Here is a 103,697-nt window from a genome sequence, read left to right as displayed (position 1 = left end):
TTGTCTTGCGGAGCTTATTCGGTCCACGGACTGTGAACCAACACAACACTGAATGGATGACAGAGCAGTTAAGAGACGAAAAGGCAGAACTCGAGAGACCGCTAGCGGTCGGTGTGAAAACCAATTGTTACCATACCGAGCACATCACGTAAGTGACGTAACACTAATGGTAATTCAGAGCTGCTCATATACATCTTCAGATCAATCCACCATCAATCTGACCTCCAAGCCTCCACAATCTAATCCCTACTATCAACAAACTCCAAATCCAAATTATATCACGTACTGCCTCCAAACTGTCGAAGCAACCAACCAAACCTCCAACTTCTAGAATTCAACCACACCAACACAGAGAATCTGGCATAGCAGTAAAACCCCATAATCCCCTAACTTCTTCAATTCTCAACCAAACTGAAATGAATCATATATGCAAGGACTGGGTTTTGTAAGAAATTAGAAGAGGAATTGAATGGAGGTGGTCTCGTGGCCTGGGCTGGCCGGATAGAGGCGCTAGACGGTGGAGAAGCCGCGTCGGCGTCGTCGAGGCTGAGATGGAGGGAAGGGTGCTATGGTGTGGTAGTGAGTGAGGGGAAAGATGGAGGTTTTCGGATCTCAAAATTCGAACAATCAAAAGAGAGTAGTGAATCTAACAACATACCAAGAAGGATATCATCGTTATACAAAAGAGAAGAAGTAGGTTTTCCCCAAATCTTAGGCCCTTGATCTAGATCTGGAGAGACATGGGTTTTTTACCCTTTCATCATTCCGTAAAAGACTAACGAATTCTATCTTTGACCGACAAGGACTAACTGCCAGCCCCAATACTTAACCGCCACGTGTTTAGCATGTGACTCTTTAATTGTTGTTGCCCTCCACGGATTTTCGCTTGACTTGTGTGTACGTGCAAATGAGAACGAAAGTTTGATGCCGACCGTTGCCACATGCATTATCATACAATTTCCTTCAATAGACAACTACAAGTTGCTTTGTTAATTGTTATGCAAAGCTTACCATTCACTTTTAAATAAAGAGTAGGTAGGCTTGGCCAAATTAATATATAATTATCGATGTTATTTTCCGGCAACCCAGATTATGAAAACAACAACAACAATAATAAACTCGAGAACACATAGTTAAATCATAAGACTTCAGCATCTCCAACCACAAATATCAAATTGTTGGAGTCAAATTCAAATTTGACACAGTTGTTGACGATTTCAAAATTTGACTAAACTCATTCCAACCAATATGTCATATTTTATTGAGTTATTAAAATATTTAATTATTAAAACTCCTCCTTTTTCTGGTCACTTTCTCACCAACATTATTTTCCCATCGTCTTCTTCTTCTCTTCTACTAAGAACATATTCTTGCAGAGACCCCCACTCTTCCGTGCATAATCCCCTCATAATCAAACCCTCTTTTCAAGAATCAATACTCTTTATAAACCAAACTCTCATATATCCACATACCCAATCATACCCAAATCCTATAAAAATTAAACCTACCCACCCAGAAAAATTTACAAACAATCTTGTTTATTCACAAACCCAGACACCCATTCGTATCCAATATAAAGATCGGGTTGATTCGCTGCAAAACTAAGCCTACCCATTTCTTGTTGATTTGCTTTCATCTGGTAAGAGAAGAAAGAATGCAAACCAGAAGAGGAAAAGATAAAGAAAGAAACAGTAAAAAATAGTTTGACAGTTCTCCTTTAGGCCATCTCCAACCATTTAGTCAAAAGTCATGTGGAGAGTCAGAGGGCTCAACAAACATTTTTGACTAGTTTTGTGAGGTCCTATCAACTCCGAAACTTATTCCCTCCACAGCCGTGGAGGGTTACGGCATCTGACTTAATGATGTGGCAGTCAGTCAGTGGTGCAGTAAAAGTAACACATTTGCCTTTAATCCTGCACGTGGGATAGATATATCAGACACTCCATCTTATTCTCTCTCTAGTTAGTCCTATTCACGCTCACTTCCACAAAGGGCACATGGGTCGTCTGCAATTGAAGGTAGGAAGCTTCGAAAGACGAGACAATGGCGAAGACCGACAAAATCAGAGTCTGGGTCGTCGGAAAAATGATGGGTCTGATCTGGGTTTTGCTCGGAGAGCTTGTAACAGTGGAAAGGTCTGGTTTTGGGAGATGTGTATCGTCCAAATTGGAGCCTCGTCAGAGCTCGACGGCGAAGCTGCAATCTCTGATTGCTCTTCACTACTCAAATTTCGATTTCTTCTATAACGGGTCATGTGCTTGATTTACTAGTATAGCAGTGTAGAGGAGCACAAGAGGAAGACGAAGGTATGATTGCATGTGGCTGGATTCGCCGGACTGTGGCGGTGGTCTGGTTTCGGTGAGAGAGAGAGAGAGAGAGAGAAGAGCACGCGTGTCGGGTGGAATGAAGAGAGAAGGGATGAAGTGGCTGAAGGGATTTTAATGAAAAGTAAATGGGCTCGGGTCTTGGGCCCGAGTTTTTGGGTTCAAAAAAGAACTGACTTGGGCTTCTAAAAGCCTAAAACCAAACTGAAAAATAAATTTTCAGAAAACATTTTAAACATATATTTACACATTAAACTACATTTTTCGATATTTAAATAAAATGTAGATTAGTTAGTCATAAATTTTCAGTTATCTGAATTAAAAATCTCGAGTACTACAAGATTCTTTCATATATTCGCTTCATAATGCGTCAATTTTATAATCAATCTAGTATAAAAGTTATGATACATTAGCAGAATTTCAACTATAGATAACTTCAGTTCAAAATATACAAAATCGATACCAACTGATGTAATCAGTATATAAATTCAGGTATTCTATAAAAATTTCGTTTTATTTGGACATGGTTTGAGTTCGTTTGACAGTTCGTACCTACGGTCATAAAAAAAAGTTCTGACATATTAAAACCCCAATGACCGGGATCTTGCCAAAAAGGTTTCTGCGATGCGGCTACCTACGCTTGGTGAAAAAAATTAGGTGATTGCATATATGTAAACGATTTTCGGCATTCACATCCTGAAAATAAGTCCTCCCTTAGGGCGAATTAGTGGTGTTTTCGATTTACAAGAAATTCCGATTATCAAACGAGATATGAATTTGATGAAATTTTTACAGGGACACTAAATTTATATACTGATAACATCTGCCATTATCGATCGATCCCGAGAAATTTCATTCATATAGTCTCTTCATAATGCGGTAGTTTTACTCTAAACCTAATATTAAGGTTATGATACATTAGTGGACACTTAATCGATCGACAACTCCAGTTCGAAATATGGTCGATCGACACCAATAGATGTGATCGCTATATATATTAAGGGACTCCGTAAAAATTTCATCAGTTTTGGATATGGTTTGACCGTTCATACATATGGTCAACTAAATAAAGATGTTTTGACATATTCAAAACCCTATTGACCGGGGCATTGCCAAATGAGTTCCTCAATACGACCGTACACCCTCGGTGAAAAAAATTAGGTGATTTTAGATATGCAAACGAATTTTGGCATGCGCATCACGGAAATAGGTCATCCCTCAAGGCTTATTAATGTTGTTTTCGGTTTACCAAAAATTGCAACGGTCAAACGAGGTCCGAATTGGAAAAAAATTTACAGGGTCACTAAAAAAAAAAATATATATATATATCACATCGACTGGTGTCGATCGATATCGAGAAGTTTCCTTATTATAATCGCTTCATAATGCGATAGTTTTATTTTAAACTTATGAATTATGATACATTAGTAAACACTTTGGCGATCAACAACTCCAGTTTAGAATACGGTCGATCGACATCAGCTGATGTGATCAATATATATATTTAGAAATCCCGTAAAAATTTCCTCCGTTTTGGAAATAGTTTGACCGTCCTTACCTACGGTCAACGAAAAATAGGCGTTTTGACATATTAAAACCTCATTGACCGGAGCTTTGCCAAATGAGTTTCCTCAAAACGACTGCGCACCCTTGGTGAAAAAGATTAGGTGATTTTAGATACGCAAAAATATTTGACATTCGCATCCCGGAAATAGGTCATCATTAGGGCTTATTAGTGTTGTTTTCGGTTTATCAAAAATTTCGATGGTTAAATGCGATCTGAATTGGATGAAATTTTTACAGGATCATTAAATATATATACCGATCATATCGGCCGGTGTCGATCGATCCCAAGAAGTTTTATTCATATAGTCGCTTCATAATACGATTGTTTTATTTTAAATCTAATATAAAGGTTATATTACATTAGTAGATACTTCGGTGATCAACAACTCTAGTTTGGAATATGGTTGATCAACACTAACCGATGTAATTGGTATATATATTTAGGGACCCCGTAAATTTTTTATCAGTTTTGGACACGGTTTGGCCGTCTGTACCTATAGTTAACAAAAAAGTCGTTTTGACATATTAAAACCTCATTGATCGGCTTTGCCAAATGAGTTTCCTCAATTCGACCGCGCACGCTTGGTAAATAAAATTAGGTGATTTCAGATATGCAAACGGCTTTCGGTGTTCGCATCCCGGAAATAGGTCATCTCTTAAGCCGTATTAGTCGTGTTTTCGGTTTACTTAAAATTCTGACGGTCAAACGAAGTCCGAATGAAATAATGTTTTTACTGGATCACTAAATTTATATACCGATCACATCGGCTAATGTCGATTAATCCTAAAAAGTTACTTTCATATAGTTGTTTCATAATGCTACAATTTTATTTTAAATTTAGTATAAAGGTTATAATATAAAGGTCAGATGAGGTGCAAAGTGGACCAAATTTTTATATGGTCCCTAAATATACGTACTGATCATATTGGCTGGTGCCAAATGTAATACCTGAGATTTTTAAATATCAATTACTGATACTTATAACTAATTAATCGACATTTTCTCTAATATCAAAAAGTATTTTAGTACGTTGATATTAAACTATATCTCGCCACAAGCTTGAAAACATCTTCAAAATATTTTTCCGACTCTTGGTTTTGTTTTTATATATCTCTAAATTTTTTACTTATTTTTAAAATGTTTTTAGAAAATTGATTTTCAGTTTGGGTTTCAGTTTTCAGACTAAAGAAAACCTAAAGCCTTTTCTCTTTTTAACTAAGGCTTGAGCCCAAGATCCGGCCCAATCTCTATTTTATTTAAAAACCCATCTCCTCTCATTTCAACCTCTCTCTCTCACACCGAGACCAGACCACCACCCCGCCTCATTCTCAACCTCGCGTCGCCGTCGTCCGGTGAGGTCTAGCACATGCATCAACATATTCGTTCTCTACACATTCTCCTCTACAAGCCCATACTTATCGATCATTGTTTCCATTCAATTCACAGTCTCGTCGGAGATCGCAATGTATGCCGAGCTTTCATGGTTCCGACGACTTCCCAAGGTTCCAGCGATTCTAGACCACGATTTGGTGAGTCTAATCCTATTCTTCCATCAATTTATTGGATTGGTGTCTAACTAGCTCTAAGCTTTTCTTTTCTAGGTTTAACACCGCCGTGGTTCTCTTTCTTCTTAGCAATGCCATCAATGCTCTGGAAAGCTTCTTAGTTCATGCCCAGTAATCTCAATCTGCACTGCTCAATTCTTGTTTGATTCTTAATTCCAATTTTAATGGGTTTAATCTATACTCCTTGTTCTCTTCCCAATTTCTAGAAGTTCATCTCATATTCTCATTGCTTTCTTTCAACTGGAGATGGTAAAGGTTCCTCCGTCAACGAACTTCTGGGAAGCATGGACACGACGTGCGGTGAATTTCATTGCTTTCTTCTCGGATTGTTTACCCTTTGTGAGCACGCGACGCGCCATATCATTCGTGTTTGGCACGCACGGTGAATTTCATGCTGTGGAGCGCCACGGCGGTGGACCGAATAAGCTCCGTATCAACTCCAATGTGGCAACAACTTTTGTCCATATTTAACATGAGTAGAGCAATGTCAAATTTGACATTGAAGAAAAGAAATGTCTTTCAAATCTTTATATATTTTTTTCTCTCCTCTCTCTCTCTACTCTCTCATTTCTTCGGTCTCTTCTTTAAGGAAAAATATATTACAATAATATTTGAATTAGACATTTTTGTTGGAGTAGGTGATTGTTAAACTTGATAATTCCAAATTCAAAATTTGACAAATTTTTTTAACTTCTTTATTGGAGTTGCTCTTATAATGTCAAATTTGACAGTACTGAGTTCAATGTCAATTACATGTTGGAATTAACACTGCCACGTCAAAATTGACATTGTTATTGGAGAGGATCAAAAAGGTCAAAACTAGTTGTTGGAGCCTCCATTTGTCATTTGACTAGATGATTGGAGATGTCCTTAGAATTCAAAAGAGTAAATAGTAAACAATAAAATCTTTCATAAACTAATTGATTTGTAGTCGATTGTATAAAGATTTGTTTTCTATTAATATTTTTCCTCTATGCCTAGGTTTCAAGAACACAAAGTCTTCGTTTAGATTGTAGTACTCGTTGAGTTAATTGAAAAAAAAAACTTTTGAGAAGAAAGTTGAGAGTTTATTTAAGAAAAATCTTCACTCTAGAAATTATACATTGTGTAATATTAGTTGTTTATTTATTTTTACCACCATGCATTGATATTAACCTCATCAGTTTTTACCTTTTACATTGGATTCTAGATAATGTCTTGCTGATGATATATTTCTCAAGGGCGTTTACATAAGTTACTATACTTCAAACTTGAACAGTACCAACTAGAAAGCTCGCCCGCGCCCGCGCCCAGCCGCGGGTTATCCACAATAGATTAGTTTTTGAATATTTAATGGAGAAGATGGACAATGTAGCATGTGATATTACATATTACATTATGGATTTATGGTGATCCATTACAATACAATAAATATATGTTGTCGCTTAAAAAAGCTATATGCTCGATCTATATCACGAAGGATATTGCATCAATAGTATTGCTTCAATCAAAAGTTTAACATCGGGAATTACAAACTGGCATCCATACACATAAACAACCCTGAATTTACAAAAAGAGGAGCAAGTTTGGTGTGCTTCTGCCATATTGAAGACTTCCCAAAATGTCCTATATTAATTTAATGGCACATAAACGATTTCTTCTTGCTAACATAGCTGCAATGCAATAAAGAGTAGGAATTAAATTCCATAGAAGAAGAATAAATGAAATATTTGACAGTAAGAAGATTAAGCATACATGATTTCAGAATTATAGAAAATGTATCATATAATTCGTGTCAAGCACAAATTACATCTATGAAGATCATGCATATGCAACAAAGGGTCTAGTTAGTTGAAAAGTTTAAGAAACCGATCTGAAATAGTTACACAAAAAAGGACAATTATATCAGTGATGCGCAACAACAATCAATATATATTTTTTCTATTAGAACTCCCCCTTTCTCAATGAAGCACAATACTTATGAAAATATCAATATCTCTTATATAAGCAATGAATTAAAATAACAGTTGCTGGGATTGGTATAGGCCAACATAGCCTAGGCTTAAAAAATAAAGGTTTTGCATGAAGAAGCACAAAAGGTTATGTAGGTTAGTGGTTAATTTGTAGTCCAAAATTAAATTTCACTGATGAAATCTTGGATGATAGACATTAGTCAAGCTGCCATGAAAATACGGATCCAAGTTCAGTTGAGTGAATATGACTATGGCATTGAATAGGAGTAAGGCATCATATTCCATATATCTTGGTTCGCTAGTATCATGTATATAGGAGCAAGGCAGATTAAAGAAAGTAATTGATAAAGCGTCAGTTAGTTGACCAATACGATATTCTATCATCTAAGCTTATATGAATACAATCATACATGCTATTGAAACAATGCTACCATCAAAACAACTGAAACGAAACGACCAGCAACGCCTAATCCTAAAAGATATTCATCTCAAAACAAAACAAACAAAAACCGATCCGTATATATAGTCAGAATCCTATTTTCCTCTGAACAAAAATAACTTAAAAGAACTTACTGATTGAACTTATGAGCCAACCGGGAGATCGATTTATGTAACATGAAACTCAGGAATCCATTTTAATCACATAGTAGAAACCCAAAAATAATCTCCTACACCGGCCTACCTTGTCTGTTTAGGCATATTAAATACCCTCACAATTTTTGATAACCTGAACTAAATCCTAACCTGATTGGGTTACTACAATCCTATTGAAAAAACAAAAAGAAAATATTCTGATGCTATTTTAAAATTTTGTAAAGACTACAAAAGCAACACCAAAATATAGATATTCAATTTGAAGGAACATCATCAATGAACATAAATAACATACCACAAACATTAAATAAAGAGCACCGGTCTAGATTGAAGAAGAGTACAGAGCGTGAAGAAAAGAGAGAGTAAAAAAACCAAACGCAAATTCAGGAAAAGCCAATTAGAAACAGTAAACTTCATAATAAAGGAAGGATAAAGAGAATAAGAAAAATTGCTGATTTATAGTTGTTAGACTGCAATCCGGCAAGGAGCAAAAAACCATATATTTATAGTTGTTAGATTCATATTTGTACGAAAGAGAGAATGCCAACAAAAACCCATAGATCCAATGTCAAGACAGAGCTAATAAACCCATAGATCCAATCTCAAAATCCACAGGAAACAATTAGCAGCCAACGTAAATGAAACTCAGAAAACACAACTGACATGTTGTCGCTGTTGGAAGCATTTTGAAAGTTTCATATGTCTGTTTGGTAGAGTTTGAAGTTGGATAGTCTTCTTCTGTTCCAAAGTCAGTCAATAACTCCAGGTATTTAGGAGCTTGTTTAGTTCAGTTTTTATTTTGACTATTTCTTTAGGTACTTACCACGATCTTAGGATTGTTAAAAGATGTGGGCTGCATTTTTGCTTTTCTGTTATTTGTAATGGCTTTATAAGCCAAGCTTATTTTAATTGAATAATAACAATCATTCAGAGAGTAAGCAAAACACTTCTGCTTAAAGTCTGGTTGTTCTTTCAATTTGGTATCAGAGCCCCATCATAGGGACCTGACCAAGAGGAGAAGAGAAAAGGTGTGAGTGAGAGCCAGAAAAGAGTGAAAATGAATACAGAGGGGAGCTTTGTGCCTATGTCATGTCGATTCAACGGTTTGATGGTTACTATAATCATTGGGCCATGACGATGGAAAATTTCATTCGGTGGCATGAGTGTTGGAGTGTCATAGAGATTGAGATTCCGGTGATGCCACAAGAGGCTGAAAGCAGTCAGCCAAGGTCGTTCTCTTCAGTGGTAGCAGAGAGGACACATCAAATAGAAGGGTAGCAGAAGCAAGGGTAGGAGCAACGTCAGCAAATGGAGCAACAACGTAAGTTGGTAGAGCAGATGAAGTCGAAAGATCTCAAGGTTAAGAGTTCTTTGTTTCTAGCCATAGATCAGAAAATTATGGAGACTATCCTTGTCAAGGATACGTCTAAACAGATCTGGGATTCTATGAATCTCAAATATCAAGGAACCAGCAAGATGCAGAGAGCACAACGGCAAGCTCTAAGAAAGGAGTTTGAGGTCTTGGAGATGAAGGCTGGAGAAAGTGTTGATGATTATTTTGCTCGTACCTTAACAATTGCCAATAAAATGAAGATGCATGGTGAAGCAATGGAGCAAGTGGTGATAATTGAAAAAATACTACGATCGATGACGCCAAAATTTGACTATGTTGTTTGCTCCGTGGAAGAATCAAAAGATTTGGACACTTTAACAATTGACGAGTTACAAAGTAGTCTGCTGATACATGAGCAAAGGATGAAAGGGCATGAGAAAGAAGAGCAAGTTCTTAAAGTCTCGGTTGAAGATAGACTTGGAGGAAGAGGACGTGGAGCTTTTAGAGGAAGAGGACGAGGTGGAGGTAGACAAAGTTTCAACAAAGCTACTGTAGAGTGTTTTAAATGTCATAAGTTAGGGCATTTTCAATTTGAATGTCCTAGCTGGGAGAAAAGAGCTAATTATGTTGAATTGGATGAAGATGAGGAGCTACTTCTGATGGCTCATGTTGAGATGAAGAATTGCAGTAGAGAAGGAGTCTGGTTTCTTGACTCAGGTTGCTCAAATCATATGTCAGGGAACAAGCAGTGGTTTGTGGATTTTGATGAACAATTTCGACATTCAGTGAAGCTGGGAAACAACTCAAGGATGACGGTAATGGGAAAGGGAAACATCAAGTTAGAAGTTGAAGGAGTAACTCAGGTAGTGACTGATGTGTTTTATATTCCTGAACTTGCAAATAATTTGTTGAGCATCGGCCAACTTCAAGAGAAGGGGCTGGCTATTTTGATTAGAGAGGGGGCATGCAAAGTCTACCATCCTAGAAGAGGTCTTATAATGCATACTCAGATGACGGCAAACAAAATGTTTATATTACTTGCCTCTGTAAAGTCACAAGTTCAAAATTGTCTTCAAGCCACAGTTGAAAGCACCACTAATCTTTGACATCAGAGATATGGTCATTTGAACAATCAAAGTCTTATAACTTTGCAAAAGAAGCAACTTGTAAAAGGGCTGCCTCAATTGAAAGCTGCAAGGAAAGTGTGCACTGTATGCAACATCAGAAAGCAACATCGAGTAGTTATGCCAAAGAAAAGTCAATGGAAGGCTACTCAAAGGTTGCAATTGATACATGCAAATATCTGTGGTCCCATTACTCCAATTTCGAGCAGCAATAAAAGGTACATTTTGAGCTTTGTTGATGATTACAGTAGGAAGAATTGGATATACTATTTATCTGAAAAGAGTGAAGCATTTACATCCTTCAAGAATTTTAAAAGTATTGTTGAGAAGGAAGCTGAAAGTGGTATTAGTTTGTTTAAGGATTGATTGAGGTAGTGAATTCACCTCAAATGAGTTTAACAATTTTTTTAAGGCTCATTGCATTATGAGGCAACTTACAACAGCATACACTCCGTAGCAAAATGGGGTTGCAGAACGTAGGAATCGAACTATCATGAATATGGTTCGATGCTTACTTACTGAGAAGGAAATGCCCAAGGCATTCTGGGCGGAAGCTGTTCGTTGGACTGTGCATGTGTTAACAGGAGCCCTACTATGGTGGTAAAAGATATGACTCCAGAAGAATGTTGGAGTGGAGTTAAACCAAATGTAGGCTACTTCTGAGTTTTTGGTTGCATTGGCCATGTTCATATCTCGGATTGTAAGAGATCAAAGCTGGACAATAAAAGTTACAAATGTGTTCTTCTCGGATATAGTGATGAGTCTAAAGCCTACAAATTGTTTGACCCTATTGCCAAGAAAATTATAATCAGTAGAGATGTTGTGTTCGAAGAGAATGAGAGTTGGATTTGGGGAAAAAGCAAAGAGATGAAGCTCGATGTTCTTACATGGGAAGATGATAATGGTGAACATGATTTATGTGATAATGAAAACACAGAAGATGCAGATGAAGAAGATCAAAATGAATCAGAAGCTGAAAGTGATTCTAATGAAGGTAGTGAACAAAGCTCATCTGAAGATAGTTCTTCAAACTTACCTGAAAAAAGAAATAGAAGAGCATCTGGTTGGATGCAAGATTTTGTCAGTAGGGAGGGTTACTCTGATGTAGAAGACTTGGAGAACTTAGCCACGTTCATCTCTTATGAAGATCCAACAAGTTATGAAGAGGCTGTAAAAAGTGAAAAGTGGAGAGCAGCAATGGATGTGGAGATTGATGCCATTGTCCAAAATAAGACTTGGGAGCTGGTACAACTACCAAAAGGAGCTAAGAAGATCGGGGTGAAATGGGTGTACAAGACAAAGTTGAATGAGAATGGAGAGATCGATAAATGCAAGGCCCGACTTGTAGCCAAAGGCTATGCTCAAAAGTATGGAATAGACTACAACGAAGTCTTTGCTCCTGTGACACGTTGGGATACTATTCGTATGGTTTTAGCTATGGCTACACAAAAGGATTGGACAGTGTTTCAATTGGATGTGAAGTTTGCCTTTTCTGCATGGTGAATTCAGTGAAACAGTATTTATAGAGCAACCACAAGGCTATGTGCAAAAGGGTGAAGAAGACAAGGTTTACAAGCTCAAGAATGCTCTATACGGGTTAAAGCAGGCACCTAGACCCTGATACAGTCGGATTGAGGGATATTTTGTCAAGGAGGGACTTGTGAGGTGTAGTTATGAGCCCACTCTTTTTTTCAAGACTGAAGGAGATAAAATCTTAGTGGTAAGCCTCTATGTTGATGATCTGATATATACAGGGAGTGATGTTGGTATGTGTGAAGACTTTAAAAGGTCTATGAAGCTGGAGTTTGACATGACAGACTTGGGAAAAATGAAATATTTTTTAGGTGTTGAGGTACAGCAAAACTCCGAAGGTATTCATTTGAATCAAACAAAGTATGCTAGGGAAGTGCTTGATAGGTTTGGAATGGGAGGCTGTAATTCAGTGAAAAATCCTATTGTTCAAGGGACTAAGTTGTATGCAGAAGATGGAGGTGTGGATGTAGATGCAACTCTGTTCAAGCAAATGGTTGGTAGTCTCATGTATTTGACAGCTACCAGACCAGACTTGATGTAGATTCATGGCTAAACCCAAGGAGACTCACATGTTAGCAGCAAAATGGATCCTTCGGTATTTATCACGAACTCTGGATATGGGGGTGTTTTACAAGAGATGATTCAAGGAAGTTTTGCTTGCATTCACAGACAGTGATTATGCTGGTGATTTAGATGATAGAAAGAGCACATCGGGATATGTTTTTCTAATGTGTGAAGGAGTTGTATCATGGTGTTCAAAGAAGCAGCCTGTTGTAACTTTGTAGCAGCAGCTGCTTGTGCATGCCAAGGCATTTGGATGAAGAGGATTCTTGAATAGCTTGGTCATACTAATTGTAAGTGCATCTCAGTATTTTGTGATAATAGTTCTACAATTAAGTTATCAAGGAATCTTGTTATGCACGGTCGAAGCAAGCACATAGATATGAGGTTTCACTTCTTACGTGACTCACAAGAGATGGTGCTGTGAAGTTGGAATATTGTGGTACTAATGAACAGGTTACCGACATCATGACCAAACCCTTGAAGCTGGAAACATTTGAGAAGCTTCGTGGATTGCTTGGAGTTAAGGCAAAGAGTGAGATAAACTGAGTTGCAGTCAACAGCTTCAGTTTAGGAGAGGGTATGTTGGAAGCATTTTGAAAGTTTCATATGTCTGTTTGGTAGAGTTTGAAGTTGGATAGTCTTCTTCTGTTCCAAAGTCAGTCAATAACTCCTGGTATTTAGGAGCTTGTTTAGTTCAGTTTTTATTTTGACTATTTCTTTAGCTACTTACCACGATCTTAGGATTGTTAAAAGATGTGGGCTGCATTTTTGCTTTTCTGTTATTTGTAATGTCTTTATAAGCCAAGTTTATTTCAATTGAATAATAACAATCATTCAGAGAGTAAGAAAAACACTTCTGCTTAAAGTCTGGTTGTTCTTTTAGTCGCCGGCCGATAGATGAAGAAATCGATGAATCCTTACATCATAATTCATCTTCTGAGATTAATTACAAACCCAAAAGGTAACTCTGTAGCAGCGGAAGTGAGTCTTCAATGATAGGGATCTTCGGAGGCTGGGTCTCTAGATGTAGAAGTGGAAGCGACAGAGAGAGGTAACCAGTTGCGGCGATAATGCAAGAATTTTAAGCTCTCGATTCATAGTCTTCTTATCATTTCAATGATGCGAATTGCTTCAGATTAGGAATTTCCTCTTTTCCCAATCTCTAGACTGGCGCAATGATTGAGATGATGTTTATTGAATTGGCATTAACTCATAAAATTGAGAAACATGATGTACCTTAAATCTCAAAAATGGAGACGAAGGCGTGCCTCAAGCTCCACGGCTATTGAAAAGCCATCCCAGCGCAAGTGTAAGATCCAACGATGTACTCAGGCTTTCAATGAAACAGATGGCCGATGAAGATATTGAAAAGGCGGAGGGCGAAAGAGGAAAAAAATTACCATATACCAAGACTAACATGGTTGTGATAAAGATATATATAGGGGGTACAATTGTCTTTGGTTTGTCGGCTTGGCTCGAGGACGAAAGAGGAACAAAACCCAAGTCTGCTGATATTTATAGTATGCCAAGGATGACATTGTGATAAAGATGAATAGAGAGGGTATATTTTGTCTTTTAGAGTCGGCTCGGCTCGGCTCAAACCGACACTTCTATTTAGCCGATGAACAGTGGATTAAGAAATAGTATATAGGAAATTTGTAGTGGAAAATTGAAAAAGATGAACAAGCTGAAAGAAACTAGGGAATCACCTTCTTAAGAGAGTCATGACTTGTGAATTGATTCAACAACATCCTCATGACCTAATATGATATGTGAACATGAGAGTGAGAATTAAAAACAGATGCTATTAACTTTTTTTTTATTGAACACAGATTCTATTAACTTAATCACCAAATCTTTGCTCTATTAGTCTTGTTTTATGTCAATTTTGGCATTTTTTTACGTATTTTATTTTTGCTGGTGTCATGTATAGTTGTTGGGTCTTGTCTGGTATGGAAGGGTTTAGGCTTATTGTGAGTTCAGAGGTTCATGCTGTATGGATAGTCTTTGTCCACAACGTAATGTCTTGCTTTGGTTCTAATAAGTTTGTTGTTGTTCTATGCTCTTCGGTGAACCTCGTTCGTGTCTATTCCTTTTTCTCTGTTTTTTTTTTCGGTCGGAGTCTGTCTACTCTTGTTTGTCTTGTATGGATTCCTAGTCTGGACTCTAGTTTGATCTAATCTTCTGTATCGATCCAACCTCTTTTGTACTTGTTTCATGTTCAATGAAAGTTCAGTTGATTAAAAAAATATTAAGCACCAAATCAGATGGCTGACATGGCAACATCAGCAGAACAAAAACAGATGAGAAACTCTCCGACTTGGGCAGAAGAAGTTCTACTTTCTATGTAAATAAGCTCCAGTCGCATGATGGACTTCCCTGTCGTCTCCTGCTACTTCGACTGGACGATCAAATTGCTTCTGCTGCTCTCTTTTATGAGCTACTGTAATTGGTTATTTTTCATCTACTTCCTTTTTGTAATGATTACTTCCTTGTCGTTGTGGCCTGTTTTTATGGGCTCTTAAGGTTTCTTTGGGCCTCTTCTTAATGGACTTTATCTTTTCAATTACCAGAAAAAAAATGGTCCAGTCGCAACGTACCAGATCGGGCTCTTACACGTAATAACCTGCAATAAAATATCGGGGAGTCAAATCTTGATATCGGCTGTTTGCAGCTCACTAAGCTTTGTACGTGGGTAGAAAGTGAAAAGAGTCCATCTGAAGTTACGATCACATTTACATCTACTCTCTCAGCCGGTTAGAATTTCTGGTCTGCATAACAGAACAGAACATGCTCAGTGTTTCTGTGCTCTCAGCCTCCCAATACCTGGTAAGTTGATTCCGTTCCTCTTCCTCTCTCTCTCCTTCCCTCCACTGTTGTTGGGTCCGTGCTACTTATCCACTGCGTTATTTAGCAGGCTTTGCATTTGGGTTTCAGAAGTAACTGGACTTTCGGAACACCATGCGCTTCTCTATCTCAGGTTTTGTAGTGGTTTCAATGCTCGTCCTTCTCATTTCTACTTTGTCGACTTACTTTCTGGTTTCCTTGGTGAATTAATCTTAAATGCAAAAATACCCAGTTTCAAATTGTGAACTTTCTCTGTACAAGCTGCTGTCATCAGTTGGCTGTCGTTAGATAATTGGAGAAAGATAAATACACTGATTTTAAAGTTGAAGATTTTATATCTTAAATAACAATGATGAATCTAGTTTATAGGACTAAAGATTGAATGAAATGTTTAGGCCATTGGACTTTGTAGTGGCAAATTGTATCTTGTTTGCTTCATGGGAATCTGTTAGCTGCACATTTTAGCTTTAGGCTTTGTGTTAGGGAGGCTTGTTTCTTTTTTCAATAACATACTTCAGTTTGGACTAGTTCGCTTTCAATGACCTACTAGATGATGCTTGTTGTAGTGCTGGCAAGTTTTTTTTTTTCATGAATGAAAATGAAACTGGAGCAGATTATTGTTATTAGTAGTATGACAATGAAGTTAACCTTCAGACTTCAGTGCATCAGCGCTTTGAAGTTGATGCATTGCTTCTTTCTTTTCAGGAATTAAGATATCTAACATAGCATCAGCTAACCCCAAATTTTCTTGCAGAAAAGTAGCAATTTAGAGCCTAGAAAGAAGGAAGGTAAAACAAGCTTGAATGCGACGGCCAGGTCTACCTCTCCGACTACTCAGCAACAGAACCCTACTCCACTTGTTACTGCCTTGAAGACTTCAGCTGAGCAAAATGCTGCTACCTTTCACTTTCCTGGGCACAATAGAGGTCGGGCTGCCCCAAATTTTATAACTGAACTTATTGGTTCAAAACCTTTTCTTCATGACTTACCTGAGCTTCCGGAACTTGACAACCTCTTTTCTCCGGAAGGGCCAATATTAGATGCACAACAACAAGCAGCCAAACTCTTTGGCTCATTGGAGACATGGTTCCTTGTAGGCGGTACGACATGTGGGATTCAAGCAGCCATTATGTCTACGTGTTCCCCTGGAGATATATTAATTCTCCCTCGGAATTCCCATGTATCAGCTGTATCTGCTTTAGTATTGTCTGGTGCAGTGCCCAAGTACATTATCCCTGATTATAATCTGGACTGGAACATTGCTGTTGGGGTCACTCCATCACAGGCACGTCTGCTATCACGACAGTTATGGTTATTACTTTCAAATGACTACGTTATTACCTTTCGGACTTAGCTCATATAAAGATCAGATATGCTATGCTCAATAGAATCTTCATAGTTTGTATAACACGGCCAAATTATTTAGGAAGTTTCAGCGTTATTTTACATTGTCACCACCAATATCTTTTAATGAATTTGGCTGTAATAGGTGGAAACGGCTATCAAGGAAGTGGAGAAAGAAGGGGAAAAGGCAGCTGCTGTTTTCATCACTTCTCCAACATATCATGGCATATGCAGCAACTTGAGCAAGATAACCCAATTGTGTCATTCTCATGGGATCCCTGTGATTGTTGATGAGGCCCATGGGGCACATTTGGGATTTCATCCGCATATGCCAAGTTCAGCCATACAGCAAGGTGCTGATATAGCTGTCCAATCCACTCACAAGGTTCTCTGCTCACTCACACAATCATCGATGTTGCACTTGTCCGGTAAACTTGTAGATAGAGAAAAGATCTCTAGATGCCTTCAAACACTTCAAAGCACTAGTCCTAGTTATCTTCTATTGGCATCATTAGATGCTGCAAGAGCTCAAATCAGTGAAAATCCTGAAACCATTTTTGAAAACGCATTGCAACTGGCTATTGAAGCTAGGACTACATTGAGCAGGACTACAGGTATTTCAGTGCTTGATGTTTCAAGCTTCCCTAAGTTCCCTGCAATTGATCCTTTGCGGCTTACCATAGGATTTCGACAGCTTGGCTTGTCTGGTTTTGAAGCTGAAGAAATTTTGTATAGGGATCATGATATCATTTGTGAACTTGTTGAGACCCAATCCATCACTTTTGTAATTACCCTTGGAACTTGTAGAGAGCATGTTCAGAAGCTTGTATCAGGCATAAAGCATCTAGCAGCAGCTTCTGCATTGACTTGTGCTGCTAAAATGAAGGTGGACAGTGATAATCTTGCACCGTTTGCAGATATTAAAACTAGCTTGATTCCTAGAGATGCATTTTTTAGTGGTAAAAGGAGAGTGAGTATTGAAAACAGCTTGGGCGAAGTTTGTGGGGAGCTTATAAGTCCATATCCACCTGGGATTCCAGCACTGATTCCTGGGGAGATAATCACAAAGAAAGCTTTAGACTATCTTCTACATGTTAGATGCAAGGGTGCTTTCATCACAGGAGCTTCTGATTCCCAACTTTCATCCATAATTATCTGTAATAAGTAGTTCTTGCAGAAGAGGTACTTCAACTAGGTGTCAGAATCTGCTTCAAAGGAACAGAAGTTGCACATGATATAGAATACTAATGTACAGGCTTATGAACCGCAACCGGTTTATTCAATAATATGTTAGAAAGCAACATAAGTATTCTGATGTTGATGCCATTGAACAGAATTGAGGTTTTTATAGAATGATTCAGGTTCTAAGTTTATTATCATCTCCCAGGTACATTGGTCTTCTTAGAGTTCTTTTCAGGCTTTCAACTACTTGTTTCTGGTGAAAGCCTTTCTAGTTTTAAAGATTGCAATTTCATTTATTGTCTTCCAGTTTCCCTACAACGCATGTTTTAAAACGGGGGGATTCTATTTACTGGAATTTTACAGCAGATTACTATACTAACAGATCACAAGTAGGTTAGTCAGATTAAAAGATAGGATGGTAGATTATGAGATTAACTATACCACAATTGGAACAGTAGTATGAGATGACACTTGTTTAGCTTGGCTCAAGAAATTATCACGTCCCATTTTCATGACAAAAACAAGACTATCAGTTAAAGACTTGATCTGCTCGCCTTCATTAATTTCAGAACATATTCACAATCTCCAACAGTAACCCGCACAGTTGATTCTCCATATAAACAGAAAATTGTTTCCAAAGTCCGATAAAACCCTGCAGACATTACACTACGCAATAATATAATTCATATTCAATCAAGAAAAAAGAGTGCTCTACTGCACAAGCACAATTGACAAGTATGCATCTTCATAGGATCTGCAATTTCTTTTCCCGTACTTTTTACATAAGATTAGCATCAACCTACAACATGTCAAAATGCCCTAGACCCCAAAATGTTGTTTACTCCTCACAATTTCAACATCCTTCCTCTTCTTCGCCGGATAGTGTATGTAGCATAGTGCAAGCCAACACAAGCGTTGATAAGACATGAGAGAGCAAAAAAAAAAAAACTAGTTGAATAGGACTGTCTAGCTCGACTCTGTGCTTATATTTAAATTACTATTGTAGACCCTTGATGGAGTTCTTGTTTTGGCTCGCTTCTTTGTTGGTCGACCAACAGGGTCAGAGACATGAGCCTCCAAGTATGGAGAACCCAGCTGTAACTCTGTATCATCTGGACCAGCCCATGCTATCGGATTTGCTACAGAAGATTAAAACAGAGTTAGTAATATAGTATGTTTTTTTTAGTAATACAGAAGAAGAAATAATTTTTTTGTTTTCTCTTTTACATCAAGAGAGATGCAGCGACTAAAGTACCAAGTCTCTGATAAGTTTAACCCTTTTCCGAAAGAATACTTCGTACTTTAGTAATTTTATGGCTACTTGGAGCATCTTTAGCAATGCTAGCCATATTTTAGTTAAATTTCAACCAAAGTAGCTTAAAACTCATTTTGACTATAGCCAATTTAGAAATACGTCTACATCAGATCTCTCTACGTTAGTTTTATTTGAAATTAAAGTATTCATTACATACCTAAAAAGTATTATAACTTTATTTATAAATTATATATAATTCCCTACAAGGAATGCTTTAAATTCAAATGTTTTAACTTTTAGCTATTTCACTAGAAAAATTTGTTGAGTGAGATATCTCAAAGTTAAAACAGAGTTATAATAGTCTGCTACAGCCACTAATTTTCGTAAAAAACTAAATATGCCCTTCAAAATAGGTTAAAAGTTATAATAGAGAGTATGTTAAAGATGCTCTTACTCACTTTCCTGCCTGCATTTAACCATGATGGCTAACATATTAACTATACATGTGTTATGTTTCTTTTTGAAACTCCACTCGAGTATATGTTATGTAAACTCTAATCATGATCATGATGCAAACACAAAATACTGTAAAAGCTAATGATTTACATGACATATGACTTTAGGATTTCTAGGGTCGAACTATATAATCTTAAAGATAAGTCAAGGTCCATATACAAAGGAAAGCCTCAAGTGAAACTAATTGATATCCTATGGTTATTTGCAGGTCAGTACTCAAAGTTGATGTCCAATTTTCAAGAATCCCCAAATTTTGCAACTTTCCACACACTGCTCAAACTAAACAATATATATGCATGGAGTGTCAATTTGTCACACTTATTTGACCATTTAGTAGATAAAAGCAAACTGCATGTCCTGGTTTTGCCTGTACCAATAAAATAAAAGTAAATATGCACCTCCCTTTTTAAGAAAGGAGCAAAATAACAATTTTTATATGACATTTCAGTGGCAGACACCCCTCAATCAAAGCATAAAGCTCTTAAACCCTAGATAAGCATGGCAAATTGGCAATCCATATTGACATATACAGCAAATGATCTGACAGCGCACAGTCTTTAATAAAGAAAGAAAAATTGAAACCAAGTATATACATTGCTTATAAAGACTCACCTATTGTAGGATCAAGAGTTCTACTGCCATGTGGAGAAGCTGTCAAACGAGGAGCAGCAGGACGTTTCCTCACATAATTCTCCTGTAAAGGCCTCGGAATCTGAAAGGAAAACTGTGCCATAGATAGCCCATCCACCATATACTCGGGATGCTCAATCAAATACCTGGAAAAAAAAACAGCTCAATCATTACTTGAAGAACCCAAATACATCTATACGATTTATACTATAGTTACTTGTAAGTTCCAACCAATCTCAATAAACAGAAACACTAGAAACATACTTCTGCACCTCCACCATGGATCGAAGTCTCTTCCCGGACGGCGCTTGGTAATAACTGAAAAAAAACAATGTATCAACATTAGAATCCACTCTGAAAAATCAGCAATATGCAATAGTAATACCAATGCAGCCGATATCGGCAATGGCACACTGAAATATAGCCACATACACGTCGGCGAACTTGGTGCTTCCTTCTCCCCGAATCCTGAGCAGGCGTTGCCAGCCGGGCGGTGGCTGAGCAATGTTGGGCCTATCAATAGCCCAGAGCCGGCTCCCGTCCTGATTAATATCAGCCGGATCATCACACGAAATCGACGGCCGCCATTCTTTGGCAGTCTCACAGTAAAACGGCTGCTCCAAAATATGCTCCCGGATTTTCTCATACTGCTCCTTGGTCGGGATCAGCCTCCACTTGAAGCAATTAGCACACTGCACGGTGAACGCCCCGACCGACGGCAAAACCCTAGCGCCTGTACTCACCGGAGAAATGGAGCTTATAGGACTCGGGCTCAGGTTCTTATTCCCACGACCGGCACCACCACCACCACCTCCGGCGGGGTCGTAGAGCACGAGCTCCTGCGACTTAAGATGCGACTCGAGAATCTCGTCGGAGGAGGAAGGAGACGAGGGCGGCGACGACACCGACGACGAAGAAGCGGATAAGCCGGCGGCTCTGTTGCTGTTGTTCTCGCTCGTCTTCGCCGGCTCCGGCTCCGGCTCGCGTTCTTCTTCATCTCTTGGCTCTCGTCCGAGCTTGAGAGTGATATTCAAGGCGGCGGGGTCCATTGGTTTGGGGTCACAGATCTCCCAGCACCTCTGAGCTGTTTTTTAAAGAAAGGAAAGCATCAAGAGGATTGGTTTTGGGGGATTAGATCTGAGGGTGGTGATTGGGGGCTTACCGGAGATCTGCGGCGGCGGTGATGGAATGAGAGGGTCAGGAGGGCGTGGGAGGTTTTGGCTTGATTGGGAAAGAAGAGGGAGGAGGAGAAGAAGGAGGAGGAAGATTAGGGGTTGCAGGTTTTGGGGGAGAGAGAGAGAGAGAGAGAGAGAGAGAGAGAGAGAGAGAGAGAGTTTGGAAATGGTGGGAGGGGAGAAAAATGGAAATGTATTCGTTTCGTTTTTGGGTTATATTTGGGAAAGTAGAGGGAGGGGGTTTATTTATGTAAAAATTAATTGGAGTTTGTAGTTTGATTAATTGAGTTAATTGGATTTAACGAGTGAGAGGTGTTTGGATTGGATTTGGTTTGCTCTGAAATAGGAAGTTGGCATGAAGGGGTGAAAGTTGCACAGCCAAACACAGCTGCATTCAGCTCATTTCTGATTTCATACTTTCACTCTTGTACAAAGTTAAAAGAATTTAAGATAGGGACATGGTGCAGCTCGTTTCAAATTGTTTCATACCGTATCCAATAGGTTATTTTTATCGTTGTAATTAATATTGTCATGACATATATGTTTGAAAATTATGAATTTTAAATTATAAATTTATCGTACAGTTTTACTTTTTATAAAATACGATTCATTTTTTAGTGTTCTAAATTTATGAAATAATGTCTTTTTTTTTTACCCAAGTGACTTGGTGAATGTTGCAAATTAAATTGTGAATTAATTTTTTATTTCTGTTTCTGAGTGAGAGAAACTGAGATGATTTAAACAATGGTAACATCACTAACACTTGCAAACGATAGTGTTTTTCAATGAAGAAAAAGGAAAATATAAGAAGCAAGAAAAAATGGGGTGAGAGAGGCTCGAACTCTCGACCTCAGGATAACTCACTGTTTAAGCTATGAGACCTACGCGCTAGCCAACTGCGCCACCACCCCGATGCGTATAACCTTCCTTCTGTTATCCTATCACTGCTTCTGACATAAGCATGCTCCATGAGGTATGGCAACTGGGAACAGAAAGGTAGCTTTCAGCTCTTTCCAGATCAATACTAGTTGCTCAATCCTAACCTACATAACACGGAAGCTTGGTTGGACGACCGATTCCCGCTTCGGAAGCGGAAGCGGGAGCGGAAGCGCTCGGAAGCGCGATTCCGAAAAAGGTGGGTTTGGAAGCGCGGCGGAAGCGTTAGCTTCCAAATTGGAAGCGCGACGGAAGCGTTGTCTTCTAAATTGGAAGCGCGATGGAAGCGTTGGCTTCCAAATTGGAAGCGCGACGGAAGCGTTGACTTCCAAATTGAAAGCGTGATTCATTCTCTACCTCTATTTCATCAATCAATGTCTTGAGACTCTTCTTGTCGTCTCATCTTCTTATTTATTTCGTTAAGCGGTTAAAGATGATCATCATCAATCAATCTAATATGTGTCAGAAATAAGGGGGAGAAATATCAGGAAAATCTAGATGAGAGAGATATAGAGAGAAGACAGAGAGTTATGGAGAGATATGAAAAAAATCCATATGAGAGAGAGAGAGAAGACAAACCTTTTTTTTATTAATTTAATCTAGTGATGTCTCTTTGACTTGCACGTGCCCAACACTTTCACACTATGTTGTACATTCTTTTGTTTAAATTTTGAAATGAAGCTTTAATAATGCTATAATTAAAGATAATCATGGGTTAGAAAATAAGTTATTAATAGTTATACAGTTATTTTAATACTAGGTAAAATAATTTAAAAAATAAAATATAAAAATATTATAATATATATATTATGACGCTTCCAAAACGCACCCGCTTCCTTAATTTTTTTAAAAAAAACGCTTCCGCGTTTCCAAACGCTTCGCTTCCACGTACCCGCACCCGATTCCATGCAAACTAGATCCTAACGACCCAGAATATAACACATCTCCAAGACTCCAATCTCCTCCAGATTGATGTTGTTATCTTCATATTTTCTTTTGTTCGTGTAATTTAACTATTTTCTAAATACATGACTACATTGCACAAGTTAAACTTATTCAGGTAACGGCACAAGAAATAGAAAAATCTTCATTCTGAAGAAAATAAAAGAAAGGACAGGTCGTTCTAATTCGTCCGAGTTAGGTCATTCCTGTCTCTGAAGTTGCAAGGTGGTCTAACCAGCTCCCACCATCTGCTTTCCCAGTTTTCCGATTTGGTCTGGTAGGAGGCAGGTGTACGAGGGTTCTCTATATAATCATATTTAATTTTAATAGAAAAAAAAAGGGGCAGGACAACCAGCACCCAGCAAAACACCAAATAGAAAAGGAAAGAATAACCCCTCACAACAGAAAGAACAAATGCTGCATTGCAGTCTAAGCTAAAAGCAAATCAGCTATTCGAACGTATGCAAATGAATCACCAAAAGATGCCAAGAAGCACACACCCTCCCCCAAAGTATCAAACTAGGTTAATTCTGTTCCTGACAAATCCAAATGCAGATGGTCCAAAAAACATCTATTACAAGAAAACTTGAGGTAATTATTGTAAAAACGAGACTAAATTATCACAAGAAACACATCATATACAGATGCAGCTACCAACAAGACTAACTTGTATAGATATGCACAACAAAACTCTAGCCTCTGCTATAGAATTCCATTCCAACTGTATGGAATTCTTCTAAAGAGGGAACTAGCATGAATTTTCTAGTGAGGGTTCCCCAACCACAAGCGAGAAACCAGCAAACTCGTGATTTCTTAAACAGTTAAACTATTGCCGTAACCTGGTGTACATACTCTTCTATACGTACAAGTGGAGTGCTTGTGTTTGTAAAAGTATCGCAGCAAAAGAAAAATCAACCACAGATTGCAAGGCTAAATACTCGCGCACTAAGGTTTGTGAAAAGAAAATGAATCAGCTATCAATAAATAATATAGTAAAGAAAGCTCATACAATGAGGATCATGCAAACAGGAGACAATATCATTAATCTAACAATCCCTCCTACCAAGTAGCAGGTGATGATACAGCGCTGCAAGTTTAGCTGCTAGACCTTCCCACTGAATCTAAAAAGAGAAAGTTAGGTTTAATATGAAATAAGGACTGCCAAGCTCACATGAGAAAGCAAGGATATTTGAATTTACCAAGGCTTCCCTTAGTACTGACTGCAAATTATTTGTTTTCAACTTCTAAATATATACAACCCAAACCTTGTCACCAGGGAAGCATTCCACCGAAAGATACATCAAAAGCTTCATTTTTACCAGGTAGCATGATCAATAAAGTCAGGCAGATGAACAAATTTGAATCTGCACCTACAGCATATACAAGACTTTGACGATCTGAGGTACAAGAACAACAGAAACAACCAAACGACAATAAGTGATCATCATAAAAAAGTGTTATTGAATTTTTTTCCCTTCAAATTGCAAACACGCTAACATCACAGGTTTCATCCCTGGGGCTGAAAACTAGAAATGATCCATGCTTTGCACTCCTCGAGAAACAAGATGCTATCATTGTAGCATAAGGCTTACAATTTCCAAGACAACATTCCGTGTCAGGCCTCGGATTGTTCACTCAAGCAATACTCTTGTATGAAAAAAAATCATATACACAGCACATATTGTGCGGAAGCGGCCAACAATTCCACACACATGGGTTCAATAATGCCGATACTCCTCCCACTTTAGCCACCCAGTAGAGATCGGGTATGTGATTTTACACAAAACACCTCGACATTAGTGTGTGGTATCAATTCATATAACCCAAAGATGACTCTTCACTTTTTCGAACGTGAGATTCTAAATGGCTCAAATCTAAGCCGATCAATTTCCAACAGCACAAACAGCCAAAAATCAAAACGAATCGAAAACAGGAGAAATTAGAATCACAAATGCATCAAACAACAAACAACTCTAAAGCATCAATCAAGGCAATTTATTTATAAAGCAGAAGTATATCATAAAAAGCCGCGAAATTCTCATTAGAAATTTAAAACCCAATTTCATGATGCCAAAGCATACATTGTCTTAGACCACCTCCCTAAAATACAGACCATATCAATTCGACAAATACGGAGCGGGCAGACGACCCATGAACCCCACTGATCTGACCCGACCCGACCCGACGCGATCGGATCTCAGACGGGGCTGAGAAGCTGGGAAAGCTGTGGCTTGGGATCGGAGTTCATGCCCACGATGATGATTAGAGGGATGAAGCCGTAGTGAACGACGACCTTGGCCTTCCTCATGGTCCAGTTGGTCCACTCCTTGACGGACTGAGAGATTGAGCCGTCGTCGGAACCCTTGGAGCCCTTGGTGGTGGACTTGCCCTTGGTCTTCAAGCTAACCCTAGACGCCATTGATCTCCGTGCGAGCCTCTCTCTCTCGATTGGTTTCTCTGTGGAGATTTTTACGGTGTAAAGCCTTGAATCTAAAACCCTAATTATGAGGTGGTGTGCTTGTTTATAGGGGTACCTTGTGGTGTTCAGTGAGAGAGTGATCGACATGTGGCGCGAATCACAGCCGTTCGTTTCGTTTTGAGAGCTCTAAGTTTCTGATAAACTCTACAGATTTTGATTTTCTCTTCATTAAATGGAAAATGGATATTTGAAAAAAAAAGGAATTGAATTTACAAGCCTCTCCTTTTGAGAGACGGTGTCAAAAGAGAATATGCCGATAAATTTGTCATATTAATTCAAACTCAATTGGCTATAATTTTATTTTGCACGTCACATCGCTTGCATATGTGAAATTAAATTCATCAATCCTTATATTTAACATAAGATTTTAAGTATAAGTTGTTAGACCATCAGAGTTTGATGAATGTCATATCTACATTACCAAAAAGACGAAATGTTCCTTAAATATAGCTCTTAATTTGGTTTAATTTCATCAACTTCTTCTAGCTCAAAATGAAATGAAGAAAAAAAAGTAGCAAATGTGGTTCATTGCAAACCAGCCTAACTTTGTGCCGGCAAAATACCAATTTGAGTTTTAGTTGAAGAATCATCTTAACTGCACAACTAAGATAATATATAAATTCATGTAGTACAATCTCATACTCTCAAGTCATTATTGTACGCACAAATTATGTTGTTCGGATGCATGTATGCACCAAATGAAGGTTTAAAATTTTGTTTCTGACTCTATTTTAAAAGATTTAGTTACTAATTCATCATCAACACATATAGTAACTCGTAACAAGAAGTACCGCATGTATCCGCACAACATATATGCGCACAACACCTTTGCTCGTGGTGTGGTGTTTATTTGACGTTGCTGAAGAGGGTAGTTTTTCTCATGGCCTCATATATGTTAATGTTTGTAGCGAGGCCGGATCGTCACTCCCAAAATAATAGCTCCACATTAAGGGACCGATTTGTAATTGGCAAATACAAAATTAAACAAAATTAAAAAAGATTACAAGCATTAGTTTTTTTTATATTTTCGATTAGAATTACTAGCATTGGTTCAAAGAGTAGACAGAGAGAGGATTAAGGGGAGCATCGCAAATAACATAGGGGGTCGGGAGCAGAGAAGAAGAAGAAGAAAGGAAGGCGAAAATGGGAGGAGGAATGGAGGCAAACAAGAACAGGTTCGTGGAGGAGTGGGGCGCCGCCAGAGAGAATCTGGAGCACAACTTCCGCTGGACTCGCCGCAACTTCGCCCTCATCGGCATCTTCGGCATCGCTATCCCCGTCTTAGTCTACAAGGGCATCGTCCGAGAATTCGTAATTACTCTCTCTCTCTCTCTCTCCATCTTTATTGGAATTCTTAGATCTCTCTCCTGTGTGTTCACAATACTCGGTTCGATTTTGTTTCGTTTGACTTTGTTTTGTTCTCTAATGTGGGTGATGAAAAGAGGTTGGGTCTTGCGTTAAATTAGGGTTGTTTTCGAGAAATAGCTAGTATGTGGTTGGTTGGGTTTAGCGACGAGGCACGGTTGGTTTTACAAGTAGTAGTGTAGAATCATCATTTCTGAAGCATTGGGAACTTTTTTTAAAAGGCTATATTGGATTTTGTATTGTCATATAGTTTTGGGTCTGCATTTAGGTAAGTAAATGTACTGTTTTCAGCGTCGAATCTCTGCTGCCAGTATGTGCTTAATCTTGGTGCTTGAGATTCCCGGCGAGACTGAAATTGGTGGGGGTCTTTGTTCTCGTCTTTCGTTAACCATTCCTACATTGGATGTTTCTGTGTGTTGGAGTAAGTGATGAGATGAATTGTGTTGGCTAATGTGATACTTTAGTATCATGTTTCTAGTTTCATATCAATGTACATGTTCACTAACAATTAATAAACACCTAGACAGATACTATAGATTGCGCTGATATGGAAACCAAGATAGGCCGTGACACCAAAATTGAAACTCAGTTAAATTTTGTAAGTCCCATATTAAATTGTGAACTTGGAATTCCTGGAAACTTTTGTAAATGCTCTAGCAGAGAGAATGGTGGAGATCCCATGGTCCGTTCAGTCTGGTTGAAGAACCAATGAAAAGTTACAGTTTCATAGGATTTTTAATTCTCTTGTGCAGTTGTACATTCTGCTGGAGGAATGTCAATGATATATCTCTTCATTTGGAGCCTCTGTAAGAGATCAATATAGATAGTCAATGACGTTTCTGTACGAGAATGATTTTTCTTTCTGCAGATTAAGGGGTTTAGGGTCATGGGTGAATTAGATAGCTGTTAGAGTGTTAGCTGATATAGTTGTTAGTTTCATACTTAATTTCTTAATTATATGGCTTTCCATAGTTAATTTCATTATCGGCTTTTCTTAATTACAGTACTTTAAGTTGCTTGCTTTGATATAGCATCTGTGCCAGTGGAACAGTTTCCCTTTTCTTTAAAAATTGAATCATTGATGTGAGGAACTGTATTTTTTTAATTATATAGTTAAAACCTTTTGATATGCAATAAGTCGCCAAAGTACCTAATACCTCCCCTATATAGCATTTCCTGATATCTGTTGTAAAGCTGTCACGTAGTCCAAATTTAGCCTGCCAATCTAGTGGTATTTATCCGGTTGCATACTTTCCTCCGAATCTCATATTAGGTGCACTTTTTTACATAATGCAAAAGGATGATAGATGCGAAGCCCCTCTTGTGCTAAACATAAAAATTTTAATTACTAACATTCTTTTGTTTGTTTTGTTGATGTGATTCGGAATACACAATAGATGCTTCAACTTTAAAAAAAAAAAAATTCTTAGGTATCAATCTGTTTTAGTATTCCTATATTCGCATGCTTTCTTATAGTATTTGGTCATTTGTAACAGACTTTTTTATCAATATTTGGTAGGTACCATTCTGTTTCAAATCTTCAACCAGTACACCATTTGAGTCTTAACATTCATATTTGTTTCCATAATGTGGCAGCATATGCAAGATGAGGATGCAGGCAGACCATACAGGAAGTTTCTGTGAACTGAGACAATGCTTCGCAAATAACTGTGCGACTAGTCATAGAAGGTTCTCTACGGGACCACAAATTTCATCTCCTTGTATGGGAAAGTATTTCCTTTGTTAATGTCACTGCTCATCAAACATAATGTTATGAGAGTTTGTATTTTATTTTGGGTTGTATCTTTTCCAGTAGGAATACTGTGCAATCAATGGCAAACTTCTGCTTTTACTATAGTTTTGCCCCAATTTCTTTCCTTGATCCTTATTTCACAGATGCACAAACAGACGTTATTTAGATATGGCCGTTCTCTTTTTTATTAATATATTTCATAGGTATCAATCTGTTTCAATATTTCTATTTTCGCACTCTTTTATAGAATTCGTCTTTTGTAACACTCTTTCAAATCATATTTGTCTCATTATACATCCTCTGGTTCACATTGGTTAGTTCAAGTGATATTTTTCATACTTTATGCATATCACCATGTAACAGCATGTGTATTGCAGAATCAGTATGCAGTGTTCTTGTGTTTAAGCAATCCCGTTCACACGGTCAGTAGTTGACCATGAAATTCATGTTCAACCAACATTGAATGTAAATCTTAAGGTTGAAAACAAAATAACTCAATTTTAAAAGATTCTCCTCACCCTTGGATTTACATCCAATGTTAGTTAAGCATGAATTTCATAGTCAGTTGTGTGAACGGAACTGGGTGTTTAAGTGGTTTGGTGATAACAAATTTTAACTGAAAAGCTTGATATCCTATGCACAACACAGTTTAATAGCATATGACTTATTTTTTAGTCAAAAAAGAAGAAAAAAAAACATATGACTTCATTTCATGCATCCAAATCCGAATTATGAATTTATGATGAAGTCGTATTTTGGTGTTTTAGTGATTTAATGGAGCTGACAGAACCAACTTATTGAAAGTACTAAATCATAAATAACAGCTCCTTCATCACAAAAGAATCAATTCAGTAATTAGCGCAAAACTTTCTTCAGTGTACTTCAAGTCATTGAAGTTGTAGGAATGAACAATGCTGAATACAGACGGCACTAATACTCATTGGCAAAATCAATCTGTCAAACTGATCAAGATGAAAACAATTATATACTAAAGCGAAATAGCTCCAAAGAATATATGTGCTTTATAGGGGAGACAGTGTTTCTATGAATGGAAAGGAGTCTGTATGGGAATGAAGGATCTTGAAATCAAGAACAGCTTCTCGAGAAGGAACCAATACTGTAGGTCTTCTATGAGTCCCATTACTCAAATTGCAAGAGGCAACCATACTACCTTCGATACCAAATATAAATACCACCGCCTCTGATTCCTCTTCCTTTTCTCCACAAGTAATTCTCAGCACTGAAGCATTAGATCCAATGCTGGAAAAGCCACATGTACCAGAAAGTGAAACTCTTATGCCTTCAATATTGAGACGGTACTTCACTGACCATGCAGAGTAATCTTTCTCCAACTCAAACACATCAAATTCTAGAAAAGAGGTTGTTGACAATATCAGATGCAGGTGGCCTCCAGACTCCCCAAAATAATTGACAGTTCCATACAACGAAGACTGGGGCATAGGCATCGGGTTCAAGCACTCTTTATCCACATCAAAGTAAAGCGAAGTCTGTTGGGAACTATACCAGTGAATTGCACGCCTGCAAAATACAGGTTCACGGAAGTGTATATTCCTGGGTGCATTAAATGATATTGGAGATGAGTTCCAAGTTTTGGTCTCGGAATCATAAAGGTGAATTACATGAGAATCCAGATCCTTCTTGAGTATACACAATATTTTGAAGTAGGGTGAATGCAAGGGATCAAAAGCAATATTTAGAGCAAGTATGTGATACTGAAAGAAAGGAAAAGAAAGAGTCTTGAACTGCTTGGTGGTAGGATTGCAGACATAGAATCGAAAACCAGAATAATGGATTCTTGTTTGACTGCAGGCATTTGAGATTGTTGGGATTACATGCCATATGTCTGGCAAGAGAACATCATCCTCTGTCTGTGAAAGGTCATCAAAGTATTTGAGTTCGTAATTTGGATCATTTTTCTGGTAGGCAGAAGAACACAAAAGCAAACCATTACAAGACTGTAGGATCTTGATGCGTGGGGCACCAAGATAGCTCAGATACGGAGGGGGAGTGAGTTCAGAGGGATTAGAGTGTGACAGAGGTACATAGTGGAACTCCGGAGTATGCAAGTAATCATTGTTTAGAAGTAGGCCAGAAGGGGATGCAATGCCTCGGCAGCGGATGTGGGTGGCAATGAATTGGGGGTTGGAAATGAGTGAGAGCCATTGTTTGGACACACATTTGAAGCAAATGAGGGATTTTGGGGGTAATCGAACAAGGATTTGGGATAAAAGATCTTCATTGCTGGCAATGTCTGTGGCTGATGATGAGACTGACATCACTCAACCAAAAGAGTTCCGAATTTCTGTAAAACAAAAGAAGATGAACAAAGTAACAAATCGAAAGTGAGTAAAGGAACGGAGAAATGACACATAACACATGACCAAATCAACTGCAGTCAAAGGGAAAAGAACCAACATACAGTAATATTGCATACTCTGCAAGTCTTCCTCCCAGTCCCCAGTTGTTTCACATTTCAAAGGTTTCTTGAGGGTCCATTCATGTCTATCTGCTGTCCAACTTCTATTTTTAATTGCTGCAAAGAAAGAAAATGATGCGAAATCAACACTCCAGTACATTCACCTGATATTCCTGAAACTCATCCAGTCACAAACTTATTCAGATTACTGAAAATGAGAATCAACAAATCACATATCAATTGAAGCTGAATCATCCACCTCAGTTGAGCCACCAAAACTCTTGGAATCTCAAACTAATTAATATGCAAAATCAGATACATTATTTTTCAGAAAACTAAAAGATATCTCAGACCAAGAATCCCAATGGTATGAAACAAACCCTTCTATATAAATATTCAATGTAGTCAATCCCAGTTGGGCTGTTCTAGAGACACGGAGATCGCTATAAAATAGAACAGGGTAAATTGGGGTTGTAGTGACTTCAGTTTTATCTAGCTGATGTTTGATCTCCAGATAGGTAGGTACAGTACCCTTCATAATTCAAACATCAACTCCTCAAACAGAGACAGACCCAGAAGCTTATGAGCTTTGAAAAGCCCAGAATCGTACAATGTTGTTATACGGAGTGTTAAGATATTGAAATTGAAAATGACAATCAAACTGAAAAGACAATCTGCAACAACAATCATACATAATGGTGAACAAGTAGAGCAAACTAGTTATGCAGAAGAATAAATTGAATGTATGAAATTTACCTTAGCATCAGGGAGCAGAGCAAGAGATGAAGATCCACAAAACTCAAAATGAATTGGGGTCTGAAAATCAGACGAGATGCTGTGAAGATAACACGAGGGTAAAATTGTAGTTTTCCATGAGCCAAATTTACACCCAAATTCTTTTAAATTCACAGCACAAATAACACTAAACATAAATTTGGTGAGGAATTACGGATGACTCAATTCTACCACGACCCACTTAGTGAGCTTTCTTTACATTTATCTTGTTTAATGGATTGACCCCTGTGGGGAGGACAAGACTTTCATAAGTAGTTTGCAGCTCTTTTGTTTCGTTTTTGTCGTGAGTATTATTTTCAACAGGGTCTTCCACTGCCACTAGAGTGCATACAGTGGTAACTATGAGTCAAGAGAATATCAGGTGAACTAAGTAAACTGTCCGGTGGCAACAGCCGCATTCTTTAAAAAAATCTCATCAATTGTCCTTATTGGCATTCATTTACTTTTAATGGAACCTATTAAACTGTTAAAGAAGAAAATGCTACATTATGAAGAAAAGTTTGGTCAGCCATTTTTTTGAATGGAAATTCTGAAAATAAGGATTTCTGGAAGGCAAAATAAAGATTTTATGATTAAGATGCTTCCTTTCACCATAAAATCCAGCCACATACAACGTACGGGACTGAACATACTGTTTTTGATTAGTTATACAACCACAATTAAACATAATTTCTTTTTTAGTTAGTTACTAAGTAAGTGAACATCATTGTTCAATGAATTATATACCGCACCGTTTTAGCAGTTGAAACGTAATTTTTTTTTTGAGTCATATACTGAGTAATTCTACATCATTCAACATATTAGATACGTCACCGTTTAAATCGTTGGAGTAGACAAAAGATGAGTGTCAACTAGGAAGAAAAAGAATCTAGAAAAAAATGACATTGTTGGTAATAAATCCACCTAGAAAAGAAGAAATGATTAATTCTTTCAAACAACAAACACAGAACGGAAAATTAGTGAGCTTTTATAGAGGTGAAAACCCCAGGTATTGAACCACTCTCTGACTGCGCTTAGCAAATGAGAAATGGCAAGCAGGGGGAGAAAAAATTCCAAACTCATAGCTTCTTCCCGTGCAGGTGGTGCAACTGAAGTGGGCAACACCGAAGAATTCTTGCGCGAGATCCTTTTGCGCCTTCCAGCTAAGCCAGTTCTCAGGTTCAAGTCAGTTTCAAAAAAAATGGTACTCGATAATCTCTACTCCAAAGTTTACTGTCACTTACGCCAGGAGAAACCCAAACCATCTCTTAGGGTTTATGCTGCATGCTCGACTTAATTTCCAACCAAACCCTCGTGGTCTCTCCTTTCATCGGCGTAGTTATCAATATGATAGACACCCAAATTTCCTGAGTATCCCAAACCTGGAAATTCATCATGTGTGTAATGGGTTGATGTGCTTTTCTAAGCCTCATATGAATTCCTCTCAAATCACTTTATATTATGTTTGTAATCACTCATCTGGGCAATCAAAATGGCTTCGGGTTCTTGGAAGTCCATGCAGAGAAACAGTGAAGGCTTTTAATGTGGCTTTTGATCCTTTGGAGTCACCTCATTACTGACTCCTATTTGTTAGTGAGTTGTCTGTGTTAGACGAGAACCGTCTCATCAAAATTGATATCTACTCGTCAGAAACAAAGTCTTGGAGACCCTCCAGGAAGGGGATTTACATTTTGAAATACGATATAGGGTTTCACGTTGCCGTTTACAGGAAGGATGCAATTTACTGGTACAATCAGAAGAATCAGTCTTTGGCATATTTTGATTTCAATGATGACAGCGTCGAGAGGTTGCCATGCATGACTTGTACCTAATTTGGAGAGTCGGGCGGGCATTTGCATCTTGCGGCAACTTGGACAAATTGGTTGGTTGTCTTTAAATTGCTGGAAGATAGGTCTGGGTGGTTTGTGAAGCATCGCGGTAATTTTGGTATGTTAGCTACTGTGTTTCCGAGTATGGTCGTTAACAAACCAAATAGGACTTATGTGATTTCTGTGGTGAACGTCATAAGAGGTGAAAACGAGTTGATTATTGTGCTAGTAATCCCCGAGGGTCTGATATGTTACAATGTCGGTGAAAGGTCTTCAAATAAACTCAGAGATCTGTCTTTGAGTGAGTGTGTCACTAGGACCTCTTAAGGCTAAAGAGGCTACATGATCAGCCACTCTGTTAGCTTTCCTGCTAGACCAACGCCAGCTGATTTGCCGGATTTGAGAAAGAGACCGGGCTTCAGAGAACAAGTTCACTACCTTCCAATCTGCAGGGGCTTTATCAGCAACAAAGGCATCAATTAGGATTTTAGAATCCGATACAATGGTGATTGCCTCCAAATTCATAGCTTTTGCCAAATTCAAACCCTCAGTTATTGCTAGAAGCTCAGTTGCGAGAGGAGACTGAGCATAGGAATTAACAGCGGAACCAGAGACAATCACTCCGTTGTGATCACGAACAACAGCCGCAATACCAGCGCGGTTGTCAGTTTTCCTCCAAGCTGCGTCAGTGTTGATGATTAGAGAGTGAAGAGGGGAGGGCGGAGGGTTGTGAGAGATGCAACTTGCACCGGATCCGGATCAATGTGCTCAAAGGTAATTTTGCATCGATGAAGCCAAATTGACCAAAACATAAGTGAGATATGAGTGTATGTTTCCCTTGGCCAATGTTTGAGACGGATCGCATCCAACCACTTAGTAAAGGAGTTGATGGTCTGAACAGAGACTTTGAAGCCAATTGGATGAGCAAACCAAGCAGCAACAGTCCAAGAACAAGTGAAGAAAACATGTTCAATGGATTCAGGGAAAGAGTTACAAATGGAGCAGAGAGGACTACGAGCAATATGACGGTGGTGAAGCTGGCCTTTAGTAGGAAGAATGTTATGTGGAAGCTTCCACATAAACATTCGATTTTTTGGGACGGTATGAACTTTGGAAATCCACATCCACAGCTGACTGGGAATAGAGTATGAATGATGATGATGGACCACTGAGTTGGTTTGTTTCACAGCTTGCAGAAAGTTGTAACCCGACCTCACTGAGTAAGAGCCATCTTTAGAATGAGGCCAGATGAGCTCATCTCTCCTAGTTCTACACAAGGGATGAATGGAAAGGATAGAGGATTTGAGATGATCATCAATTTCAGTTGGGAAATCATCCTGCTTCCAAGAATTTGATTCCCAATCAATATGGTGAGTGCACAGGGTTAGAGAGAGAAGAGAGAGAGAGAGAGAGAGAGAGAGAGAGACAGAGAGAGAGTTTCAAAAGTTGTTCATTTCATAGATACCTCCCAAATGAGAGAATGCATTACATATAAATGACCAAGATGTTAGGATGAGATGTTAAGCAAAAGGACAAGGCCATACCTGGCAGTACATAGCTGGAAATGAAATACGAAAGTAGCATAAACTCCTGATGGTGTAGAAACTAGCTCTCTGGATGTAGATACAAAATAGTAAAGTAGGCTGAGTCCAACAACTACTCCCCCCTTTGAGACGCGACCTGTCCTCACGTAGCAAAGCCTAGATAGGTGACCACGCCATTGTACCAGCCATGTAGTAATTGTTTTCTTCTTGTGAGTGCGGTATCCCATGTCTAACACCCTCAATGGTTCCCATATGATCTGTCCAGCATCATCAAATTGAGGCAAAGTGCCAGAAGTTGGAGTGTCATCACCGACACGCCGTTTGAGCAGAGAGGCATGAAACACAGGGTGTAGTTTAGAATGAGGAGGCAGCTCAAGCTTATAAGCCACTGACCCAATGCGCTGCAGCACCCGAAACGGACCAAAATACTTGGAGCCAGCTTGTTAGAGTGGCGTTTGATCAATGATTTTTGTCGGTAAGGCTGTAATTTGAGAAACACCCAATCCCCTGCATTAAACTCACGCTCCGTATGCCGCTTAGCAGCCATTTGCTTCATCCTCTTTTGTGCCTCAGTCAAAGTAGACCGTAGAGAGTGAAGGAGTGTGTCCCTCTCAGTGAGCTCTTTGGACACATTGGTATTGCCTGGAAGGTAAGATTCCACTATCGACGGAGGGTATACATAAAGTGCCTGGAACGACGACATCTAGATTGCGGAGTGGTAAGAGGTGTTCAACCACCACTCTGCCCAATGCAATAGTGACCGCCACTTTGCCGGTTCGTTCATGATGAAACAACAAAGGTATTGCTCCAACGAACGGTTGACAACTTCGGATTGGCCATCACTTTGCGGGTGGTAAGTAGAATTGTGACAAAGAGTAGTACCTTGAAGCTTGAAAAAGGCAGACCAAAACTTAGACAGAAACACCAGGTCTCGATCACTCACAATGCGACGTGGCATGCCATGAAGCCGGAAAATATGACGGGTGAAGGTGTCTACAATGGATGAAGCAGTGAAAGGGTGAGTCAAGAGAACAAAATGTGCATACTTTGTGAGGCGATCCACGAAAACCATTATAGAATTGAAGCCATTAGATAGGGGAAGGCCTTCCACAAAATCCATCGATATGTCTTCCCACTTTTATTTAGGAATTGACAGCGGTTGTAACAAGCCCGGTGAGCGGATGGATTCAGGTTTTTGCCGTTGGCACACGTCACAGAAAGCAACAAACAACTTCACATCCTTTCGCATCCCCGGCCAAGAGAAGTTGCGGTGTAGGCGAGTTAGAGTCCGGAGATAACCCGAGTGACCTGCCAATAGAGACCCATGAAACTCATACAACACCTTGGCTCTCCAATCTGATGATTTTGGTGTGTAAATGTGTCCATGATGGAATAAACGGCCACAACGAAGCTCAAAGTTCTTGGGGGGATTGGGTGAATGAAGAGCCTGGATAAGACGCTGAGCTGCTACATCTCTTGAACAAGCACCATCGATTTGGGAGACAGAATTAAATAATAGTGCAGAGGCCGTGGTAATGCTGAGCAGTTCATGGCGCCCAGACAAGAGATCAGGAACCGTGTTAGTCGAACCAGCCTTATACTCTATAGTATAATTGTACTCAAGCAGCTTGGCCACCCATTTGTGTTGAACCGGTATCGTTACTCTCTGATCCATCATACTCTTTAATGGCTTGTGGTCCGTGAGGATGGTGAAAGAATTTCCAATCAAGTAAGGCCGCCATTTTTCAATTGCAAACATGATGGCATACATCTCACGCTCATAGGTGGACTGAGCTTGATGTTTCTCTGACAAAGTCTTGCTAAAAAAGAGCACGGGGTGGCCTTGCTGTTGCAGCACCACATCGATACCACCACCACTAGCATCGGTTTCAATGGTAAAAGGCCATGAAAAATCTGGAAGGGCGAGGACCGGCACCGATATGATGGCCTCTTTCAACCGAGAGAAGGCTCACTCCGACTCTGCAGTCCAATGGAAGTTGTCACGGCGGAGCATTGCCGTAATAGGGGCTGCTATCAGGCCAAATGAGCGAATGAACTGGCGGTAAAACCTAGCCAGTCCGAGGAAGCCCCGCAATGCCTTCACTGTTTTCGGTTTGGGCCATTCTTTAATGGATTGCACTTTTCGCGGGATCCATAGCCACACCCTGAGAAGATACAATGTGACCCAAGTATTCCACTTTGTGCTGGGCTATAGAAAATTTGGACAACTTAACAAATAGTGTATTAGTCCGCAAAAATTCGAAAGCCTCTTGAACATGCCGCAAATGACTAGTGAAATCTGGACTGAAAATTAAAATATCGTAGAAAAAAACAAGGATGGACTTATGGAGTAGATGGGCAAACAAATAGTTCATGAGGGATTGGAATGTAGACGGAGTGTTACACAATCCGAACGCCATCACCACAAACTCATAAAGGCCATCATGAGTTTAGAATGTCGTCTTAGGTGTATCCTCTTCGCGCATCCAAATTTGGTGATAACCGAAATGCAAATCAAGCTTGGTAAAGTATTGTGCTCCATGGAGTTCATCCAAAAGTTCCTCCATCACCGGTATAGGAAATCGATCCTTGATCGTAACGGCATTAAGACGCCGATAATCAACACAAAACCGCCATGTTTTATCTTTCTTTTTGACAAGTAAAACCGGTGAGGAGTAGGGGCTCGAGCTTCGGCGAATGACGCCCGAAGCTAACATCTCCGAGACTTGGATCTAAAGTTCCTCTTTTTGGGCATGTGCATAACAGTATGGCAGAACACGAATCGGGCATGTACCAAGCTATAGGTTGATCTGGTGTTCAATGGCCCGCTTCGAGGAAAGCCCAGAAGGCGTGGCAAAGAGGTATGCATAAGCATGAAGGAGTTGGACCATGTCGGCGGGAAGGCTCAAATAGCTTAGAGATGTCTTCACGGTCGCTGGGAGAGGGTTATGGGTGTGCTCTGCTTCCACCAAGGCAAGGAGCTCAACGTGAACACCGGAGGGACTGGAATTGAAACCCTGCAACACATACCGCTTCCCTCAACAAAGAATATCATAATCTTATCGGCAGAATGCCAACCAATGAAACCCAAAGTGCTGAGCCATGGAGCACCGAGAACCAAGTCACATCCCTCCATCAAGGAGTGGAAAAGTGCCCGAGAATTGATAAGATTGTAGTTGCATCAGCACATTGTGAACCACTCTGGTTGGATTCAACTGATGACCCGAAGCGGTTGTATTCAGATGCTTTTTACTTGGATCCAGAGAGAAAAGAGGGGGGGGGGGGATTTTGGGATCCAAGGGTCCGACCATAAGTTAACTGATTCACCATTACTCACACTCCACATCGCCCCATGTTTGACAAGAGTACGACATTCAAGGAGGCTAGTCCAAACCCATGATGGATTAGAGTCCTTCCTAGCTTCCATTAAAGTAGTATCGGGGTAATGAAGCTGTTGAATTACTTGTGCGCAAAAAGACTGAGGGTTAGTGATAGCCTCCAACTTGTTTAGCTAAGAGTGCTCTGTTGAAATCTTGAAAATTCCTGAAACCTCTACCACCATCCGCTTTTGGGAGTCCAAGAGCTTCCCATGATTTCCAGTGAATGCCTGTTTTGGATTTTGATCCCCACCAAAAGTCACTGAGAATAGAGTTTAGCTCCTTGCAAGTCGACTGAGGGAATGTAAAGCAAGCCATTGTTTACGTTGGGATAGCATTTGCTACCGATTTGATAAAAACTTCTTTTCATGCCAAATTCATCATTGATTGCTTCCAACCTGATACTTTCGACTTGATTGCATCTTTAACAAACTGAAGAGCCTTCTGTTTTGACCTTCCCCAGGTAGTAGGTAGGCCTAGGTATCTTCCAGGGTCATTAACCACTTTCATATTGAGAGCCGAACTAACATACTCCACAGTGAAAGGGTTGGTGTTAGGGCTGAAGAACAATGAGGACTTTTCATTGTTAATCCGCTGACCAAAAGAGTGGCAAAAAGTGTTGATAATGTGTGAGAGGTGAGAGTAATTTTCCAAAGTTGCTTTCTAAAAGAACACTGAGTCGTCAGCAAAGACGAGGTGACTGACTAGGATTTGCCTTGGACATACCCTCAAAGGATGAATCATTCCATTTTCGGTGGATTTGATCAACATCTTGGACAATACGTCATTGACAAAGAGAAATAAGAAATGTGACAGAGGGTCACCTTGTCTTAATCCACAAGAAGGCTTAAACTAGTTTCTAGGCTTACCATTTAGAAGAATGGAGTATGAGACTGATCTACTGCATGACATCACCAATCGAATTCAGGAGTTACTAAAACCAAGTCTTGACAATGCATACTCCAAGAAGTTCCATTCAACACGGTCGTATGCCTTGTTCATATCAAGTTTCAAACCAAAGTATCCGTCTTGGCCTGATTTTTGCAATTTCAGATAATGGTAGACTTCATGAGCTATCATCACCTTGTCTTAAATGAGCCTATCTTGCACAAAAGCTGATTGATTGGATGAAATGAGGGCGGCATGAAGGTTTTGAGCCTGTTTGCAATGACCTTGGAGAGAATCTTGTACGAGAAGTTACACAATACAATAAGTCTGAATTAAGACGCCAGGGAGGGATTTTGAATCTTTGGAATCAGTGCTATGTGAGTTTGATTGAGAACATGAAGAAGATCCTTAGTGCTATGATGATTAACCGCTGATGCATGGACCACTTCTTGTACAATATTCCAGTGGTGTTGATAGAAAACTCTAGAGTAGCCATCCGGACCCAGAGCTGTAAAGGCTCTGAGATCAAAAACAACCCTCTTAACTTCATCAATGGTGATAGGAGCGTCAAGGGCCACATTCATCTCAGGAGTTACAACATGATCTATGAAATCCAGTACTTCATGCCATAGTTGGAGGCCTGAAGAGATGGCGATAGATTTAAAATAATTTAAGAAGTGGTTGGTGATCCCTTTCTCATTCTGAATCCATCTTCCATTTTCCTCTTTGATACAAAGAATCTTGTTGCAGCTTCTGAGATGCAGAGTTGTTTGATGGAAATTTTTTATATATCTAATTAAGGCCAATTGATCTGAGACCGCTGCCTCCAATAAATCTCATCTTGGGTCCACAATTTTGAGATGTCATCAGTTAACTAAGCAAGTTGGGGAGCGGCATCTACCTCCTTGGAGTTGCATAAGTTTTCAATATCTCTCAGTAAGCTGCGAACCTGCGCATTGGAATTTGGAAAAGGAGTTTTGCTCCATGAAATTAGAGCTGAGCTCACTGAGCCAAGCTTTGCTGCCCAAGACTTCATCGGACCATGAGAATGAGCATTGTTCCACGCATTCTGAACTACATCAATACACTCATCATGTGCATTCCATAATTGTTCGAACCGAAAAATTGATCTACCTCTGCATTCTATTGGCCTTGTATCAACTAAAATAGGTCTGTGATCAGAACCAATTTTGGGAAGATGGAATACTTGAGTCTTTTCGATCTTGCTTAATACTCCAACTGACATTTGACATTGCTCTATCAAGCCTTTCTTTCATATAGACTCTGCCATTTCTGATTGCAAACCAAGTGAACTCAGGTCCTTGGAAATTCAAGTCCCTCAGCTGAGCATTGTTAATGAAAGCCTAAAACAGTTTATCCAAATGTCCTGCGGGGATCCACCCCATTTTTCAAAAGACCATTTGATTTCGTTAAAATCACCCAGACAGAGCCAAGCAACTGATCTAGGGCTGAAGAGACTAGTCATGTAGTGCCAAAACGTCTTTTCTCATTCTCATGAGGATTTCCATACATAAAAGTGATTTGACAAGCAAAACCATCTGCAAAGACAACATCAGCATCTATGAAATTGACAGAGAAATTAAAAACCTTCACTGAAACAGACTTGTCCCAGAACAAGCCTAGGCCGCCCCCTGTTCGAACTGGATCAACCACAAATAAATGGTGCATCTTCAGTTTCTTCTTCCAGTCACTAATCGTGGACTTATGTTGTCTAGTTTCCATAATAAACATGATCTGAGGAGCTTGATTTTTCACCAATCTCGGCAAGGCTTTAATTGTCAAGAGGGATCCAAGTCCTTGACAATTACATGAAATAATTCTCATTCCTCCCTTATGGCTGCCCCTGGCCAGCCACCAGAGCCATGAAGCACCTCCACATATGAGATTTCCACAATACGCATAGATGGGGGATTTGGATTGTGGAAATGTCTTGTAACTTGAACCTATTCATCCATTTTGATTTGAACTTCATGGAGGTCTTCACCTTGTTGCACAGTGCTTTGGATCTGAGTAGTTCTGTCTTGAGAAAAAACAGGGTGGTTGTCGATAATGACAGGAAGATCAGCTTGGTCCTTATTTCCCCAACATGGGTTTCTCCTTGTACTTCTCCTAATCTTGCCAAAGCTGCTACCTCCACCTCCTCCCTTCTTCCTAGTAGACTTAGACCTGAAACCCTTTTTCTCTTATAAAACAGCACCTTACAAGAGAATAAATGCTTACAAAGTTTGGCATCGGTGAACATATAAAAAGAGCTTGGAATGTCAATGTCATACTCAATAAAAAGACATGTATCCAACAACCTAGTGATGTACTGTCAAGAATGTAATTATGTGTGTATATATATATATATATATACAAGGCTTTTCACATAAGGAGGTCCTTATTTTAGCTTAAGATACGGATTTTCATTTTTGACCAACTTTTCGATTAAGTTTTCATATCTCCACCGTCAAATATCTAGGTAATAACATATAGATCATCTCCACAAAATTTCAGCCGATTCCATAACCGTTAAGGTACTCATAACTTCGATTTTCTACTCAAAATATGAACGGTTCAGGTTCGGCAAATTCAATACGTCCATTGGTTTTGATTAGTTCGATATCTTAACGATCATGAAATCGGCTGAAATTTTGTGGAGATGATCTATACATTATAAACTATATATTGGACGGTGGATATGTGAAAACTCGATCGAAAAGTTGATAAAAAATGAAAATCCGTACCTTAGCTTAAGGTACGGACCTCCTCACCTGAAAAGCCTTATATATATAGAGACCCATGAAACTCATACAACACCTTGGCTCTCCAATCTGATGATTTTGGTGTGTAAATGTGTCCATGATGGAATAAACGGCCACAACGAAGCTCAAAGTTCTTGGGGGGATTGGGTGAATGAAGAGCCTGGATAAGACGCTGAGCTGCTACATCTCTTGAACAAGCACCATCGATTTGGGAGACAGAATTAAATAATAGTGCAGAGGCCGTGGTAATGCTGAGCAGTTCATGGCGCCCAGACAAGAGATCAGGAACCGTGTTAGTCGAACCAGCCTTATACTCTATAGTATAATTGTACTCAAGCAGCTTGGCCACCCATTTGTGTTGAACCGGTGTCGTTACTCTCTAATCCATCATACTCTTTAATGGCTTGTGGTCCGTGAGGATGGTGAAAGAATTTCCAATCAAGTAAGGCCGCCATTTTTCAATTGCAAACATGATGGCATACATCTCACGCTCATAGGTGGACTGAGCATGATGTTTCTCTGACAAAGTCTTGCTAAAAAAGACCACGGGGTGGCCTTGCTGTTGCAGCACCACATCGATACCACCACCACTAGCATCGGTTTCAATGGTAAAAGGCCATGAAAAATCTGGAAGGGCGAGGACCGGCACCGATATGATGGCCTCTTTCAACCGAGAGAAGGCTCACTCCGACTCTGCAGTCCAATGGAAGTTGTCACGGCGGAGCATTGCCGTAATAGGGGCTGCTATCAGGCCAAATAAGCGAATGAACTGGCGGTAAAACCTAGCCAGTCCGAGGAAGCCCCGCAATGCCTTCACTGTTTTCAGTTTGGGCCATTCTCTAATGGATTGCACTTTTCGCGGGGTCCATAGCCACACCCTGAGAAGATACAATGTGACCCAAGTATTCCACTTTGTGCTGGGCTATAGAAAATTTGGACAACTTAACAAATAGTGTATTAGTCCGCAAAAATTCGAAAGCCTCTTGAACATGCCGCAAATGACTAGTGAAATCTGGACTGAAAATTAAAATATCGTAGAAAAAAACAAGGATGGACTTATGGAGTAGATGGGCAAACAAATAGTTCATGAGGGATTGGAATGTAGACGGAGTGTTACACAATCCGAACGCCATCACCACAAACTCATAAAGGCCATCATGAGTTTAGAATGTCGTCTTAGGTGTATCCTCTTCGCGCATCCAAATTTGGTGATAACCGAAATGCAAATCAAGCTTGGTAAAGTATTGTGCTCCATGGAGTTCATCCAAAAGTTCCTCCATCACCGGTATAGGAAATCGATCCTTGATCGTAACGGCATTAAGACGCCGATAATCAACACAAAACCGCCATGTTTTATCTTTCTTTTTGACAAGTAAAACCGGTGAGGAGTAGGGGCTCGAGCTTCGGCGAATGACGCCCGAAGCTAACATCTCCGAGACTTGGATCTAAAGTTCCTCTTTTTGGGCATGTGCATAACAGTATGGCAGAACACGAATCGGGCATGTACCAAGCTATAGGTTGATCTGGTGTTCAATGGCCCGCTTCGAGGAAAGCCCAGAAGGCGTGGCAAAGAGGTATGCATAAGCATGAAGGAGTTGGACCATGTCGGCGGTAAGGCCCAAATAGAAACAGACTTGTCCCAGAACAAGCCTAGGCCGCCCCCTGTTCGAACTGGATCAACCACAAATAAATGGTGCATCTTCAGTTTCTTCTTCCAGTCACTAATCGTGGACTTATGTTGTCTAGTTTCCATAATAAACATGATCTGAGGAGCTTGATTTTTCACCAATCTCGGCAAGGCTTTAATTGTCAAGAGGGATCCAAGTCCTTGACAATTACATGAAATAATTCTCATTCCTCCCTTATGGCTGCCCCTGGCCAGCCACCAGTGCCATGAAGCACCTCCACATATGAGATTTCCACAATACGCATAGATGGGGGATTTGGATTGTGGAAATGTCTTGTAACTTGAACCTATTCATCCATTTTGATTTGAACTTCATGGAGGTCTTCACCTTGTTGCACAGTGCTTTGGATCTGAGTAGTTCTGTCTTGAGAAAAAACAGGGTGGTTGTCGATAATGACAGGAAGATCAACTTGGTCCTTATTTCCCCAACATGGGTTTCTCCTTGTACTTCTCCTAATCTTGCCAAAGCTTCTACCTCCACCTCCTCCCTTCTTCCTAGTGGACTTAGACCTGAAACCCTTTTTCTCTAATAAAACAGCACCTTACAAGAGAATAAATGCTTACAAAGTTTGGCATCGGTGAACATATAAAAAGAGCTTGGAATGTCAATGTCATACTCAATAAAAAGACATGTATCCAACAAGCTAGTGATGTACTGTCAAGAATGTAATTATGTGTATATATATATATATATATATATATATACAAGGCTTTTCACATAAGGAGGTCCTTATTTTAGCTTAAGATACGGATTTTCATTTTTGACCAACTTTTCGATTAAGTTTTCATATCTCCAGCGTCAAATATCTAGGTAATAACATATAGATCATCTCCACAAAATTTCAGCCGATTCCATAACCGTTAAGGTACTCATAACTTCGATTTTCTACTCAAAATATGAACGGTTCAGGTTCGACAAATTCAATACGTCCATTGGTTTTGATTAGTTCGATATCTTAATGATCATGAAATCGGCTAAACGTTTGTGGAGATGATCTATACATTATAACCTAGATATTAGACGGTGGAGATGTGAAAAATCGATCGAAAAGTTGGTCAAAAATGAAAATCCGTACTTTAAACTAAGATAAGGACCTCCTCAGTCCTCACCTGAAAAGCCTTATATATATATATATACATATATATATACATATGTATATATGTATATATATATATATAAGGCTTTTCAGGTGAGGAGGTCCGTACCTTAAGCTAAGGTACGGATTTTCATTTTTTATCAACTTTTCGATCGAGTTTTCACATCTCCGCCATCCAATATATAGTTTATAATGTATAGATCATCTCCACAAAATTTCAGCCGATTTCATGATTGTTAAGGTATCAAACTAATCAAAACCAATGGACGTATTGAATTTGCCGAACCTGAACCGTTCATATTTTGAGTAGAAAATCGAAGTTATGAGTACCTTAACGGTGGTGGAATCGGCTGAAATTTTGTGGAGATGATCTATACGTTATAGCCTAGATATTGCACGGTGGAGATGTGAAAACTTGATCGAAAAGTTTGTCAGAAATGAAAATCCGTACCTTAAGCTAAGATAAGGGCCTCCTTACCTGAAAAGCCCCGTATATATATAAGACCACTATGGAATTTAAGAGCTAAATAAGAATAATTACTTTTTAAAGTAACTCAGAACTTGGTGAAATATAAATATATCACTACAGTAACTAAATTTCTGGAGGAATGGTGTGTAGATATAGGTCAAAGTAGTGTACTAAGAAATTTGAAAACAAAATGAGCTAAAGAATTCGTTCCCCTGGAAAACTCAAGAATAAGTACGATCAACTTATGCTCAAACAAGTTCCATATAAGAACTAAAAAACCAAAAGTAATCATTTTGAATATATAATTGAATTCTAGCTTGGTGGACACCTAAATTCCACAAAGAACATTAATCAAACAGGGACATCGATTCCAATTGAAGCTCACCACATTCATATTCACCAACATGAAACACAGAACGTAGGGAACCATCACAACAAATCACAACATATACATACAAATTTAGAATTCAAAGTTATGAAGGAAGTTTATTTTCCCTACCTCTAGAACAGAAAATCTCAAATATAAATCAAGTAACACCAAAACCCAATCCACTCAAGCACCTAATCTCCTCAAGCATCCAAATCTATTCAAGCAACCTAGCCACCTAAACCAAATAGAGCCACACCCACAACTCTAAGAAGAGTAAAACAAAACGAATTGATTCGAGGAGTGAGAGATGTGGACTTACTGAAAGTAACTGCCATAAAACAAGAAATTAGAATTATGGGTAGCGATTTAATGATATCTCCTCAACGTTGTTGGGAATGTGCAAATTTGGGTGTGAAAGAAAGTTGAGTTCTCAAGTGCAAGCTAGGAGGAATTCAGTGGGAGAAAAATAAGAACTGGCCTGTTTTTTTTTTTGGTTAAGTGTAAAAGAAGCATGGGGAAAAAATGAATAACATACGGGTTGTTAAGAAAAAAAGAAGTGTGCGGCTATTGCCACCCCATAGTTTAATTTTTTCACCTCACATTCTTTTTTCACCCTAGATATATTTTTTCTATTTTCAAACTACATTATTCATCCAGTCATAATACCTAAATTGCTCATTTTTCAATAATACTTTGTTTATCCACCTGTTTTGTTCACCTCACATTCTCTTCTTACATTACACAATTTTTTTCAATTCTAAACGTTGTTCAAATTTTATTTCAAATTTATTCTGACAATCTCTATTAAGAAAAAAGTTCGCAATTACTATTACATGTAACTAAGTTGTGTAAATATATAATAGGGTCACGTACTGTAATTTTCTCCTTTGTACGTATGTCAATATAATTTAATTAAGTTAAAAATCTCACCTAAAAAAACAAATTTCATCATATTGAAGTCTAATGTAATAACCCTAAATTTCAAACAACATTTGAGTGGATTTGAATTCTTTAAAATTGTGAAATTTAATTAGAATGGATGTGATTGGTTACGACGTTATGAAACGAGTAACAGATACGTTATCGGAACGTTTAATTCGAAAAACGTTACGTTTCCGAACGTTTATATCGACTTTTAATCCGTTGCTCGGTTTCGAAAACTTTCTTCACGGAAGTTGTAGAGCTCGTTGATACGAGTTCGTGGATATGTGACGCGTTCGAAACGGACGTTGTACGCAAAAGTTATTCACGTCGGAAGTTAGTTTCCGATTTGGAAACTAGTATAAAAAGGAATTTTTGTTAACTAGGGTTTCCATAACAGGAAACCCTTTCACTTCCGCCGCTCTCTCCCTCGAACTCTCTCTCTCGACATTCTCTCTCCCCGAGCTCTCTCCCCCCTCATTTCAACGCCGGCGATCTCGTCGACCAGGCCACCGTGGGTCACACCGCCTAGCCTAGGAGCACCGCACGGCTCTCCTCCCCAAACCCCGAGCACGACATCGCCTTCCTTGCCGCCGTGAGGCCTACACGACGTCACCAAGACCCTGCAACTCGTCGCCGCTCGGCTCCGGCAACGCAAGGACTAGGAGGAGGGTAGCTTGACGTCGATTCTCGCCCTTCACGCCCCTTCGATCGGATTTGGGGCCAAATCGCACGATTCAAATCCTTCCCGAGGAATCGAAGCGCCGCCGACAAATCCGAGCTTTTCCAACGTCAATCGGAGGTTCTAGCTTCGATTTAAGGTATGGTTTGTAGTAATTGATGGTTGATTGTGATTGTTAGACAGTTTTGGGATCGAATTGAGGAGATTGGAGGTGTGGGAGGAGGAGGAGTTACCGCCGCCTAGAGGCGGCGCGTGGGATTGAATAGGGTAGCGTAGGGGGGATCTGAAGTTGTAGGAAGGAAGAGGAGAAGGAGGAGAAGGGATTGGACGCGGCGGTGGCGTGATACGCGTCGTGGTTAGCCTCGGCGCGTGGGCCCCACGCGCAGCCCGCCGGAGGTGGCGCGTGTGCCACACGCGCCGCCACGTGCGGCGGTGGGAACAGATTTGACAGAAGGGTATTTTGGTAATTTACTGTGTACGGTAAATGTAAATGTAATTTTTATTTACTACGGTAAATGTAATTAAATTTTACCTTCGGTAAATGTAAATATAAATTACTTTCAGTAAATGTAAAAAGTAATTTGTAAAAGGTAAATAGTAAATTTTATTTACTGAGATTGTATTTACATTTAAATCGTACGTATACGTACAGAAATACGTATTAATATTTATACGTACAGAAATACGTATTAATATTTATACGTACAGAAATACGTATATAATATTTATACGTACAGAAATACGTATATATTATTTATACGTACAGAAATACGTATATATTATTTATACGTAAAGAAAATACGTATATAGTACTTATACGTACAGAAATACGTATTAATTGAGTATTGTACAGTAACCGTGAATAGTGAACAGTGAACAGTAACTTCGTAAAAACCAAAAATTGCTGAACAGTAATCGATTATTACTGTTTCGGCATTTAAAGGTTTACGAAACGATTCTAAATTCTTTTCTTATCTTTTCAAGGTGATCGTTAAATCAATGAAAGGAATTATCAGCGGGAATTGTGGAATTACGCTCGAGTCTATAAGGTGAGTAAAATCTCACTGAATTACGAATCTACCCTCGTGGTGATTCAACATTTTTGCAAGTGTGTTTATCAAATGAATTACAACATGTATATAATTTAGTGGACTACATATATACCGTATAATGGTAATAAGTACATATATATATATAGTTCATTAAATTACGTACTGTTATTAATTCATTAACAATAGTCATTTCGGTGACGGAAAATTTTGCATGAGTATGTGATTTGAATGGTACAATATGATGTGAGAATATTGTACGTAATTCTTCAGGTGTTTATGAAATATGACATGTATAGGATATAGTGGACTATGTATATATTGTATAAATGGTAATAAATACGAATATATATAGTTTGCTATATAATATACTGTTATGATTTTTATTGTGGTGATATCGTGAAAGTTTTAAAACGTACAATATGATGAGTGATTATTGTACATGATTTATCACGGAGTATGTTAAAAATTGTGATTTGTCTTCGGACGTGATGTGTGGTACAATATGATGTGTGATTATTGTACGTGACTTTTAACATTGAGATTGTTAAAATGTGAATTGTCTTCGGACCTGACTTTTGGTACAATATGATGTGAGATTATTGTACGTGTTTGGCAAGTCGGAACCTAGCCTTTGGCCGGGCGAAAGTTACGATACAGTTAGAGCTCTAGTCTGTCTGCCTTAGTACTGCATGCGAGGTAACGGGTGGTTATCTGCTCATGGGTACTCGGTGTATTTTGGATGTTGGGTAGCGGGTGGCTATCCAATATCAACGGTGTATTACGAGAGGGGTAACAGATGTGTACCAGCGTTCTTGGTACCCGTATTATAAATGCATTGGGTAACCAGAAGGGTTACTTAATTTCCTCATGAGCTTTTTATTTCATATTTCTTTGGGTCAACCAGATGGGCTGACCATTGGCTCATGGGGGCATTTATATTTGTTGTTTTGTGATCTTTCGTATATTTTGATATGCGAATTATATTTTGATTTTACTCATACGAGCTATAAGTGGAGGTTGAGTGACGACTACAGAGGCTCGAAGTCGTTCGGATCCTACTTGTGGTGAGATTTTAGCATGGATTCGTGTGTGAGGATTTGTGTATTTTCATTTGTGAGATTTGTGAGTGATTTGTGAGGATTATTACATTTCCATTTTGTGTATGGATTATAATTTGGGTTGTAATAATTGGTTGTCTGAGTTGTATTGAGAACTCAGAATTGATCCGCTGTTACACTTTAATGATTTCGATTTATTTGAGATTATTTGTGTTTAACGACTTTAGAATTTTGAGTTTTTAGGCTCGAAATTTTGGGGTCGTTACATCTAAATCCCAACAAAAAAAACTAGAACACGCTTTTTAATTTAACAATACTGCAGAAGTATAAGGGTTTCAATCTTTTCATTAATTTCAATTTTAATTATTTAATATATATATATAGATGCGTATTTTATGAAATAAACAAAAAATAACTTATTGTCTATTACAGTAATTTTACGCCAAAGTATTATAGTCTTTTGATAAAACAATAGAGGAAAATAAAAGGGATTATGTGGTGACAATAACCGCTAAAATAATAAACAAAAATAAATAAAGTGGACTGGGTGGTGGCTAGATGCTTCTAACCTGAAAAGTATGACTAAATTAACAAAAATAAACAAGCAGCCTAAAAGTAATAAAATAAAAAGTAAAACTAATTTAAAATTATAAAAAAATCTAAAAGTACTGAATTCTATTCAAACAATAAAACACACAAAAGAGTAAAATCAATTCAGTGAAATTTTCTAATTAAAGCCATACTCGTCACATAGTTACAAAAGCATGCTTTGGATATATATTAAAGGATGAAATAATAAGGGAATGGAAATATATTACAATGATCAAACATAAGCCAGAGTCTTCATGAATTGATAAGCATGGAAGCAGGCAAGCAGCCGATATGTTGAATTGAAGTATTTGCCTTAGTGGAGTTGGTTCCAAAGTCACAAAGCTCCTTAGAGGTCTTATCTCTAATTCTAAGGTTATAACATATAAACTTACTAGGGATGTGCAACAACATTAATCATGATGAGCCTCGATCACGAGCGCTCTTCATTCCCCTGCACAAAGAGGATGCTAAATAGATAAAAATCTAGAATCATGGGAGTCAGCTTGCTTCTTTGTTATCCTTAGAGTTGAGACCTCTCTCATTACAGAGATCCAGCCACCCTCAAGAACCATATTCTATTAAGCAATGTATTCTACTTTCTACCCCGATTTCTTAATTTCTCAATTCTTCTCACTTCTTCTCTTTCACATCTTTTTTACGTTGATCACTGAAAATTTTACAGTTTCTGCCATAAATGATGACTTCCATTCCCGAACAGTTCAAGTCTTATGTTCACTCAATTTTACATTGATTGTTGAATTATGAATGACATAATTTCAAAATGAAGAAATAAGGATCTGATTTTTTTTTTCAAACTATATAAGGATCTGATGTTGAATAATTGAGTATGGAGCTCAGATCAGCTCATATGCTGTTGAGAAGATACAATGAAACTATGTTGCTATCGCAACGTACAAAGTCCAAAGATATTATAATGATTTGTTGAGAAGCTGAAATATAATCAATTAATGGCGATTATTATGCATGGTCAATTTTTGTATCTCCGCCACGGCCTTGGTGCCAAGTCCGCCATCAACCACCAAATTATGGCCGGTAACGAACGTCGAGTCATCTGAAGCCAGAAACACCACAGCATCCGCCAGGTTCTTCTCAGTCAGTGGCCCATTCTTTCCCGAATATACTTCGGCCATCAACTCCTGCATCTTTTGCTCCTTAATCTGAAAAGTTTGGCACACCAACGGCGTCGCCACCATACCTGGCGACACGCAGTTCACGCGCACTCCACGCTCTGCCAGCTGCACGCTCGCCGACCTGACAAGCCCCAGCACTGCATGCTTCGACATCGTGTAGTCTGTCATGCCCTCGATCCCGCACTTCGCCACAAAGCTCGCCGTGCACACTATGCTCCCCTTCACCCCCTTCTCCACCATCACACGTGCCGCGTGCTTCACACACGCCGCCATCCCGCGAGCGTTCACCGCCATCACTCTGTCGTATTCGGACAGGTCCATCTCCAGCACCGTCTGCGCCGACGCGGCGGTTATCCCGGCATTACTGTACATAACATCGAGCTGGCCGTACTTTTCGACGGTGGTGTTTACTAGAGACTTAACCTGGTCCTCGTCACTGACGTCGCAGTGAACGTAGTTGCAGCGGTCAAAGCCGATCGATGCGGCCACATCTTTACCCTTGGAGTCCTGGACATCGGCAATCACGACGGCGTGAGCACCGTGGGATGCGAAATGGCGCGCCGTGAATGCTCCAATGCCGCTGGCGCCGCCGGTAACGATGGCAACCTTGCCTTGGAGCTTCTGCAGTGGTAGTGGAAAGGCCTCAGTCATCTTGTGTTGAGATGTTTGTTTTTGTAAAGCTACGTGACCAGCCAAGCCTTTTATAACCACAGATTACTTAATTTGGCACAAATAATTTGCATGAAAGATAAGGAACACGTTCCTGAATTACTAAAGGCGCACTTGTTAAAAGTCAATCTTAACAACTATTTGCATTATTATACAACAACAACCACAATTATTTTGCCTCTAGCTTAAGCTTTTTGTGACTTCTATTCAACCTTCTTTTTTTTGGCTGTTCTTTTTTAATTTCTAAGTGCCTCTACTTTTCCGTTGGAGAAAATCAACCTTTAGCTGAAAGTATAATAATAATGATATCATTCGGACCATGGAACCAAATAAGTATATATTAGAATGATTTCGATTATTAGATCGCTATGTGAAGCCGTATGAAGTAAAGATTAGTTATTTTCATCGTCCTAGCCTGCCACAAGGATAGTTATTTAGTGGTCCGAAGCCATATCACTGTACCACTCTATTCTAATGGGAACCATTGCATGATATGAAAATAGTTACAACCATGGAACCAATAAAGAGCAACTACGTATAATTAATGTAATAAAACTTGGCCGCGTAGCCCGCCTAGACGCTAGGCGACGGGACAACTCTAGGCATGCCTATTCTAACTTGTAGACGTTCTGAGGTCTAGGTGGATGGTGGCCATCTCTAGGCATATCTAGGCGAATCTAGCCGGCCTCTAAACGAGTCTAGGTCGTCTAGATAGACAGGGCATGTTATAGTCAAGATTTTTAATTACTGACATATTAGAATTAATTAATAATTTTTTTAAAATATCAAGTATGTAGTAGTTAAATACCACGACATCAACCTATACATGCCACAAGCGTTCCAACGCTCAACTCGAGACTTTATAAAATATTTTCTTGTGTTTTAAAAAGATATTTTAGTAAATATGTTTTCGCGGGACTTAGTCTAGCTGTCGATCTAACTATCTATTGTCCGACAGCAGTCGGGTTCATTTTTTGACGGGCTACCGACTGTAGGCCTTGAGAAAAGCCCAATCTTACTCTTTTAGTACGTGACCGGAGTCCATTTATTTCAGCTCAAGTTCCCTTCTCTCTCGTCCCAAATCCCTTGCCCAATTGTTGAGCCCATTCCTCATTTAAGGTTCAATCAGACGCTACAAGAGGTGCTCTCACATTTTAGCGAGGCTCTCTCTTCCTTTCTTGCTGCTTCAAGAGACGCAGAAGCTCGGAGAGCTTCACCGCCACCTCCTTCCGCTGTCCGGACAGAAAACCCACATGCAATTACACTATCTTCTTTCGCTCATCCTCCCCTACACTGTAGAAAACCATAAACGGTTTTCTCTCTTGAGTATATTAATTGATCAAAACTGAGTACAAAGGTTTTGTATATATATATACTAAACTCTAACAATTACACAAGCATTGGCAGCCATGCTGCAAAACCAAGATCCATGAAATCAGTGAAGGAGATCCCCAAGCCATGCTGCGCGTGAATAAGATCCCAAGCCATGCTGCTACCATACTTCAATACTTCCATACTCCCCCTCAAGCTGGATCTAGGAGGTTTGTAGATCCCAGCTTGCCAAGAATGGAGAGAAATCGAGCAGAGGATAGAGACTTTGTGAAGACGTCTGCAAGTTGATCTTCACTCTTAGTATAAACAGTGGTAAGGACTTGAGATTGAACCTGATTTCGAACATAGTGGCAATCGACTTCAATATGTTTAGTGCGCTCATGGAAGACTGGATTTGAGGCAATGTGGATGGCAGCTTGGTTGTCACAGTGAAGGGACATTGGCACTTGACAAAGAAATCCCAGATCACCTAGGAGACCTTTTAACCAAACCATTTCGCAAGCTGCAGAGGCCATAGCTCTATATTCTGCCTCGGCACTTGAGCGAGCAACAACACTTTGTTTCTTACTCCTCCAAGTTACTAAATTTCCACCAACAAATGTACAAGAACCAGTTGTACTTTTTCTGTCAATAACATTACCAGCCCAATCTGCATCAACATAAGCTGAAATATTTGTGTGACAATGGTTCCTGAGAATAATGCCTCTGCCAACCGATCCCTTTAAGTACCTCAGAATGCATTTCACAATGCTCAAATGAAAAGAGGTAGGAGTATGCATGAACTGAGATACAATACTTACAGCAAATGAGATGTCAGGCCTGGTTATGGTGAGGTATATTAATCTTCCAACCAGTCGTTGATAAGAGCTGATATTGGAGAGAGCAGTACCAGGAGTGTCCAACATGATCTTACTATCAAGGGGTGTGCGAGCAGGTTTGCAATCTGTCACTTCTGCCTCTGCAAGCAAGTCTAAAACATATTTCCTTTGGTTTAGAAACAGGCCTTTAGATGAAGTAGCCATTTCTATGCCGAGGAAATATTTAAGAGCACCAAGGTCCTTCATGGCAAATTTTGACAAAAGTGACTGTTTGAGAGCAGTAATTTCTTCAAGGTTATCACCTGTGACAATTAAATCATCCACATAAATGAGAACAACCAATTTTCCATGATCACCATTTCGGACAAATAAAGATGAGTCTGCATTGCTTCTGCAAAAACCAACTTCTTCCAGTATAGAACTGAGCTTAGCATACCAAGCTCTAGGTGACTGTTTTAAACCATAAATGGCTTTATGTAGCCTGCATACCAGGTTAGGATCAGTATTAGCATGTAAATAACCTGGAGGCAATTTCATGTACACTTCTTCTTGCAATTCACCATGTAAAAATGCATTTTTCACATCCATTTGATGGAGAGACCAGTTCTTGTTGACTGCAACAGATAAGAGAACTCTCACTGTATTCATTTTTGCTACTGGGGCAAAAGTCTCTTTATAATCTACTCCATATGTTTGCGTGAATCCTCTAGCCACCAGTCGGGCTTTGTGCCTTTCCAAAGAACCATCTGCATTGAATTTATTTTTATAAATCCATCGACAACCAACTTCTTTCTTCCCTTTAGGAAGCTGAACAATGCTCCAAGTCTGATTGTCTTCAAGAGCCGAGAGTTCAGTTTCCATAGCTTGCTTCCAAGTTTCATGCTGACATGCTTCCTCAAAATTTTGAGGTTCATGGAGACCATCTAGGTTGCTGAGATAAGCACAAAAATTTGATGACAGGCTGTGGTAACTCACAAAATCTGAAATGGGATATTTTGAAGTGCAGGCCACATAATCTATCATTTTTACAGGAGGATTCCGAGTTCGAGGAGGATTTCTCCTAGGCTGAACATGAGCTGGGGAATGATGCACATGCACATCTTGATCAACAACATCTGTAGTATCAATCTGCAAGGAGCTATCAATGTTACCATAAAAATCATCAGAGTCAGGATTGGCAGAAGTAGAATCTGTGGAAATGCATTCTGCTGAAATAAGTGAATTGTCTGCATTTTCTTCAACTGTTGTACTCACATTTAAGAAAGGAAATAGATCACTGTAATTCTCCCCCTGACTAGGAAACTGGATTTTTTCTGAAAAATAACTCATGGATTCCTCAAACTTAACATCTCTTGATACTACCATTTTCCTTGTTAAAGGATTGTAACAACAATATCCCTTTTGAGTAGAGGAATACCCTAAGAAAATGCACTTTACTGCTCTTGGATCCAACTTATCTCTGTGATTGGACTGAACATGAACATAGCACACACAACCAAACACCTTCAAGTGTGAGAGATCAATTTTTCTATTTTTAAGAACTTCCAAAGGTGACTTGGCTTTTAAAACTCTGCTTGGAAGCCTGTTTATGAGATAAGTAGCAGTAAGAACAGCTTGTGACCAATATTTCTTAGGCAGATTGGCATGAAACATTAGAGCTCTAGTCTTTTCAAGTAAATCCCTATTTTTCCTTTCTGCTATGCCATTTTGCTGTGGTGTGCCAACACAACTTGTTTGGTGAATAATTCCATGCAGCCCCAAAAACTTAGCCATGTTTCGAGACATGTATTCCGAGCCATTATCAGATCTAAGGATTTTGATTTTGGATGAAAATTGAGTGAGAATAAGGTTATGAAAATTCTTAAATATTTCATAGATTTCACTCTTGTGTTTTAGGAGATACAACCAAGTAATCCTTGTAAAATCATCAACAAAAATTACAAAGTACTTGAAACCATCAAATGACTGCTTAACAGGTCCCCAAATATCATAATGGATGATTTCAAATGGATTACAAGCTCTTGACACAGAGGAATTGAAAGGTAATCTAGAAAACTTGGACTGATAACACACATCACAGTGCTTGACTCCTTGATTGAAAGAAGGAAACAAGATAGATAATACATTGTCTGAGGGATGAGCTAGTCTCTGATGCCAAAGATGAAGATCTGAGACACTGCTAGAGCTGACTTGGAAGGCTTGTGATTTTTTTGACAGATAATACAAGCCATCCAGAAAGAACCCTTCACCAATCTTCCTCTTGGTGGTGATATCCTGGAAAATGACACCAACCGGAGAGAAAATGACTAGGCAGTTTAGAAGCTTAGTGATTTTACCAACAGAGAGTAATTGAAAAGGAAACGATGGAATGAATAAAGCTTCAGATTTGATATTTTCTGAGAAAAAATCTATTTTTCCTTTGCCTAAAACATGAGCACCCTTCCCATTTGCAACAGATACACAGGATGACATTGTTTCAAAATCTTGCAAATTTTTAGAGCAATTTGTCATATGGTATGTGGCTCCTGAATCAATGACCCAATAATCATGCTTACTATTAATATCAATGGCAGTCTTAAAGGATTTCATGATACCTGGAATATCACTGTCTTTCACCATGTCTGTTTCAGCCAAAAAACCGGCAAACTTGCCAAGGAGTGCTGTATGTGGATTTTTTTCATTATTGCTGCCACCCTTGCTTTGTTTCTGTTGTAGATAAGCTGCAAACTCATTGAGTAGAATAGCAGGATTAGTAGTGAAGTCAATCAAACCCTCAGAAGCAGTAGAAGAAGATGAAGTCACATTAGTAGCCACATTAGCCTTGTGAAATGGACTGGTCCAATTCCTTTGATTTTTCTTGCTCTCTCGTTCCTTCATAAACTTGGCTTTTAACTCAGGATGTAATATCCAACAAGTTTCTACCACATGGTTAGTTGCATTACAATGAGTGCATTTAAACAATTTTGACTTTCCTTTGAAGTTTTTAGACTCAGAGGATGATTGACTTGCAACATAAGCCCTTGAGTTTGACATGTTGGTGTTAATTTCAGCATTCATAACTTTCCTGCGAAGTTCCTCTCTCTGAACAGTAGCACATACTGACTTGAAGGATGGTAGCTCCGAATTCATAAGAATGTGACTCCTCAGATCCTCATAGTCAGCATTGAGATTGGCCAACAGTTGGAAAATCTTATCCTCTTCAGCCCTTTTCGCCAAAATCAAAGTATCAGTGGTATGAGGAAGATAGAGAGATAACTCATTCCACTTAGCTGTGAGTTTTCCAAGATACTGAACAAATGGAGCATCTTCTTGCTCCAGGTTGGCTATCTCCTTCTTGAGTTGGAAAACTCGGACTGAATTGTTCTGGTTGCCATACATCTCCTTGACATTGTTCCAGATGTCCAAGGCAGTTCCAGAATAGCTGAAAATCTCAGCTAGACCAGGTTCCATGGAATTCAGTAGCCATGACTGCACCTGTTGATCCTTGCTCATTAAGACATCATAAGCCTCAGATCCTTCTTCTGGCATGGGAGAATTGCCATTAACGAAACCAAGCCTAGACTTACCACCAATTGCTAAGGTGACTGCCCTAGACCAGTTAAGATAGTTGAATGGAGTTAACAAGGTTGAGCATAATCGCTGGGATGTGTTTGGATCAGCTTCAGAAGAACTAGTCATATTAGAGTTAATATGACCAGATGAAACAAAAGGGTTTTCCTCAACTAATGAAGAGTTTCCAGTCATTTTGAAACTAAAGGAAACTTTTCAATCAACACAAAAAGGAAACAAGAAGAGAAGAGAAGATAAGCAGAGGCAGGACACTAAAGTTCCTGCTCTGATACCATATAGAAAACCATAAACGGTTTTCTCTCTTGAGTATATTAATTGATCAAAACTGAGTACAAAGGTTTTGTATATATATACTAAACTCTAACAATTACACAAGCATTGGCAGCCATGCTGCAAAACCAAGATCCATGAAATCAGTGAAGGAGATCCCCAAGCCATGCTGCGCGTGAATAAGATCCCAAGCCATGCTGCTACCATACTTCAATACTTCAATATACACAGCCATAATGGTAGATCATATTACACCTTCAATATTTCAAGCTATATCGGAGAAAGGAGCAGTTTGAGCTTTTTGAGTTTTCCGGCGAAATCTAGAGCTCCGACGAGCTATCCTAGCTTCGTTTGGTAAGTGCATTCCATTCTTTTGAAAAGCCAATTCAATCTTTCAATTCTAAAATCGGAGTCTAACATTGAGTTTATTCCTCCGATTGTTATGGTAAGCTTCATACCCTCTCTTTGATGCCACATCTCTTCTTTTTCATGTATTACCTAAATCGATGCCTAAACTCTCTTTTCCCTTCCTCTGTTTTAATCTGCCGAAATCCAATCTTCTGGTCACCCTTTCCTTGACTACTCAACGATGTGATGAACTAGACGAGGCCTAGGAGCTTCAGAACAACACCAGAGTCCTCGATCGAACACTGTGGAGGCGACATCAACTATAGGACGAGCACAGCAGAGCTGTAGCGGTAGTGAACCCCTTTCCTTCCGTATTTTCGAATTTGAATTGAAGCTATTGTTGTGTCGTGAGCATTGAGAAGACTAGAATTGTACTGTCGGAATTGTGAATGGAGCGTTGGGGTGTGAAATTGAGTTTTTACCCTTTTACGGTTTACAGCCCAAGTGAATTACTTTTCTGCCAACTGTTTTACTGTTTTATCATTTATCTTTCTCTGTTTATGGTTTTACGGTTTTACCTTTACTTTGACTGATTAACAAAATGATTTTAACTGGAAGCATTGGCTCCCCCTGTAAACCTCCAGGCGTTTTGTTTAATCAAAGTAAATCCATTCTGGGTCCCCTTCATGGACAATCAAAGATTTCATTATTTTCCTTCTCCAAAGAATTAAAAGATTTCAACACACAGTATTCTAGTTTAAAAACTTAATGAATTAAATTAAAATTATTTATGGTCCCTGATTTAATTAATGCCGTCCCTGACTAATGAAATAGTAAGAATCATGCATTTTCTCTCTCAAATATCTTCTTCAACGGTACTCTTAGCGAGCATTAAAGTTCATGGATTTGTCATCTTAACCAATAATTAGATATACCGAAATATGTATGAAATCTGTTGAAATAATCTAACCCTATCCAGATATCTCTAATGTCTAAATAATCATGGAAGCCAAATGATCCCTATAGTACTACTTGCCCCGCAAGTTTTGTCCAAAATTACAAAGCTTCTTAACTGTCCATTATAATATATGCCATAATCACATTATATGACTAATTCCATCATACAAACTCATCAGGATGAGAAACATACAATTGACGTAAGATAGATAGATATATATGTATTTTGGATTAAGAATTTAAGATAATAAACATATAGATATAGTTACAAAGCACGCTTTGGATTATAAAGGACGAAACAATAAGGCCATAAGGGAATGAAATATGTTGAAATGATCAAACCCAAGCCAGAGTCTCCATGAATTGATAAGCATGGAAGCAACCAATATGTTGAAATGAAGTATTTACCTTAGTGGAGTTTGCTCCAAATTCACAAAGCTCCTTAAAGGTCTTATCTCTAAGGTTATAACATATAAACTTACCAGGGATGTGCAGCAACAATGATGAGCCCTCTTCATTCTCTTGCACAAAGAGGATACTAAATAGATAAAATCGAGAATCATGAGAGTCTGGGTAGCTCCTAGCCATCTCTGGATATGCATTAATAATCGCGGCCAGATTAACTTGGTATTTTGAGATCCAGCAAGAGTAATCCCTCTCCATTTCAAAGACTTCGAACTCAGTGGTGCCAGCGCCATAGATTTCTATCAAGTGCAAATGACCACCAGACTCCCCAAAGTACCTTAACCTTCTCTTGCTCCATTTTTCATTTGATGGAAGACTAGGCATTTCTTGAAGTTGCTCTTGGACGATATCAAAACAGAGTGAAACCCCCGTTGGGCTAATCCAATGAATTGTACCATTCCAAAGCACCCCATTATCGAAAACCATGTCGAATGGAGCACTGAAAGGAGACCCAGAAAGCCTCCAATGGCGAGTCTCGGACGAGTATATACCAATTTGGTAATGATCATTTGTTGCTGCTGACGAGGGAGAACAATTTCGCACACAGATAACTTGGTAGTGAGTTGACTTACAAGGATCGAAAGCTAAATGAACCCCGAAGATGGTTAAAGATTCATCACTCTCTATGGCATTAGGTGGAGGAAGCACCAAGAATTGCCTTGCTGAAGGATTACAGATGTAATAGTTGCGATTCTTTCCCAATTCAAATAGGCTGCAACACAAAATCAAGCCATTGCATGACTGCAAAATTTTGATACCTGCAGAGTCACTGATGAAATCGAGAGACTTAAAGGGCGGCTCGGAGTTTCTTCCACTGCAAGATACATGATGGATGAGCTCGTTTGTTCCACAGAAGATGATGCCGGCAGAGGCAAGGCTGCGGTAATGGCGACTGAACCTGGGTTCGGAGATGAGAGAATGCCACTGCTTGGAGACGCATTTGAACCGGAGAAGAGACTTGACGGGCAGACGGAGAAGGATGTCTGTGATGAGATCTTGATTGCCAGAAACTGCTTCTGCTGGTAGCAAAGAATCCCAGAGAATCAGTGGCATGGTTCTGCTTTCCGATTTTTCCTGATCAGGTACAGTAGTTAAGAGCTCCATTGGCTTGTGGATAAAAATGAAGCACCTATCATACAAATTCACAGTTAATAATTGGTGACACTGACACAATGTAGATGACAACCGTGGTTTTGTATGATCACCTGTGTATGAAACTATGTATAATGAAACTGAATTGGCTTAACATCCACGTTTGCTTAATTATGGATCTGAATCATTTGATAACTTACATCATACTCTTTTTTTTGGTTAATAACTTACATCATACTCTTCCTCACCTTAAGGCATTTCCTAATCTCTTTGCTTTTGTAAACACCCACAATAATGGAAAAATAATTGATTCACCACCAAACATTAAGGAGGTACGCCACGTGAGATATATGGCGGGTATATATTATAATTTCTCCATCAAGCAAAAAGAGATTAAGAGCAATTGTTTTACTATTGATTTAGCCCCTTATTATTAGAAAAAGAATAATAAGTTTTGAAAAAACATTTGGTTGTGGATTTCAAATAGGGGCTCTAAGGGTATATTTCTAATTTTCTCTTATGATAAATACATGGAATCCTATATCTAAATTTCTATATATATTTTTAAATATTGACAAAGAGTCTTTCATGTCCCTCTCTCTAATTAGTTTCTTTAATCAGTTCGCTTTCGTGCCAAAATGGAAAGCTGAAATAAAACTTGGACATTGCCTTTTCTCTTTAAACTTCCATTTTAATATTTTTTTTCCTATGGGGGGTTTTTCCAATGAAGAACTCTAGTATCAGAGCTCTGCTCTCCTTTGTGCGGCGGTAGATCCTCTTTCCAAGGTTCAGCCCGTTGCAATCCCGGGCTTCCAAAGTGTACTCTACACTTGAAGCCGGTCAAACACTATTCCAGGGCAAGCATGCCTATTGTTCAACCATGGTTCCATGGTAGTACTTTGGGGTCCTTACGTCTGTTTGCTCCGAGTTTGGTGAATCTGGATTTCAGGGAGTCAATCCTTCGTCGGATGAGCTTGCTCCATAGTGTCCGTGTACGGGAGAGGCTTCGTATTTGGGATCCAAGTTCACCCTCCTTTTGATTTTGGGTTGTTGGTGGCGGTGCTTAACCAATTTGGCTTAGGGTCACACCAGATTTGGTGTGTTGGCTAAGGACTTTAACCAACTTCAATCAGGTCTCGAGATGAGGTTCGCAGGGAGGTCCTGCTCCTTTCTCTGGCTTCTGCTACTTCAAAGACAGTGATTCAGGAGGAGGTGGCTTGGATATGGGGGCTGGGTGCGGCGGCTCTCCCTATAGAAGCCAACCACGTGATTTTGGGTTTGGCTTAGCTTATGTTGGGTGCCTAGATCAATTTGTGGTATGTGGGTTTGGGATTAGGTTTCTGCTGGCCTATGGAATTGGTTGCTCATGCACATTTAATGTTGGGTCCACTGGGATCTTGGAAGAAGGTCTTTGCACACTGGTTACTTCGCTGATCGAGGAGGTTCCTCTTTAGGATGGCTCTTTAAGATATTTCAAATGCGCTCTCGACTTAGTCAAAATAAATGAGCCTCGTTTCACAGTTCTCTGGTTCTCTTTTGGATTACAAGTTTAGGGTTTGCAACATTAAGATTGCTAGACTTTGTTTGTTTTATTTCGCATGGTTCCATTAATTTGACGAAGTTCTACTCCTTGTGGATTATGTTTATGTTGTACTCCTACATTTTCTATCAATAATAAATCATCGCTCATTTCAAAAAAAAAATGAAAAAGGTTCACCATCGGTACCTAAACTATTGTGGCAAGGTCAATGTAGTACCCCAACTATGAGTTGTACCAATATAGTACCCAAACTTGTAATTCGCTATCAACGAAGGGTCTGAGCGTAATTTCTGTTACGGCTCCGTTATCTCGGTCACGTGTCATGCACGTGACCACACAAAAAATTCAACAGCGATACCCAAACTCTTGTGGCAAGGTCAATGTAATACCTAACCTCTGAGTTGTACCAATGTAGTACCCAAACTCATTTTTCGCTATCAATGAGGGGTCTGAGGCCAATTTACGTCACAGTTTCGTCTTATGGATCAAAATAAAAAGGGTATTTACCTAAATAACTTTATGTGGATTCTAAGGCCCTAAATAAGAAACTCTTAGAATAAATATCTAGAATTAAGAAAGAACTTACAAATTGGGCAAAACACCAACTTATTCTCATTATGCTCCGGACTCCTCACCACCACAATGTGGCATCGAGGAGCTCCACCTCCTCTCATCCCCACCGCCTCCTCCTTCAGCACAAACACCATTTTCGAGCTCCTCCACCTCTCCTTGGAACCCCCGATCCATCGACATGTCATAATCGCAGACCTTCACTCTGAGATTCTCGACCGCCGACCGCCTACCGCACCGCTTTACATGCCTCGAATGTCGTAGGTGGAGGGAGAGAAGGTCGTAGGTGGAGGATGTGAGGGAGACGATGTTGTGGCTCAAGGCGGAGCTGCCGAGCTGGGAGAAGTCATCATCGTGATTGAAGAGTTTGGAAGAAACACAACCCATAGTGTTGATGTACCTCGAAATCTGAGCTCATAAATATAGTGTGGAATGAGTGAGAGTGAATGAGAATGAGAAGAAAATGAGAAAATACAAGAAGTTATCACACGTGACCCAGAATATGGAGTTGTGATAGATATTAGCTTCAGACCCTTCGTTGATAGAGAAAAACGAGTTTGGGTACTATATTGGTACAACTCAAAGTTGGGGTACCGATGTTGAAATTTTTTTTGTGGTCACGTGCAGGACACGTAACCAAGATAACGAAGCCGTAACGAAAATTGGGCTCGGACCCTTTGTTGATAGCGAATTACAAGTTTGAGTACTATATTGGTACAACTCAGAGTTAATGTACTACATTGACCTTACCACAATAGTTTGGGTACCGATGGCGAAATTAACTCAAAAAAATCTATATTTTTTACTGACATTTTGGTAAAATCAGTTGTAAATAGTAACGCTTACATAAAGAGAGTACTGTAGTTTGTCTTTATGTTAAATCCGATTGTCACCATTTTAGTAACTGCCCTGCTTCTAATTTGATCGGCATGGTATCTTTGGGCTGGGTTTTCTGGAAGACGTGGTCATTATCCGATAAATCATAGAAGCTAGGCTGCCTAGGTGTTGTTTGTCTAAGGTTTTATTTTATCTTCTATTCAATTTTTATTTAGTTTGTTTTTGTTCGTTTTGGTTAGGTTCTAGTTGTTGTTTATGATAAATACGATGTTTTTAATTAACAAAATAATATTGCTAAAAACAAATCAGAAGATATTTACTTATATTATTTAATGATTCACTGTTCACCATGCACTGTTCTTGTTGTTGTTCATCATGTTGTTGTTCATCGGCTTCTGAACAGTGTCAGCTGCAGTGGCTCATTCGGCGGCTGATGCTCTAGTTTTACGCTTATTTATTCAACTATCACTAGGTATAATTTATTTATTTTGTTTCATTCACTTTCTTGCTATTCTCTCCCTTAAAATTAGTTTAAAAAACTCTAATTAGCTAACAATCATGCCCTAAACTAATAGATTACTATAAAAAAATAATACAACCTGCGATAATGCGCATGTATCGTAAGTTTGGTGATGGACTGTTCATTGGCTTATGAACAGTTTCGGCTCCAACGACTTAGCTCAACTCGCTCGGCTTATGCCATATGTTTTCTCTTAATTACTAGACTATCACTGTGTATAAATTTTTTTTTTGCTTTATTCTCTCTTCTTCTTCTCATTGCTCTCTCTCTCTCTCTCTCTCTCTCTCTATCTTAATTTCTTCGCTATTCTCTCCAATTAAACAAGTTATAAAAAAATCTTATTCGCTTACAATCAAGCCCTTAACTAATAGACTAATGTCTTGTGCAACCTACGGCAGGGCGCGAGTATCGTAACCTAGTGTTATAGCATATGTTAAGGTCTACAAAATAAGTTGAGGAGAGACTACAAGCACCATGACAGGTACATTCACTGATAAAATTACCATTGTCTCAACCATCAAACCTAAATCACAAAGCTTGATCTATACCCGAATCCCTTTCTCACTTTCAGGTGATTGCTTTTGACGCTGGCCAACGATCAAAGATCACTGCAATGAGTTCCATAGGAGGCTCCAGCAAAATACAAATGATGGTGAGAGACCTCTAGGGTTTGCTCTGAGCTACGAGCTCTATGAGCCATCCTTATTGTAAACTTTTAATAACTTTACAAGTGCACAAATCAGTCGTAATATAGCTTATGCAAGTACGAGGTCGTTCTAACAAGAGATTGATAATCAACTTCTAATCCTAACTAATTGAACAAACAAACACATGAAATGAAAAAGTGACTAAAAAAATTGAGATATTGGGTAAGATGATTGAACTTAAGAGTTGAGAAAGAGTTTTTAAAGGTAATCTAGGACAATGATAACAAACACTATGGCTTCTAACTTCACCGTCACAATCCTATTTGAGTTCCTAGTTGTTTGAGCCCAATTTAACTTCAAGTTAAATTCTAAGTGATTTAGCCCAAAGACCGATACCTGCGATCCAAACTATTTTTATTATATTTATTTTACAAAAAAAATTGAGAAGTATTATAAAACCCGGAGTTTGTAGGTCTGAACTTGAACTCATTCAAATGAGGGGCAAACAACCTCTGCATTGGACGAGATTGAGCGGAACTATTCATTTCACCACTCTCAACAATTAAAAAAGAGAATATGCATAATCATATTTGCAAAAGGAAGTTGTTTTCCAATATCACAAGTAATTATGAGCTGTCATAGTCAACAAGGAAGTGAGAATCCTTTGTATAATAAGAATCAAACTTTATACGAAAGAAAATCTATAATCCTTGAAGACGAAGGAATCGTTGAAACTCTAATCTAACCATTATATAAAGGGGTGAAGAACACAAAAGAACACACAACTCTCAACAAACAAATCAGATAATATGCTAAACAAGACCCATCAGGCAAATCCTATTAAAGTCATCCTTGAGGCAAACCAGCTAACAACTACTAAACCCCTGAAGACCTCACGTCCTTAGCAATCTAGATTTACCTATTAAAGCTCTGCTTACTCACCCACAATGATTAAGTATCGATAGAGACTCGTATTGAGACATGAAATAAGGCTTGTACAGACCAGGCAACCTACACGTCGGACCGAGCGAAAGAAAGTTCTCAACCCTCGTCACATTCGCCAACATTGAAAGTTAAGACAACGCACTCACATACAACAGACTCTTGTACACTAGTACTGACACGCCTATGCGCACATCACACTTGAATTGGGAACGTTGGACAATCCTAAACTCACAGGACGACAGGTTTCTAATTACTAATTATCAAACTAGTGTCAAAGAATCTGTTATATAAGCTTTTATGGCAGAGAACTTATGTGATAAAAAAGAATACTACCTTATGGCAGAGTATAGTACCCAAATTACTCTAAGAAGTATGACGTCTACTCTAAGGGTCGATAAAGTTCAATGAGATCAAAAAGACTCACACAAACATGACATATATTTTACCAATTTGTGGTCTTGCATCAGATAGCTTAAACCAAAACCCTAGAGGTCACGAGTCAATAGTATTTAGAGATAATAAACAATTTTCATAGAAATGAAAGACTCAACACCAATCTAATAATCAAGTAATCATCTAACTAAAAATATCAAATAGTCATGTTAAGAATCCATTATGGTCCTAACAAAAGTATTAGCTAAGAAAACATAGGAAACACATAAAAGAATGAAAGGGAAAGATGAATGGATGGTCTATGCTCCTTACATGTCTACATTTTTCTCCCAAGACCTCTTCTTCATATAAAATTTGGGCTCTCTTATATATGCAAGATTTATGGTCATCTTCGACTTTAAGTTTCCTTTTAAGACTTAGATTCAGACTTCTTTCTTGATATGGATTGGGAAACTTTGAATTATCGCTCGTAGGAGTAAGAAATAAGCTCATCATTGAGTCCACATGTGAATCAACTTTCTTGAAGCATTATAATTTGATAATCTTGTGTCCAAGTTGTGTGAAAATCCATGAATGCTAGCAAACCTGAGAAGAATTCCTACATCGACCTTCATTCACTCAAATGATCATAACTTGCTCTCATAGTACAAAATCTAGATCCGTAAAATCCTACAACAAATAGACTTCCGTGTGTTTCTAATGGTATAAAGCTCATATCCTAATTCAATCGGGAACTATCTCAGTGACTTGGAAAATTTGGGTCTTCTACACTAGTATATTCTAAAATTTGAGATGAAATTGTCTTTCAATCTTTGTTAGTTTATTTTAACTTTTTTTTTTCTCTTTGACACAAACTTATAAAAACACTAAAACAATGTAAAAGAACCAAAATTATGATAACTAAACGTCTATATCAAAAATAACATGCATAAAAATATATGATAATATCAGCACATTAATCATGTCCTTCAACATTATATTTGTTTATGACATATACGATGGTAGAGCAAACTAGGGATAATGTATTAATGTCTATGTCTGTCCACATCTCTTTTGAGAATAAATAACTTAATTAGTGGGACACAGCCCAGAGTGATACAAATACAACAAAGAAAAGAGGGGATATATCAGACCCGAAATAGATATCAAAGAAAATGGGGGAAATCATATCTATATCAGACCCAAATTCTAGATAAATCCCATCTGAATATATTCCGGAGTATAAATTGAAAACCCTTCTATACAGTATACCCCAATGATATCTGTAGAACGAGAATCTGAAAACAAACAAGAATGCAGACACGTGTACAAATAAAATATAATTTATTGATAATCAAGCGCGGGGTTACAATCTTTGTGAACTCCTCTGATTCTATCTCCGTTTATGACTTGGCTTAAGGGTGACGTGCACTTGATCTTGAGAATTTGAGTTTGATTTGGATTTGGATTTGATGAAGAACGAGCGATTTTGCCACTTGCTGATTCTTCGTGGACTTAAGTTTGTATTTGGATTTGATGAAGAACGAGCGATTTGGTGGCTTAACGATTCTTCGTGGACTTGAGTTTGGATTTGGATTTGATGAAGAACGAGCGATTTAATAGCTTGATGATTCTTCGTGGACTTAGGAGATTTCGGGATTTCTCGAGAGTGATATTGCTCTCTTCCTCTCCAATGTAAAAAATCCCTCATCTCTTTATGTTGAAAGGGATATTTATAGTGTCAAGAATATTCTATTTTATAAAATACTTTAATGATACTAAAATAATAATATTTCTTTAGTTTTATAATTAAATTAATATGTATTTTCTGATTAATTTAAATAATCAAGATTCAAATAATTGATTTAATTATAACCGTAAAAAAAATTATTAATTTAATCAAATGTCCGATTACCATTTCGATCGTCAATGACCTTTAATTTCCAATTAAAGTCGGAATCACGTAGCTTCTATTACGATCATCCGTTTATGTGCTGACGCGAATTTTATTCGGATTCGTACTGACTTTGTTGACTTTTGGGCTACGTGTGCAATTTTATCGAGTTCTTATTCGATTTAATCATTTAATGAAAATAATTTACTTTATTAAATTTATAAATACAACTGGGAAAATCTCCTATTATCAAGTTCTCCACCGTATCATCAAAACGTACATGCAACGAATAAGAGTTTGTTTATGGGCATTGACCCGTGTTTTAAAGATAACATACATGGTGGAGAGAATTAAAGAATAGGCATAGTTGTATCCACGAGAGACATGTGATGATGTGCTCATGTGCAGAGACTACCACCCTATTATTTATATCTTATCACGATTTGGAAAATGTGTTCTCCACGTTGATTAATGTCTTATTGTTCAAGCATAAGGATCATAGAAATGCATTAAAGACAGTGTTCTAAACAGCGTCCGCCGCCCCTAGCCTGCTGAGGTGCTAGGCGGCAGCTCACATTGGAGAGAGAGAGAGAGAGAGAGAGAGAGAGAGAGAGAGAGAGAGAGAGAGAGAGAGAGAGAGGCAGAGTGTGTGTTTAACGTGCAATTTTGAAAAAGAGATAGAGAAGACAAAGTTATCACCCATCAAATTACCAACACTCGTAATGCAGAAGGAGCACCAACTCCCACCGTTCGTCTTGATCTTTGATGTGATCATCTACTGTGACAATGTTTGCCATGTTTTAGTTGTTTGTTGTGTTGTTTCTTCTTAGAAATTTAGTTTCATGTCCCTTTTTATATATTATTTTTTTATTTAATAAAATTTTATATTTTAAGCCCAAAACAAAAAAGTAGTTCCGAGATATCACCTACATGTTCGTACTTTGTTCCTCTACCAGTCTTCACAAATCAAAATAATGATGACGCTTGAAGCTCGTAAGTGAGAGATTGGGATTAGTTTAGTTTTCAGTACAGTATGATCAAAACCAGCTTCTCCGTTTTCTAATACTATGCCATTAAAATTAAACAGCGTTGTTTTCTCATCTTCTGTTTCAAACTATATTATTAATAATTTAATATTAGCCTCATGGCGCGCATGTAGATTTTCACCTTAAAATGATTGGGAGTTGTTTAACTGCTACTAGCACAAATGGTTGAATGACTTGAATCTTATGATGCGAAAGAAGCAACTTGGGTGGATAAACTCTCGCCTAGGCGCCTAGCTCCTTTTCCTTCTCGTACGTGTGTGTGTGTGCGCGCGCCTATGTGCTTCACGGTCTTAATTTGGCAAATGAAGAGCAATTAAGTGAAGTTGGTAACGTTATTTGTAATGCCGAAGGCCTTCTTCTTCTTTTTTTTTTCCCCAGAATCCATTTGATTTTGATTGTGCAAATGAGTTTAGAGCACCCTTGTGAATACACTGTAATCGAATCAAGAAGTTTATAGTGTTAAATCTGATTGTTCCCTACAAAAAGAAAGGAATTTCTCATAACCCTTACTTTCTGGTGTGCTATATTATGATTAGGCAAAATTCCCAATTTGCTACTCTAGGATATATTTAGTGTCAATTTGCTGCCATAGCTTTACAAAACTTCTAATTTTCTACCCTAAGTATTAATTATGTCAATTTACTAACTTTAAGCAAAATTAACAACCCTAAGGTTTTCAAGATTGACCAATTTGTTTATTTGGATTTTCAAATTAATTCACTTGTTAGGGAGAAGTGAAAATTTGATATGACAAAATGATAGCAAAATAGCTAATTTTAGAAACATGGGGTAGCAAATTGGCAAAATTAATACTTTGAGTAATAAATTGACTAATTATGAAAACTTAGGGTAACAAATTGGTAAAAATAAAAACTAAGGTAGCAAATTGATACCAATGTGAATCCTAAGATAGCAAATTGGCTTATTAAGCCTTATGATTATTATTCTCGTCCTTAAAGCTTTGGCAATTTTCCTAGCTAAGAGCGAACAAGTTCCAACAATTTTCGACGACGGCAAACTATTCATTGCTATGAATCCTATATATGCAACCTCCGACGATTATCATCGAATAAGTTTCTCAATGGAGTGTTGATTCACAAAGTAGAGAAATCATCATCCAAAAATGATAGAAGCACAAAACATACAATTACAAAAAGGATGTGACATATCAAACATCAGCCAGTGTCTCTCTAAACTGATATGCATGGAAGCATCCAATCTGGAATGCAACGTTTGCTTCGGTTGATATAGGACCAAGCTTCTTGAAGGTCCCATTCCTGAGATTATATAGCAGAAACTCACCGGGAACGTGCAATAATAGAAATGAGTCTTCTTCATCTTCTTTCACAAACAGCAGACTAAAAGCATAAAAAACAGAGTCAGTGGCATCCGGGTAGTTCCTAATCATCACAGGAAACGCATCAATAATTGCTGCGATGTCAACATGGTACTTTGGAACCCAGCTAGAGTAGTCCCTCTCCATCTCAAAGACATAAAATTGGGTGGCGCTGCCGTAGATTTCAATTAGGTGTAAATGACCACCCGACTCGCCGAAGTACCTCAGCCTCTTGTTGCTCCATTTCTCATTCGATTGAAGACTAGGCATTGTTCCGAGGCGTTCTTGATCGGTGTCGAAACGGAACGAATCCCCAGTTGGACTAATCCAGTGTATTGATCCATTCCAAAGTACCCCGTTGTCAAACACCATGTCTGGAGCAATGAAAGGAGACCCGGAAATCCTCCAAGCCCGAGTCTTAGACGAGTAAGTCACGATTTGGAAGCTATTGGATGATGGTGATGATGGGGAAGAACAACTTCGAACAGACGCAACTTGGTAGTGATCAGGCAACTTGGACGAATCGAAAGTCAAGTAAACTCCGTAGATGGTTTTGGAAATATTTTCGCAATCTGCTTCAGGAAGAGTCGAGAATTGCTGCGTGGAAGGATTGCAGATGTAATAGCTGCGGCGTTTACCCCTTTTGTGAAGGCTGCTGCAGCACAACAGCAGACCATAACTAGACTGGAGGATCTTCATACCTGCCGAGTCGCCTATGAAGCTCAGGGATGTAAAGGGCGGGTCGGAGTGGCTTCCGGCGACAGATGTATGGTGGATGAGATCAGTTGTTTGACATAAGATGATGCCGGAAGAGGCGAGACGCAGGCGGCGGCGGCGGAACTGGGGGCTGGAAATGAGTGAGAGCCAGTGCTTGGAGACGCATTTGAAGCGGAGAAGAGACTTGGCGGGGAGGCGTAGAAGGATGTCGGTGAGGAGATCTTGGTGGAACATGGTGGATAGGGTTGGTTTCTTTCACAGCTTCACAGTTTCATCTATGGAACAGTGATGAACCTGAGGATAAAACGGAGAGGCCACATGCTTTCTCTCTGCGTTCGAGAGTTTGGTTGTGTCGTCGTTTATAATGGAAGGGATTTACAGGAGGGGATGTGTGATTGTGTGAGTTTTAGACGTGAAATTAACATTTACTCAAAGCTTGGAGGAATTAATTGACCAGAATAAATTATGTCACTTGTTACATGTGAGCCATGTGCAAGGTTTCCGCTGGACATTTCATTATTATTATTATTATTATTAAGCTACTTCAAAGGTTCGCCCAAGTTGTAATTTCATAAGGAAAAAGGTTCAAAATTTCTTCGATATTTCTTATATATTCTCTGATTTTTTAAACGATATATCTTAGGTGTGAATATCTTATTTTTCCCGTATCTGCGATATTTCTCTGATAACATAAAATTTCTCCGATATTTACGATATATTTTCTCTCGTTTGGAGAAATATCCGATTTTTTATCTCAACTTGAGGATGTCTCGACTCTCAAAGATGAGTTTTTGATTAAATAATCACATGTAGCCTCGAGAGATATCTTTGATATGACTAGAAGAGTAGTCTCTCAATCGGCTAATTTTTAATTTTTCGTAAAAGAAATCTGGATGAGGAGTGAATGTTCAAGTTTTAACTCTTAAGAGTCAAGTCATATCAGTGACAAGTACTTTCCTTGACCTTGATGATGAAAATGGCAACCCTCATCCACACGTTGTAGAAAAAGCAACTGATTGTGGAATTAATGTAAACAATGTATTATCTGATGAAGTTGGAGACCCAAAAAATGATTCTGATAATGTTAGTGTGTGGGGCGGCGTAACAACTTCAGATAGTTCAAATGATGATGGTGGTGGTGGTGGACATCGACAAAGTAGTGGAGATACAAGGTTTGAATATAGATAATCTTATGTAGGTGGAAGATTTGAGCAGTTTACATGTGAAAGTAATTTTGATCATGCTACCTAAGATAAAGATCATGGATCTAGAGCAGGTGATCATGGTCCGCAACAGCTATATAGATGCGGGAGGAGGACAAGAGGAGTCATTGATGATCAAAGTATTTTCATCTGATGTTACTTTAGTTGCCTTAAGTTTTGATTCCATATTGATAGAGCACAAAGCATAGTGGGACGTCAAACGAATCACATGAAGTCAAACTATCAATCTAATTATTTTATTTACAATTATGGTCAGTTTGGAGAAGTATATGATCAATCATCAAGTCATTCTTGGAGAAATGATCAGCAGTTCGAAAGAGATATATGTTTATCATGTTAACCATTACAATTCGTACTATATGACTCGTATGTCTTGGGTAAAGTATTGTAATATTATTGACCAACGTGCGTCATTTCAAGTACATAGAGTTTTTTTCTGGTACTAAAAAAAGTTAATAATTGTATATGTTTGCACATAATTTAATAATAAATAAATAAATAATTTTAGAACATGAACGATATATTTTTTCTAATATCTCCGATATATTTCTGATATCTTTTTAAAAAATAATATATCTACTAATACCGATATTTTAAACCTCGCTCAGAATTACGTAAGAGTGATAATAAGCGTTATGAGCTGCCCTTGTAATGTCACAAGCAACCTAGCTTGTTCACCATGGGGGTCATAGTTGGAATTACATCAAGAATAATGATAGGTATTATGAGCTGCCATCACAAAATCACAAGCAATCTTGTCCGCATATGGGGCTATAGTTGGAATTAATTACGTCAGGAATTTTGATAGTACGCCACTGATATGTTGCAAGCTGTTTGAGTTAAAAATATATATTTTAAGCTAATATGTGGCCAAGTCTTGTGGTCCAACCCAATTGGGCTTAAGTATATCGGAATATGTGTGGTTTAAGAGTTACACTAGATTTATTTGGCGAGCAAGTAATTATTAATTATTAATACAAAGCGAATATGGCTATACATTGAGTAATTATTAATTATCAAATATATGGTAATTAATGGAGTAATATTTGCCTTCAAAGATGGAGCTTTGAGGAAGATTTCATATCAAATGAGGAGTGGTGGACGTGCTTTGCTAGTAATTACATTAATTAAGGCACAAGGGACGTGTGTTTGATTAAGGAAGGAAGACTTGATTGTAGTTGAGAGCCAACATGACGTCCATAAGATATATGCACAGAGTTTTGATCAAATAAGGATTACCTTCCTAATTAAAGGATTGCATCCATGAAGAGATATGCACAGCGAACAATAATCAAAAGGGTATTTCCTTTGCATGGAAGATACCTGCGGTTAAGAAGGCAAGAGACATGCACCATATATGTTCCAATTAATTAAGGACTATTCTTAAACGGTGGGATTACATTTGTGGCGAACAAGACGTGGGCATGCATGGCTGGGATACAAGAATCAATGGAATCATGGTCAAAGGTAATTACCTTTTCCAAGAAGATTTCCCCGGCTCCATAACCGTATCAAAAGGCAATTAAATCTCTATTGCCTATGATATATTTTAAGCCAATATCTGTGACTTAATATCTTTAACAAACTCTTAATAAATGGTAGATAATATTTTGGTTTACAAAAAACTCACTTTCTAATTTAATAGAGCAAATTAGGATAAAAAATTACAAATAAGGACCACATAATAGCAAGATGCCACATGTCATATAATATTTTACTTTTTTGCCTCTCTTTGTCGACTAAAAAATTAACTACTAATGTCGACTGACAAACTACATGCTACTGTCGATTATGAAACTAACAACTATTATCTAATTAAGCAACCTGCTACTGTCGAGTATGAAATTAGCTGCTACTATCGATTTGAAAAGTGCTACTGTCGGCTGAGAATGTATCTGCTACTGTCGATTATGAATCTAGCTACTACTCTCGACTATAAAACTAACTGCTACTGTAGTTTTTTATGAGATAAGATGCGCCTAATCCCAACGATATTTCAAAGTTTCTCCAAAAATATGAAATATAGTACTTCAATAAAAACTCATGACGTAAGAAATAACTTTATATATTGGTTCACCTCCAAATTAGGGTTCAGGGTTTGGCCGGAAAATTTAAAAATGCCGGAAAAAACTAAAAAATGAGGAGAGATAAACTTATTCGATCTGGGAGTGGCATGTTGGTAATTTTCATGAAAAAATGGTATATTGGACATTTCAACATTAATTAATTAATCAAGTTTGAGTCTACTCAATTTTTTGGCTTAGGCTTATGTTCTAATTTGTATAAAAAATATCAAAAATGAGTTTTTAGTTAATTCAAATGTTATCTAATAGTACTAAGTAATTTTCTATAATATCTTTCACTCCTAATTATCTAATATAATTATATAATCGTATCAAAATCTATTCAAAGATTTTTGATATACTTAACCAATATCTGCAGTTAAATATATTATTTCGTCAAGGAGTCCTATAAGGAAGTAAATCGTTTCAAAAAGCAAACAAGCCTAAATAAATAGAGGCTCTGATGAAGAAGAAAATAAACAACTCTCAACATATAAAACAACACATCTGCTAAACAAAAAAACCTATCGGGCACCAAGCTATCAAAGTCCTCTTTGAGGCAACTATCTCTTAAAGTCTTCCTCAAAGAAACAATATCCAAACCGCTAAAGGCCTTACACCTTTAGCAACCTGCAATCTGTTTCTCTATCATAAAAGCTATGCTTACTTGTATCTCAGTAGTTAAGTATCAATAGGCAACTTGCGAAGAGACGCGAAAGAAGGCTTTGCTAGACCAGGCGACCTACACGTAGGACCAAGTGAGGTTACAGTTCTCACCCTCGCCACAATCGTCAAATTAGAAGTCAAGACAACGCATTACATTCAACCCACTCTCGTATAGTCGTACGCAAGTTCTGGCACCCCGCAACCGCTTTAATTGAGGATGTTCGATTACCTGAACCCATTAGGGAGCGCGAACACAAGCAACCTTGTTCAAGATGGGAGTCCTAGTTGGAACTATGTCAAGAACAATGATAGGTGCTTTGAGCTCCCTTTGTGATATTGCAAGCAACCTTATTCACGGTGGGGGCTACAGTCGGAATTACGTCATAAATAATGATAGGATGCCCTTGTAAATTGTAATGTCTACAAGCAACCTGTTCTGAATACTTTAGAATGTTGAAGTAACTACATATACTTTTGTCTCTCTACACGTTTTACTATCATTAAAAGAGTTTTTATTCAATAAATTGTATTGTGTCGTATTATTATTTTTATTATTTCAATCTGTGTGAATGGGGTGAGCTCTTACCTCTCCAAAGTAGAAAGCTAAGAGCTCTTACCTCTCAAATCAATTTAAGTACCCGCCGTTATTTTTGACCGATTTCCGTTAACTCTTTAAGGATAGATCCATCTCTTTCGAGGATGATTTTTTAACTTCTGGTATTGCTCTTATTGTGTCCATATTTCCGTCAAGCCGCCGACTAGTTCCCTTTCTCTCTAGTTCTTTTCTTTCTTCTGTCTTTGTTTTTACAACCCAAATTTTCAAAGAAGAAGCTTAGTCTGATTGTCATCAACACCACAAAGATCTCCATCAAAGATTCGACTCACGGCACCGTACGATGGTCATTGAGGCGGAACATGGTCCAAAATATGCTAAGTTTGTTGGCAAGACGGAACACAGTTCAACCAGGCTCAAGGTGGCCAAGGCCACAAAGATGTCATTTTCGTTGAGATCGATCCTTCAATTTTGTTTTCCTACTTTTGGTTGATTTATCATATTTATCTGTTCAATTATATGAGCTTGATTTATCATCTTTGGATCCATGGCCGATTTGATTGAGAGCCATAGGTCTAGGCTATTAGTAACATGGGGTGGTTTGTTTCCTTGAGTTTAAGAATCAATATTGAATTCAAAGTTTGGTAATTGCTTAGCGTAGTGTTATTCTACTTTGGAGGACCATAAGAAGATCAGGAGAGAGAGAGAGAGAGAGAGAGAGAGAGAGAGAGAGAGAGAGAGAGAGAGAGAGAGAGAGAGAGAGAGAGAGAGAGAGAGAGAGAGAGAGAGAGAGAGAGAGAGGGGAAAATTTGGGCAAAAAATCATCGTAGCATTTGACGAATGAGTAATTACATAGGACTAATGGGGTTATTGACGACATGTACCAAAGTTGATTTGAGCTATGTTTTTAGAAGTTAATCAACCTTGATTCTCAGTTGTCGATGGCTGTGTTTGGTAATGCTTATTGACTCTGGTGATTATAAGTTAAGTCAAATGTTGTGTTTGGTAATCCAGCTTCTTGTTTGTGGCTTCCAGAAGCAATGACTTTTTCCTTCTATAAGCCAAAGCTGATCGACACCTCCTTTTAGAAGCAGAAGCCCGTTGCAATACTGTAGCGGTAAAAACTGTAGTAAAATGAATCTTCTGTAATACCGATAGGTACCCTTGTATGCTTCCATGAATTACAGAGAATTGCCATGAAACCCTCGTCTTCTCTTAACAAGAGCGCCGCTCTCTGAATCTCTCACTCCATTCTCTCTTTGAACGACATCAATCGACCAACACTGGGTTCAATCACGATTCGTGAATCACCGATCACAGTTTTGGGTTTAAGCAGGCTGTCATCTTCATCATCAATCAAGACTTTGTGTGTAAGAATCAAAATCAAGCATTGGGTCTTAGACTCCTGGCAATCTGATTCAAGGTTAGTCCTTTAGCAATCTCAGTTTCAAATTTCTTTAATTCCATTGTAAATTTGACTCTTAATTTGTTCTAGGTTGTAGAGACGGTGAGAATAGCTTCTTCGAAGTCGGCTTCTTCTTCTTCTTCTTTCTCCCCGCACTGTTTTCGAGTTGGCCATGATCGAATCGAAGATCCAGATTTAGTTGATCGTTTAAGGGCATCCATTGAATTTAAGAAAGTTTCAGGTACCCCCACCTCTATTTTGGATTTCACATCATAAACTTAGATCTGTAATCTCAATTCAGATTTCTGGTAATGAAAGTGTTCAAATTGTAAAATTAGTAGTAGTGTTATAGGATGCTGGTAATAGCTTGCTCTAGTCCAAGTCTGAAATCATCATTATATGTCATAAGGACAACGCCCCAGTCTGCACTGATCGGTATAGAGTTGAGGTGCCCAAGTACGTGTGTGTTCATTCAATTCCCATTTTTATCATGAAACTCTAGTTTCACTGCCTGAATGATTATGGTGATTCTTATGGCTATAGTCTACATAGACATCAGAGAAGAGGGTGATGAATTTTGTTTTCATAACTTAGTTGGTTATTGGAAACCATAAAGATTCAAACTTTTGAATTGTGCCTTTTTGTTAGCTGACATGATCACTTTGATAAAATGGTTATTAATATTTAAGCAAGCACTTGAGTTTTACCTTCATGTAAGAGTATTGCATATTGCTTGATTTGAAAGAGCTGTCAATCATTCTCGGTTTACCTTCTTATAAGAGGAAGGTGTGAATGACTAATGATTGCTATAGGAGCATTTGCTGTGAAATATAAAAAAAATCAACATCAAGAAAACAAAATATGGTACGGTTTAATGCTTGCCCAGTAGTTTCGGCCCTGAACAGATGACAATATTGCTGCTATTTCTCCAACATCCATTATTTTAGTCAGGATTGTAATATGGGATCCGTGATGTACAACAAGTTGCATCCCAATAGGAGTTGATCCATGATTTAACATAAGCAACATGTCATAGCAAAACCACATACTTGCATTCACAACCCCCCAAGATAGCCTTCCACTTACCCCAAGGATCATATGATCACAATCAAGGACTAAAATATCGAGGGTCCGAAAATTGAAAATTTCGACGGAAATTTCGGGGAAATATCGATTTCAAAAGAAATATTGATAAAATTAGTGGAAACTTGAAGAAAAACATGGAAATTATAAATGAAACTTTCAGAGATGATTCAAATAATCATTATCTATTATATTTCATACGGTAACCTTGCACAAACACTTCTCTATAGAAAGTACTAGCAATTTTTATGAAATAGTTGACAATTCTTTAAAAATATTACTTTAAACATCTCCTGTTTTTATGCATATAATATATTGAACACGAAATTACATGATTGTTTTAAAAAAATCTATGAGGTACAAAATATTTACTGTCTTCGTCGTCTCCTTGAGTAGAGCCCCGAGTATATTGTGCAACGATTGAACAATGCATCCAAAATGGATGTATTATAGTAATTTTATTTTTATAAAGTAGTTAAAAATAGACTGATAAGTGAATAATTAAATGTAGGGAAAAAATATAGTAAACTTAGTTGAGATTGGTAATATCTAAATTTTTAGTTTTCCTAATTTATATGGAAGTATATATTTTATAAAGATCTATTAGTGAACGCAAAGTAAGCTTAGTCGAGTTGGCTGAGTCTTTGAGTTTCATTTGGATGGAACTAGGTTTGAGTCCCATCTGTGCAAGTTTTTGCTTCAAATTTAATATGATGGTGAGACATGTGCGCACCACGTGGCAACATATCGTGATATTTTGAAAATATCCCTATATTTCGGGAAATTTCCAATATTTCGGACGAAACTTACTCTGTATAGTTATGATATATCCTGATCCAAGAAAAACGATATTTCGACTAAAATTTCAATTTTTCCGACCTCGATCACAATTGCTTGAGCTCATGTGTAGCTCGGACAAAAGCCACCAAAAGAATCCAATAGGCCTCCATTATGTGCTGTAACGACCCTAAAATTTCGAGCATAAAAACTCGAAATTTCAAAGTCGTTAAACACCAAAACAATCTCAACGAATCGAAATCATTTTAAATGCACAGCGGATCATCACTAAGTTCTCAATACAACTCAGAAAAAAACCAATTATTACAAACCAAATTTATAATTCAGCATTACATAAAATGAAAATGTAATAATCCTCACAATCTCTCACAAAACTCACCAATAAGTCCTCACAAATTCTCACACACAATTCTGAAATGAAAACCACACCACAAGCAGGATAATGAATAACTTCGAGACTCCGGAGTCGTCTCTCAATCTCCACTAGTCAACACCTGCAGGATTATCCCCTACACCATCGAATTGGTGCACCGGGATTGTAAACACAAACCCGGTAAGCTTATAGCTCGTATGAGTAAAATGAAAATATAATTCGCATATCAATATATACGAAAAATCACAATCAACAAATATAAATGTCCTCATGTGTCAATGGATGGCGCATCTGGTTGTCCCAATAATATATGAAATGAAAGTGCTCATGAGAAATCGGGCAACCCTTCTGGTTACCCAAAAACATTTATAATACGGGTACTAATGAACGCTGGTACACATCTGTTACCCCTCACGTATTACACCGCCGATATTGGGTAACCACACGCTACCCAACATCCAAAACAATCTGAATACTCATGAGCCGATAACCACCCGTTACCTCACATGCAGTACTCCGGCAGACAGACTAGAGCTCTAACTGTATCGTAACTTTCGCCCGGCGAAAGGCTAGGTTCCGACTTGCCAAACACGTACAATAATCTCACATCATATTGTACAAAAATCAAGTCCGAAGACAAATCAACATTTTAATAATCTCCATGTTAAAATCACGTACAATAATCACACCTCATATTGTACAAATCAAAACTACATGTTTGATATATAATCTCGTCATCAAAATGACATCATCACGATAAAATCATAACAGTATATTATATAGCAACCTATATATATTTGTACTTATTTACCATTTATACAATATATATATAATCCGCTATATCCTATACATGTCATATTTCATAAACACGTCCGAAGACAAAACGTTTTAACCAACACCATGTTAATATTATGTACAATAATCACACCTCATATTGTACAAATTAAATTACATGCTCAATATATAATTCTCGTCATCGAAATGACCCATTCCAATGAATTCATAACAGTATATAATATAGCGAACTATATATATATGTACTTATTACCATTTATACAATATATATATAATCCATTATATCGTATACGTGTCATAATTCAATATTAAAAACTCTTGCAAAAATCTTGAATCTCCGCAAGGGTAGATTCGTAAATATGTGAGATTTTACTCACCTTATCGACTCGAGCGTAATTCCAAAATTTCCGTAGATAATTCATTTCCTTGATTTATCGATCACCTTAAAAGATAAGAAAAGAATTTAGAAACGTTTCGTAAACCTTTAAATGCCGAAACAGTAATAATCGGTTACTGTTCAGCAATTTTCGGTTTTGAGAATTTAATGTTCAGTGGGTACTATTCACTGTGTACTATTCATGTATTACTGTACAAATACACATACAGTACGTATTTATGTACGAGTACATACTGTTTACGTATTTTTGTATGTATAAATACTATTCAAATGTACGTACTGTCTCAGTAAATAATAATTACTGAATTACTCTTCCAAAATTACTTTTTTACATTTACTAAAAGTAATTTACATTTACATTTACTGTACGTAAATAAAATTTATATTTACCGTATGTAAATCACCTTTTTACATTTACCGTACGTAAATCACTTTTTTACATTTACCATACGTAAAAATAAATTATAAAATTACCCTTCGGAAACACTGTTCACGCGCTGCCGCACGTGGCGGCGCGTGGGGCGCACACGCCACTCACTGTGGCAGCGCGTGGGGCCCACGCGCCGACACCAACCAAGGCGCGTATGACGCCACCGCCGTGCCCAATCTCTTCCCCTCCTCCTCCTCTTCCTTCCCACGATCTCAGACCCCTCCTAAACTAACCCACGCACCCTCACGCGCCGCCTCTAGGCGGCGGTAACCCTCTCCTCCATCCTCCTCCGATTCTTCCACAATTCAATCCAAAATTCACAAAAAACATCACATCCACACCAAATCAATCATCCCTTACCTCAAGAGGACGCAGGACCGTCGAGAGGACCACCGGAGGCACCTGCGAGTACGGCTGAAATCGAATCGCGTGGAGGATCGGCGAGTCGAGCTCCACTTCCGTCGTCGATGGCTTCGGAGGCAAGGCGAGGACGTGTATTGCCGGGGATGGAACTGGTGGCGTCAAGTTGCAGGTGGACAGTGGAGAGTCGGTGCGGCGAACGGTGACGAGAGAGGACGCGATCTTCTCGGGGTTTGGCGAGGAGAACCGTGCGAAGCTTTTGCGAGGAGCGGTGTGTGACACGGACCACGGATCGGCGAGATCGCCGGCGTGGAAGGAGAGGGTCGGGGAGAGAGAGTCGCGAGGGTGAGAGAGAAAGGAGGGAGGCGCGGGTGAAGGGTTTCCAGATATGGAAACCCTAATCCCTAAATTTTTCTATTTATACATGTTTCCAAAATCGGAAACGAACTCCCGACGTTAATAACTTTCACCTCCGACATCCGATTCGAACGTGTCACATGTCCACGCACTCGTATCGACGAGCCCTACGACTTTCGTGAAGAAAGTTTTCACAAACGATCGACGGAGTAAAAGTCGATATATATACGTTGCGGAACGTAACGTTTTTACTAAATAAACGTTCCCAAACGTTTCCGTTCGAGTTTCGAAATTTTGCAAGCAATCCAAATTTCATTTTATTGAATTTCACAAATTAATAGAAATTAAACAATCTAAACATCATTCCGAAAAATCGGGTTATTACATGTGCACTCCCGAAAGATGCAACCTGTAAAAAAATAGAAGCAAAAAATGGTAAGAGAGAAGAAGAAGAAGAAGAGAACAACAACATTAATATGAATATAAATGCAAATACAATGAATACAAATGTTGCCAACGATACCTCCATCACACTAGGCCAATTATACCTACAGGCGACACATATCATGTTACATATGTTGGGTTAAGTGTGGTCCGGAGGATTGAAGTAACATATGTTTCTGTATATGTCGTCTCAATAGTCATAAAGTCAAATTATTTTCAGATGAAAATGGGCAATATTTATGCGACTTATATATGTCGTATAAGTGTTACTCTTAATTATAGAGAATTCTAAAGTTGACAAAAAAAGAAGCAACAATTAGTTGACATTTATATGTCGTCTGATATACAACCTTATTTTGCCCAGTTTTTGGAGGGTAATTTGACACTTCTCCTTCTCAAACTTGTTGTTTTAGAGTTTCTAGATATGACGACATATATCAGTCACTTAATCATACAAAAAATTGGCCTATTTTTTTTTGAAGGGATATTTCCCTCTCAAACTTATTACCCTAGAGCTAATTAGTACAAAACCTTGTTTGCTAGATATGACGACATATATATGTCGCTTAATTGTATAGAAAATTGGCTATATATATTTTTTTGGAGGTATATTTTCCTCCTAAAGCTTTGTGCCCTAGAAACAACTTATTTAAATAAGTTGTGTTAGGTAAGACGACGTGTGTGTGTATATATATATATATATATATATACGTGACTTTTCAGGTAAGTAGGCCCTTATCTTAGCTTAAGGTACGGATTTTCATTTTTGACCAACTTGTCGATTGAGTTTTCACATCTCCACCGTCCAATATCTAAGCTATAACGTATAGATCATCGCCACAAAATTTCACCCGATTCCATCACCGTTAAGATAGTCATAACTTCGATTTTCTACTCAAAATATGAACGGTTCATGTTTGGCAAATTCAATACGTCTATTGGTTTTGATTAATTTGATGCCTTAACGATCATGAAATCGGCTGAAATGTTTTGGAGATGATCTATACATTATAACCTAGATATTAGACGGTGGAGATGTGAAAAATCGATCGAAAAGTTGATAAACAATGAAAATCCGTACCTTAAGTTAAGGTACGAACCTCCGCACCTGAAAAGCTCCGTATATATATATATATATATATATATATATAAGTATATTTTCCTCCTAGAACTTTGTGCCATAGAGATAAGTTATTTAAATAAATTGTGTTAGATAAGACGACGTATGTGTGTGCATATATATATATATATATATATACACAAAACTTTTCACATAAAGAGGTCATTATCTTAGCTTAAGGTACGAATTTTCATTTTTGACCAACCTTTCGATCGATTTTTCACATCTCCACCGTCCAATATCTAGGTTATAATGTATAGATGATCTCCACAAAATTTCAGCCAATTTCATGATTGTTAAGATATCAAACTAATCAAAACCAATGAACGTATTGAATTTGTCGAACCTGAACCATTCATATTTTGAGTAGAAAATCGAAGTTATGAGTACCTTAACGGTTATGGAATAGGCTGAAATTTTGTGCACATGATCTATATATTAGTACCTAGATATTTGACGGTGGAGATGTGAAAACTCGATCGAAACGTTGGTCAAAAATGAAAATCCGTACCTTAAGCTAAGATAAGGACATCCTTACCTGAATAGCCCCATATATCTATTCAGGGTGAAGCTTCACTGTGAAATTACAGAGTGAAGTTCCAATTTTGGCATACTTTTTGGTCAAATGTTTTCACCATAAGTGATTCAATATTTAGGTATGATATTCAAGATTATCTCTACAAAGTTTCATCCAATTTGACAATGGTATGAGCTTTCAAAATTGAGATTTACACGAACGGTTCACGTTGAACATACTCTCTAAATCACTCTTAGCTCCTCTCTCACAAATCGATACCCGCTCCTCTATGAAACACTCTCATCTCTCTCAGCTCTAGGCTCCTCACTCTCACAAAGAGAGGAAACCCTACTTCTTCTTCTTCTTATTCTTCTTCTTCACCTTCGGCCACTAACTCAGCTTGCCACCACCACAACCACCACCACCAATCCCACCACCAAATTTCCTATCTAAAACTGAGCCTAAACCTATAAGCATGGGAGACGCACATCATCTCCGAACCTCTCTACCTTCACCAGCCATAGCTCCTCCAATTGCAGTGCCTTGACATACCGCTGTTGTTGCCTTGCCTCAAAGATGAAGAGGATTGGAAACCAGAAACCTTTGTATCCACCAACCCTAGGAAGTCACCCCAGCATCACTGACGAAGCTCTAAGTAGACCTGGCATTTCAGCCCGTGAACCCGTGAACCGCCCGATACCCGCCCATTAAAAACCCGTCCAAACCCGCCCGATAAGCTTTCTCGGTTGACGGCTGACAACCCGTTAATAACCCACTAACCAACAGGCGGAAACAGTCAGCCCAATGGAACCCGTCAACCCGTTAAGAAAATAAAACCCAATTATAACCTATCATTTCATTAGACTACGGAGACGATAAGTAGCCGCTCTACAGAGACTTCTCCTCTTTGAAGTGGTACCTGCATTTCCAGTCGCCAATTCGATAACTTTTGGTATGAGAATCATTCATCTCATCATTCTCATCATTTTGGTGGTTTTAGTTTTCCAATTTAATCGATATTCAGACTAACTCGATTTTGAGTTTCTGGGTTCTTTGTTGTTCTTCAAAGAATTGGAATCTGCTCTAGCAATTTGGAACTCCAATAGGGTTCTATGTGGCTGTGTAGCATTTGGAAGTTTTTTGGGTTCAGTTGATCAACCCAACTTCAATTTGGTGGCTTCTATATGATTTGAGTTCGTTAAGGAAGCTACTGGTTACAATATTCAAAGGTAAGATTAGTTTGTAAATCAAGTTTTGTTTAAGACATCAGAAATCATTTGCATATATTGAAAGCTCATACTTTAGGCTTGTATCTGTGTAGTTTCATGTAATTTGATTGAGAATTCGTTGGTCGAGTTCAAGCGTCAAACCATAGTTCTACATTCTGTTAATAAACTTTTTGCATTTTGGACCAAGATACCGTTTTACTAAGATATCGTAATTTTTACAGTAATGAAAGTAGGTTTCTTCATGTAAATTGTAGCACACATCCTTATGATCATTTCAGAATTGAAATCTCTTTAAAAGGAGCTTCCTAGATCAAGTTATGATTATTAAAAATTAAGGATCTACAATAGGAAATTCTGCAGATAAGTTATTTTGAGGTTTGTACACTGTCACTTTGCTTCTAAAGAATTTATACTTCGGTAGGGTATTTGGAGTTGTCATCTTCATAGAAGTTGTAGTCTACACATTATAGAGTATACCAGAGTTTGAATCGCTCAAAAATGAACTTTCTATATTAAGATATGATTTTTCAAAGTTGAAAGTCAATATGAGTTATATTCTGAAAATCAGGTTTTCTGAGTTTTCGACCCAGATGTTGAACTTGAAGTTGATGTTGATGAGATGGATGAGATTGATTGGTATTTGTCGGCAGAAAGTTTCACCTCAAGAATAATTATTAATAAACAAACCTTCACCCATAATTCTCATTTGAAAGAAAATTACATTCTTCTGTTGCATTCTGATTCATAAGTAGGCAATAACTCATAGGAAGCTGAACCAGTTAGTAGTAAACGAGAAGTTAATTGTGCTCATCGACCAATTAGTTTTCGTGGTGGGAGGGTTGTGCAGGTTTAACTAGTACTCTAAAACTAGGTCAGTATTTTTTAGGTCAAGGCTATAGGGTATAAACTATAAAGGCAGGTAGGATTATAAATTATAAATTCCATGAAAATAAGATCGTTAGATTGTTATGATATATCAAAGCTGGGTCTGCATTATGATATGTTCAAGAAATAACTCATACTATTACTGTATAGGGTAATTCTCCTTATGTGATGTTCTAGTTATATTTATTTTATTGCTGATTTGTTTTGCAGATGAATAATGACCGGGAACAAGAAGAAGATATTGTTGGAAGTGCACAAGGAGTGAGAGTTGCTCTCAAATTAAAGATGAAGAGAATATTTTGCAGGTAAACACAATTAATAGTCTTGCACATTATGAATTTTCTTGTATTGATACATTATGACTAATTTGCATATTTTGGTTTATATTGTGAAGGATTTTGATGCCTCTTACAAGAACCGGTCAAGTTCGAGTATGAAAACTGAACTTGACAAGTATCTTGATGATGAAAGGTTGGATAGAAGAATGAAGTTAGATGTTCTTTCTTGATGGAGGATGGAGCAATTTCGGTATCCCATACTTTCCCGCTTAGCTAGTGATGTGCTCACGATTCCTGTGTCTACTGTTACATCTGAATCTACATTCAGTATTGCCGGTAGAGTACTGGATCAATATCGTAGCTCATTATTGCCTGAAACCATACAAGCCTTGCTATGTATTATAGATTGGTTATTTGGTAAGAAAGGTAAATTCTCTATCACTTTCTAGCATTTCTTAATTTCTTTGTGTTAATACTTCTTTATATTAAATAATTTTTTCTTTTTTTTCTTATATTTATTTTAGATGAAGACCAAGTTGATGCAGATGAACTCACTGAAGATGTGTTGGACTTAACAATGGACCGACAAGCCAAACCAACTGAAAATCTTTGCACTTTTTAATTAAATTTAACAAATTCTTAATTATTTCTATTGTAAAAAATAAGACCAAAGAATATGAGTTTTTTTAGAAAGAAAATAATAATAGAGTTTAAAGTACTTGTTTAAAAAAGAAAACCTAAATGAGAAAAGAATAAATTTACAGAATTGAAAAAAAAAAGAGAAATTATAATAAAATAATATTGTAAAAAGAAAAGATCTTAACGGACTTAACAGGTTCTAACGGGTAACCCGCAAACCCAACAAGAAACTTAACGGGTTGTAACGAGTTGAACCCGTTAGATCCGCGAACCCGGCATAACCCGCCCAACCCGCCCTAATGCCCTGCCTCTGAGCTTCATGGTTTTTTATTTACAACTTCGGGAGACGTTCTGGCCTTCCCATCACCATAATCGGGATCGGTATCTCTTGTATAATAGAACCCCTAATCGTATCTCTAGATTTGACCAGCTCCGCTGTCGTTGCTTCCGCACCTCCGCCGCTAGCTCCGCCACCCACAATTCCTAGGTTTTACAGAACTACTTTGAGTCAGTTAATTTTATGTTACCTCTTAAATTTGGAACTTCTGATCCAGTCCTTTGGTTTTTGAATAATTGTGAGGGACAAAATTTCCATAAGGTGAGGCAATTGAGCTTTCGAATTTGTTTAGTGATAAGATTACAGTTATGTTTCCTTATTGATAGTATTGTTGTGTCAAACTTTGCTTGGAAGGGGACGAGTTGCGCAATGAAGTCATACAGGCTAGCTGAACTTACGCAAGCTGAGGTTCAGAATGGTGAGCATTTGTTTATTATTATGTCTTAGTTGTTCATTGAGAATCTGAAACTATTGCAGATGTGTGTTAATGAATGAAGTGACTAATTAATTAGAGATGCTATATTTGATCAGGTCAATCCGGTTGTAGATGATATTCGCAATAGTGGTGATGTGGCTGTAAGGGAGTATGTATTTATTCAGCTGTGAGTTCTTCAAGTTTTTATTGTTGTTGGGTTTTGTATTCTGTATCTGGGTATTGAGGGTCTGCTTGATTTGGGTGAACTGATATGAGAAAGTTTTAATCTTTAGTTAAGAAATTGAAAAGCTCTGTTTTCTTCTTCTTTAATTTCATGTAGTTTGAACTTTGAACAGAGAATTAAGGTTCATTTGAGTTTGGGAGATTTGGGAGTTGTGTATATAGGTAATTTAGAGGTTTTGTGGAGCTAAAAGGGTGAGTCTTTTCGGGTTTGGGATTAGTGAAGTAGAGAGCTTTTTAGTTACTAGTTGGGGAAACTGAGACAATTTGATGTTGGTTTATATGTGTAAAAGAATTGTATTTTGGGTGTGTGTTTTTGGTGAGCTACTGCGGCTGTAAGCTTTGTGGATTACGACTTATCAGAGTTGTTTTTTGTTTAAATAGATTCGACCGTGACAGGAAGAAAATTGAAGCTTTTGTTGGCTCAAAAACAGTTATCCAAGTAGTAATCATAGTCACTAGTCAGACTTATCTATGACTGAAAGATTTTCAAACTCAAAATGGTTATTTGAAACATGAAGTCATAAGGTTTACATGTCAATGTTATAAAAGCAAAGTTTGGTGGTTTTGTTAGGTTTGTGCTATTATGTTTGTTCTGTAATGTCTTGTTTGTTCAAGTTTATAGTAAACTATCAGATGTCTTGTTTATTTTGTAATGTTTTATTGTTTGTTTCTGCTTTACGTTAATCGGATTCCGAGTTTCCCATGTTTATGTCTGCATCACTTTGAAGGTTCCACCTGTGGACATACATCTCCTCCACCATTTACTCTTTTAAGTGTCGGCCAGGTTGCTCTTTTTGTCCCTCACTTTTTTATGTTTCTTAGTGTTTTTGTGAAATCGGAATGATTGTGATTTTGATCGAAATTGGTAATGTTTAGGAATTGAATTGTGTAATCTATATTGAGAAAGGGTACGGAAACTTGGAAGTATGAATGTTAACCACTGTTGGGATGTGACAGGAGTTCTCGGGTACACAGAATGTTTCGAGTCTGCAAAAAAAAAAGAGGATTGGAGAGTGAATGTTCGGATACAAGGGTGTGATCTTGAGGATGAGTATCTATGTGGAACCATGGAAGCAATTAATGTTCCCGTGGCTGATACACCAGTAAGAAGTTGCTCTTTTACTTGCTCATTTATTTTCTAGTATCAGGTTCTTCTTCAGTATGTAGTTAAGCAGTTGGGCAGTGTTATGGAACTGGTTATAGAACATCAGTTGAGATGGTTTTCTAGGAAGGCTTCATTCCTTTTGTAGCCAACCGGTGTTTCTATTTCCATAGCGCTGTGATTGTCTGTAGTCTATATTAGAAGTATATTAGATGGTCAACCCCATACAATGAAATCGAAACATGCATTTTTTTGGTTTTTGTGGGTGCTGCAGCTGATTTAGCTTGCCTGATTTTCAATTCTTCAAGTCTTTCATTTACTGTCCTTGCCTCTGCACATCCATTTAGTTATGGGAATCTGCATGTATTCAAAGCATATTTATTATACTTTTCCTTTTGGATTTGGAATTAGGTTAGGCAGCATGCTAAGATATGCACACAACTCACTCTTGCATAATAGTTCTAGATGTACCACTTTTTTCTGGACATTACAATCTAATTGTTTTGTTTCTCACCCCAACCTCTTTGATATAAAGTGAATTTGATCATATTAGTGCTTGGGAGCTTGCAAAGCTAGATTCCAATGAGGCGATGAGAGTAGCAGCCAAAGCCAAAGCTTCTTCCTCAGTTCTACGACCACTTAATAAACCTGATCTCAAGCGTAGCTAAACCACTCAAAGCAATATGAGTGTGAGGAGCAGTGCAAGCACTGATACAGGGACAAATAGAGAGCCGGAGCAGATGCTAATATGGGAGCAAGTACTTTTGATGAAAACTAATTAAGCAAAAGATGCAACTCATTCGACTACATCCAAGAATTTTAGGTGAAGTAGTCTCTTGATCATGATTCTTTGGCATTATGTATGCTTATATATGGAATTGGGGTTGTATTTGTTGTTTAGAGTGACTGATTATGAATGATGGTTTTAGTGTTTTATGAATGGGAAAATTTGATTTCCAGAATGTGTTGTTTATTTGTCTACTCTAAATGTTATAGCAACAACAAGAAAACAACTATAAATATGGAGACAAATGAGATGTTATATGATGTCATAGTTACACCCACATGACATATATTTGAATTAAAATAAAGGAATACAAAGGGTGTTATATGTTGCAAGGTTTATGCTCACACAACATTTTTCTGTTTGAAACCAATTAAAACGACATTTATACATCACTAGAAGCACGAATTAACCAGTCAAAAGAGGGTATCAGACAACCTATAACAATATGTCGCCTCATGTTGAAATCTCTATATGTCGCTTAGTAGTTTGTCGTTGTTAGGGGTATCAGACGACACATATTATGTCGCAAGATTATATATCAGACGACATATGACTTTTTTTTTTATATGTTGCTCGCCTATACCCATAACAACAACAAACTAATAGGCGACATATTTGTTTTTATCCGGTGACGCAGACGCAACAGATATATCGCCTGAAGATATAATTGGCTTAGTGACAATGCAAGCCTTCAATCACAGCAACAACAACGGACTCATGAGTCTAACCTAAGTGACCTAAACACTCGAACGTGAACCACATAAAGACATAAACAAAGCTTTTGTGGCACCAATGTAGGTTCCATGGCTCGTAGCATCATGACCAACGCGAAGAGACTCCAGCACAGATTCGACAATTGATATCAGCAGAATTGAGTGGATGAAGATTACATATGTTTTCATACGTGATTCTTAACTTTAGTTATAGTAATTATTCAAATAGTAGTTTTAAATGAGTTCTAATGTTTTTACATAACAATAAAGTGCATATAGGAGCTTTAGTTTTTTTTACACTCTCTTTTTATCATTTCAATCGATATAAAAAAAGATCTCAAGTCCACCCTTGTTAGTACTCTTGGGTCCGCCACTGCTTGAGTGTGACTTTTTCCCTACCATAAATGTGGTTTCAAATATTTTAAATCGTTTAATTTGTAAAAATATTTTGACAAATTTGTTGTTTCATGAATGAATAGCAATATCCGGGATATGTCTTTTTGGATGAAGCTAGGCTAGCTTATTAATTGTTCCTATCACTACATATTAACAGTAGATGTGAGTCATGTGACCATTTTCGTTGTTGGCATTTCTTCGTGAATCACTGGATTTCTAGCTTGATCGACTAGCAGTGGCAATGACTAATGTATTCAAAATCTCAGTCATGTTCATCGTCTTCAAGAAACAGAGCTTGCTTTGGACTCTGATAGGTATTGATTCTTCCCCTCATTCTGAATATACTCATTCAATCTTCCCCTTATTCTGATTGTATCATTAATCTTTCAAGAAGCAACACTTTGTTTGTACTCTACTGCACACTAGGTATGGAGACACCCTCAATCTGTATATGGTTTCACTGATCTGTATTTGCTTACTTATATTACAGTACCGCTGTTATTCATTGATATGTCAATAGTCGTTCTTTTCTCTTAGTTCTTGGTTGTTCTTCTTTGATATGTCAATAGTCATTCTTTTCTTTTAGTTCTTGATCGACAAAATGTGGTTAAAGCATGAGTTTATATGCTATTATAGTATATCCCAGCATCTTATATGAATTAATCGATCCAAAAAGGTAACTATAGCTTATTAAAAAGTTGCTTTTGATATGGACGTCTATGAATTTATGGGTGCTTTGTTGATGCATATTTAGAAATCATCCATATATTTGGCTTCACTGAATCTTGTTTCATGAGCTTTAAGGACAGTCAATTCACTTACAATTAGGAGCAGACAGATGATCATGAATGGTTACTTGTACAATGCTGAGGATTATCTACTGTTCCATTGCATCAAGTTATTGATATACTATCATCTGTGTTATATTCTCATCTTATTTTCATTTGAGTTTGACCTTTAACAAAGCGGAAGTTGATGACAAAGCCGAGTGGTCTGCTAAGGATGAAGGAAAGTTTCGTATATTGCATGAAGATGTGATCATTGATGAAGTGCACCAGCAAACTTAGATATGTCATAGGAGAACCTTGAACAGATTACGCATGTTAGAAATGAAACTTAGATAGTTTGATGACTATAAATTTGCTATGTTTATTTGGATTTTTTAGTAGATTGTTTTATTGGATAATAGTTTGCAAATTTTTATTTTTATTTGATAATAGCACAATATGATAGACTGAATTTTTACATTACTAGTTGATGTTAACAAACGCATTTTTTTGTTTTCATTTTCAGAAAACGGTTCTCCAAATTTGATCACTGAACACATTCTTTATTACAGAAAAAATACATAATTCAATTTCCTGTTTGTTTGCAAAAACTATTTTTTGAAAACTAATTTCGAAACCTATACCGAACGCACCCTTTGGGTTTCAGAAATTTCAAGTATAAAAAGAAAAAAATTCCCCTTTAGGGTTTCATTATTGTGAAATCAATTTTCTTTCCCCTTTCTTTCTCTCCCTCGCGCATATTCACTATCAAAGAAACCCGACTGACCCCGACCCAACGTTTCCGGCGAACTTCGGTCGACTCAAGCGACAAGACCAGTCAAAAATGCTTCGGCTTATTTGTCCGCCTTGCTCTGTGGTGGTGACTTGCGCTGTTTCTCACCGGTATGTGCATATCGAGGCTCGAAAGCCATGGCAGCAACCTGGTTTTGACCTGGTTTCTCTCCGGCTGTTTCTAGTGGTAGTCTGACGTGATGCTCCCTATTTCTTGATGTTCACTTCCTTCTAGTCACGATTTTGCAAGTATTAAATCTCGGTTTAAGGTGTGGAGTTACTAATCTAGAAATTCTTTGTGGCGGCAGTTTGGAGCCAATTTCATGACTTCCTCATGTATGAAAGATGATTCTCAAGCCTTGATTGTCATGTTTGAAGTGTTAGGACGTTGATAATTTTGGAGTTTTGGGGGGGGGGGGGAGAGAGTCAGTGGAACCACATGATGCCTCTTGTGGCGCCATGCATGAACTACTATGGAGCATTTGGTGTTTTTGTAATCATGTGCTCGTTAATACGGGCAATTCAATATGTTATTTGTGGCTTTTGGTTGCCGAATGGGTATATTAGAATTTTTGATCAATTGGGTTCCCATTCTTAGGAATCCAATTTTGAATCAATCTATGTGTGATTAAAACAGATGGTCAAGTGTTCCGATGACCTTGGAGGGTCTTGGAGGAATGGTTGTCTCGAGTGACAAGTCTTCGGATTAGTTTTGAGGTTATAGTTTAAGTAAAGTCATTTCGCTTCCGATTATGATTAAGTTGAGATTTTGATTTCTTAGGTGGTTAATTTGTGTAAATTCAACGAGAATTCATTATGTTTGTGACATAGTAATTTTTGGGTAGCTGAAAAGACTTACTAGTCTTGAATGAAGTTGCATTTGTGGCGTAACTTAAGTTTTAATTTAAATGGGAGAAGTAAGACATTAATTGTTGTTTTAGTACCTCAAGTTTTATTGAGTTGTGACATTGATATTGAGACGATCCGACCCAAAACTAACATATTTACGTGTTAAAATCCAATTTTAGCAAGCAAACCAATATCTAATCTAAAATAATTGTGGTTGTACACAAACCTTGGTTGGGCTGCCTACGTACCATTTACAAGAGATCAAGCCATTCGTAGTTCAATAGTTCACCAAGCCAAACACTTTAACCGACTGAACCCACAGAACCCACACATTTACTACAAATCTACCACATTCACCATACAACGTAAACCTCATAACCATTCCGATTCGTATCACAAACACATCACAACCAACCCACATAGTTAATATCATAATCATCATTCATCAAACACACAAGACCATATCCATTATCAATCAATATAAATACATAGCAGCCAACCTTAGATAAACACAATACTTACGACAATAATATTTCATTCTACCACGATAATCTAGATCAACAACCTCATACGATAATCAAATTCAACGATTAATATGTCGATAAGTTCGTATCGATGCATACTATTCAATGGAGCAACTCACTGCTCCAAAAACTCCCACACGCGCGTGCCGCCCTATCCAACCACTCCAAATCGACTCGACACCAACATCAAAGTAGTAGATCATATCAAGATAGAAAAGTTTTATACCTGCACCCAAGCCTAGATCGGCTGGAAAATGGCCAGAAAACAGCCGAGACGCCAACAGAGGGGGAGGGTAGACTTTCCGATCTCCCATCTGCAGCTCGATCTGGGCTACAAACGGCATGGAATCAGGACCAGAGGAAAGAATAACGTCGGGTAGAAGCAATCCTGAGCTCTGAAGTTGCCGGAGTTGGCGGCGCCGATGACGGCATACTTTCGAGGCGTTGCAGCTTCGAGTATAGTGGTCGGCGGGACGAGACACCGGTGCATATCGACGGTGGCGCGCCGATCGGTGGGTGGACGGCGGTGATCAGCCGGTCGGAAGAAAACTGGGTTTCTCGGGTGAACAGTACCTGACCCTGTTCTTTTCTGATTTTCCTCCCTTTTTTCTGATTTTGACCCTCTATTTATACTTTTTTCTAAAAATACCCCATATCATTTTTGATTCGTAACGTTTTCATATGAATTTCAATTTGGGCGTGCCACGTGTCTACGAATTCATATCGACGAGCCCTACAACTCTCGTGAATGAGGTTTTCCCGAAAAACGTATACATCGAAAACTCAATATTTAGAGTCCTTACACTTAGTACGACTCCCGATAAAAGGTAAAGTAAAATTGTAAGGGTAAAATATTCGGGCGTATCAGATATGATTAGGACTGGATGCTTCGTTTGGAGTGGTTTTCGGTGAGTAGTGCTCTTATACCTGTGTATAAGACGCAGCTGGATTTTCAAGGTGAGTAAACCTCACCTGTTACAAATTTAATTTTGATTTGTTAACGTAGTCCATGTATTATTAACTTATACAAATTGTTCTAAAAATATATTTTGGTTTTAAATCACGTGAATTTGATCGTCTACGGTTCATGGGTAAGTAAAATGATATTTTTAATAAATGATTTTAAAAGGTTTTGGTGATTATGGACTATGATTAATGTGGAGAATAAATTGGTTTATGCATGTTGTCATAGATATATTATGGTATATTTTTATATGTATATTTAATGGTAATACAATATACTTATACATGTTTCTATAATATATGCTATACTTTTTTATTGTTGTGTAATGTGTTATTGTTTGCGGAAGGGACTGGAAGGAAGAAAATGTACCTTTCGGAAATTTGAGTTATTTAATGTTGGTGGAAGGGACCGGAATGGAATAAAATGTACTTTCCGGTAAAAATTGGGTTATTGGTATGGTTTTGTTTATATTGGTGATGAGAATATAGAAGTTGTTACGAGAACTAGTTGTATTTGCTTGTTCGAAGTGAGTTGTTATTAATTTGATCTTCATCTTGTTAGTAGTGGTATATATACAAATAGTTGAGAAAGATATGGGGTTGTAAAAGTCAAGTGAATTGGTATATGCGTTGGTTTGGTAACCAACGTTGAAATGTCGGTTTAGATCTCTCATATGTGGCGAAGGAGATCTATGATGTGAGTTGTATATGGTATCTGGTGAAAGAGACTTTCGATCCCTCCTGAGTGGTGAAGGGGATCATGATCCCTCCTTAATGGCGAAAGAGATATTTAGGCATAAATGACTCACACCTTAGTCGGGTGACTGGGTACGAACAAAGCTCTAATCCTATTGTCTAAGTGTTTTATGGGTAATGACGTTGATCATTACGCCTGAGTGTGTGTGTTTTAGGAAGTGGGGTTAGAGATACCTTCTACTTACTTAAGAGTTGACTAGTGTTGCATAATACTTGTGTGTGTGTGTTTTAGGAGGAGAGTGTTTCCTCTGTTTATATTATTGTGGAATTGTTACAATTCACATTAACCAAAATTGGTTTTGTTTAGTCATCATAATTAGATGCAAACTTGTAAGGTTTTTGTTGTCGTTTAGTTTTCGGTTTACTCATACGAGATTTATAGCTTATCGGGTTTGTTTTTACAACCTGGTGCATCAATCTATGGTGCAGAGTTTTGCAGGCAGGTGAGGATCATTAGGATTGCAGTGGAGGGGATTATGGAGATGCGTTGGGTTAAGAATTTTGTTAATTTAAGAACTTTGTTGTAATGAGCTCATTATAAGCGTTAACTTTACTTGTTACTCATGTGAAAATTTAAATGTAATTATTAAATGTGATTTCGAGTAACAATGTTTTTAAATTTGTATTTATTAAAAAAATTAAAATTCGGTATGTGACAGAAGTAGTTGGAATCACTTCAATTGTCACATTGATCGAGGAAAACTTGATTAATTAGAGAAACTGGTAACGTACTACTTGGTTCATCATTTTGATCACTTCCCACTGTACATGTAAAGAAACTTGTACTTAATTTGAAACTACTTCTCTATGGCGGACTCGATAGTGTGGGCTTTCCTGGTGATGGGTATGCCCCTGTTTCAAAGCTCGATCGACGGGAAGGGACCGAAGCAACAGGACTTGCTGCACTTGGCTACCAATATATAAATTTAATTAGGTATATACGTACATAATACATGTTAATTTGCAGCCTAAAAGTTTCGCAAAATCGAGTATATAAAAGAGTTTCGATGGTTTTGTAACTAATTTTGTCTTTCACATTAACTAATAATTAGATCATTGCTGGGTTCGATTCTAAGGTACGTACGTTTTTCTGCTAATACTTTTTTGAAACTTCATGTATACAAACATCTCTGTGTCCTCTCTAAAATCGGGTTCAATGATAATAAGCCAATACATTAAATTAATATGCGTGCGTACGTGCAGTATACTACCAAAGATTTAAAGATGAGCTACAGTATATATTGATATATCGAGCTTCTTATATCTTCCAATCCAGAGATCGAAAGTGCATGCCAATCCGGTGAAGACGTCCAAACTTCTGGAAATGACAGGAGTAAGAAATATCGAGCTTCTTAGATCTTCCTAATAAACGAAAGCTAATTAAATAATTGGAAAAACTCGGCCAGATTTTTCTGACTAATGCGATGAGGAAAACTCTAGTCACACTTTGCTTCTATAGCCCCGCCGACGATCAGGGCTGAAACTTGAATTATATACACGTGTCACGTCCACTGACTCCGACGTGGTTGACGATAAATATTTGGTCGCGCCGCCCCATTTGACCCATTGCCGTCCACGACGTACAACTCTAAAGTTAGATTAGTCAAGTCAACTTCCTTACCACATTTCCAGGTTAGTTGGATTTCTACAGATCCAAACTTCACCATATAAATGGTGCAATTACCTTCAGTAATCTCATATCAAGTTAAGAAAGCAATCACTGTTAGCAAAAAGAAAACAAAACAATCCCATTTTAGGGTAACTTGGAATATAAAGTTTGAGATGAACCGGGTTGCGTTGAGGTCCGTGATCGGAGGTCTGCGCGGTGGCCGGAGCTGGAGCCAGTACATTTCTCCTGCTGCTGCTAGGAATGTTGAGTTTCAGCGGAGGAGGACGATGAGCACGGGGTCGGCTTCAGCTGAGAAAGAGCAGGAGGGTGAAGTGAAGAAAGTGGATGATAGCATGGTGGTTTCTAATTACTGGGGGATTACGAGGCCCAAGATTACTAGGGAGGATGGAACTGAGTGGCCGTGGAATTGCTTCAGGGTAAGTGCACATATATATATATATATAGTGGAATAGTGATTTGTTGAAGTTGAAAATTGTGTTTATGGAGCTAGCTTAGTGATTATATTTGTTAATAGTGTTTATGATCACTTATATGTGTATCTTGTATATGTATGTAGCCATGGGAGAGTTATCAAGCAGACACCTCGATCGATCTGAGCAAGCGCCATGTCCCCAAGACGTTTCAGGACAAAATTGCGTTCAAGACTGTCAAGTTTCTTCGAGTTCTTTCAGATCTTTACTTCAAGGTCAGTTACCTTTCTATCATGATTTTGTTGATTTGTCTAAGGCATTCAATTTATAGTACTTTCGAATTCATATATAGTTTATCCGTTGACATGGTGGCAAGCTATATTATGTAGTTGATCGATGAACTAGATTCACACAGTTGATCCCAAGCTGGGATATTTAGTCTAATTTTTCAATTACTAACCTTATATTTGTGATTAGGAGGTTACAGTTATACATCAGAAATGCAAATGTCTTATGGGCTCAGCACTTAATTATTAAGTTTTTTACTATAAAGTTTCCAGTGAAAAAGGCTGTGACAGGAACCAAATCTGTAAACCTGTATTAATGATGGTTGCTTAGCTCACCTCAGAAATGAGCTAGCTTTGGGCTTTTCATCTGTTGAAGGAAATAAAGTTGTTATTGTAGCTTTGGTCATACTTAGTTAAATAGATTGTTGAAGCCTATATTCTTCGATCTTTGAGGTATGATCTCTCAAATCATGATGAAATGTGTATTGCAGGAGAGGCATGGTTGCCACGCAATGATGTTGGAAACTATCGCAGCTGTCCCTGGCATGGTGGGAGGAATGGTGCTGCACTTAAGATCTCTTCGCAAGTTTGAGCACAGTGGCGGTTGGATCAAAGCTTTGCTTGAAGAAGCAGAGAATGAGAGGATGCACCTTATGACAGTAGTGGAACTTGTGGAGCCGGTGTGGCACGAGAGGCTATTGGTTCTGGCTGCACAGGGAGTCTTCTTCAACGCCTTCTTTGTGTTCTATCTGCTTTCCCCCAGAACGGCTCATAGGTTTACTGGATATTTGGAGGAGGAAGCTGTCACCTCTTACACAGATTATTTGAAGGCTATTCAAGATGGCAAAATTGAAAATGTGCCGGCTCCTGCAATAGCCATCGACTACTGGAGGCTACCTAAAGATGCAACACTTCTTGATGTTATTACTGTCATTCGCGCTGATGAAGCACATCATCGGGATGTCAATCATTTTGCATCTGTGAGTAACTTTACATTCCCATGCTCATTTGATGAGTTTTTATTTTTGAAAACTTGTTAGGCAGATGAGCTTTGATTTCACTTAAAAGGCCCATATATATATACTGAGCACTAAAGCTGTCTGTTTTTCGGATGCAGGATATTCAATTTCAGGGAAAAGAATTGAGAGAAGCACCGGCTCCCATTGGTTATCACTAAAATTTTATCAGATATAATTTGTCCCATCTTGTATATGATCTATGAAGTCTATGATGCATGTACACGCAAATTGTTACCAAACTAGATATAAGAGTGTAATATGTAAGCAATTAATCTTAATTTCATTTGATTTTATCTCAGGGTCCTTGCAATAGTTTCCGATGATTGTTACAGAATGCTTGTATAAGACTATAAGCTTCTGTATCTGTTCCAAATGCAAACAGGGGTAACAGTGCAGTTTGCATTTCCACCATTTTCCAGATGATGGAAAGGACATTTTCTAATCATAGTTTTGGTCTCAACTAATTAAAGAATAGTGCACCTAACATTATTGTGTACGGAAGAACATGCTCAGTGTCACTCATCATTTGCACAAGTCCTGCAATTAACTTGCTAGCTCTGCAGAATCTTAATGGTGTCTTTTAAATGGCAATTAAAAACTAAGGGAGATTCAGATCTGATCTTTTTTCTTTAAATGTCTGTCATACTGATCAAGTTGACACATTATTTGAATCTTGAAACATGCATCATTTTTCTCTCTTTTTTTTGTTCTTTTCTTTTGGTGAACTAGGCAAAATACCCAAAATGAAGAGAGCAGATTTACAATTCACAGAACCAAGACTAGAAAAATCATCTGGTGTAGTAAGACTGCATAAGTAATCCAAAATGAAAGGGATCATGAGCATGGGAAGATGGGTGGCTACAAGTCTACAAGTCCAGGTTCTTAGTCCAAACTCTTCTTAATAAGCATGATTATCACATCAATGAAGATGTAATGATTAATAACAGCACAATATTTATAAAATTGTAAGTAAAGGAGAACTTGATGGTAGGAGCTACCATCTTCAAGACCAGAACATTCAAGTCCTTAAACCTTCGAAATTGGTCAGGCCACTCATGCCACCACCTAAGATTCTATGAGACACATGTAAGGCATGATGGAAATTGTCCGGTTGTGCTTAATTTAAAAAATGTAGGGTTTTAAAATTGATAGTAGTGCTCTGTACACCTTAATTTTACTTAAAGCATGGAAAATTGGAAATGTGTTGGAGTGGAACAACAAGATCCCATCAAAAAATAATGATGGATAGGAAAAAAAATGAAGCACGAGAATTGATTAAGATTTTTTTAGAAAGAAAAATAAATGGAGGACAAGTAATTGACTAAAGAAGAAAAAAAAGCACAAAACAAGACCGGCTCTGATAACAGAGAGACTCATAGATCAATCAAGGTATGAATTAGGAGAATAAAGCCGTTAATCTCTAATATAGTCCACCAATTATAGGTAAAAAAATTATTTATTTTATAGCATTCAAAGGCACGTTTAATATGACTTTATAATATGATTTGTACCACCACCAATGTTTTTTTTTTTGACAACATACCACCACCAATGTTGGATAGATCACCCACTTTCATGAATCATTGATCAACAAAGAACAACTTAGCCGCCGGTTCCCTGCTTCCTTGGCCAGACAGCAGCCATACACATGTCATAGTATTCGGCTGCCAGGTATGTTGAGTAGCTCGAAAAAGACTGAGCCACGCAACTTTCCCTACTACCGCGGGTGACCCTCATATCTCCCATTAACTCGGAACACTCAAGCCAAGGGTAATTCCGTAATTCACACTCTCCTTCTAGAGAAAATTACCCAGACACAACCGCCACGCCTCCCGAAATTCACGTAATTCCAACGGTTCATTATTATGTCCATGAAATTATGATGCTGAACTTGGAGCCCAAGAAAACGGGTACACAATACTCCCTGTACCTGCAATGCAGAGAATCAAAACCCCTCCACAGATATAACTTGCTCCCCACACAAAAAAAGAGCGTCACACAAAACAGAGCCACAACAAACCAACCGCTTTAATTACCAAAAACCCCCAGACGCTTCTAAAACCCTCATTTCCGACCGACGAAGATGAACCGGATCCCGGCGAGGTCGGTGGCCGGAGCTCTGCGCCATGGCCGGAGCTTCAACAGTTACATTTCCACGGCGTCGGTTGCTGCTACTAGGCTCACCGGTTATCTGAACCTTCACGACGGCGCCACCGCTCTCGGCTCGTGGAGGATGATGAGCACGGTGACGCCGACGATCCAGACGCCGCCGTCGGAGAAGGACAAGAAGGAGAGCTCCTCCGAGGCGAAGAAAGACGCCGTCGTTTCGCATTATTGGGGAATTGCGAGGCCGAAGATCACCAGGGACAACGGCTCTGAGTGGCCGTGGAATTGCTTCATGGTAATAATTAGTATGAGAACCTGATATTTGTTTATGTTTTTGTTTGAGTAATTTGTTGTGTATTATTAGTGATTATGAATTGTTTAACTTGTGTATTCTAATTTTTGTTGGATTAATTTGCTGTGCTATTAGTGATTGTGATTTGTTTGGATTATTTTTTGAATTTGGTGGTGAAATTTGATATGTAGCCATGGGAGACTTATGAGGCAGATTTATCTATCGATCTGAGCAAGCACCATGTGCCGAAGACGTTTCTGGACAGAGTGGCGTACAGAACAGTCAAGCTTCTTCGAGTTCCTACTGATATCTTCTTTCAGGTTTTAATCATCTTTCTCCTTCAGGTTGAATTGGAATAGTGTTTTATATTCCTGAACATTGTATATATTGATATTCAGAAATTCCTGAAAATTTCGCATTCATTACATGAATTGATCAATGATCATGATGTTCTTCTTGTAAACAGAGTTACATGTAGAAACAATAGTGTGTGCAATAGTGTGTACGTATTGGGTTAAATAGGAGCTTGATCAAGACAGAAAGCAGAGCGTCTTAGAAAAGAAAAACGACGAAAAAGTAGTGACAATTTAAGAATACTTTACTGTTGTTAGTTGTTACTTTTCCTTAGTTTTGGGTGCTGTGTGTTACTGAGACATTGTTGTGGAGATGAAAAGATATTCTTGATGGTGTTGGTCAGTGAGAAAACTCTTTTCTGGTCTACACTTTACAGTGAATTCTCTGTTTCTTACTGTTAATATGGCATAGAGCAAATGCCTCGTTAACTTTTAATTTGTTGATTTTGATACTAGTTCAGCAATCAGCAGTCAGAATCGTAACAAAGTCTGTTGATACTCTGGTTTCAAGTTTGTCCTGAATAAATAATTTATGGTTATCTGCAATACATCATAATTTTCAGGAGAAAAACTTTTCATGGTGAAAGTGTTTTTTTTTTTTTCAAAGTTTGCTCGTTGTTATGTGTGTACGATTTAAATATTCAGAACTGCTATTTGTTATGCTTGAAAATTTTTCTGTGACAGTATCTTTCGTTGATATACTAGATTAGTCATTGTTGAAACCTACTTTACTCTTTCCAATATGGTCTCAATATATAAACTTGTATTGTAGAGACGTTATGGGTGCCGTGCAATGATGCTGGAAACTGTGGCAGCTGTCCCTGGTATGGTCGGAGGAATGCTGCTGCATTTAAGGTCTCTCCGCAAGTTCCAGCAGAGTGGTGGTTGGATCAAAGCCTTACTTGAGGAAGCAGAGAATGAGAGGATGCACTTGATGACAATGGTTGAACTAGTGAAACCTGCATGGTATGAGAGGCTTCTGGTTCTCACTGTGCAGGGAGTTTTCTTTAATGCCTTCTTTGCGCTCTATATGATTTCCCCTAAGGTTGCGCATAGGGTTGTTGGATATCTGGAAGAGGAGGCTATTCACTCTTATACAGAGTACTTGAAGGATATTGATAGTGGCAAAATTGAAAATGTACCTGCTCCTGCTATAGCAATTGACTACTGGAGGCTACCAAAAGGTGCTACACTGAAGGATGTCATCACTGTGATTCGTGCTGATGAAGCTCACCATAGGGATGTCAACCATTTTGCATCTGTGAGTATCAAAGCTTTTCATAAGTTCTTTATCGTTCTGCAATTCTATAACTGTCTTTCACCATGGTTCAAATTTAACAACAGTAATCACTATGATCTTTGTTCTTTATTAAGTTTAACTCATTGTGTATCCAATTCTTCTTGTCTTGCTGATTGTGGGTATTGTGATCCATGTCTATTTATGCAGGATATTCATTATCAGGGAAAGGAACTGAGAGAAGCCCCAGCTCCCATTGGGTATCATTAAGTCATTTCGTCTGCCAATAACTGAAGAGTTATTTTCACCTTATATTGCCTTGTATAGGCTGAAATCTATGATCTATATACAGACGTAGAATCTCTTCGAAATAGGCATTTTATGTTCTTAATTTGATTTTGACTCTCTCTGATTGGGTGCAACATCTTAATGACGACTCATATTATCGGGTTTGGTTGGCTTCCCGACTTTTCTTACATTAATCACT

The 103,697-nt window shown here is 38.2% G+C and overlaps 11 protein-coding genes, 1 non-coding gene and 1 pseudogene across 16 annotated transcripts in view; 6 read left to right on the top strand and 7 right to left on the bottom strand.

The window, feature by feature from the left end:
* The first annotated feature begins 15,286 nt into the window (after positions 1-15,286).
* LOC126790765 (uncharacterized) lies at positions 15,287-18,110 on the top strand. The gene is made up of 4 exons (XM_050517108.1): positions 15,287-15,385; positions 15,474-15,536; positions 16,158-16,688; positions 16,893-18,110. Exons 1-4 carry the CDS (start codon positions 15,347-15,349, stop codon positions 17,913-17,915), a joined length of 1,656 nt encoding a protein of 551 aa, XP_050373065.1. The 5' UTR covers positions 15,287-15,346; the 3' UTR covers positions 17,916-18,110.
* Positions 18,111-18,513: 403 nt separating this feature from the next.
* LOC126790778 (methyl-CpG-binding domain-containing protein 2) lies at positions 18,514-21,647 on the bottom strand. The gene is made up of 5 exons (XM_050517123.1): positions 21,493-21,647; positions 20,763-21,414; positions 20,595-20,648; positions 20,313-20,476; positions 18,514-19,068 (listed from the first exon to the last, which is right to left on the bottom strand). The coding sequence occupies exons 2-5, from the start codon at positions 21,377-21,379 to the stop codon at positions 18,896-18,898; spliced, it is 1,008 nt and encodes a 335-aa protein (XP_050373080.1). The 5' UTR covers positions 21,380-21,414; positions 21,493-21,647; the 3' UTR covers positions 18,514-18,895.
* Positions 21,648-22,326: 679 nt separating this feature from the next.
* On the bottom strand, positions 22,327-22,416 carry TRNAM-CAU (transfer RNA methionine (anticodon CAU)). Its single transcript is given in 2 exon segments — positions 22,327-22,362; positions 22,379-22,416. It is a non-coding gene; the product is annotated as a tRNA-Met (tRNA).
* Positions 22,417-25,398: 2,982 nt separating this feature from the next.
* LOC126790790 (mitochondrial import receptor subunit TOM7-1-like) lies at positions 25,399-25,845 on the bottom strand. The gene has a single exon (XM_050517137.1). It carries the CDS (start codon positions 25,800-25,802, stop codon positions 25,581-25,583), a length of 222 nt encoding a protein of 73 aa, XP_050373094.1. The 5' UTR covers positions 25,803-25,845; the 3' UTR covers positions 25,399-25,580.
* Positions 25,846-26,919: 1,074 nt separating this feature from the next.
* Positions 26,920-29,084, top strand: LOC126790791 (uncharacterized). The gene is made up of 2 exons (XM_050517138.1): positions 26,920-27,173; positions 28,824-29,084. Exons 1-2 carry the CDS (start codon positions 27,006-27,008, stop codon positions 28,869-28,871), a joined length of 216 nt encoding a protein of 71 aa, XP_050373095.1. The 5' UTR covers positions 26,920-27,005; the 3' UTR covers positions 28,872-29,084.
* Positions 29,085-29,822: 738 nt separating this feature from the next.
* On the bottom strand, positions 29,823-32,214 carry LOC126790771 (F-box protein At5g07610-like). Of its 2 annotated transcripts, XM_050517115.1 has the most exons (3): positions 32,174-32,214; positions 31,421-31,534; positions 29,823-31,303 (listed from the first exon to the last, which is right to left on the bottom strand). In XM_050517115.1, exon 3 carries the CDS (start codon positions 31,275-31,277, stop codon positions 30,003-30,005), a length of 1,275 nt encoding a protein of 424 aa, XP_050373072.1. In that variant the 5' UTR covers positions 31,278-31,303; positions 31,421-31,534; positions 32,174-32,214; the 3' UTR covers positions 29,823-30,002. The 2 variants fall into 2 exon arrangements, with proteins under 2 accessions (XP_050373072.1, XP_050373073.1); XM_050517116.1 differs by lacking the exon at positions 32,174-32,214 and having other exon boundaries at positions 31,436-31,902.
* Positions 32,215-33,239: 1,025 nt separating this feature from the next.
* LOC126792047 (F-box protein At5g07610-like) lies at positions 33,240-34,347 on the top strand (annotated as a pseudogene).
* Positions 34,348-51,433: 17,086 nt separating this feature from the next.
* LOC126790784 ((+)-cis,trans-nepetalactol synthase NEPS1-like) lies at positions 51,434-56,963 on the bottom strand. Its single transcript, XM_050517128.1, has 2 exons — positions 56,946-56,963; positions 51,434-52,293 (listed from the first exon to the last, which is right to left on the bottom strand). The coding sequence occupies exons 1-2, from the start codon at positions 56,961-56,963 to the stop codon at positions 51,487-51,489; spliced, it is 825 nt and encodes a 274-aa protein (XP_050373085.1). The 3' UTR covers positions 51,434-51,486.
* Positions 56,964-59,867: 2,904 nt separating this feature from the next.
* LOC126790770 (F-box protein At5g07610-like) lies at positions 59,868-61,374 on the bottom strand. The gene is made up of 2 exons (XM_050517114.1): positions 61,307-61,374; positions 59,868-61,230 (listed from the first exon to the last, which is right to left on the bottom strand). Exons 1-2 carry the CDS (start codon positions 61,348-61,350, stop codon positions 59,973-59,975), a joined length of 1,302 nt encoding a protein of 433 aa, XP_050373071.1. The 5' UTR covers positions 61,351-61,374; the 3' UTR covers positions 59,868-59,972.
* A 9,066-nt stretch (positions 61,375-70,440) lies between these two features.
* Positions 70,441-71,967, bottom strand: LOC126790775 (F-box protein At5g07610-like). The gene has a single exon (XM_050517120.1). The coding sequence runs from the start codon at positions 71,849-71,851 to the stop codon at positions 70,733-70,735; it is 1,119 nt and encodes a 372-aa protein (XP_050373077.1). The 5' UTR covers positions 71,852-71,967; the 3' UTR covers positions 70,441-70,732.
* Positions 71,968-87,586: 15,619 nt separating this feature from the next.
* On the top strand, positions 87,587-90,283 carry LOC126790789 (uncharacterized). 4 transcript variants are annotated; one of them, XM_050517135.1, is made up of 6 exons: positions 87,587-87,830; positions 87,924-87,987; positions 88,101-88,171; positions 88,956-89,011; positions 89,185-89,330; positions 89,883-90,283. In XM_050517135.1, exons 2-6 carry the CDS (start codon positions 87,985-87,987, stop codon positions 89,913-89,915), a joined length of 309 nt encoding a protein of 102 aa, XP_050373092.1. In that variant the 5' UTR covers positions 87,587-87,830; positions 87,924-87,984; the 3' UTR covers positions 89,916-90,283. The 4 variants fall into 4 exon arrangements, 2 of the variants coding, with proteins under 2 accessions (XP_050373092.1, XP_050373093.1); XM_050517136.1 differs by having other exon boundaries at positions 89,865-90,283; XR_007671765.1 differs by lacking the exon at positions 88,956-89,011 and having other exon boundaries at positions 88,101-88,153.
* Positions 90,284-97,569: 7,286 nt separating this feature from the next.
* LOC126790777 (alternative oxidase 3, mitochondrial-like) lies at positions 97,570-99,520 on the top strand. The gene is made up of 4 exons (XM_050517122.1): positions 97,570-97,922; positions 98,063-98,191; positions 98,695-99,183; positions 99,321-99,520. The coding sequence occupies exons 1-4, from the start codon at positions 97,659-97,661 to the stop codon at positions 99,378-99,380; spliced, it is 942 nt and encodes a 313-aa protein (XP_050373079.1). The 5' UTR covers positions 97,570-97,658; the 3' UTR covers positions 99,381-99,520.
* Positions 99,521-100,873: 1,353 nt separating this feature from the next.
* The window catches only part of LOC126790780 (ubiquinol oxidase, mitochondrial-like), a 2,978-nt gene continuing 154 nt past the window's right edge, over positions 100,874-103,697 (top strand). The window contains exons 1-4 of the mRNA XM_050517125.1: positions 100,874-101,623; positions 101,812-101,940; positions 102,746-103,234; positions 103,421-103,697. The exon at positions 103,421-103,697 is cut by the window's right edge and continues 154 nt beyond it. Coding sequence (XP_050373082.1) covers positions 101,306-101,623; positions 101,812-101,940; positions 102,746-103,234; positions 103,421-103,480 — 996 coding nt within the window. The 5' untranslated portion in view covers positions 100,874-101,305 and the 3' untranslated portion in view covers positions 103,481-103,697. The remainder of the gene's footprint in view (positions 101,624-101,811; positions 101,941-102,745; positions 103,235-103,420) is intronic.

Source organism: Argentina anserina, chromosome 4 (genome assembly GCF_933775445.1).
Source record: "Argentina anserina chromosome 4, drPotAnse1.1, whole genome shotgun sequence".
NCBI classification, from domain to species: Eukaryota; Viridiplantae; Streptophyta; class Magnoliopsida; order Rosales; family Rosaceae; genus Argentina; species Argentina anserina.
This window is presented reverse-complemented; position numbering and strand designations above follow the sequence as displayed.

Coding starts and splice junctions, on each gene's coding strand:
- LOC126790765 (XM_050517108.1), top strand. CDS start 15,347: ATGCTCAGTGTTTCTGTGCTCTCAGCCTCCCAATACCTG. Junction 15,386..15,473: donor TCTCAGCCTCCCAATACCTG/GTAAGTTGATTC, acceptor GTTATTTAGCAG/GCTTTGCATTTGGGTTTCAG. Junction 15,537..16,157: donor CATGCGCTTCTCTATCTCAG/GTTTTGTAGTGG, acceptor ATTTTCTTGCAG/AAAAGTAGCAATTTAGAGCC.
- LOC126790778 (XM_050517123.1), bottom strand. CDS start 21,379: ATGGACCCCGCCGCCTTGAATATCACTCTCAAGCTCGGACGAGAGCCA. Junction 20,477..20,594: donor TCCATGGTGGAGGTGCAGAA/GTATGTTTCTAG, acceptor TTTTTTTTCCAG/GTATTTGATTGAGCATCCCG. Junction 19,069..20,312: donor AACTCTTGATCCTACAATAG/GTGAGTCTTTAT, acceptor AATCTTCTGTAG/CAAATCCGATAGCATGGGCT.
- LOC126790790 (XM_050517137.1), bottom strand. CDS start 25,802: ATGGCGTCTAGGGTTAGCTTGAAGACCAAGGGCAAGTCCACCACCAAG.
- LOC126790791 (XM_050517138.1), top strand. CDS start 27,006: ATGGGAGGAGGAATGGAGGCAAACAAGAACAGGTTCGTGGAGGAGTGG. Junction 27,174..28,823: donor AGGGCATCGTCCGAGAATTC/GTAATTACTCTC, acceptor ATAATGTGGCAG/CATATGCAAGATGAGGATGC.
- LOC126790771 (XM_050517115.1), bottom strand. CDS start 31,277: ATGTCAGTCTCATCATCAGCCACAGACATTGCCAGCAATGAAGATCTT.
- LOC126790770 (XM_050517114.1), bottom strand. CDS start 61,350: ATGTTAAGCCAATTCAGTTTCATTATACATAGTTTCATACACAG. Junction 61,231..61,306: donor ATACATAGTTTCATACACAG/GTGATCATACAA, acceptor TTTGTATGATAG/GTGCTTCATTTTTATCCACA.
- LOC126790775 (XM_050517120.1), bottom strand. CDS start 71,851: ATGTTCCACCAAGATCTCCTCACCGACATCCTTCTACGCCTCCCCGCC.
- LOC126790789 (XM_050517135.1), top strand. Junction 88,172..88,955: donor GAGTATGTATTTATTCAGCT/GTGAGTTCTTCA, acceptor ATCACTTTGAAG/GTTCCACCTGTGGACATACA. Junction 89,012..89,184: donor CTCTTTTAAGTGTCGGCCAG/GTTGCTCTTTTT, acceptor GGGATGTGACAG/GAGTTCTCGGGTACACAGAA.
- LOC126790777 (XM_050517122.1), top strand. CDS start 97,659: ATGAACCGGGTTGCGTTGAGGTCCGTGATCGGAGGTCTGCGCGGTGGC. Junction 97,923..98,062: donor GGCCGTGGAATTGCTTCAGG/GTAAGTGCACAT, acceptor ATATGTATGTAG/CCATGGGAGAGTTATCAAGC. Junction 99,184..99,320: donor ATGTCAATCATTTTGCATCT/GTGAGTAACTTT, acceptor TTTCGGATGCAG/GATATTCAATTTCAGGGAAA.